Below are 133898 nucleotides of genomic sequence, written 5' to 3'. Positions count from 1 at the left end.
CATCTCCATAAAGTTGGTCAGCAGCAGGAAGCATGAAGTGCTCTAAAACTTCCTGGTATACGGCTGCGTTGACCTTGGACCTCAGAAAACACAGTGGACCAACACCAGCAGATGACATGGCACCCCAAACCATCACTGAGTGTGGAAACTTGACACTGGACCTCAAGCAACGTGGATTGTGTGTCTCTCCTCTCTTCCTCCAGACTCTGGGACCCTGATTTCCAAAGGAAATGCAAAATTTACTTTCATCAGAGAACATAACTTTGGACCACTCAGCAGCAGTCCAGTCCTTTTTGTCTTTAGCCCAGGCGAGACGCTTCTGACGCCGTCTGTTGTTCAAGAGTGGCTTGACACAAGGAATGCGACAGCTGAAACCCATGTCTTGCATACGTCTGTGCGTAGTGGTTCTTGAAGCACTGACTCCAGCTGCAGTCCACTCTTTCTGAATCTCCCCCACATTTTTGAATCGGTTTTGTTTCACAATCCTCTCCAGGGTGCGGTTATCCCTATTGCTTGTACACTTTTTTCTACCACATCTTTTCCTTCCCTTCGCCTCTCTATTAATGTGCTTGGACACAGAGCTCTGTGAACAGCCAGCCTCTTTTACAATGACCTTTTGTGTCTTGCCCTCCTTGTGCAAGGTGTCAATGGTCGTCTTTTGGACAACTGTCAAGTCAGCAGTCTTCCCCATGATTGTGTAGCCTACAGAACTAGACTGAGACCATTTAAACGCCTTTGCAGGTGTTTTGAGTTAATTAGCTGATTAGAGTGTGGCACCAGGTCTCTTCAATATTGAACCTTTTCACAATATTCTAATTTTCTGAGATACTGAATTTGGGATTTTCCTTAGTTGTCAGTTATAATCATCAAAATTAAAAGAAATAAACATTTGAAATACAGTATATCAGTCTGTGTGTAATGAATGAATATAATAGACAAGTTTCACTTTTTGAATGGAATTAGTGAAATAAATCAACTTTTTGATGATATTCTAATTATATGACCAGCACCTGTATAGCTGAGATGATTAATACCCGCCCTTTTATTTATTGCACCCCTTTAGATAGATTCATATTGCAGTGAGCAGAGCAAGGTTTGATAAATCCAGTAAACGGGTTTCTTTCTGCCTCTTTTGAGCACTTTGGACTTTTAACTAAATTGCAGATTCCCTTGTTCTGTACAAATTGGAGCAGATGCACCTGCTGCCACGGATTCAGCATAGAGGCTACACAGTTCTCACAGGAGCACTGCAAAATCTGAATTCACTCAAGCACAGCAGACAAAAGTCCAGCAGCACTGATAATAAAAAACGAATCACCTTAATCTCAAGTCCAGACAGTCGGCAGGACCTGAGGATCTCTAACTGCACTAAAGACAGTGTGTATGAGACAAAACCTTCCTCTGTTTCAACCTCAAAATAAATGTCAAATCTGACAAAAAAAACATGCTGTGGTGGAAAGTAAGTACATTTACCACTGTACTTAAGTACAATTCTGAGGTATTTGTACTTAACTTAAATTAACCACCACTGCAAATTGCGACACAGAGCTAAGGATTAATATCACCTTTACCAGTTGAAGTCACCTGTTGCAGTCTGAATAAAACAGAAGTGAGGAAGAGGAGAGCTGTACATAACGTTCCCTGTGGACAATTTTCCTTCCTCAATGATACATGACTCAGTCAGTATCATTGTTGTAGAAAATCGTACCAACGTTGAGCCACTGTGTTCCGAATGTGATAAAGATTGCGAAATCGATTGTCTCCTTTCAATGTGCATGTAAAAACATGTGCTGGAGTATTTGTTTGCAGCCTGCAGTACACCCAAGGTTAGATCTCGAGTCATTAGCCTGCCTTTCACTGTGTGCATAAATCACTGTGGTGTATCAGTAATAAGGAAGTTTACCTGTTAAAAGGAATGTTAAAGGCACCTTAGAAGTCATGTGGCTATAAAGAAGTGCCTCCGGCATGTTCCTGTAATTCATGGTCTCATATTAACTCTCAATTTCCTCATGAATACGGCCATTTCTTCTGCGTTAGCCGACGCATTAACTTTACTGTTAGCACATTGTGACAAAGAGAATCATTAGAGATACTATTAACATAACATGATCAGTTATACAACTCAAGGGCCCAATGTCTTAGTCACTATAAGGTTAATTTCCCTCTTGTTATCACACTAGTTTTAATGATTACATCCTATTGGTTATGAATGTATTGTTTTCTAACATCCCATACTAGCTTTATCTTTTCCTGCCACAGTAGTAGACATCATGAAGGGTTTGTAACCTTGAAATCTTTCCTACTTAGTTATTTTCCTATAGTGGGAACTTCCTTGTGGATGTGTCCTGGTGATTCATCCAAAGGGCCCACAGGTGTGAGGAAATAATATCCATAGCCCCATAAACGACAACCACAGGACAACATGTGCTGTTGCTCTGCACTTCAGACAATACTATTAGTAATCAATGCTCCAGAACTAAGGCAATGAGAGCCGTTATCTCTCGTTTGGTGTTTATGACTTGGTTAATCGTTAAGCAATGCCTTTGTGTCCCCGAGGATGGAGCAAGGACATATCTGACACCCCTTGCTCAGTTTTGTGAGGGTTGATCTAGAGAGTTAGCCAATAATTGGCAGCCAGTGTATGACCCTGGGATGCAGGGTATAAAGGTAGGCCATCTTAGACAAACCAAGCTTACTCACAAGAAGCTCAGACCAGCAGACGAGATCTCTAGAAGTCTAATCCTAGTCTAGTCCATACGTCAATAAACAAGGACAGCTGCACCTGTTGATGCAGCACTCTGCTCTTCTAAAACACTGTTGGATGACTGGAGACCCACACTGCTGTTTGATCCTTGACTGTTTAAATCAGCATTCCTGATGGAGAGGCTCAGGTCTAAGGGAGGGGAGCACGATAACCCCGTTTATGATTCCACCCTGGATGAACCTCCCGTCTACGAGGACACCAACTTCTCTAACAGGGACCACCGGACGGTCCGGCCCTCGGTGGTCAGCGCTTTTGGTCACGACACTTTGGACCGGGTGCCCAACATTGACTTCTATCGCAATGCAGGCAGTGTGAGTGGTCACCGGGCCGTGCGACCATCCCTGCAGGAGCTCCACAACGTGTTTCAGAAGGTGAGTGCATGCATGTCTGTGAAGTTGTTCCTTTCTAGTCTTTCTGTTTTCCTGGTCTGCGTGTTCGTCCTTCACCTCACCTTCTGCAGAAAGTATTTTACACCCGTTTTTCTCCTAAACTCAAGTCACTGGCTTTTTAACTGCAGTCTTTGTTCTGCTCCTGACCTACACGGTCCATTCAATCACTCAAAACAGAGTAAAATCAGATATGTTACAGTCGTTGATCATTCAAACATCACTTCCAGTGTCCACAGTTCAGCCATTAAATCTTTGCCCAAGGACTAGCGAAACTAAAAAGGACACCGAAAGTTATTTCTGGGAGCAACTGTCACACTTAGAGTGTTTAGTGCTTTTTTATTAGGCTATTATACTGCCTTGTGTTGCAAAAGAGATGGAGTTATAGGTCATTTGGATTTTATAGGCTGAACTAGATTAGCATCACTGAACGGACAAAAAACTGAAAAATATTTTAGCAGTTTTCCAGAAAATTAAATAAATTATGAGTAATGAAGATAGAGGTTTAAGAGATATTGTGTGAATGTGTAAGGACATCGATTACCCAATCATCAGCATCTTGATAAAAATATCTGAAAATGTCTCATTTATCCCAAAAGAATAAATGCAACTGACTTGTAGTTTTATGGCCAAACAAAATGTATTTAAATGATGAATTCATCCATTTTGCTATTTAAACACTGATTAATAACCCTGACATGAAGTTACATGCTTCAAGTAGTCAGTAGTAGTACACTCAAGAGGATCATTTGTGTCAGGGCAGAAGAGTCAATCAGAAAGTAATTTAACAGTCTGTAATTATCTGCATAAAAAGTTAAAATTAGGCTTTTCTTGTTCTCTCTACAGTCTAATGTCTCTGCAAATGCTTTATCAATCTTTATCCAAATCAAACCTCCGTGGTTTCCCCATAAGTTCTCTCCAGTGTATTACAGAGGAGGCAAGAGAAAGCCAAACACATTGCTGCAAAAGACAGAAAACACTTTGCAACAGACACGGCAACTTCTTCATGATGATGATGCGCTTTCTTACGATGTATATCAAAATGTATATCAAAATGTATATCAAAACCCAAAAAACAAATATATCCCAGTTGTGTATATAAGACAAATTTACATGTTTCCTTTCCCTTATGTTTGCTTCTACATTTTCCCAACAGAATGGAGCGATCTCTGTGCCAGACATCGTGGAGGACGATGATGAGGGGAGTGACGGGACCCCCTCTGATGATCTGGAGTCTGCCATCCCCACTGACACCGAGAAAGGACCAGTAAAGTTTGGCTGGATAAGGGGCGTCCTGGTGAGTTATGTCGGGTCACGACGGGTCTCCTGTGCTTTATAGACGCAGAGTTGCTTTACATAATTGTGACCTGACAGGAAGAAGCTTGATAACACAGCAGAGCCAAGTGAGGCTTTCAAGACCAGAGTCTGGGGGTGATTTGCTTTTATTCAAGTGCTGCTGGGTCATCGTTTGTGCTGCTGGCATGAAGATCAAATAAAAGCCCTAAAATGTTTAGTGCTTTTAAAAAAAATAGCATTTCATTAACATTAGTGTTTCTCTCACTTGACATAATAATGAATCACAATCCACACAAGACTTTGAACTTATCGCTCTTCTGTTCCACAGGTGAGATGCATGCTGAACATCTGGGGTGTCATGTTGTTCATCCGTCTGTCCTGGATTTTTGGTCAGGCAGGCTGGGGTGAGTGAGACACGGATACATGTTGGTTAGATGGAGCAGAGCGTAATTTTTTTTGTAATTGCCATTCTCTACCTATCGCTACTTTCTTCCAGTCAAATGAAAGTTTTAGGGGAGTTTTCCCCAAATTACTCAAGAATTCAGTTCTTGACAGTTTGTGCAGGTGTGGCGAGGGCAATAAAATCTGAAACCTTAAAACAACTCCAAATTATCTAACACTGACGGTACAACATAAGCTAAGCCAAATTGGGGAAACTGAGCTGAGGCATGGGAGCATTGACATGTGGGATCTCTAAAAAAGTGAGTCAGGGGGTTCCAACACACAATACGCTCAGCCGACACATTGGATCAAAGTTGACACAGAAGGCAGTCAACGTGTACAGTGTAAAAAGGCTGACTTCTACATGTTCAGTGATCACTTTAACTACAACAAACATGACCAGCCACAACAGAGACGGAGAACATGGACCAACAGTTGCTTTAATTAAGGCCTGGGGCTGCGTTCACCAACACTACACACGGTACTCACTAGGGGAGCATTCTCCACCAACACAGGCATTCCACTCATTAGGCCAGTGCACCAACGGCTTAAACATTATCTATAACTGCACATAGCCTGAGATACATAGCTGACTTCTTCTTACACAGCTCAGCTTAGGTTTGGAAGTGTTGCAAATAGAGCCCTTAAAAAAAGCATGATCAACCAAAATTGAAGCCAAAGATGAAGTTAAACCAGTGTTTTTTTCAGGATGATATAGTCATTCTCAAGCAACAGCTGACTGATCCTAAATGTCAGTGTTTTGAGAAATGAGACCCTGTTGCCAGTGATGTTAGGCATCAGTGATTTGTTTTAAGGTATATGGTTCTCCTCTCATTTGCAGGAAGTGATTGATTTGGGACAAATTTAACTGAACAAGCCTTTCTGAGATCCCATAATGATACAAGCTTGCTGATAGTCATATTCTATGAGCCAAACCTCTATGAGTGATCTCTGTGTGTGTGTGTGTGTGTGTGTGTGTGTGTGTGTGCAAGAGGCCGGGAGAATGGGGAAATTGTGTAAATGGCTTCATGAGTATCGATCGGCCGCAGCTTTTGTTCAGCCAGCGTAACTAAAAGGTTTTGAGAAGCAGAAAAAGCTGCCGGTGGTACGGCAGAGCAGGAACACAGACGGCTGGGACTCATAGCCTCTTTGACTATCTCTGTGTTTAAAGTGGACTTGTGGGGTTTTATGACTGATTACTTTAGCGCAACGCCTGAGTAAGTTGTTGTTGAGAAACTATTATTTTGTGCATTTCAGGTCTGGGAATTGTGGTGATTGCTCTCAGCTGTGTGGTCACCACCATCACTGGCCTTTCCATGTCTGCCATATGCACGAATGGTGTGGTCAGAGGAGGTAAGACAACGCATCATCAACCCTCATGTCGCTTTATTCATAAATGTATAAAGCCTGAGATAACACACACACACACACACACACTCTCATCCTGACATAAAATCTTTTCCTGAGAGAATGGAATGACCAGGAGGACAGTTTGTGTAGATAAAGATAAAAGGCTCAAAACTGCACCTGAATGTCACCCCTGGAGGCCTTGTCTCTGTTTTACAGCCTCCTAAACTTGTCCCGACATCAAATCAATGAATCAGTGATGTGGTGATAAATCATCGGCCTCTGTTATGCTTTATCTTGTCATTTTCACATTTTCAGGAGGAGCCTACTACATGATATCTCGCAGTTTGGGGCCAGAGTTTGGCGGGTCGATCGGTCTAATTTTCGCCTTTGCCAATGCGGTGGCAGTAGCTATGTATGTGGTGGGGTTCGCCGAGACCGTGGTGGAGTTGCTCAAGGTGTGTGTGTGTGTGTGACGTTGTAATGATCAGGTGACTGAAGAAGGGGCTCGATGTTATGACTATACACTTATCCGTGCCTCTTCCGTCCCTTCTGCCGCACTCAGGATAACGCCGCCATAATGGTGGATGAAATAAACGACATCAGAATCATTGGCATTATTACCGTGGTGCTGCTGTTGTGCATATCAATTGCTGGAATGGAATGGGAGGCCAAGGTGAGAGATGAACATTAGTGCTGGTTGTTTTCTACAATCTCTGGGCTTGTTGTGGTAAAACATCCAAGCACAACTTTAATCTGTTTAATTCTTTTTGGACACACAGGCACAAATTCTTCTACTCTTTATCTTGCTGGCGGCCATAGTCAACGTATTTGTAGGAACTTTCATTCCTGCAACTGTGAAGAAGAATTCCCAAGGCATCTTCAATTATGAATGTAAGACACCCTCTCCAAAAGACTCAAAAATGTGAAGATTTGAATCATTCACAAAGCCCTGTTCACCTACATTTTTCGTTCTCCCTCTCTCGCAGCGAAAATCTTTTTAGAGAATTTTACTCCAGCTTTTCAAGACGGCGAGAGCTTCTTTTCAGTGTTTTCCATCTTTTTCCCTGCTGCAACCGGGATCCTGGCTGGAGCAAACATCTCTGGCGACTTGCGGGTAACTTTTTCATGCAGATGTCACTGCATAAGAGCCATGCGTAGGTTAGCTGCTATGGTGCATAGGTTTTGAAAGAAAAGGGTGGAGGTGATAAAAAGAAATTCTCTGAATAAAGTGACAGTATCTGTAGCTGTTTTACTTTAATGATTTAAAATATGTTCATTACAGAAACAGTCTCCATCATAGTCACCATTATGCCTGGAATATGTTGAAACACAGATTTTGTTTTACAGGATCCCCAGGCTGCCATACCTAAAGGTACCTTGCTGGCCATCCTGATAACTGGTGTCACCTATGTGGCTGTGGCCCTCTGTGTTTGTAAGTACAGTAATCCATGAAACGCAATGCCAATGAGAAACGTTACTCATAACGCGTACAAATATTAAATAACAATATTTAGTGTTTCTGTGAGGTTTGTTGTTCCTAAGCAATGCATCCGTTCTTCTCTCTGATTGGTCAGCTGCCACTGTTGTCCGTGAAGCCACAGGAAACATAACTGACATCATTACAGCTGGAGCATCATGTAATGGTTCGTCAGCATTAGCTGCCTGTGAGCTCGGCTATGATTTCTCTTCCTGCGCAGTAGAGGAATGCAAATTTGGCTCGATAAACACCAATCAGGTACACGGCCTTTCAAACTCTATTCTGCACATAAGAAGGAGCTCCTTTATTTTTTCATCTCTAACACTCTCCTCTCTTCACCGCTGGTTCAGGTGATGACCATGGTATCTGGGTTTGGTCCCCTCATCATTGCTGGAACGTTCTCAGCCACACTTTCATCAGCCCTGGCTTCCCTCGTCAGCGCTCCCAAAGTCTTCCAGGTCAGTAACTCAACACGTTTCTTTTCTAAATGCAGTTTCAGAGCTCTTAACTCCTGAAAACACACAAAAAAAAGATCTATTCTAACCTTAGCTCTGTCTCTCCTCAGGCACTGTGTAAAGACAACATCTACAAGATCCTGCACTTCTTTGCCAAAGGATATGGCAAGAACAACGAGCCAATCCGTGGCTATGTCCTCACATTCATTATTTCTGCGGCCTTCATTCTCGTTGGTCAGTTCAACTGTCTGTCACGGCATATCTTTATCTTAAATTAGATTTTAAGCTCCAAATGTCTGTTTTTTGCTGCCCTTTTTTATTTTTATATATATTTTTATTTTGAAACTAAGCTGATTTCAAATTTGACTTATGCTTTTTTTTTTGTCTCTGTAGGTAATCTCAACACCATCGCTCCTATCATCTCAAACTTCTTCCTGGCATCTTATGCCCTCATCAATTTCTCCTGCTTCCATGCATCCTACGCCAAATCTCCAGGTGGGTCTGTGAATATATCAACCTAAGGCACTTTCTTAAAAAGTACCAGACTTAAGACGTTTCCTGGGAGGAACTGAGTGGAATTGGATTTGTTTTAAATTCAAAGTAAGATTTGAATACTGCATGTCCCTGATCATGGAAGTTATATCTGTACAGTCTGTTACCCGTCACTTGTCCAAAAGTCTGCAGTTACTAAATGTTGTCTTTTTTTCTGTCATGCTTCAGGTTGGAGACCAGCATATAAATTCTACAACATGTGGCTCTCGCTGTTGGGCGCATTGCTCTGCTGTGTTGTCATGTTTGTTATCAACTGGTGGGCTGCTCTACTCACGTACGCCATTGAAATCCTCCTCTACATTTACGTCACAGTCAAGAAGCCAGGTGAGACGCTCGTTTGAGAATGCACGTTTGGAAGCACATTCATGATGCCCGCGTGGTAGATCTTACCTGTCAGGACTCCTGTTCTCTCTCCAGATGTGAACTGGGGTTCGTCCACGCAGGCGGTGACATTTGTGAGTGCGGTCAGCAACGCTCTGTCTCTGTCTGGTGTCGAGGATCACGTCAAGAACTTCAGGTAAAAAGTCTGCATCGCATCACTTGGGGTGCAAATATATATATATATTCAAAACAATACAACCTTTTCATTCCTAGAAGCTGCACCTTTCCTGGTGAAAGCGCTTTTAACGTTTTTTTGACCCACCTCTTGGTGTGAGACACTTTAAAACGAGTTTATTTCATCAGCATGCAATATTTTAAAGACAGGATTTTGGGTCATTTGAGCACTAAATGTACTTTCTGTCATTGATGAAATGTCCTGGTTTGTTTTCAGTCTTATTTGTCTTTTATGTGAAATTGTTATGTTTTTACATTGTTTTTAACTTTTTGCTGTAGTCTGTTATCAGTGTTTTTATGTGGTACGCTGCCATCTTGAACAGGCCTCCCTTGTAAAAGAGATTTAAAACCTCAAAGGGATTAATTTGGATGAATAAAAGCTAGTAATAAAATAAAAACTTGTTTTTATCTGTAAGACATATAAAAAGCAGAACCGTTAAAATCAAAGACCATTTTAATAAAAAAATACCAAGTTAATATCAAGTGGCATTGAAACACATTCTTGTTTCTTTCTCAGGCCTCAGATCTTAGCACTGACGGGCGCAGCACGGGCCAGACCAGCTCTCCTGGACCTGGCTCACTGCCTCTCTAAGAACTATGGACTCTGTCTCAGCTGTGAAGTGTTTGTGGTAAGGTTCTATTGTTATCTTATTGTTTGCTAATGTAAAACAATGGATATTACCAAGGCTGCAACTATCCTCTTTCCCAAATCTTTATTTGATACCTTTTACTTTATATCAAACTTCTATTCAAATCAAGATTTGCACATCAAGCGAATATAAAAATTGTGCCGACTTCGCATATTCATGCAAATATCAAGCAGGGATGAATGAAATGCCAACTGTCTGGATACCTGAAACTAAGGTTAAGGGTCAGTTGTGTCTTCTGAATATGAAAAAGGTGTATTTCTCTTTAAAACACACTCGCAAAAACACTTCCACTCACATTCAGCTCTGTATGTTGTGATCTCTCCAGGGTCCGAGATCAGAGATCCTCGAAGAGATGAACGCTGGCATGGAGAAGAACCAGCTGTGGCTCAGGAAGACCAAACGCAAGGCATTTTATGCTGCTGTGGCCTGTGAGCGATTCAGGGAAGGGACTGAGAGCCTGCTGCAGGTCAGTGCTTTCATTTACAACACACTTCTTCAACTGGAGAGAACCTCCCCCCCCCCCCAAAAAAAAGACATGCTAACTCATTCAATTAATGTGTAACCTGCGAGTTTTCATCGGAGGGGTACGGCGGGCTGACACATTGCAGAAACAGGTTTTATTGACCAATTGTAACCTCGCAACAGCGAGTATCTATTGCTGTGTTATGACTCTGGACTTGTCTTAAGGATCTGGCTGGGACATTACTGCAGGGGGTAGAAGAGGAGAGAGTTAATGAGGACCAGGGAAAACATTCTTATGGCTCGGGCTATCGCTCTGGGGAGATATGGTCCCGGTTCATTGTCAGGATTGCTTACTTCAAACAGCACGGCAGATTAAGAACTATAATTGATTAACACTGCAATGGATGAGTCCCTGCAGACAAAGTTAGATCTGCTGGGTGATCTGGTCATAATTTCTGGCAGTAAAACAGCTTCATAGCCGTCTTGTATATAGTACATGTTGAGTTTTGTTGTTTGTTTCTCTTCTCCAGTTAATTAGGACTCCAGGTTTTACAACCGCAGGTGGGCCTAGTGTTGCTTCAGTTATCTGATCTGGGGTTTTATCTTTATGCTATGAGTGTCGTGCTTTTCCTTACAGGCTTCTGGTCTTGGCCGCATGAAGCCTAACATATTACTGATAGGCTTCCAGAGAAACTGGAGGACTGCGGGCACAGAGGCGGTGCAGAGTTATGTGGGAGTACTGCAGTAAGTCGCAAACAAATACACAGAAGCACATGTGACAATAATGTACCCAATAACTAAACATAGATGGGAGATCTTAGTGTTGGACTGGTGTCCTCATCTTCTTTCTGTTTTTGACAGTGATGCATTTGACTTTGAGTACGGGACATTGGTGCTGAGGATGAGCCAGGGACTTGATATGTCGCACATCGTGGAAGCGGAAGGTCTGTGGAAAAACTTCTTCTACAAATACCACTACTATACGATTTAGACCCAAATGTAGGATGAAAAACAATGGCAGGAAATAAGTGACCTCAAAATAGCAGCAAATATTGATACAAGATAGCAGAATAATTTAAAAGAAGAAATAGAGTAGTAGTCCACCTGAACTGACTTTGAATCAATTTTGACTCCTTTAATCAACCAGAAGAAGAACAAAAGAAAAAAGAAAAACTCCGCTGCTGCTGGACTTTTATTCTGACAATGACCCAGAGTAACACTGATAAGCCAGGACACTTTGTTCTGTAGATTACTAAGTATTTATAAAGGTCGGGTAGTTAACAGATAAGACGGTAGAATAAGTACCAGTTTACAGCCGAGCCTCTGTAGAGATCTTTACAATACCAAAGATAATCGTTGGTAATGTCATGCTTATTCACAGACATACGTATCATAAACAGGAAATGTCTTCTGTCTTTTCAGAGGACATGCTAAAAGCAGCGAAGGAGCAACAGGCACTGGACAAAGACATGCTGTCGAACGGTGGGAAAGCAAAAGGAATGTTCAGGAAGTCCAGGAAACCCTCTAAGCAAGTGCTCACGACCAGAGGTATCTCTCCTTCCAGGTTATTTCTCTCTGATCAAATCTGACCTGACATTTCTGAAAGTTCTCCATCTATGCAATGTAATGCACGAAAAGACGAGTGTGATCTTTGAACATGTGGGGAGAGGAGCTACGTCAATATGAGGAGGAGAGTGAGATCATATTTCCAATGATGTAACAAACGTTTAACGAATGAAACCAATCGCACACATCTTTTTTTTGGAAACATCCCCACCACTCCCAGTTATATCCCATTGAGATATAACTGAATCAAGCGCTCCCACTTAAGATGTCTCTGAGGGTGTAATCCAATAATATGGTCCCTTTCGTTCCAGTTCGAAGAGCATCCCTTAAGAGCAGCCCTTTAACCCAGACACGAGGGTGCTTTCAGCCTCTCACTCGATCCGTCTCTACATCACTCACACACACACACACACACCAATGAGCTGTGTCCTGGCAAGACTGCGATGGTCGTTAGTATGCAATCTGGAGAGATGTCTGTTCCCGCTGATGTAGAGTCAGCTCCTAATGTTGATTTGCACTAATTTTCCCATCCAACTCAACTCTCCACGCTTCACCAAAGAATAGGATTGCCTCCTACCGTTCCTCTCCCTCATCCGCTCCTCATTTCTCGTGTCTTTTTCTCTCTCAGTGTCAGTGTGCGGCCCTCCGCCCCCGCAGGTTGCCAAGATGAATGAGAAGCTGTTGGAGGCCAGCGCTCGGTTCCAGAAGAAACAGCCTAAAGGCACCATTGATGTGTGGTGGCTGTTTGATGATGGAGGTAGGTGTTGGCTCCCCAAGGCGCCCTTCTCCTATGTTTCTCACTATCAAAAGAGACAGGTCACATTCTCCCTCATACTAATGCAGACAACGTACAGATGGAAGAGATCAACGTAAAATTAACAAAACGTGAACAGTAAAATTAAACCAAAAAAAAGGGGGAAAAATGGTAAACTAGAAGTTATAAATGCCTATAGATCTCCTAGTAGCAGACAAATAAACTGACAAGTGCAAACATATAACCACCTTGGCAAATGTGAATTACCAAGATACATATTGAACAATAGCACCAATTGGTTTCTCTCTCAGGTCTTACCCTGCTGCTCCCCTACATCCTCACTACCAGGAAGAAGTGGAAAGACAGTAAATTAAGGATCTTCATCGCAGGGCAGCCTGGACGCTGTGAGCAGGACAAGCAAGAGTGAGTAAAAAAAAAAAAAAACACTATAAATTCTAGCTTCGAGCGAGGGTAGGCAGTTCTTTATTCTGGCCTCATTGTGCAAAAATGTCATAATAGCCTTTCAGGATATTGTAATGATGTCTGCACCTTCTGTTAGCTGTGTTTTCAGGTTTTAGAAAGTCTAGGCTAGCTCGTGGGTTAGGTTTAGAGACGTGACGTGAGACTTCAGCCGATTACAAATGCAAGTGCACATCCCTTCAGTGAAAACCTCATTCAATAGCAAGAAAAGTTGCTCTTCCAGCATTGGCAACAACTGCCTACAATGCAAAGCAACCCAAAAAAGGAAGAAGCAAAGCATTTCGGAGATGGAGCCAAAGGCTCACGGTTGTAGCTAGCAGAAAGCTAAGCTAGCCTATTTGCTACATTTTTCTCCATCTCTCTAATAGTTTGAGCTGCAGCTGGGACAGCTAAGGTTAGCAGGAGGCTATTAGCTATTAACTTTTGGCTATTATCTAACTATTATTTAATCTCCATCTTTGAAAGGCTTCTTCAATATTGTTCAAATCACGAATTTCCGATATATCATGTCATTGGTATTACAATCACGACCGGGATGATGTTTTAAATATATGATTACTCTTTAAAGGATGATGTTTAGTTGAATGACTAGTGTTCAGGTTACTGTATGAAGCGCATGCTTATGCTCATCCTCGTCTGGTGGGAGGGGCTGACAGGTTGGGAAGAGCTGCAGGATGTGGAATGTATATTTTCTGTGGGTTTTTTTGTTCAGCCCTTTCCAGAAAACTGCTTCCCCTGGGGTAGCGCTTGAATTACAATATGCTGAAAGGTTATTATGGAATGACGCCAAAAAATATATTTTCTACCCAAGCTTTAATGCCTGGAAGTTAGATTTTGGGAAATTAATTGGCAGCATCCAGACATGAAGATTCATGAGCCAACAACATCCCTTTACAGGAAATGTTATTTAGCATGGAAATAAATACCAACATCTATATGAAGGTTAATGAGTGTGTTATAATCTGTCTCGCAGGATGAAGTCTCTGTTGGAAAAATTCAGAATTAACTGTACGGACATCAATGTCATCGATAACATCCACGTCCAACCCAGCGCCGACAGGTAATTGACAGTTATGATGGTGACAGCAGACCAGATGGTGCTGCAGAAATAGTCAACTTTAATCACCTCATAGTATCTGCATAGTATAAGAAAAAAACAGCTTTCCAAATTCAGCTCATGCTCTTATCTGCCTTCCTCCAGCTTTAAGAAGTTAGAGGACATGATTGAGCCATTCTGTCTGCATGAGGGGTCTAAAGACACCGCTCAGGCTGAAGCCATGCGAAAAGAGCAGCCCTGGAAAATCACTGACGAAGAGCTGAGCACCTTTGAGGAGAAGGTAAACCCACTGACACTAAGTGAAGACTTTACATACGTAATCATGTATTAGTTTGGTTTGGAGGTGTGTACGTTAAACAGCAAAATTAGGTTGAAAAGTAAATTCTGCTGTTTTACAGACCAACCTCCAGGTGCGACTGAACGAGGTGCTTCAGGAAAACTCCAAATCAGCCAATCTGATCATTGTGTAAGTATAGCCAACTGTTGCCTGAATAACATTGAAGCTTGGTAGAAACGGTGTCTAACATACTCTCCGTGTGCCCTCACCCCCTGCAGGAGCATGCCCATTGCTCGTAAGGAGTCCGTCTCCGACTTCCTCTACATGGCCTGGCTGGACATTCTGACAAAGGACCTTCCACCCACCCTGCTCATCAGAGGCAACCACAAGAGTGTGCTTACGTTCTACTCCTGAGCACCGTGCACGCTATAAACTAAGCTATAAATGAGATTAATGGAAGTACCATAATGATGGACCATGTTCATAAAGCACACCAGAACTTTGGACGATGTTATTCAGTCCGCATGACCAACATCCACGATATAAAACACAAGCAGTTTCAGTAAGGTCCTGATGAAGACTTTCCTACTCACAAGTGCTAAGACAAGAAAATATAAGACGTATCTTTTAAAAAAAAAAAAACACAGAAAAGTTGGTCAGCAGGCGTATCTGACAAAGGTATAATAAAAAAAACATTTTCAATCACAGCTAAACCTTGTAAATATTTACCCATTAGCCCGTCTTTGTCTGGTATGTGCCCTTTTTATGATATCTTATATCTTAAAGTTTAACCTCTTTGCAGAAAGTACAGAACAAAAGCTTAATGCTCAGATATTGTTATATTCATAAAAAGCTTATATTTTTTGGTGTGAACAAAGTCGGACCAAACGTCTTCCTAACTCAGATCAGTCCAAAGAACAAAGCCAAAGACACAGGCAGAGACACAAGGCTGCTTTTCAATGGTTACACCGAGTGACTGTGTTGCCTGCTGCTGTGATTGTAAAATAAATGTATATAGTAGATGTCTGACTTCACTAGTGGCTATTTTTGAGGCATAAAAACCTGTCTTTTCTTAAATGATTGCATCCATTGTTTTAAACCATGGTTTGATTCTTTTTTAAACATTCCTTGATATTTGCTGGGTGTAAAATACCCTAAAGTTGTTTCACCATTCCACATTATACAGACTACTGTTTAAATATTTAAATATGTTTAATGTTTCAGGACAATTGAAAAGATTGTAAAACCAATTATTTTGTATATTTTAACTTTTTTTTTCTTGCTATTTAATTATATCATTTTGATTACCTGATATTAACGATTAATAAAATTGTGAGCTGCTCACATTCTTGTCTCTGTCATTTAAAAGTTGATTTGTTGAGATAATGTCAGATATTGTTTTTCCAGAGAAATGTGTCAGTGGAATGGGAACCTGCTTATGTCACAAGCTATTTGTACATTACTTGAGTATTTTAATTTGTATAAACTATACTTTAAATGATCTATTTTTTACTATCATGGTTGTTGTAACAACTTAACACACTGGGGTTTGAAAGCTATAAAGTCTATGAACTTGCAAGATGCAAGACAAGCAACTACAAATACTAAATACTTTCTGATTTCTCTCCGTTTCAAAGACACAAGGTTTGGGGGAAATCTGGCATGGCCAAAAATAGTTGTTTGGAAACTCAATCTGAAACAAATACATATATTTCATGCTGATGGATACATTTAAGTGTTAGTGCTGATATTCAACATGTGCACTGACTGTGAATCCAAACATTGTATGGCAATGATGATGTATTCCCAATGGGGGGCAGCAATGGACTCGAGATGTTTGGATCCGACTGTATTATCTCAACTCTCAAGTGATAATAGTTTGAAAAGAAGGTTATTAAAAATTAGCTTGATTAGTCAAGATAATGATGATATTATATAATTAAGATTAGATGAAAACGTTATGTATCCCAAGGCAAATTGCATAATGAGCAATTGTTTAACACTAGAGTCCGCCATATCCTTCTCTCAGTACACAAAATATGCAATCCAATAGGGAAGATATAATGTTGGCAATCCAGCAAAATGTATTCTGATTAAAAAATACTAGATCTGCTGCATGGTACCTGCTCGTGGAGGCATAAAAGGAAATGAAGCAGCAGACAAAATAGTCACAAACAGGACACAGTTTGTTAAAGATGTAACAGGCTACAGAGAAAAAAACTCTACTCTGGCAGTGATGATCACTGTGTCTTTATTCAGTGTGGCTTTGTAGCACAAAGGCAGTAAAACTGCCTGTGCCAAAGCACACTGTATATAATCCATCGGGTTTATAATCGGGTTTATCCAAAGGTTTGGCGCCCTTCTCCTCACACAGCGTTGCCAACAGCGGCGTGAAAAATACATCAAAACGTGCGGCCTGATTGGGAATCGTGTGCTATCTATTTTTTGGAGAGATTCGCCGCATTGAATCGCAGATTAAGTTTCAGGAAATTTTTGGGTCCGTTTCAGATTTTATAATGGGTGTGTATTGCACGGCTCGTTAAGAGCTAGAGTGAGAGCATAACTGTCAGAGTGGAGCGGAGCAGGAAAATATTCTGTGATTTTTCCAAACAAATTGCTCCAGCTCCCACAATTTTTACTCTTTATACACCATTTTTGCCCCAAAAGCTTGGAAATGTTGTGCTGGTCGCAGTAAAGTGGACTTACGCATTTGGCTGAAAGAGCCACAGAGCGACATGAACTCCAACCAACTGCTCCATTAGACTCCATGTTAAATCTGACCGCTAATTTCTCAAAGAAAGCAGACGGTACCAGTTTTGTATATTGCTCTGGAGCTCACATTTTTTAACACCACAAACATAAAAACCACATCAGCGCGTTCGGCAGAGTCTTATCTTTCTCACGGTATCCATATTTTGGCACTCAGACTTCTGCTAATTTGTTAAAAGGAGGTTTTGTTCAAAATCACTGATTATTGTAATGTTTCTTAATCAGTCTGCCTTGTTAAACCTCCTCTGTCTGTCTCTCACTCATCACTGTCTCTCTTTATGTCTGTCTCTCTCTCTCTCGCTCTCTCTCTATCATACAGTCATTCAGGTCTTAGATATTTTTAGAGAACCCCCCCCTCCCATTTTCAACATACTATATTATGACTTTTTTATGATTGTAAACATTTCCAAGTATCCAACTATTTGACAAAATTCAGTCATAAATAATCATTAATTTTATTGAATCACAATAACTTAAGACTAGTACAGTAAGCCCTGGACAGACCAGTGATGACAAACTGCATCAATCTGCTCTGATGTAAAGAGACTGTACACAAAATACTCCTTTTCAAGTCCTGTAACAAATCAGCTAGAAAAAGTCATCAAAATGCTGCAAGATAATCAACTATTTACAAGGTTATGTTACATACAAAAAATGTACATAGCAAAGAAGGCTTAACATTCATTGAGTTTGTGAGTAATAAACTGACAGACTGGGCAAATGCTTTCACAACATCCACACCTCTTAGAGCAGACTTTACTCGAGACAAACAGAGGAATCAGTCTCTTTGTGCTTACAAGTACCATAGCAGGAGAGCCTCTAGAATCTACAGACATACATATGGACAAAGAACATAGGGCCTAACAAATCTGATTCCATGCTGTATATTTCGGCAGTGCTGAAAACCACGCACATTCAGCTTTTGGCTTCCATTTGGAGATCAGAATGAATGTTGCATAGGATCTGTGAGTAAAACACTGAATGCCATGGACGTTGTGCTGGATGACATGACCCCATGGCTTTTAAATAGCGCCTGCCCTTCCCAGAAGGTAGGCTGGGAGGTTTTAGGAAAATAAAAAGTACAATATTCTTTACATTTTAAGCCACAGAAATAACGTCAAACTGTTTTACATCATCATTCAACCACAAGTACCTTTATACCTTTTAACCTCCGATTAATTATATCACTATAAACAAAGCAGCATATACACTAGTTTTCACTTAATTAGTTGAACATGTTTGTTAGGACAGTTCTGTTCATCACAAATCACATAAAACAGAACTATGAGCGTGACGAAAGCACAGTTAAAGGATGGGGATGAGGTATAAAATCAACACATCTTCTTAAACTTCCCTCACCCAATCAACCTGCAAAACGTTCAAATTTCGAGCACCAAAACACATCAATATATTTTTATTTCTTGCTAGTGGTCCGAATATTTACACCAGCTTCACAGCACTGGGTTATACATGCATACACTTTAATTTGAAACCCAAAGTACTGCTTTTCATTCATGTCTCAATCCCATAGCGTTGGTGTTTGATATGACGAGAGGTCGACGCTGCTCCTCGACAACCCGAGGTGCTCGAGGAGAGAGTTGACGCGGAGCCCTGTTAGGTTTACAGCCATTTAGACAAATAAAAAAATCTGCTAATGCGCATAGTCTGTTAGAAAAGAGTAAGGCATTGTTTGAATTCAGTCCAGCACCAAAAGAGATTTGTGCTACAACAGCCTGTTTGGGCCAATGTGCATGGAGATCTAAAAGGATTACGAAGTAGTCAAAATTAGAAGTGGTGGAGCTGTTGTTTGTGAAGTTACACAGAAAGTTACAACACAGATGGAAAAGGATATCGTGACAAACATGGTACAAGTTTGAAGGATAAATCCAGCCATGGTGAATGTTTGTTTCCAAGCTAGTGCCCTTTACTACTGAAAGTCTCAGGAATCGAAAGAGATTTAGTAAATTAGATTTAGTCCTTGCCTTGTCTTGCTTTGTAAAATAACTTATAGATGTTAGTGTCTGTGTTTACAGCTGTGTGTTTGGCCAATACAACTGTATGTAATGTACTTAATGTTATTCTGCTCCTCTACTCTGGTAGAACCACAGTTTGTCAGACAGGATGTAACCACTGAAGACCTTGAGGAACAGCACCATATGTGTCAACTTAAAGGGTCAGTAAAGGATTGTGGTGAGAATATTTGGACTTTCACATTGTCCTGGTGGTGATGCAATGTTGCTACAGTTTAACTAACTTTCTTATTATCATGTTTATATCACAGATTTGCATTTATAAACACCAGTTCTCTTTTGTTTGTGTCCATGAAGGGCTTTGAATTCAGACATGAAGAACAGTAAAGGTGTATCTGATGGGAGCTATTTCTATTTGGGCTCTCAATTACTTTTTGTGGATTCACATCTGTGTCATGACCTACTACTACACCACATGAATAAAACCAAACAGTGAATAGAGTTTGGATGTATTCATGAACAATCACTGAGGAGTTTTTAGAAGTGTGAGCATGCTGTGGGACTTAACATTCACTTTGCCCTGATTTATTCTTCAGCAACCACAGAGGCAACTTTAGCCACAGAGGAGGAGGAAGAGCACAAAGCTGCTGGCTGTTCATCCATCCAACCAGCAGCCTCATCGGTGTCCTCAGTGGCTGGTAGTTCAGGCTCACCGATGCTCCAGAGACAAGTGTCTGTATCGCCATCTGCAGGCAGCTCAGACACACTGCAGCTGGGCAGGAACAGGAGTATCCACGCCTGACAGGAGGACCGCTGGCTGGTATATGCTGATGACGGTAATGATGGCGCCTCACCAACCGTGACAGGCTGTGTGTCTGTCTGAAGTAGAAGTCAGGCTCCTGACAGAGGAGCCACTGGCCACAGCGGTGAAAAAAAAAACTAAACAGAGCAGTGCAGTAGAAACTTGTTGCCTGTTTTCTGAAATGCAATTTTAACCTTTTTTTTCTTCTTCTTAAATATTTGGGTTACCTGCACCCAAATTAAGGTGGCTGGATTTTACTCTAAAGAAGATGTTCTCACAGTTGTTGTGAAAACCGATCCCAGTGTGACATCACAAGGTGGACTCCAGTGACGTGTCCAGGATGTCGTCCTGGTGGCTGTTGCTGTTGGAGTCGCTGTCGTAGCTCTGCGGGCTCGATGACGTCGCCGCCTCCTTCAGACGCATCAGCATGTTCATCTGTCACCAGAATCAATGTGTCAGTATGATCACGCTTTACCAGTGGCGGGCTGTGCATTTTATACCTGGGCCTCCTGTGCTGTCCTACTGAGCTACGGTTATTTGTTTCTATCGGTGTAATAATACACGTATTCGTATTAAACCGTTTGGTACGAGGCTTACGAACCGAACAATACGTTTGTATAATACTAGTGCATTTGGAAAATGCAGAAGCTTAAATTGTGGGAAATATAATGTTTTCGGTGGACTGCGCTCACGTAACACCGGCCGGCAAACGAACACCGGGCTGAATCTGATTGGATACAAGCTCTCCTTAAAACAAGCTGTGCTGGAAGCAGAGCAACAGAGGAAGACAGGAGCTGTGCAATGGGAACAAAAATTATAATACATGTAGTGTATTTGTGAAAAATTATAAAATAGCTATAACTTTGTGATTCTGTTTAGGCCAGCAGAGAAGGCTTAGCTGGCCCTGACGGCCCACCACTGCGCTTTACAACTCAGAACAACTCGACGTCCACTTAGTATCTTTCAATCTCTATTGCAGAAAGGAGTTAAAACTCTTAAGTAAGCCACTGACACTAGCTAAACACAAGAACGCTCTAAAGATGTTTCTTTACTTGACAGCTTTAACTTAATTTGAGATAGTTATGTTTGTTTTTGTAATCTTCTTATTTATCATTTTTGTGTTTGACTTGATTTGATGATTGAGGCGTGTAAAGAGGCCTTGATTGTTTGTACTTGTTATTTTCTCAATCAAATAAAGAAAAGATACTATATATTTGTGCATGACTGCCCTTTCTCAGGCGAATCTGTTCTTCACATGTATTGTTGCTCACCAGTGGGTCTGCGTCGCTGTCGCTCTGTGGTGGCTCTTTCCTGACTCCTTCCCTCGGGGCAGAGTAGCCATCGAACCCCACATCCTCTGGGCGGAGCTGCAGCAGCGGGGGCCAATCAGCCGGAGTAGAGGTGGCTGACCACGGGTAGGTGTCAATCACCCAGGCAGCAGGGTTCTCCCACGCAGCCCTGCGGCCATAGAGCTACAGAGAAACACAGAATATAGCACTGAAACACACCAGAAGATGCTCTGAGGCACATTTTAAGTTCTGGACTTAATGGCTTGGAGCAGTTTGTAGTTTGAAGTTCAGTTTTTCGAGTATTTACTGAAGGCCAGTTTTTTGTGGAAATTGCTTTTCCTCTAAAATGGGTGCACTAGGTAAGAAAAAAAATAAAGACAAATCTAAATGACAGCAGGCAACACTGAAAGCTGCTCTGAAGCCTCAGTAACACAAGCCGCCTTGTGTTTGTATCCCTCCGCCAAAGTTCACATCCATGTCTGTCCAACATGCCACAGAAAAGTCACAGTATAGTAAGTCACAAAAAATGTCATAAAATATAGTAGAGTAAGTCATAAAAATTCATAGTATGTCATTAAAAAAACATGGAAATGTCCTAAAAAGACATAATATAGCATGTCACAAAACAGTCTTCATGAATTATTAATTTGACGGTATATTATGTCATACAAATAGTTTCATAAAAAAAAGTCATAAATAAGTCATAGTATAGTAAGTTATTAAAAATGTCTTAGTATACTGTATCATGTCATAAAAAAGTAAAAATAAATCATATGTCATAAAAGTCATAGTATGTTAAGTTATAAAAAAAGTCATAGTATAGTATGTCATAAAAGTAATACGTTATAATAGTTCTTTTTTAAGTTGTGTATTTAAAAAAACTAAAGTCACAGTATAGTGTGTCAGAAAGAAAGGCACAGTATATATTATGCCATAAAAATGTCAGAAAGAGTTTGTGCCAAATGTCAAAGGTGTCCTGAGAACCTGATCATCCCATCGGTCACAGCTGTCTCGGAGGAATAAAACGTGTTTCCATTGCAGCATCTCTACATTGTGATTTCTCTACTGAACTACGCTGACCTACACTCCCGCTCTGAGGTTGCATTCTGGTAATTAGCTGCTGCCTAATTAAACCAGATGCTAATTACATGCAGATTAGAAGTACAAATTGAATCCATTTCCCTTTGATGAACACAACCCCGGTCTTCTGAGGGGGCAGATCTGAACAGTTGTATTGTTCTCTGACTCATTACACTTCTACTTCAATCAGCTGGATCCTTTAGTTTAAAAGTCCCCTCAGGATGTCGAATCATGTCTCTTTATTATTTAATTTCATTCTTACAGCTAAAAACATCATAAACTGAAATAAAAATGTCATCCTTTGTTCTTTGGCCAGAGCATAATCAGTCCATCATTTTCTATTTCTATAGATGTCAAGAGAATTATGTGCGTGCGTTACCTGCAGTCCCTCCCGTACGGCCTCCAGCATGTAGGGGATGATGGAGTAATTCCAGAGGTCAGTGAACCAAACCCTGGATCCCTCCACGTCCATGGGACAGGACAAGAAGAGACGAGGTCCTGCACGCCACAGAGCGGGGGAAGTAAGACACTGATTGTTTCTACGCATTGACATTTAATAAAGGATCCCAAATCAATCGTGGATCTTTCTCTTACCGATGGTGACGTCAGAGGAGCTGTGTGTCTCCAGGAAGCGGTTGAGGTGGTGCCAAACACGCGGGATCCAGTCGATGATCCTCACCAGCTCCATGTTGCGCGTTCGGCTGCCGATCTCCGTCTCGATCAGCTTCCGCCTCAGGTAGCGGCCGAGGAAGCCTTTCACCGGCTCCACGTGGTTGGCACACAGCACCCACCTGATCAGAAAACAGACATGTATAACTGTTCATTATCACACAAAACGGTAAAAGCTTCCTCCAGGTTGAAATGCATCTCGTCAATCTCTCAATATGTCAAACACAGTGTGTGTATCAGCAGCCGTTTACCTGAAGTTGTGGTGAAGCTGCAGGTTGGGGGCAGATGACGTGGCTTGGCTCATGGTGCCGATAATGTAAGGGCTGAAATGAGAGAAACACACTGATTATTATTCTTTCTGTCGGGTCCAACAAGTTGTACGATACTTAATAAGTCAGTGGACACGTTGCTTTAAAGTAGAGCCGTTGAGAGGGTGTTACTCTGCTTTGTGAGTAACAAAACCTGTTAGAACAGTCCTGTAAGCTGTTCTAACAGGGCCCTACCTTCAGTTGACATGACGAGTGAAGCGAAACATCTTTTGGTTAACTGCCATACTGTACCAATGTACATACTTTTAACAATCACTTTTCAACAAACATTCAGTCCTCACTCAGGAGTAATACATTTGAAATTCAACATTATTTTTTAGCATGATTGGGCAGATACAGTAGATGTCTGTGTGAACTGACCAGTGCTGGTAGTTGCAGTTGAAGACGCCGTTGAAGATCTCTCCCAGGGAGCTGACGTGGTGCAGGTTGTCCAGAATGACCACCAGAGGGCTGTCTGCACCCGGGACACCGCTGCACTGTTCGGCCAAACCAGACAAGTACTGACGCAACTCCTACACACACAGAGAGAGAGAGAGAGAGAGAGAGAGAGAGAGAGAGAGAGAGAGAGAGAGAGAGAGAGAGAGAGAGAGAGAGAGAGAACCACTAGTTAATCGTCAGTATTTGTTTTTATGTTCTTGAAGTACCTTTCTGATCTAAATAAGCCAGAATGTTTAGATGAGCCTCTTTGCTATGAGGATCTTAATTGTCCTGATGTATTAAATTAACCACCTGGTGCCCTCATATTACCAAACAGCACCAATGCCAAAATGATATTTGTGTTCAGCATTTCTTTGTTTTTTTAACTTTCTAAATGTCCCGCACATTCCTTTCAAGTCACAATGGCTTTCTCTCACTTCAATTAACGTTTGTAAACTTTTAAAATAGTAACTTTAACTTCAACTGTCAGCTTAGTGAGGTTTGTTGGTTCTTGATAGATACTTTTGCTTACAGGTCTCATAGTTATGATATGTTAGAAAATGAATGAATTGATGCTTAGTTTCAATACTAGAGAACAGAAAAAGACCAAAGTCTGCTTGGCTGACAAATTAAAAAACGGATCTGCCAGCATGTCTTTAGGACCCACGTAGGATTAACAACCATTAACACTTTGATTGATGCAAGCACAGAGAATATATCATTTGCTTGCGTGCCTTTACCTTGCTGGACTTGTGGTCCACGTTGAAAGTGACGACAGCGTGCGGGGTCAGAGGTCGGCCCTCCAGCAGCAGCAGGTGTCGAGACAGCTGATTGGCCAGGTAGGTCTTTCCTGTACCGCTGGGGCCCGACAGGATGACGCGCCTGTGCTCCTTCAGCAGGGAGACGTAGCGCTGCAGCATCGGCTTCGGGATCAGAGTGTCGAACACCAGCGAGTCCACGTTCTTACTGCTCACACCTGGAGACACACACGACAGGACATTTGTGTCATTTATCTACGTCTGTGTAGGTCTAGTTATTAGAGGAATAAGAAAATAGGACTTTTGCGTCAACAGTTTCTCTCTGTATGAAGTTATCACATCTTTCTTTTTCACACTGGTAGAACAGAGTAATCATTTGCAGAGTTGGCTTGATGAGGCGTTGGTACCTTTGAGCCGGATGTTGATGGTGTTGCTGTCTCCCACCAGGTAGCCGCAGGGCAGCAGCTCGGGCGTTTGGGCGGCCTTGGGGATGCTGGGCCGGTGGATATCTCCGATGTTGTATCCCTCCACGCTGTCTGAGCTCAGGCCCAGCTGGCTCACCGGGTCCACATGTGTGATGTATTCCTGTTAAGAGACAAAGTCTCGGCATTTGAAGGACGTTTTTTGTGAAGTTTCTACAGAGGATACCGGCTATATGACCTGTTCTGATTCTTAATCAAAATGTTTTTGCTGAACAGAAGCACGTTTAGCTTTTAAGCAACTTTGTGTCATAGAAGGAAACCTGACTGCCAAGACATTTTCAAGATCCTTAACACTTTAAGATTCCTTTCACAGACTTAAAACTCAGAAACTGTCTTTAAACATGCTGACATGATGCCGAGGTGTTTCTAATAATCCTGTTATCTGATTCTGTATTGCAATAACTCCCGTTTATGTTTACCTTGAAAAGGCGTCGGACGACTCCGTCCAGGACGTCCCACTTGGTTTTACCGCTCACGCCGATGCAACCAATGAGAAAATGACGAGGACGGCCCTCCTGCGATGGGAAACCACAACACGACTGGTTTTAGATACCAAAAAGCCTCCAGGTGCATTAACTATCGTAGTGAACAAAAAGACAGTTTGAGTTGTATTTTTCAAACAGGTCTCACCTCTCCCCACTTGCTGTGCTCGTCCAGGCTGACGACCATCTTCACGTGTCGCCCCTCCTTCCTCATCCCTCCGTCTCCGCCGGTGTCGTCCAGCAGCATGTCTGACAGGAAGGCAGAGCAAAGTCAGACAAGGCTTCTAAATTCCCCGTGAAAAATGGGAAAGCGTTTCAATGTTTTCTCTTTAAGAGATCAAGTCACTGCAGAAAGCCGACTTACTAACAGCAACTAAGTGTATGTTTTGGAGATATGGATTCGCTATAACATTTTTAAAAAAAGGACAGTATTATTATACTGGATGTCTCAACTGTTATCTGCGACATTTGGTTGAAGCCTATTTAGTATCTCATATAAATCTACCAGGAACCACCGTATACGTCCCGGGACATCAGCTCAGTCTTACCCAGGCTGGTGGACTCGCTGGTGGTGAGGTTGAGGCTGTGCTGGGAGAGCCCCGGCCCCGTTCCCTGAGCCTGGCTGTGTGTGTGATGGGGAGGAGAGGAAGAGATGGAGGCCTGGGAGCCCATCCTGCTGCCCTGATTCTCCACCTTCAGACGGTCATTCTCCGACTTCAGCTTCTCGATCTCCACCTGCAGACACACACACACACACACAAGAGGAAGTTACAAAAAACAGCTAATAGTTTATTAAATCTGAACTTAAAGTATAGCTCCCCCTTCAACTAATGCGCTTGTATCTAAATAAATGTTATGTCTCCTTTCAAATTTCTTCCAATCAGACCAAATGCAATGTTTAAAACTGTAAAATTGTACATCAACTAATATTAACAATACAAAAATCATTTCTCAAAATATAACTATGAGCTAAGAGCTTTTTTACTGGGGATAAAAAAACGCTTTGCAAAGTAGAAAACACTGTGCATCAATTAGTTAAATTGAGCCAACATAGTTTTGTATTTCAAATGTTTGATTTACCCTGTCATGTGAAATTCTCGACTATATAGGTGTGTGTGTGTGTGTGTGTGTGTGTGTGTGTGCTCCTGCAGACCTGCATGCGGTTCATGGCCTCCCTGAGCTGGTCCAGCTGATGAGCGGAGCTGAGAGCCTCCAGGCGGATATCAGTGAGTTTCATCTCCTTCTCTCTGAGCTCACTGCGCAGCTGCATCACCGTCTCCGCCTCGCTGTCCAAACACTCAGACAGTCTGTGCACACAAGCAGGACAACATGAGATAACGCGATTCAAGCAGACTTGTTTTCCCAAGACAAGACTTTATTTGGACATGTATGTATAGTACATGGTGCATACGTACAGCGAGTTGGAGTGTGTGTTCCTGAGCATGTGGCTGTGGGCTGTGGAGCCGTTGTGGGGCAGTTTGGGGGAGGACGGCAGCGACGAGTCCGTCATCTCCTCGATGTCGGAGTGAGAAGAGGCCGACTTTGGAGATTTCTTCTTGCTGAACGCTTGTTTGAAGGAGCTTCGCAGCTGCAGGTGGAAAACAGAGAAGGAGAGAGAGAGACGGTGAGCAGGCGATGCGACGCACCCAAAAACACGCGGCTGAGAGGGAGAGGAGCAGTGTGCCGGGGGAAGTGGAGGAAAACAGCTGTGAAAAAGTGCAAGTGAGTCAACGGGAGTAAAGGAATTATGGGTAGACTGTCTTATCACCTGAGCTACAGCTCCAAATGTGAGAAGTGAATAGCTACTTATGGCTCATTGTTTTAGTTTTTTTATAATCATAAACAGTGGAAATTAATGTTCAGAAATAAACTGGGTGAAAATTGTCCTCGAGACAGAATTCAATACAGACACCTGAACAAGACGATGTGTGTTTGCATTCATCACAGAATTAAACATTTCTTATTTTTTTCTAATCCTGCATAATTAGCGATATAATGTGAATTTTCTCTTGCCGTTCTAAAACTGCAATGTGTTCTAAGCTGTACTCATTTACATTCTGGTGAAAATCTGTAGAAAAAACAAAAATGATGAGCCATATTGAAACTGCACGTAATCTTCTAGATAAGACCCGTGTCAACATCTGAGTGTTTCCTCATAGTTTGTGTTTAAAGGAAAAATACACCGTGTGTACTGCACACTCTTATCGCTGCTTCTACTTCAGTCAGTGATTCCCTACAAGTTTTTCAACAATCCTTTGAGAAATGGCCTCTCTACTGAAGACAGATTAACGCACAAGCCGTTGCTACAATGCATCCTCACTCTGTTTCTACGGAAGCCCTGATGGGTAAGTTAGACAAAAAAGACACAAGCTACATCTAATACAGTGTTAAAGTATTTTCTGATGGATTTTTCCTTTCACGAGCTGGCTCAGGTGTCATAAGAGCAGTGTTCAGGGAGAAGCAGTGTTGGGGAGGAGAGGACAGGAGGAAAAGGACAGAGGTTAGTAACCTAGAAAAGGTGCAGGAGTTGTGCAGCTTTGTTTCTTTCATTGCACACAGCGTACCACTCTTACCTCATAGACCTGCCACATGAAGCGAAGCAAAGGAAGACAGAGAGACAAAACAGCACATGTTCATATGGGTTTGAGGTGTGTTAATGTGTTTATGGAGGGACAGGGATTAAAGTAGAGGCCCGTACAGGAAGAAAGCTGATTGTATTTAACCTCCAGGCAGCTAATGCTACATTACAACCACCATGAAGCGGGGTCTTTCATGATCCACACTGCCCCTATACGCTCCACATCACATACAATGTATGAGCACCTGCATAGAGGAGCCTCCTGTGGGGTCTCATCGACACAAACTCTAAATCCACACACACACACACACACACACACACACACACACACACACACACACACACACACACACACACACACACACACACACACACACACACACACACACACACACACACACACACACACACACACAGGTTGTTTATTATCACTGTGACCTAAAGCAGGAAACTCAACACGAGCTCACATATTTTAACGGCTACGACGAAGCACCACACTGCTCTTCCTAAAATTCAACATCGGGATCAGATTTTGACAACGACAGGCGGCTAACACAACAGCGCTTCAGTCTACGGGACGACAGAGGGGGACAAAAAGTTGCGTACGTCATCGTCTCCGATTTGTCCTCCGGTGCACAAAAAAGTCTTTCAACGACAAAAAGAAAAGGTTTGTAAGTATGTCAAATGTTTTGTTGTAAAATCACGAGTAACAAATAACTAATGAGCTGACACTGGGGCTAGAAACTATTTGTACTTTAAGAGACAACTACTGCAACTAAATTCAGCCCAGTTTTAACCTGAATGTTATTCTACCTGCAAATCACCAAATAATGTATTACTTTGTATTCGACTATAAAAATCTATGAATATCTTAAGTGTATTCACCTTTTCCCCATTGAAAGATGCCTAAAGGGGAGAAACCCAAACATGTGACAGCGACACATGCATGAAAATGCACAAAGAGACAAAAACAACAAAGCACCACGAGTCCCGGCTGGCAGCTTGTTAGTAACTCAGCATCACATAATGAAGTCTTTCATATTTTGTATTTTTTTAATTCACAGCATCTTACCCAGTTTTTCTTGTTCTTCTTCTTGTTTTTTGCGTCGGTGTCCATGTTGGAGCCCACACTGGAGTGGCTGGTCGCGCTGGCGACGCTGCTGACGCTGTCAGAGGAGTGCTGCCTCCTGATGCGCAGGTCTGGCTGCTGGTTGTGCTGCTGTGGACTGCCGTTACTGCTGGCTGATGGGAGACAGGACATGTATGTGTTTGTCAAACATCAGGCTGAAATATGTCTTTCATTAAATATCAGATATCAACTTGTCAGTGTAGTCCACTTCTGATATGATAAAGGTTTTCCATTGACTACAGGAAAACAGGCTCCACATTCGTGAAGTCGGTCCGTACCTGTCCTGTCCCTTTTAGGCGCGAGCTCAGGTGTATTGATTACTCCGTTGATGGCAGCCTGAGCAACAGCGTTCTGCTTCTTCAGCAGCTCGATGGTCTTCCTCAACTCGTTCAGCTCAGAGTCCTACACGGAGGAAAGGACAAGCGTATCGAACCAATACATCGTCTGCAGTGACGTTGAATGTGCACTTTAATTCGTGTACAGCACAGTCTGTTATAAAACAAGAGGAGCTGTTTTTTACCTTCTGCTCCGCCGTCAGGGTGAGACTCTTCAGTCGGATGGTCATATTGCCCAGACTCTGTTCAAACGCTGCCACAAGGTGAGCCTGCAGGAGGAAAACACAGGATGTGCAAAAGCTCAAACCTCCTCCTCATTAGATGTTAATGTTTGTCATTCATCTTCCAGGTGGGACTAGCATCCAACACTTCCACTTCCATGAGTCAGAGTTTCCAATTATAATATAAAAGAGCTAAATAATTATGGCAAAGCGCAAATTCTCCAATCCAGGAATCTAAGAAACTGTTCAAGAAAGATCTGTCCGCCAACATTTAGTAAATTAGTAAATGAACACATTACAACAAAAATAAGCATTTGACAAGATTTGAAAACTCAAATTTTTGAGAGCAAATCATAAGAATTTGTTGAACGAGGGTGAGCAGGTTCATCCGTCACTAGATTGTATGAGGCTTTAGACTTTATGGATACAAATGATCTGCAGACGCCTGCAGGAAGTGTGTGTGAGAGTTGAGTAAGGTGGTGACTGATGTGTTGCTTCAGAGGATGTTCTTAGATTCTCGGCCTCGGGGGGGCTCCGAGGCGTGTTCACATAATTCATCGTCTGTCAAAGCCCCTCCCTCACACCCAACATCCCGCCCTAATGACACCCCCCCCCCCACCCACTACCAACTTCTTGTGCCTGCGTTTTTCTTTCAACACCCACACCACACCTTCTTGTATCCAGGCGTCGTTAGCTGTAAATCTTCAGTCCACATCTGCGACTGTCCCTCAGCAGTGCGCTGAGACCTGACTCTGTGCGGTAATCTAACACCGCTGCCTTCCTTCCATATCTCTAATCCACAGTCAAACCACCAGCGTGCACTGACTCAGGAAGCAGAATACAAGCAGAGCGTGGAGAGACTTGTGCAATACAGAAGGCCGGGTGGCAGAAAGAATCGTGTCTGGAGACGCTTTAAGAGATCTTCAGATGGTTCTGCCAGATGTGAAATTACACCTTCTGGGAGTAAAATGCTCGGTGGGAGCTTTCTGTTCAGCATTTGATGAATATCATAAAATGTTCTTTCGTGTGATCCGGAATTGTTTAGGTGCCAAATTTAGTTTTTTTAATTGAGTTTGTCTTTTGATAAAACTACATAAAATTCTGTCTAGCACCATGGCTCGAGGAAGGGCTGTCGACGTAGTTAGTATTTTCACTCAAAGCATCCCTTTGCAAAATACATCATCATAGCATCATGGCAGCAGAATACACACTTTACTATCATATTGCACTGATCACAAATTGATGGGAAAACATCTTTGACGTGCCTCAAAACTTAGTTTAAAATAAATTAGACTTATGTAATGCCCATAGTCCAAAACCTACTAACGAATATTATCTATTTGTTCTGTAATAAATACCTCAATAATACATTTATATTAAATCATTTTAAATCAGATTTTGTGGCAAAAGGTGCACAGCTTTTTTTGATAATAACCACAAAATGTGTTTTTTTAATGCGTATATTAGCGATTAAATGTGTGGCACAATAAACACTGGAAGGAGACAATATACATGTCCAACTAAGTTTGTGTGTGTGTGTGTGTACGTGTTTGCGTGCTTGCTAACTTACATTGGCACTCAGCTGCGTCGTCAGAGCGGAAACTTTTTCCTGGGAGGCGTCCAGCTCCCGACGCAGCTTGCGGATCTGAGGATGTGAAAAGAGCACGACATCAAAAAGCACCAAGACAAAAAAGCATACATGCCTGCATCATAAAAGTATGCGATGCCAAACACACACATACGCACGCATCCACACACATGAAGGAAACAAAAAGAATACAACAAAACCAATGAGGGAGGCTCCCAGATTGGATTGCTATGTTCAGGTGAAGAGATGAAACACGGTGGATGCATAAAAGAGCACATAGAGGTGTACACAGGTGTTCGGAGAGGAACAAGAGCCTGTTACAGGGTCAGTCACAATACAGTTACACATGTAACTAGATACAACTGTGAAAACGCCCCCATGTTCCAACATGTCCAGCCACTGCACATAGAAAATTAAAGAGCAGAGAAAGCTACGTGATAGAAGTGCTGTGGGCGGGCTGACACTTACCTCCGACTGAGACTTCTCCTCATTCTGTAAAAACAAACATCACAGGAAGAGAAAATCATGAGAGGACGTACTGACTGACTGAGTTCTGACGAGCTTTAATGACAAAGAGGAGCAGCTGAAGCTGCCGGAGGTCAGACCATGCACATGTCCTGTTTGATTTACTAGCTCTATGGAGACAAGATGTATAAACTGTGAAGGAGATTGTCTGGTGTAATATGTCTGGAAAGCAGAGATATTGCCCTGAAGGCATTTCACTCATCGGTGCGAGAGTGTGTGTGTGTGTGTGTGTGTGTGAGAGAGAGAATCCCATTGTCTCCATAGGCTGCACACAGCACAATAGTATGAAAAGACAAGTAGCCAAACATATACAGAGCGAGAGCTGGCAAAACAAGATGCTCGCATGACCACAACACACCCTGCTGATGCTGCTGGTGCTCACCAAAACAGTGAAACATGCAACACCCACATTTACATGTACACAAGCTGCACCGGGCTCCGGAACTGCACCAGGAAACGTTTTCTCTTAACCCGACTGGAACCATTTTCACAGCTTCTTTACGTTGAGTGGTCAACTGAAATTTACAGACTCAAAACTGGTTCAACTGTAGCTAAAATTGAGTTTAACGTAATGTGCATCATTTTAAAGATTTCTTCTTTGGCGCCATCAAGTGGTGGTAGTGTAAAAAACAACACGATCTCTTTTCGTGCAAAAACCTGACATCAGGCCAATTTGGAACTATTATTCCGTAAAAATCTATAGATTTAATGATTTATTTATTTTTCAAGAATGTAATAAGTTTCTCTATATGATATTTAAAGCATTAAAATCGCAGCAGACAAATATTTGCTATGTAAAGTTATAGAGGAGTTATGTCTCTGTCAGACTGTTAGCGCTCTTAGCACGTTAGCTGGCTCAGCCGTCCCCATGTTGAGAGTCATGCAGAAACAATAGAAATGCTCTAAACTATAGATTCATTCAAACTGTATTACACTCTCCAAAGAGGTTATATTCTTGGTCTGCTTGTTTGTTTTATGAGCAGAATATCTGAAAGCAGGATTTTCTTTTTTTAAATTTTCAATTAACAAACACATCTGATTAATTTATCCAACATTCACTATATGCATTGTAATGCAGATACATTTTTTCATTTTCTGATATTGGAATAACACATTTAGAGGATTGTGCAGTCTTGGTAAAAGTGTGTGCTCTCTGCGTGCTTTTCTGTAAAAGAAAATGTCTTTAATCCACAGTCTTTTATATTTTTAAGGCTTGTGGGAGTTCTAAACACGGCACTTGTGTTGTGACAGACGCAACAAAGCAGAACAACAAATAATTATGATTTTTCCATGTGGTTACACCTCACAACAGGTTTCAACAGCCTCATGCATCTGTGCAAGTATTGTAGTGTGTAGAGTACATGTGTTCTGTGGCACGAGTGGATGGTTTACTAAGTGGCATCTGCCCACACACGATCTACACACCCAAACAGAGCAATCAATCACGCACATGACCAGTTGATCCTAGATACACAAACAGAGTAGCCTGTCTTGGAAACGCAGACAAAACACAGATATCTCCTTCTGATAGAAAATCCTGTACCAGGACTGCATTGACTGTCAACATCATGGCAGGTAAACAAAAGTGTTTCAACGAAAAAAAACAGAAGAAAAAGGAATCCGAGGAAAACAAAAGTCAGAAAAAAATTCAAAAGAAATGAAATTGTTGGTGTGTTGTCGATTATTTGTTGTTGTTGTGAAGCATTTATTGGCACATTAATTCACAGCCTCACTCAGACATGTCAGATTTATGTTAGCTTAAATCTGTGTAATTATATGTTTGACTTGCAGCTGTATCTAAGTCCAACAGACCAACAATAGAAGTACTCCTCCTCTCTACAGTCCTCCTCCTCATCCCTACCGTTTGCTGCCAGGATGTGACGGTGCCCTTCAGGGATAAAGTCGCCATCATTTTTGCCTCCACTCTCTTCCCCCCTCTGATTTCAAACCTGTGACTCTAAGGCTCAGAGGATCAGCCAGTGCCGAGCAGAGATCCAATGTCTGAGAGTTTCTCTGCTACACCTGCCCAGGTGAGTAAACCAGCCCACAGAGGGAGGAGGAGCTATGCTGTGAAACCTAGGCTCTGATTGGCTACTGTGTGTACACGGGGGCCTGTCCCAAGTTTGACTACAGCCAGACCTTTTTCTCACAGGGTGTTTGCGTCAGATCTCTGGATGGATTAGAGGTAAATGTGTAACTGCGCATTTGCCAACTCAAATACTCAATATTTCATAATCCCATACGCAAAAGCAGAAACTGGCTGTTCTGGTTTCCACATGAATTGTGTATAGACTTGCTGCTTTGCAAAGATTTAAAAAAAATGAAATAATGCAAATTACAGAGAACTGTGATTTGTTTTTTCTATTATTCAGGATTGATTAATGAGGCTGATCTTGTTAAAGAACATATATCTGTACTTTTGAGGCTGACATCAATATCAATACTTGAGTCTAAATATCTATATAGTTTTTAAAACATGTTTTATTATGTTATTATATTTTACTGTTGAAAATGTTTTTTGCCATTGGTCTTTAGTGGACAAACGATGTAATGGCAAAACAAAATGTCCCCAAAAAGTAATGAAAAAAAAATGAAAAAAGCTTACATCTATACTTAAATTAACTCTTGATGTTTTTTGTACTCACCGTGGAGTAAATGGAAGAAGTGCTGGAGACCAGAGACAGGGATGATCCATGAACTGAAGACACAAAAACCACAAGCAAAAGTAGGGATTAGAAAGTACATAAGTACACACAACAGCCCCATAATTATCAACAGACCCCCCACACAAACCACCCCCCGACTCCACGACCCGCCTCCTCCTGAGCATAATGACTGCAGCTCTGCAGTTACAAAGGTAAAACTCCTACACGTTATAGTCGGACTGTGGCGCAACTAATGACAGCCTGAGCATTACTCTGCTAATGACTCAGCCACTAATCACACATCAGAGGCCCGGGACACAACGCCAGCACTGTTTCCTGCCTGGGAGCAGATCAGAACGGATCAGCAGAGTGATGCCATCAACCACACAGAGAGGTTGGGCTGATCCCAGCAGATTCATTCATTCATTCACCTCACAGAGGGAACAGTTTACTGGGGACTCACTTTTATTTTAGTTCGGTCTACACAGCAATGTGTGCTGGGAGCCACATGAAAAGGAGAATATTAATAGATTCACTGCTGTCTGGTTTGAATCTTATCAAAAGTGTGTGTAAGATATTTGTTTGTTCTGTTTGACCTTTTATTGAAGGAGCATGTGTACATGTTGCTGTTTGTGTTGGCATTGAGAATATATACTTTTAACCTGAGTCGTCAAAAACATTGTGCAAAACTGACAGAATTTTAGCGCGGCAAAAAAAAGTCAGCACGACTATTGCGCAACATTGATTTGTGAGAAAAATCATCTTGAAAAGGTTTTTTTATCCACGGTAACGTAGATATTGTGCACACGACTGTCTCATAATAAGAGAATGGGAACAGAAAGGTGGTGAAAATGACTAATGTAAAGCATTACTCTTGTTTTTATACTTTTTGAGCATCTATCTCTAAGAGATAAATATCTAAACTGTCTTTCTACAGATAAGGAGAAGGTGATCATATATATAAAGGTGAGTGGGAGGGTCAGGGTGGACGGGATGAAGTGACAGAGCTGACAAAGTGTTGGGTGGATGATGTGACTTTTGTCCTGTCAATCCAACAACGGTCGAGTAACTCTACACCTCAGCAACATACACATATACACATGAACCGCATGTCCTTGGCGGCCCTACACATTGTGTTCCAACACACAAACAAAGAGAGAGAAAGTAACGCTGGAGGTTTCTTGTATGTCATCACGTCTCTCTCACGCCTCTCACTGTGATCCCTGTAATTATCTCCTCTTCTGAAAGGGAAAGACAGACTCATGGAGCTGGGAAAAGAGAGTCAGATATGCTACTGGGGGGGGCGCGCAATTATAATAATTTAGTGTAGGTGTCATTGTGCAAGTACACATTAGGTGTGTGCTACCTGTACATTTGTACAATAGTTTCACAATACTAGGAAAAGCTCAGGTAACTTCGACTTAAATCAGTTTACTACATTTTCTTTTTAATTCCATTTAACCCTTATTTTGCCGGGATAATCCCATTAAGATTTTGAATCTCAACTCAAAGGGGGTCCTGGCCAAGACGTCAGCGCAAAATATTCAAACAAGCACCACAAAAAAACACAAATAACAGTCTTCAAAAACAAAACGGCAAATGGCGTCAACCAAAGAATTGTCATTCAGTGTTAAGACACTGGATGAAAATTCTTCCTGCTTTTTAAATCTTGCATGCTTACAAAATAATATAGTTTAAAGTGTCTCTGTAGCTCACACCAAGATGAGGATCAAAAACGCTTTAAAAGCACTTTTGCCAAAAACGGTGAAGGTTCCAGTTTGTTTAATTTGAAGGAAAGCAACGAGAGGATTTTGTTGTTTGTAATATTACTCTGTATTTCTGTTGCTTCTTTTTGATTGTTCCTACAATGATGAAGCGTTTTCTTGGTTATGAATAAACCTCCTTACTTGCTCTCTCACTCTGCACCTGTCATATACACTACAGCCTATACTCAGATAAAAACATCATGGTGATGATGAATAGCATCATGTACAGGCTCAACTGATTCTGAGAGGGTGTTTTATTCAGAATCTTGTAAAGAAAACTAAGCTTTCAAGTTGGAGTCTGGATTTACCAGGTTTTTTAAAGAACATGCACACAGCTGATTCCCCCGAGGCTCATTTACAAAACCAGTTTCAGCGTCACTGGATTTGCTCTCCAACTCTTTGTCCGTCTCTCATGTTGCTCTTTCCTCTGTATTGATTTGTCTCCCCTTCACTGTGGCCAACTGTGGCTGCGTAACATTATTGAAGTGTTTAAGGCTGGATTCGTTCATTAAGGAAACCATTTTCAACACAATACTACGCCCACCTCACTCACAGTCGTGGTTTGTTCCTCTGAATTAAAGTTCGGTGTTTCTACAGCCCTGAGGATTGAGCAGACTCCAAGTGGAGCTACCTCGCCTGAGCGGGGAGTCTGCCTACTGGTGGGAAAAGCACGGCGGGGTACTTTTCCCAATAAACAAGCTTATGAAAAAAACAAAGCCGCACCAAAGCTGATTATGGATTTCTAAAGGGATGGAGGGCTTTTCTTAGAGGGGCGGTTGTAATCCTTCCTAATGTTCTCTAAACAAATGGAATAATACTTCTTTTGGCACGGGGGTGTGTATTAAGGAAGGGGAGGCTTCAGACTCATAGAGAGCTGGCGGTATGCAGGATTACATTTTAATTACAGATCACACCAAAATGACCAGGACCCACACAGATTCACTGGATATTCAATACACTTGTCTCATATCCATCCATCTTCCTCATGTCTCCTCTTACCTTCCTCAAAGCCGTCTCTGAAGGAGCCCGATCGGCTCATGGTGCGAGTCTTCTCGTCAAGCGACATGCAGGAGTTTCTCAGACGGTTGTCGCTGCAAGGGTCAAAGGAGACTTCCTGATTGGTCAGGCTGTTATTGCGCAGACCGGTGAGGGTGATCTGAGCTGCCGAGGTGGGGCTGGATGCTGTGAGAAAGATATATGAAATAATATAAGTCAAGCAAGGATCTCTATAAAATGTCAGAAAACTGTGAAAAAATGGCTGTTGGAATTTCCAAGAGTCCAAGGTAACGCCTCCAAATTGCTGGTTTTGTCCAAAACTGAGTTTACAATGCTTTGAAACAGAGAAAAGCAGCACCTCCTCACATTTGAGAGGCTGAATCCAGAGAATGTTTGGCAACTTCCTGCACATCCACTGATTGTATTAAGTGTTAAGATATCAAACAGAAGCTGAATCACGTTTCACTCAGTTGAAAAACTGCCAACCCCTCATTGTCAACAGCTTGATGGCAATACAGTTTGAGTTTAGAGTTCTAACATTTTGTCAACTAACAGAGATCAAATGTAGCCTACTGTGTGATTAAAGTAAAAACACAAGCAGTGCTGGGTTTTGGCGTACCGAGCTGTCCGAAGTTGAAGCGGGTGCCGGAGGGGGAGGTGAGGCTGGAGCTGGGGGAGAACGGGGAGTTACTGGCTGATTCCTGCAGCCCGCTGGTGGAGTGGGAGCGCAGCCAATCACGGGCCTCCTCGTGGCCTCGCAGCTGTGGGGACGGGCCGTACCTACAGGAAGTCAAAGAGAAGATTAAAGTGGAAGCGATAACGCAAAAAGTGTGGATTTTGTTACAGGACAAGATGATCTGGATTCAGATTTTTCTGACTTTTTACAATCAGTAGGTGGATTTTTTCTTAAGCAGCCAGATTAGTAGCCAGGATCAAACAGGATGGATCAGACACCAAAACAAGGATTTACAACACCATGAACATAAGACTGATTCTCGGCTGAGAGCAATAGAAACTAGGGAAGAAAAGCAGAAAAGAAGCCAAAGAATATTTGACCCCCAAAATCAGGCCCGCTACACAGCACAACACAGTTATAGCTCTATACCACGACAAAGTGACATGCCTCGTCACAGAAGCACAACACAACAACACATGTGCCAAGTGCCAAACAAAAACGTCAAAAGCATTTTTTTTTTTTTAAGTGTGAGCACCAGCCTCAAAGAGTGAATGTAGACGCAGAAATAAAAGACAAGATAGAAGACAATTTGGTGAACCAGTGTGTAAAAGCGCAACACCTCCCAGCAGGAGGTGAGGTCAGTACCTGAGTCCTTTCTTAGGCAGAGTGTTTCTACCACAGTGTGGCCCTCTGTGGGAGAGAAACACTTTAGAGGAGGAAGGCAAAGGAGGCATGGAAACATGTGTCTGCATCTCTTAAAGACTACCTAACACTATTTTTAACCTGCAAAGATATTGTTCTTATCAACAAACTTACGCACTGCAAAATAAATCTCGACCTCGATCTAATTTTTGACTTTTACTCCAGGCCTAAAATAACTGTAAAAACTCTCAACAAAGAAAAAAGACTTAAGGAAAAAAGAAAACTTACACTGGACTATAGAAAATTACTGAAACTGTTTCATTTGTCTCTTCGTACTGGCAGCATATTGTAATTTTCTCAGGGTTCAGGAATAGTGAAACCTTAAGATAGAGACTTTTGCAGTGTAAAATCAATAAAAACATCCTGTGCCCATGCTGTTGGGTAAATGTGCACATACAAACTCTACCACAAGGCGGCAGTAAGTGAACACGGACCACTAAACAAAACCAGTGAAGGTGCCAACATCCACACAGACAACCTCACATTTACACTCTCACAAATATCCTTTCATACAGGAACTAGAGGTCCTCAAAATAACCACAAGCTACCACACAGAGCGCTAATCTCCACATTGAAAAGAAAACACAAAACGACGTCACGAAGCGTCTCTCTGTGGTTCTCTGTGATGCTCTCTGTGTGGCAGCAGGTGGTGGTTTAGTAGGAACCTCCACTGCTGTTTCACCAGAAGCCTAACACTGCACTCGGGCACGTTTACCTGTCCTGCTTCCGAGGCAGCGTGTTTCGGCTGAATAAAGGGCTAGCGGACGGGGAGGAGAGGGGACTGATGGAAGACAGGAGGGAAAACGCACAACAGACACAGAGAAAGAAAGTTTTAGAGAGTAAAGATCATTCTTCAGAACAGAGATCAACTGCGAGATTCAATGACGTTAATAAGAAAACTCAGTGAGGAGGGTGATGTCATATCCTCAAAGCTTCCGCTAATGCTATTAAGTTTCCTCTGAGGCATTCCTGTCACATTACGCAGTCGACCTGTCAGGATGGAATCCGCTACAATGACCACAATTACTGTTTAATCGACTGAGGACGCCACAGGATTTAGTTTCTGTGCTCGAGTGCGGACAGAACGAGAACAAGAAGCGACACCTCGCCACGACGGATGCTTTCTGCATCATCTCCATTCTGGATACATTAAAAGGAATTCATGTCAGAACTGAGCAGGATTTCAAAATGGTCAATGTTGGAAGAAGTGTTTGAATCCTTAAGTGACAGTGTCAATGTGAAAAAGTAAAAATATATATACTTATACATTATAAGTAAAAGTCATGCATTCCAAAAATAAAGTACACTTGTTTGATCAGCAAAATGCATTATATCATATATCCTTATACTGTATTATTAAGCAACATTTGAATGTTTTTGCTGGTCGAGGTGAAGCCACTCTTAACTACTTACTAAACAATGAATTACATTGTTAAACTGATCATATGTTTTGTATGTAAAACTTTAACCTGCACAGTAACTAGTCATATTAAGCAATGAACTCGAAGTATTAAAGAAACACTATGTGACTTCTAAAAGAAGCACTCCGTTTTTTATAATTGAAAAGTTAAACTCATCAGCAATAAAATGCACCCTTGCTCAGTTCAATGAGCTAACAGGTCTTATTTGTATGACCAGTAGCTTATGGTGGCTAATGGCTAACACATTGTATTTAAGGAACCAAGAAACAACCTCATATACCACACTGATGAAGGCAAGATGCTACACTGGAAAACGGATCACAGACTTTGAAGGTTACTTTTGGAAAAGGAAAAAAAGGTTTTGAAATAAATGGGACATTCTGTGTGTCCTCACCTCTCAGACATGCCGGTCTTGGCGCTGCCGGTGCGTCCCAGAGCGGACAGGGTGTCCTCCCTGTGGGCGCCATGGCCGCCGCTGCCCAGGCTCATGTCGATGGACTCGCTGCTGGTGTGCATGCTGCTGACGGAGGGGTATCCCATGCTGCCCGCCCCGCCGTGCCCGCCCAGCGTGCTCTCCCTGCTCTGGGCGGAGGAGCTGCTGAAGGTGGTGCCCCACGTCAGGCTGTTGGAGGGGCCGGTGGAGGAGTAGACTGAGCCGGGACTGGAGGCCTGTGGAGGGGCGGAGAGGATGTTGTCATTTTAAAAACCAGTGGAAGACTGTGTATTCTAGCACCGAAACAATACAACAACAAACAATTCGAATAATATCTGAAGTAATTCTTCCAATCAGGCAAAAGTCCTACAAATTCCCTTAAATGTGTTGCTTTTCTCAGTTTCTCTGATGCAGTTTCTCTTTTATTTGATGTTCCATTTGCTTTAAGGTCACTGACTATTTCAACTTTTGAACCGAAGCTTACTGTTTGTAAAGACACGACGGCTGCTTAAAAACAATGGCCTGCGAGTCACTTTATGATTGAGACTTCTGATTAAGTCCTATGAATCAGGAGGTGACGGTGAGTTCATGACTGAGCATGCTCAGACTTTGCTGCTCTGTTGTAATATGTAGCCTACAGTTAACCAAACAAGTGCCTGTACGGCTCATCTTCACTGAACACACTCATTAGTACTTAAAGGAATTCATCAGGTTTGTGGTATTAAGTCCGGTGACAACAAAATCATCCTCCTGTCCCGGCCAAAGCCCTGTCATTAGCTCCCAAACACCTTCAACACACACATCATCTCTAAGCTCCAAGGTAAATAATAATTTCTAATCTAAAACCCAAACTCATCCTTCTGGTGTGACAGTGGACCACAAACCCTAGAGCTAAAGTGTTAAAGTGACTGTAGCTCGAAAGTTAAAGGGACACCTCAAACTCAAATATATATATTTTTCTCTTACCTGTAAGTTCATCACAACAACAACAAAAAAAGAATATTGATCGTAGCTGCTTTAGCAAATCACATAAGTTATTACAATTTACTAAGGACGAAATAAATGTAGTTGGTATTTGCAGTCTTGACGAAAGACATTTCCGCCACTAGCACAGCTAAAAGTTACTCAAATGCAACTCCAAAATAAACTCCCAAAAAAAGAAAAGTTGCTTCCCCTCCTTTGATGTTAGTAATGGGTGGCGGGCAGTCGGAGAGTGTGTTCTGCTAAAAATAGCAGCGTAACTAATGAATAAGTAGCTGCTCGCGTGACTCAGTTGTAAGGATAAACCACGCTACTTCAGTCATTTTAAAGGAAATGTATTTGATTTTTAAAACTAAGAAAAAACAAAAACACCTTTTTAACTTTTCTACATTGTTTCTGCAAAAGCTTTATCGTACAACTGTTGTCATTAATTACACCGTATGTTTACCATGTAAAAGCCAGTAATCCTCCGGGAGCTAGTGGAGGATTTTGTTATCTATGCTCTCATAATTTTCCAGAGTATGTTGACTGACAGATTGATCCATTGTCTCCATTATTTGTTTACATGTTCTTGCTCACCTGCTCGCTGCCCAGCGTCCCCATCCCTATTCCCTGCACTCTGCCTCCAAACATTGGGCTGCTGGTCTCGCTTTCCACGCCCCCCAGGCCTCCGTCGGGGGACTCTAGCACTGTGCCCACATGGTTCATGGTGGCGTGGGGGTTGGAGATAACAGTGGAGTTCTTCATGTTTTCAGCCGTGGTGACCGGAGCCTGTTTACAGGGCTTCCCACCAAACAATCTGTGGAAAAGCAGGGAGGGAAGGAAGGGTGTGAACTAAAGTATTAAAAGAGCAGGATGCCATTTCCTAATATCCTTTTTGTTCCTATGAATTTCAACAAATCACATAATCGATTAATAAAGGGTGGACTCTGCCAGAATGATGGTTGAACTTCTGTCGACGTGTGAGCATAATAGAGAATATGATGCTATAAAAAGTCTATATATTAGTGTCTACATCTACATGTTTTGCAGTGCATGTTGTACATAATAACTTCTTTTAATGCTTAATTATTCTACATTGCTTTTAAATAAAGTTTTCAGGTCTTGAAGCTGCTTGAAGCTATCTTTTTTTTGAGTATTACTGTAAATTTAAAACTGATGCTGCTGCAAGGTCATGAGGTTGTAAAAATCATTAGTATTCATCCTTCAGGGATTATGAATATTAACAGCAAATTAAACAACAAATTTCATGTAAATATTCATCGCTGTTCTGGATCAAAGAAGCGGAGAAGCAAGCTGGCTGAGTGTGCCACCCTGAAGGTCCCGCCGCTAACAGGACAAAAACCCAGTATTATTCTTTACTTTGCAGCCAGGAGAGGTAGAGTGAGTGCTCAGATCTGAGTCAGGGCGAACACACACGCACACGCACACACGCACACACACGCACACGCACACACACAGAACTCTCTCCTGGTTCTCTACTAATCCTGGGTTACAGCTAAATGGCAGACTATGACGACTGGAGCCGCGGTGGGCTATAATGGCAGCACACAGTCTCTTTGAAGAGTTATCACTCCCTCACATTAATGAGGGCAGAGCGCTGAGGTAAGACTCAGCTCCCATTACCCAGCACCACACCCTCCCTTCTCCAGCCTTCCCCCCCGCACCGGCAAGGCTGAGGCTTGGCAGCTGATCAGCCCAGCTCAGAGCCTGCCTTTCACAATGGCCTGATTTAACCTCACTGAGCGTCTGTATGTGTGTGTGTAGGTGTATGTGTGTGTGTGTGAAACAAGCCCACACGTGTGATCATTACTCACCACTATTTATCCTTTAATGTGACTACATGATTATTAACTTTTCAAATTACCTTCTCTCTCTGTCTCTCTCTTTGTGTGTTTGTGTCTATGTCCGTGCTTTATGTTGGTACATTCAAGCCCATACAAGAAGGCCCCACTCAGTTAGCCGTCATTATGTCTCCAGGATCACTGACAATACAAATTATATTCTGTGTGTGTGTGTGTGTGCTCACCTGCGCAGTGTGGGTGAAGAAACCTGCTGTCTTCCTGTCAGGGGAACGGTCGCTGCTCCTCCACTCTGCATCCCGACTCCGCTCCTGAGGTTGTCGATCTCAGAGACGCCCTTCTCCCGATCCGTCTGATTGGCCAGCAGGCCTCCCGAGCCGTTGGCCTTGGTCATGCCGATTGAGTTTTTCCCATGAGTCGTGACGGAGAGCACGGCGGCCTCGATGCTGCTGGTGGAGGAGCGGTTTCCATTGCGGGCGGCTGCTCCCGAGCGGCTTGGCCTCGGCAGGCTGCGGTACTGCAGTGTGGAGCGGGCGCTCATGGGGAGGAACCCGTCATCGTGGTGGCCCAGCATCGACGCGCCATCCTGCCCGCCGGCCTTCAACCCTCCTGCAAGTGAGCGTGCCCCAGATTTGGGCATCTTCCCCAGGGTGGCTGAGCCACTTGTGATGGTGGCGCCGCTGGCAGTAACCATTGTCACCATCCCGTGGCCCTGCTTCTTGAAGCCGAATGTGCTGGTAGGGGTGCGCGAGGTGTGCGAAGTGTGCGAGGTGTGTGAGGTGTGCGAGGTGTGTGAGGTGTGCGAGGTGTGCGAGGTGTGTGAGGTGTGCGAGGTGTGCGAGGTGTGTGTCTGGGAGTGGGGGTCTGAAACGGTGTGCGTGAGGACGTTCGTCGTCGATGTGCGGCTGGTGGGGATGGTCTGTTTCTTGGCCTCATCGCCGCTGCTGCGTCCTGCGTCCGAGGGCGAGCGGTGAAGGCCGTTAGGACGAGGAGAGAGACGACCCTTTTCTGACACCTTGACGTCATCCGTCTTACCTGCAGGACACACGGTACAAGACATCAGTGGGGTGTGTGGTTGCTACTGTTTCATGATTTCACACTCATAGAACTAAACTGCCAGCTTTTTAAGAGCTGGTATTTCTATTTCAGAAGTGAGAGGATAAGGAGAAAGTTGGAAATGTGTATTTAGTTTTTAATTTAAACTATAATCTTTTTATTAAAAACTTTTATTAGTGGTGGATGTCTGCGTTACCTGAACTGTGGGCCTTGAGGCCACCGGAGCTCGTGGAGCCTGTGCTACTGCTGCTTTTAGTCCGGGGGGACGTCACCCCCACCTGTGTGCTCATGCCTCTCCTCCAAGAGCCCGTGTGGGACACGGAGGGGGTCTTCCTCCCTGAGCCGCCCTTGTCGGACTCGTCAGAGATGTCAGAGGGGTTCCGGCGGCTCCACTTGGAGCCCGACTCCATCCTGACCCTGCTGTCTGACCCGCCGTCTGGCCTTTTCACCTCGTCTCCTGACCAGGCCTGGTGCACCACTGTGGAGGCCGAGTGCTTCTCTGCATCTGTCACGGGCTGGGAGGACACACAGACGCCCTTTAGGTCAGATTTATTACTGCTGAAGATAGCGTCTTTTATGAGACGTTGCCAAGTGCCTCTAAAAAGCACTCCATTTTATGACCGCAGCCATCATGCTGTGTGTAATGCCGCCAGCATCCACACCGACGTCACCTGAGCAAATTGTGAGGAAGCTGTTTGGCCACATCAGGGCATGAGCAGAGAGAGTGCTCCTCATTCTTTGGACTATGAGAGAAGCAAGTCTCAAGTCTGTCAGAACAAGCTTTATGTCACGTCACGTCTTCATAAGCAAATTGCAAATCTTTCGGGTCTTTGAATGGTGAATAAAATTACTTTCAGCTGTTGTCCTGGTGCCGTCTTATTCATTTTTCTCTTGATCTGGGACTTTAACAAGTTAAAATGATTTGGGACTAGAAGATTTTTTGCTTTAAAGTTTCAAGTTAAGTAACTTAATTTGTCTTTTTTCAAAATCTAAAACATATTGAAGGTGAGTTAGTGGTGAACTTTAAATTTCTTTTGACTTTTCTTTCTTTTGAGTTTTATCTGGTGAACTAGCTGTTTGAGGGATGATGGCTGCTGCTCTGCTCTAAGAATTTAAAACAGACTTAATCAAGCTGCACTGTGTCAGGCTGCTGTACTGAGAGAAAGGCTCCTTTGTGTCCTCCTTTGTTTTTTCTTCAGCACCTCTGCAGCCATAATGGACGCTCGTCACATGGTGCCCGGCTCCACATCAGCAACAATAACGTGACTCAGCTGACAATATTATTATTATTATTATCGTCTCACCGATCATTTTCCTGAAGCGTAGTGGCTCCTAATCAGTGTTTAATGATTTGAGGCCAGAGTCAACATCAGCCTTAGCTTTGTGAGTTCACAGCTGTAGTCTCACATTCTTCTCTGAATGCAGAGGAATGCTGGGATGGACTGGGTTTTGGGAAATGAGGCCAAGTGGAAGGATACGGTTGCATCAGTTTACCACTTAATACATCTAGTTTACATTTATTCCAATCATTTCTCAATGCCATAGGAAATTAGACGACTTAACGTTTGTGGATCTTTCATTAAAAATCAATACACAGTCTAAATGTGCAACTTTGGTATTTTATACTTAGGTAGAGCGCCGGTGTTATTAGAGTTTGTTGTGTTGGAGAACAGAAAGTGTATCTTAGTGTTACCTAAAATATTTTCAATAACAAAAGACCGGATCAAGCTGAAGGTAAAGAAAAACGTGATATTTTTATATTTATTATCCTTTCCACAATGTTGTCAGACACTTAATACAATCTGAGCCAGTCTGTGGGAAAAACAAGAACTTTTAGTGGATGTACATTGACGGTGAGGAATCGATTAGATTATAGGCCTAAGCGGCCATCTGGAGTTTTCTTGCTAAATTCTTTTAATTTTGTCGCCATTGGTCACTTAGACACAAAAACATGGGAATATAGGGTTGAAAAAACCAGAAGTTACCCTTTACCTGCTACCCTAGATAACTCACGCTGCATCAAAATGTCACATAATATCCTTTCTTCTGGACACTATAAACACTCGAGGAAACATGTTTGAGTGATTATTTGCTGGAGGAAACTTCCAGTTGTTCATGCGGGCGTCTAATAACTGACAGAAGATTGTGATGTAGCTATTCCTGATTCATTTTGGGCATGTTATTTTAGGCCTTTTTTCCGAGGGATAGGACTAGGGTTGAAACCAGATCCAAAATGAAGCTGGATACCTCAACCCGTGGCACAGTCATAAAAAAAGGTTCTTCTTAAATATGGACGTCAGTGTGAGTCTACCTGCGCGTTGAGGCCCTTGCGCTTTGCAGCGGGCGTGTTGGCGTAGGAGGATATGGAGGAGCTGGTGTTGATGTCATCTGTGTCGATGTTGTCGCTGATGCCACTGCTCACAGAGCTGCTGTCATCCCAGCTGGACACATAGAGGGAGAGAGAGACAGGGAGAGAGAGACAGGGAGGTTCACTTTAGTTCTCTTTATACAATACATCTTTCAGAGTGCAGAGGGTGGGGGGGGGGGGGGGTCCACTTGGCTATTTGGGAACATGTATCGCTCCTTTTTGAACAGACAGACATTAAAGACGGTCAGCAGAGACACAGCAGTGAGGTGTGATGCTTATTATACCATGAACACAACACTTCTTTATCAGTCAGCTGAACTCATTGGAGACAAAGCGCTTTTTTTTTGAGCTGCAGGGAAATTGTCTTTTTCTGCAGATTAATTGAAAAACCTGTTTCATATTTGCAGTTACAATATCCCTTCTGTAGGTGTGTGGGTATGGTTGTTTAGGAGTGATTATGGTTATGCATACTGTATGTGTCTACATGTAAAACATATTCTGTATACTTCATTTTAGAAGGACAACAAGTATGAAGTTATCCGTCGAGTTGTATTTCTGATAAGCGTATGCCTTTGTATGAAAAGAAAAGAATAACTTAACTACAGCATTAAACGGAAATAAACTGAAAAAAAGATGGATCCTCTGACTGCCTGGTGATTCTCTTCCTTTATTCTCCATCTGAATTGACTTCAGCTACAAACACACACACACACACACACACACACAGGCTGAATGGGGTTGTCTATCATATGAACAAAGGCTTGATGGAGGGGTGACATCACGGGCTGTGTGTGTGTGTCTGTGAGTTGTTCAAACAAACCCATCTGAACAGAGCAAACACGGCGGGAGTTAATTAATGCAGGATATTTGTAAATATGTGTGTGTGTGTGTGTGTGTGTGCATCCACTGGGAGTCTGTGGGGGACAGGAAGCACGGCCAGTTGGCAAACATCACCCTGAAAGGACCAGAGGGAAGCTGGTCATGGCCAGTACAGGGTTGGCTGCACCACACACACACGCACACACACACACACAGACACACACACACACACACACACACACACACACACACACACACACACACACACACACACACACACACACACACACACACACACACACACACACACACACACACACACACACACACACACACACCTGGTGTTTTCCGTTTTCAGGGGTCTATTTAATCAAGACTAATAAGAGATTAAAAGCTGTTCAAGAAAGTCTTCGAAGTGTCCAACATAAAGATATTCAGTGATACCGTACAACGAGATTTTCAACAGAGGAAAGCAACAAATCTTCACATTTGAGCAGTGGAGAACGTTTGACATTATTGCTTGATGCATCATTTTATTGCTGTAGATACATTTTCTCTATAAAACAAAGATTTTTCCGAAATAAAAAAGAGTATCAAATTAGCCAAGTTCCCTATAAACAAGGAAATATGTCTAAGCATCAGACCACGCTTTCAATGCCAACTTTTGATACTCAACATTTTACTCTATACTTAAAAAAAGCACTGAAGCGCAACAACCAGCACTTCATATGACCTCTGATTCATCATTCGTCTGTCAACTTAGATTTTCAGACGAGCAAGAACACAAGTCAGTCCAGCGTTGTTCAGCAGCCAACTGAACAACAAAGTCCTGAACGATTCCCACCAGCACATGAAGACAACAACATAATTACATAATTAAAAATAAACAAAAACAAAGATTGGTGAGTGGCAACAAACCCAGATTCAGATCACTAAAATCTAATAAGCAGGTTTTTTTTTTAGCCAAATAGGTTGCTGCAGTTTAGACAACCTTGTAACAACCTGACGAACAGCAAAAACACAACTTTTCCTGTGGAGTTACTGGCAAAATCAATCAAACCGCAGCAGAGTGGAGACACTCAAAAGCTGAAAGCATCCGTGGAGCAGACGAGCGGAGAGGTGCTGAGAGATTTAAGTGACCACAACAGTCTCAGCTCGTCCGTACAGCCACAGGGGAAAGTCCCCCCCACCACACACACACACACACACACACAGAAAGAAAGAAAATAAAGATATACAGACAGCCACGAAGAAACAGACATATACAAACCCACACAAATCTCAGCACTTCCTGATCACCGACTGAACCAAAGTCATCATTAGGCTACCATAAGAACAAAGTTCCCTTGTGCGCACACACACACACACACACACACACACACACACACACACACACACACACACACACACACACACACACACACACACACACACACACACACACACACACACACACACACACACACACACACACACACACACACCTACCTGGTCAGGGTGCCTGGGTTGCCGTGGGAACTAGAGCGCTGCGGGAAAATGCCGAGCTGGACAGAGAGCTTCATGACTTCATGCCGCTGAGAGACTTCACACAGCCAAATGTCTCTCCCACTCCCTCTCTGTCTGCCTCTCTCTCTCTCTCTGAGCTTTCTCAATGTCTCTCGCCCTGGCAGTGTTCCTAGATCGAGCTCCTTTGTCGCTCGTTGCACTGATGGTTCATCCCCCGAGCACAGTTTGTCTCTCTCTGGACTAACGGAGAGAGAAACTGGGGGGGGAAAGAGGGAAGGACTTGCCCTGCTGCTGGAAATATGAGCCTCCCCCGGGACTGTTAACCACTTCACTGCTGCAGCCACGAAACTAATAGAGCACAAGACACACACACAAACACACCCCAAGTCCTAAATAAACCACTTCAGCCCAACAAGAATCAAACGGGGGACACAAGTCAAAGCCACATGATCACAGACAAAAACTCCCCGAAACTGCAGGACAATCCCTGTCCCTGTTGCTTCATGTGTGTTTCCCAGCTATGGTTTGTGTGTGTGCAAGACTGCAATTTCCCAGACAGATCCACCCTGACTATCTGACAAGCCAGTGCTAATTAGAGATCAGGCAAAGCGGCGTGGCCCAGCCCACAGCCTCCCGCTGGCAAAGCAACCCGCCAGTTAACCACCACGGAGCCCTTTACGGGCCAATCACAGGAGGCGGAGACGTTAACTGCTGGCCGCCCCCGGGAGGAAGTGGTGCCAAACGCAGGCCGACAAGGCCGGCGACTAATAGATCATTGCACTGAAGGGAAGAGGTGAAGCGCTCCTTACTCTTCCTCTTAAAAGGGTCAGTTCACCCAAATCACAAAAACATCTTTTCTCACTTACAGTATTAAGCCATTTCCATTTTTGTTTTTAACATTACACAATGGGGGTCAAAGGGATTTTATTTCTGATGCTCAGAGAAATGGAAACTGATTGGATTTTGGGTGAACTGCCCCTTTAAATCAGCTGGAGAATGTAGTTAAAACTTTGTGAGCAAGCAAAATCTTAATTCTCTCACTGACTCGAGAGACTGAAAGGCCTGTAAAGCGGTCAGAGAGGACACTAATGGAGAAGGAAAAGTGACCCAAATCAAGACATTCCAGAGAGGAACCTCGCCTCTCACCAGGTCCCTTTAGCAAGTTTTCTGATTTCCCAAAGGGGTCAGAGTTCAGAGGCCGAACCTCCAAAGAGGAGAGCAGAGTGGGGGAGGCATGGGGACCAATGGAAAAAGAAAAGACTGCCATGTGGATCAACCAATAGGAGTGTCCTGAGAAAAAGCCCATGGTTGTTGTGTTTGTTTAACTTTTCTTGTGTGCGTCCCTCGGGACCGCAGTCGGTTGGACCGGCGGTGCTGTAACCCCCCTCCTGAAAAACAAAACCCGTCCGACGCTGGCACATGCACACAGGATCTGTGCCGCAGAAATGTACACACAGACATGCGGCCACAACAGAGCCGTGAAGCAGAAGTAAGGGGATTTCCTGTGTTTGAGGGGCGACTACTGGTCCTCACACTGCAGCTGGATCATATAACCCCAAAATCTCTGTCTCTGTCCACACAGACAGACAGAGAGACCGGGGGAGGAAGAAGGGAGGATTTTAACTGTCTCTCTGACTTAAAGCCGTCAGGGTTGAAGGGTACACAGACGACAGGTAAGGCCTGTGTACGTTGTACAGATATCATCAGGATGTGGTAATGTTGAAGCACAGGACAAAGGAGCTGGTGTCGTGACTGTCCTGACACTTTCTTCCTGTCTGTAAATATGATTTGCATAATGGCACATGAAAAACTAGTTTTTTTTGTCATGGGGCCAGGCCATAATACAACATGATCGTTTATCAGTTTTCAGTAGAATCATATCTTTATGATTTGAGCTTGATATAGTTTGAAAGGTTTTTTATACAAGCGCCTACAATACCTGATATTTGGTACCAATATCACATGATACTTCTTTGATGCCTTACTTTGAGGGATATTAATATGTTTCTCTGCAAAACCTTATTATTCATCTAACTATAAAGCAAGGAGTCTCCCATAACCATTCAAGCTCAATGCCTCACCTCAACCATACGTGGTCAGTGCCTAAACTTAACCATCTCTCAAGAGTTCTGCAACTTGTGGATTACCTTCTAGACAAGACCAAGCAATCCCACTCCGAACGGGCACGCGCTCTGAATACGAACACAGCATATCCTAAGTTTGGCAACAAACTTACAAACAAAACAATAGAACCTGCACTTGCAGCTGGTCTTTGCCTTAGGGTTCAGATTCATTTATTAGTGTTTGAAGGTGTATCAATAGACGCAATACACTCTTGAGTATTTAGATCTGACATATGATATGATCCAGTACAGGTTTTATTACCTGTACTGGGTTGACTTAATGTAATGTTTTTTCCATATTTTGTTTGTGTGTTTAATTTTCACAGCAGAAAAAAAAATAGGAAAATGTGGCAAATGAACGCTAAAATCTACGTCAAACATCAGTAAAACTTGACAACATTTAAGGTTCAAGGTTCAGCTGAAATGAATCTTTTTATTGAAAGACAAGAGTCAGGACTAAATGGTCTCAGTGTGAGGGTGAAGGAGGCAGTGAAGGGGCCGCTGGGACGGGACGCGACACATTCCAGGCCGGAGCCCAGGACCGTGTGGTACGAAAATGACACAGCTGTCCCTGCACTGATGAGAAATGACAGGACTGGACATCACACTCAGGAATGTCTCTCTCTCTCTCTCTCTCTCTCTCTCTCTCTCTCTCTCCCGTGTCTGGTCCCATTGTCTCCCGTCTTTGGGAAAGCATTTGCTATCCCTCTGGCTGCCACTCTTTCCTCCGACTCATCTCTTTCTCTCTCGCTATCTGTTTGATGTGTAAACACACACTCCCTTAGATTCAAGCGACTGACCCGGATCGACAGTAAAAACTCTTGTGTCACATATGTCACACGCATCAGCGGACACAGGCACACGACTCCGACAGGCTGCGTCGTGCAGCAAAATTGAAAAGACTACTGGGACAAACATGTGAAATGTCTCACGTGTGTGCAGACCCACTGAAACACACAGCGCATACAAACCAGCGTATTGTCGCCTCAGTGCTAGAATGAAACACAAGGCTGTAACTTCTGCCTCTACACCTGTGGTCTACCAAACGGGTTCATTAGATCCCTGGGGGGAAAATAATAAAATATTACGAGCTGCGTTGAGGTGTAGCTTCAATACAAAAGCAAACTTTGCCCGGAATCTGTGTTTTTTGTCATAAACCTTCTTTTTAAGCGTCTCCAGATAACAGATGGTGTTCCATTTGAGGAAAGAAAACATTTTTCTGGAGTTAACGTCGAGCTACATGTTTTCTTTTCCCCACATTGCCCTTTGCTGTTTTTACAGAAATGCTCTCAGTTGCTTCTCCATCTGAATTCAATTTCAAGTAAAAATATGCATGAAATAAAAAAGTATTTCAAAATGTAGGAAACTCTTTAAAAACATTAAACTGCATAACTTGAAGAATGGAAACAAACAGTGGAATGGTTACTGACAACGTGGCCAGTTGTTAAGCTTAATATCAATCATTTCTACCCCAAACAACTAATATAAACTCTTGTCGGGTTTGTGTTTAAAATATTGCATTCTGTGTAAACTTCATGTAGTTTCAATGAAGAGCTGGAAAAAGCTGACACAGAATATGTATATGATGAGGTCAGATAGTAATATTTTTAGGATTTTTCCAACTTTAGAGCTACTGAATGTGAAATAAAAATGGGGAAACTGTGTTTAAGGGTTAAAATCCGAAATTAAACTGAATGTCCCCATGTGAATGATTTGTGCTCACAGGACAAAAATGGAACCAATATGTTGGCCTGCAGATACATTATCAAGGGTCCGTGACATTAAAACCTCTCTCTCTCACTCGCATGCAGACTTTTGTCCTCGAGCCTTTCCTGCAGCTGAAACGTGGATAATCAACTTTATCCAGTGACTTTAAAGCTGCAACCTGCACGAACCTGCTGACTCTCCGGCAACTTCCCACCCGCACCTAACCTCACGGAAAATATCAGTCAGGGGAGGAACTGAGGATTCAAACTTACCCTGTGCCGAGTGCTCCACAACCCACTCACTGTAAACAAATTAAAGTCCAACATGCTTTGCTCCTTTGCTCCACTTCCTCCATCTACCGTTTCCTCCTGGTGGCCCGGATCAGATTCCAGACTGGACCAGAGACCTGGGCCCGAGCCTCTGACCGCTGTGTTTCCCTTCAAATAAACTCTTCAGCTGGCTGAGGCTCATATACTTTGCAATTTGAGCAATTTGTATCCTGCCGCGTATCAAGCTTTTTTTCTCATTATCTCACTATGTAATAAATAAACTGGACAAATGAGAGAATAGTGAGTAAAAATGTCAAGACAGAGCTGTGGATGTGATGTTAGAGCCGCAAAGTTTGACTTCAATGTGTCGGAGAAAAAGCCTTATTTACCCCACCCTCTTCAGTGTGTGTGTGTGTGTGTGTGTTTCCTAGGGCGAGGCAGGTGTGCTGGTTGAAAGCCCAGAGGAGGGCATGATGGTTTGCTGATACGGTATCCATGGTAACATCATTTCTCTGAGGGTTGTCTCTCATTTTCTCTCTTCTCACAACAACCCTCTTAGTTTTCAGCGATTCTTTCTCCTTTTCTCTCCACGCAAGTAAAGATGTTCAAACCCGATCATTGCCACGTCCTCCCACAAGTATGTGGGAAGCGGATTTCTTCTATATGTGGTCACACTATAAACAAAATCAATTCGCCAAAATACAACTGTGTCATGAACACATATCTCCCTGTGCAGTTAGTTTATTATAATCTTGTCTGTTCTCATACAAATCAACTTATATCAAAGATTTTCTAGAGGCGATTGTCTGCACTCTAACACGAGAATCCGCCAGGCATTTTATTACCAGGATTGTATATAATTCCCTTCGATACAGAGTTAAGTAGCTTGCTGTGTATTATTTTCAGTTATAGCAAGCTTGTTTGCTCAGTTTCTAATGGGCCAATAAGTAGACCATTAATTCAAAAGACAGATGTTTTTACCATTGACTCCTGTCTCATAACTAAGCTACTATAGCTTCTCCTATTTGGGAGTTTCCGGCTCACCGTTCTGTCAAAGACTGCCGAGATGTCTTGCTATTCGTTGTATCGAAAACATTTTTTTTCACTTTTTCTAAAAAGCAACTAAGACCAAAATGGATGTTTTTTGCTGTGTAGGTGGAAGAGTGTTCTGTAGCAGCTGGGGTATGTGAGCGTGTGTGGGAGCATCCCATTAACGTGGGAACATATTTGACCTTATATCGTGAATCAAACCGCTACAGATTGCGGGTCAGGCTGCTCCAGCGTGCCCCCGAACGCCTCGCTGGACTGGCTTCATTACAAACACACACATGCAGCAGAACTCTGCTTTCAGTATGAACATGTCTGGGAGGCATTTATAGTATTTAGTATTCTAGTAGAGTCAGAGGCTGTGTGAGAGTCTGGATATCTGAGGAATAATATTTGGTTGCGTGAAGTGTGTTGTGAGTATAAGTATGTGCACGTGTGTGTGTGTGTGGGTGTGTAGGTGCAGAAGATAAGGAGAAAGCAGACAAAGGATAGGTGTGGCTGTTGTTATCTCGGACCAAATGTTAAAACAAATTCTCCTCTCAGTGAATGTGAGGTTGATATATATACATCTTTCCTTTTTAAAGACCATATCTGGTGGTAGATTGCGTCAGTTTGTGTCAATATTAATCACAGAGAGAACATGTTTAGCCTCAATAAGACTGGAGTTCATGTTAAGTTTGAGAAGCATCTTACTTTCTTTCTTTTCTGATGCTCATCTTATAAAAAAAAGGAATGAGACTGATCCCATTTTGTAGCATGCTCTCAGTTTACTGGCGTTATCATGGTCTGTCACCAACATGGTAGCCACGTTTTTGGCTGTAACACAAGTTCAACATAGCCAGTGAGCAAAGAAGTCGATGGACATCTACTGTCCTTACAACCCAGAAGTAAAACAGAAGCACAAGAGGCACAGCCCTGTCACAAATCCTTATGTCGATTCCAGTCCCGGTGTGACTAAACCATTACTGCAAAGCTCTCAAGCAGTGTTACTTTATAACAAGCTGAAATTACTCAATTTTCTTATTAAAGAAGACAATGAATCCAAGCTTGCAGATTATGTAGTTTACAAATACCACAACGTTTTATCTTATGTGCATTGGATCAAAAACTGAATAACAATGTTGAATTTTAGCTTTAGAAGGTCTGAGGAAATAAATGTTATAAAACTACTCCAGAATGGCATATTGTTATTGCATCAATTTCTTATTTGTTGCCAACATAATGGAAAAAATATCAGGAGAAATAATGCGAACTGGACTATCTGACAACCACAGATGGTTTAGGTGCGATCATCATTTTTCCTGGTGCCACTGGTCTTGGTAACCCAACACAGACTCACCCTGCTCCCCTCTGCCATCATTAACCAAACACTCGTGGAGAGTGGAGCCGAGGCCCAACACACACACACACACACCAGTCTGGGACCCACACACTGCGGGGTCAGTGTTGGAGAGGAGTCCTGAAACAGCAGCTGTGATCTGCACTGTGATCTGGTTGATGTTGTCTCCAAGCAGGGCAGGACTGGGTACAACAACTGTAGGGAGGATCGGAGGTGTAAAAGTGCAGATGAAGCTGTGCTCCCTGCGTGGCTGCGATTATCATACAAATAGACTCCTGCCTCTTTGGGGAACAAGATCACTGGCTCATGAAATAACAGGAACATTATTATTATTACAGCGAGAGCCCGGAGGCAAACCACAACATCCACTCTGCTTAAACCAGGTAGAGGTGGGGTTACAGAGAGACAGACAGGTGGAAGGGCGAGACAGGTGGAGTGCCAGGTGTTGTTGGTAGCTGCAGAGGAGAACCTCTCTCTTACTCTACCTGAGGCCAACAGGAAACCTGCTCAAGTCCAGACAGGAGAGGTAACGTCTTGGGGCTCGGCGCTTGTGTGCGTTAACAGCAAGTGTGCTTCTAATGTGTGTGTGTATGAAAAGTATGACATGTTTGAAACCACTGCAAGCTCTGTTGCAGGTTGGTTTAAAACCCACCTGAGAGAAACTGGAAATCAACAAAGATATTTCTATCACCAGGACCCATGGTGGAAAATAACATGTACTTAATGTGTTGTATTACAGAATAAAGTAGCCTACTGATTTAATACATTGTATGGAGTTCATGCCCCACTCGACCTCCACCAATAAAACCGAAGGAAACAATACAACCTTAATATTTTTGATAAAACTGTAACTTAAAAAGCTACTTAACGTTAATTAAGCAGCAAAAAACTACTACCCATATGAGTTTGCTAACGTCAACTAGCTAGGCTAATGAAGCAAACTAGCACAACAGGAAAATCAATGCAAAAAGCTGAATGTAATCATTTCAGTTAATGTGTAGTTTGAAAACGACATTAGCATAGCTAGATAGTGCAAAATCATAAGGTTAGTACAACTTATTTGCTGCTTAACGTTACATTAGAGTACCTAACTATGAGTTACAGTTATATTGAAATATTATGGTCGTATTCAAACATCACTTCCTTCTCAAAGCTCGGGACCGGAAAGGGTCCGATGGAGGAGGTGGGTCTGAGTCCCGAGCTCTGCAGCTCGACCTTTCTCAAAAATGTTTGATTCAAATGATCTGCCTTGAGACTTTGCTTCATCATGTAACTAATATACTGGTAAGAAAAAAGGAAGGAAGGCCGATGAGTAAAAGAAGAAAGAGTTTGAGTTCAAGGTGCCAAAAGACCGCACAAAGTTTCATAGAAGGGATTTTACAATTCTGGAAAGTTATCACAGTAGAATTACACAATTCAAATCTTCCTGGAATGTGTTTACGTGTATTTGATTGGCCAATGCAGTAGGTTTCCGAATGACATCACATTGCGGTAAAAGTTCAACCAAATTACTTTTTTTTATTTTCCCAGAGGATAATTGAAATAAATGAGGAGGCTGGGTTTTTATATGCAGTCCTAATGGATTTAAAATACCAGTGTTTAAAGGCATTGTACCACAAAGGCAAGGCATGGCACGTTTACTCAAGTTTGTTTGTACAGCACCTTTGAAACACAGAAGCAATTTAAAGAATGAACTGGCGACCTGTCCAGGGTGTACCCTGCCTTCGCCCAATGTTAGCTGGGATCGGCTCCAGCGCCCCGCGACCCTCAACAGGATAAGCGGTTTGGATAATGGATGGATGGATAACAGGCATTAAATCTTCAATTAAAAGATAATGAGAAGGACAATGAAAGGTATTAAGAGTGTGTAACAGCTGTCGAGTATTTTAAAAGGCACCTGCTGATGGAAGGTGTATCTGTTGAACAAGAGTGTCATGCTCATGCTGATTTAAAAAGCTCAATGTTTTCAAGGGTGCTAATTGTCAAACCTCTTGATAATGATGCCAATCTACCTTTACCTGACATGACTCACTTTTGTAACATTCATATGATTTGGTCTATACGAAAGTGTATGAATGTTATTGTAGATTAAAACAAAACTAATAACGGAGCCGGGGGAAGGGGGTAATATTCGCAGTAAAAACTCAGAACATCTGCGATTAAAGTCGTACATTTACTCTCTGATATTCACTGAGAGTCGAGCGGTAAATTTACAAGACTCACAAATATACAAACAACCAAAAAAACAATTTGAAAACACAAAAGTTGTGCAAAACCTTGGTAACGTCAGCTGCCGTCTACATTTTGTTGCACCTAAAAGAGTGTATTTATGGTAAGGGTGGGCTCTGAGAGGCGAATATTCAAGTTTCTTTCTCGTATATTTGACAGTTTTATCTCGATAAATGTCATTTTTTTCTCTCATTAATTTAACACTTTAATCTCCAATAATATGAGATTTTTCCTGGAATATTACCCCCTCCCCCGGCTCCGTAATATTTTGGTTAGACATTTTGACCTCCAATGGCCCTCGTACGGTGTCGTAGGTCTATCACCTTGAGTTGGTGTGTACATTTTTCACATATTTCAGTGCTGCATGTTTTAAGTTTGTAATTTATTATCTTGCTTGTTTTTGTTCATGCAGCACACATGAACAGCAGCCATTCTTCCAACTTCTTCTTAAAGAGTCCTGATCCCGCCAGTACCGACTGTGCCAGCAAGAAGATGTTAAGAGAGTCGGTAAAACCATTCACGCAAATGTATAAAATATGAGTCAAATCCTTGTGCAATGCTCTCTTCTCTTCTTTGTGTCACATTCTTATTTGGAAAAGAGAAATGAGAAATGATATCTTCAACGCCTCAGCAAGAAGGAAGGAAGGAGGGGGGGGGGGGGGGGGGGGGGTTCTCTAACACTCACCGCTACAGCGGTTTCACACCACAGACACATCTCCTTTGTCTGCTGTAACAAAGAGAATTCAAATCAGAAGACAGACGGTTATAGATTACTTCCTCTTCCTCCTTCCCCAGAGATAAATGAGAGGGATAAGCATGCTCACACGCACACACACACCCACACACATATTCACACATACACAGAGATCCTAGTCTCTAGCCTCTGCCTATTTACTCAGCCTCGCAGGTCCTGTTGTCCCACTGCTTTACATACATTTGACAGTTGGTAAAACTAGTTTTTGCACTTCCAACAGAAGCACTAATCAGATTCACATCAGTCACCAACTCAGCTGATGCACTTTAATTGTTTTCTTGTTGTGAATAAGCCGCTCAACACTGTGTTTTTATTATTGACATCCTTCATGCTCCTCATTAGAGCAAGTTTGGTCTGATCTGGAGGGTTTTAGCGTGATGGCTTAAACAGTTTTAGGAAAGCTCCTGCCTGTGAACCTCGACCCTTTGAAGCTCGTGACCTCCTGGTCCAGGGGTCAGGAGGTTCTTTGCCCAAATGCCACGATGACATCCAACACCTTTCCCCCACCAGCTCCGAGAGGCTCGGCTGCATCCCAAACCAAAGGACATAAAAACGGAATTCAAACTGTAGCAGGTTTATGGATGTGTCACACACCCAGTGAGCAAATACAGACCGCACACATGTCTGAGCTAAGAAGTTCCACTGTGACAAACCCACAAAATGTTGGAAACACGTGTAAAGAAAGCTGCTCACTCTCCTCCACCTGCACAGAATGCATCTTTAAACCCCCTCTCATGTATTAAATCTTTTACAACAGTCACCCTTCTTTGCCCTCCAGCTCCACTTGCTTCCGCTTGTTATGCTAATGGAATTTATCTGCTGCTTCCACCTCTCCTAATTAATCCCAAACTAAAAGCAGTAAGCACATTTGTCAGACATTCCTTCAGGGGGGAGGAGGTGTGGTCGGTAGGAGGTGCATCACCTCATCCCCTCTTGATTTTAAAACTCTTTCATTCCCCTTCTCTCTAATCTTATGAAGAAAATAATGAAGCTTACTGAAGATCATGAAAAGGTGAAATGTGGAGTTTCTGGAGAAACATAACATCTGCCTACTACGGTCGATTAAACTTCACAGAGAAACTTGAAAGCACAAAATCAAACGACGAAAAAGAGGAATACCCCAACTTTTATCATTTAATTGCTTTCCAGTTTGTTCAAATCGCTACAGTCTCTAATCAAAACAAGCAAGAGGGAAATGAAAGGTGAGAGGGTGGACAGAGGCTGTCGAATAGTTAAAAGAATTGCATCCTATGTCTTTTGCTAATCACTTTTCCTTGACATCAATGGAAATCGTAATTAGGTCAAGGAAGGAGGAAGGACAATTCAGTGACAGCAAGGATTCCTGTCCAAAACAGAATCACTCTTCCTAAGAAGGATGTTTTCAATCTATCCATAGCGTACAATTTAACAGCAACTGTGAACGCTATTGAGGTCCGAATGATGCGTCACTTTAGACTGTTGCTGCAAGGAAATGTGGGACGGCATTTTCTACTTTATTTTTGTGAAGAATAGTCCAGTGCACCCTATGCTAAAGGAGGTAAGAAAGGAAGCATTGAAGCGCCTTTCCTTAGCATTTAGAGAATTCGACCAGCTCTTATCACGCAGCCATGGTAAGAGAGAAAGACGGGGGGAGGGGGGGGAGAGGGGAGGGGAGACAGGAAAGGTGAGGAGAGGGACAGTTTGTGTAAGGGCTGGGGGAGTTTAATGTGAGTGTGTGTGCGTACGGGGTAAAAAAGGAGGGCAGAGGTCGAAAGTCTGGAGGACAGGAAATTAGCCACACCTGAGGATTAACGGAAAAGGCTGTTTGAAGCACTTAAGACTGCTACAAGACACACCAGCACGTCCGTCTGTGTGTAGTCAGTTTAAGACTGATGAGACTACATAGCTTTTGTTTCAAATGTCAAATATAGCCAGTCAAAAAGCACAAAGAACTGGTGTATATATTTTTTATAAAAAAATCACATGTTAGTGATAGCTGGATATCAATTGAGGAGACCAGTCATTCCTTTGTCTCACCCAGTCCAGTCCATCTTCATATCAAGCGTATTCCCTCCCCCCCCTACTCTCTAGCAACATGGTGGGGCTCTGCTTGGCCTTCATCCATTTCCGTCTGTCAATTAGCCAGAAACCAAATCGCTCTCCGTCTCTGTGACAAGACAAAGACTGCAGCATCACATCCAATCCCTCACGCTGACACGGGGGCTCTTTGAAAAGTCCCACAGATACTCGAACACTCAATCTTTTCACTTACTACACGCTGTGGCCAATATATCCCGATAACACATAAATGCATGTGTCTCACTGCTACTCTCCAACATTTAGGATCAGCTGGTGCGTCAGCAGTGTGGTGTATTGCACAAAGCACAGTTACGTCATAATGCCTTTGTAATGGTACAAGTATGTGCAATATCACTCTGTGAAATAGAGACATATTTTGTTTTATTAAGACATTAAGCAATAGACAGGATATGATGGTATTTCAGCTGTTTCTCAGTTTTTCATTTGATTTTCAGTCAACCAGAACAGAAACATTTCCATTTCAACCAATGCTCTTCATTTTGCTTACAATAATTTACTGTATTTCTCTGATACAGTAGATATTCTGTAAATTGTACAGAATATGCTGAATGTTGTTAATACTGCTGACAGCAAAATACTGTTATTTCTGAATTATTACAGCAAATTACTGTATTCTTGTGCTACAGTAGAGATACTGTAGAATGCACAGTAGCTTACTGGCAAAACTGCTGCCAGTCATTTACTGTAATTTTACAGTTTCTCTACTGTATCAAAAGAATACAGTAAGTTAGTGTGATCAACGCAATACATTTCACTATTCTCTTCACATGTATTTCAACCAAGGCTAGCGGCACCGAAAGAGGGCTGAACAGAATTTCAACTTCCAGTAAACAAGACAGTGTGACAAAAATATTGTCTATTTTCTGCACTGACGGAAGCAGGAAACAAACCAGGAAGCATTACAGTCTACAAACACATTAGCTAACTATATTTACTCCATATGCCTGAACTCCCACAACTTCAGCATGTGTCAATAGGTGTATGAAGGCACTCTGTGAAATGTAGGTAATCAGTAGAAGTAGCTGAATACATTCAAAGATCACCATGGTCACCCTTGTTTACATGGCAAGAGAAAAAGCGTGTGCTGTTTCAGACTTACCTGTCAGCATCCCCTTGTCCTGACGACGTGTTCCGGTGGAGTGTCTCTCGGACAGCGGCCATGCTGTCGGGCAGGCGGTTCAGGCGTCGCGTGTACAGACCCAAACCTCCGTCGGTCATGTAGCTGCAAAACACAACAAAACACGTTAGATATTGTCACCATGAAGCAGTTCTAGGGCACACAATTAAAGGGCTCCCAGAGGACGAATTCAAGTTGTGCAGTACAGTACCACACTTTGTCGAAGACTTTGGCCAGGGTTAACACAAACTCTTCGTTTATTTCTTCTCAGAGCTGCTGTTGTTGTATAAAGATCAGGAGGAGCCCACATCTATGTAGTTTTCCGGCCGAGGCAAAGCTCTCATCAATCACGTTTGGCAAAGAGCTCCCACACAAACACCGAAGACATATTTCTCTCATGTGGCCAGATGGCAAACAACAGTGGTCTGTGAAAGTAGTGGCAGTTCCGTAGACAGCAGATGAGCCTGTTCATTATTCCTACAAGAAGGGTATTGCACTCATCACCTTCAGAGTCTATCATCAACTCCAGGCCTGAAATTATGATTGACTGAGTGGCTGAACATTAAAAGAAGCTAAAAAATACACTGTATATGTAAGTGCAGGCTAAGGAGGCCATTCACGTCATTTCATAACGGAAAATAACTTTTGAATGGACTTGATTTATTGGCAGTTGGAGTCGGAGGCTGACCGTTACAGTCTGGAGCTGATGCTGAGGCCCTGAACACTTACACAAACATTCCCATTCAAACTAAAACAACACCAACTAATTCCCTAAATATTTACCCGTGGAGGAGATTCCTAATGGAACTAAATATTGACTCATTTAACCCAGGTGTAATTTAATGAAATGTTTGCTGATGTAAAGTCGAGGCCGGAGCGCTCAAATGCTGAATGCCTTCTGTGTGGGGCTGTGATGATTCTGTTTCTGCAGTTGAGTGAGTAGAAAAAAAAATAAAAACCCTGCCAGAGCTCGACCACTAAAACACTTTCTGTGTTATCTCTCTGTCGATCTCAGCAAGAGGCAACCCAGCACGCACACAAACAGACATTTATACCTACATGTATATACAGTATACACAGAGTACAGTGTTTAAAATAGACAGAGCTCCTTTGTGTAACCTGCAGTCAAACAAAATCAGCATCTGAGCTGCGAGACAGAAACTTAACGGCAACCAGAAGTCACTCAGCGGAGAGCAAACCTGAACAGATGCTGGACAAACTGCAGACTTTACAATGTTTACAGCTGCAACTTTGATTAGGAATCAATTTAATTGAAAACTAAATATTTAAAGTTGCAATAATTATGTTTTCTCTGGGCCACTTTGATGCACAAAACAGACTGAAAAGCTGCTTCATGTAGATGTTTAATTTCTTCACCAGCTAGTCATTCACATGGGCTGTCTGGGTTTATCCGAGTTTTGAGTTTCTTTCTTTTACTCAACACAGCTGCTGCTGGAAAAGAGGTTGATGAGAGTTGAGTTTGCAGCCTGGAAAACCTAAACAATGTGCTAAAAGAAGCTCTGTAGAGCTGAGGGAAACTGCAGAAAGGGGTGAGAATTCACTGGTGATATAGAACAGATATAAAGCAGACTGGGACTGATTTGTTGTACCCAACAGCATGTGAATGCTGTTTTAGAAGCAAACCAGAAAACACCAGATGTTGTACTTTCTCACCAGAACATGAATGCAGTACAAAGGCTGTGGCTACTCTCTCAGGTCATCTGGTAGCAGTCTGCTAACCATTACCCAGAGTCCAAACTAAACATGGAGATTCAGCATTTTGTTACCATGAACCAAAGAGCTGGAACAAACACCGTGAAGAGAGAGGAGGGGCCTAATTTAGGCATTAAATCCAGCTTAAACACGTTTATATTCTCAGCTGCCTGACAGGAGAGACACTGCAGGCAAAGACAAAGGCAAAGATAATTTTTTATGTACTGGTCAATTTTGAGATTGTGGTCTTTTTTTGCTTCCATTACACGTCTCCTTTCAGACTAGTGTAAAGAAAACATCAACAATACACATTTAGGTGTTTGTTTTACTATTTTCTCTGTGTGCGTCTGTAGATTTCTCCTAAATCCACCAAAGGTTAGCATTAGATAATGCCTCATTTTCATTTCAAACAAAACATTTCAGAAAACCTTTTTACCTTAGTTACCTGTATTTTCTTCAAAATGTATGGAATTTTACAATACGTATCTTCAAAGACAGTTTTCTCTAAATACGTTTTTTTCTCAGACTCAGGGTGTTTGTGTCTTATGCTGTGGCTATTACTTGTTTACACGGTCTTACAACCATCATTTAAAATGTTGGGTAAACAGTGGTAAAATGGGCAAAGTTGACAACAATTAAAGTTAAATAATAATGATTAATGGACCACCAGTCACTGATATAAGACTTGTTGTGAAGCATATTTTCACAATAAGAGAGCCAACAGACAATGAAGACAGGTGAAGAATGGTGGGATCCTCCTCTGAGGGGGGTTAGCCGTCCTTTATGGGAAGCATGCATCATCCCAAAACAAAGTCACCTTGAAGATGACCGGGCAGTCACACTGACACACACAACCATATTAATCCTTCACACTAATGAGTCACTGAGCCTCCCTGTCCTCCTGTTTCAGATGCCGGTTAACCTGTAACCTTCTGCAGTGGGAGGAACGTGTCCAAACAAGACAGTTTATGGGCTGAAACCGAGCAGCCAGGTAGAGTTTACACAGTCACACAAACAAACAGAAGCAAAACTTCTTAAGGAAATGAAGCTGCAGAAATATTTGACTTACTATAAATGCACGCACTGTGCAACTGACAAGAGGAAATTCACAAAATGTCACGGTCTGGAAAAAAAACAGTAACGTCTAGAGCTTCTGTTTCTGTTTGTTTAAATCTAGATAGTCTAAAACACTCTGACGTACCTTTCTGCCTCAAACATGGTAAAACAGTTAGTCCAAAGCAAAAATAAACAAGTCCAGGTGAGTGTTGATCCCCGTTGATACAAATCTCCAAAGCAAAGGTGTCCGTTTTCAACCGTCTGGCTACTGTCTGACTATCAGGTCTGGACCTGCGTGCGAGTTCTGCTGTTATGTGAATAATATCAGCAGGTGAGAGCGTGTTTGATCATGGTGATATCAGAAGTGAGTGAGCGGTATCAGTGAACTCTACATTATGTGTCCAGGAGTAGCCTGAGCATGTGTGCGTGTGTGTTGCTCTGTGTTGGTATGCAGCCTCTCTCCTCAGCTCCACATGCTTTCCCCTCCTGGCAGGAGGTTGGGTCTAGCTGCAAAGAGCGGAGGAGGGATAGGAGGGAAGGGGGAGGAAGGGGCGGAGGGGTAGATCGGAAAACATACCCCCGAGCTGAGGAGGCGACGAGGGAGGGGAGGGGGGAGGGTCCTGGTCTCCAAGGGCCAGTGAAGCCGAAAGGAAAAATAGAGGAGGGGGTTGGAGATTGGAGAAAACCGATGCAGACACTAAATATGTCATCAGTCATGTTGTCTCTGCTGTAGGACTCAGAGATGACTAAATCAATTAACTACTGAGACAGATAGCAGCTTATCTGATCTCTGTCTACTGTTAGACTGCTTATGAATAATTGTTTTCATCAAATATTCAGCACTCAGTTGTTTTGTTTGTTGAACCGATTAATCATTTTGTCCATAAAATGCCAGAAATAGTGAGAAATTAGCACTATTTCCCAGAGCTGAAGGTCTTGACGTTGCTTTGTTTTGTCTGACCCACAGTCCAAAACCCAAAGATAGTAAATACATAGCACTGAATATAGTATAGATATAGAATCAGAATACACTGGTGAAAACAAGTACATGTTTACTTAATAAAAGACAAATAATGAATTATCCTGTCAAGCAACTACTTGATGAATTACCCTTGTGCTTACAGCATTGATAGATGTCTTTATCAGGGCATCTGGAAGATTGATAGGAACTATTTCTTAAGTAGAAAGTATTTAGATGTAAACTGATCAACAGACATTGTGTCTGGAGAGAGATGAAGCCCTTGAATTTTCTCAATGTAATTGTATTAAGGCTGTAAGTACCACAAATTAAATTACACTCACCTCCATTGTTTTGAGCCGAAAGCATGCACTAGAGTGACCGATATCTAAAATCCTGGACCAACAAAACCAGAATCTGCATGGCTACTGATACTACTAGAGGTGAGAAAATGTTTGAAAAAAAAAATGTTTGAAAAAAATTGACATTTAAGTGGAGGAAAGGAGTTGAACTGTGAGAGTCTCCTGTTGCAATCTAAATGCCTGCTCCTCCTCTCTTGGCTAACATCTCACCCCTGTTTGGAAGAACCAGAGAGTGGATGCTAACAGGACCATGATGGAGCTAACCGCTAAATGGCCCGAGGATGTGGAGAAGGGTGGGGGGGATGTCATCAGTCTGTGTCTGTTTAAGATGGTTATTAAGATGGTTAACCCATTGCGACTGCCTTTTTTTCGGAAAATCATCAGAAGGAAATTATTTTTTATTTGCCTTCCTCGCAGGTCCGATCCCGGCCTGGATATCAGGTTTCAGAGCGAGCAAATGGCTCTGCTCACCAGCTCACATCACTCACCTGTCCAGGTGTGGCTGCGGCTTGGCCTTTGTCTGCTCAGGCACAGATTCAGACATATCAAGTACTTCAAGAGCACTTAGCTCCCTCGACTTCTACAGCGGCCTCAGGGCTGGGCAATCAGCGCAAACCCATGGAGGACAGAAGAGGTAATCCCATCTCATGTTTTTTTATCACCTTGCTTCCCTGAGCCTTCAGACTCTTATCCATATTTGCATTAATTTGAACTCAAACAAATCCCTGCAGCAGCTCTATCACCAGACCTTTGTCTTTCGATGCCATACGAAGGCGGGTTGGAACCTTTCACAACAGTATCTGATAATAATGATGACAGCAGAGGTTTAAATTGCACAGTGTGACAGTCAAAGTATGCAGGGGGGCCTGTTACAACACGGATACTAGCTCTGGAAGAGCAAATAAACAGGTTATCAGCGTATTAGCATTACTGCGTCGGCAGACAGAGAGATCGGCTACTTGTGGGATCTGAGCTGTACAGAACTGTCGGATATCATCCAGCACTTGGATCACAGGCAGGAAAGGTGAGTAAGGAACACTACCGCCCTCTTCTGGCAAGCTTGTATTTCAGACAACTCACAGCCTATGGGGTCACATGGTCAACCATAACAACATATTTCAACCAGCCAGAAACATCTAACTATAAACACATGATGCGCTCATTATAGTGGCAAAAAGTAACAAATTTACACGTTTCAATACTGCATTGCCAAATAGCTAGTACACTGTTATGCTAGCAGAGGTGTAGAGGAAATTAGTTGTTGGTTCATCTACCAAGGGATGTCAAAATAAATAGACTTTCTACCAAAAATCTATTTTAATTGACAAAATGTATAATACAATACTATATGTCACCCTGCAGGTGTTTGATGGTTTTGAATACAGAATCAGATACTATGTTCTCTGGTTTACTCAGAGACAGTGGATCAAATTACAGAAGAATCATTTGAAGTTATATCTTGAAAAATGATGTGTCTCTCTCACAAAGATTGCTTTCGTTGCATGGTGCAATTTCTGGGACTGCAACTAATTGCTGTCAAGTAATTTTCCTTTCGAACTGTTTGTGGGATGAAAAAGTCTCCATCAGTGTAATCCACTTACCCGCTGGCGACGTCATCAGTGCGTGCAGCATTCTTGCTCAGCACGTCTCCATCGCTCATGTATCCGGTGACGTCCACGTCGATGCCGTCCAGGTCATTGTCCTCCCCGGCTCTGTCTCCCAGGTCCACGCTGCAGATGGCTCCTCCCCTGCCGGCCAGCTGCCGCCGGAGGTGCCCAGGGTACAGGTAGCGTCCCGTCGGGCCGCCTACCACCCGGCCGCCGTAGTTGTTCCCCAAAGAGGGGGCGTCGCCCGCCTGCAGACGAGGGCTGGAGTGGCCCAGTCGCCATGATGACAGGGAGGGGCGGGTGGAAGTGAGGCTGAGGATGCTCCGACCCCCTCCGCTGGTGTTGCTGCCACCACCAACACCTCCACCACCTCCACCACCGCTGACATCTGTGGTGACGCTGCCATCGAAGGTGGTTTCCAAGGTGCTGAGAAGAAGGAGACGGAGGAATAAAGGTGAAATCTGTGATCCACAAAAGGGAAGCCCCATTAAATCTGTTCTTAATCAATTCATCTGCAGTAGTAGAAAAAGCCATGATGCTACTAAAAGAATAAACTGAGCACAGAAGGTACATGAAGAGAAGAGACCTCTAAATGCAGTTCTGAGCTAATTTAATGGATGACTTAATGACTGATTAAGTCTCCACTTATTGTTTCAAACAGTAGAAATGTAAAAAGATATCGTGCAGGTTAACAAACTACCAAACTTGTAGTAGAGATAAAAGCTTCTTTGTTACAGTCTAAAGCAAGACAACAGGACATATGAACCTTACTACAAAGCCCAAACTAAATCGAGACAGCTGGGTCAGCGGCGAGACACGAGGCCAGAGCAGAGGTCAGACTTCTGTGGGACGGAACGTGATTAGAGCTAAACCTGAATCAAAGACGACATGAAAGACATGCCCTGCGATCAAAGCAAGAGATCCCTCAAAAGAAGGATGAGACGGCAACAAGAAAAAGAGGTAATACCTGTAAACCTAGACAGACACAGTCTGCTGACCATGAGGCAGTTCAAATCCTGATTTGGCCTGTTTACCACTCAGCCGTAGCAGCCATTGTAAGGCGCTGCTACACTTTGATGATCCCCAAACAGTAGAGTTTTTGTTTTCCACTGCCACACATTTTATAAAATCCTCTGTGTGCAGTGCAAGAAAATTACCTTAAAAACGTTTTGTTACTGTCATTGTTTTGATAAATGACAAATACTTTCTTTTTTGTCTGAACAATAAGGTGTGTGTGTGCTGATGATAATTCTCAGCATAATTATACTACATTTCTTCTGTTACCTACTGCAAATGTATGAAAGAGGCTCAGGGTCAGGCAAATATGCATTTGGAGAATAAAGTAATAAAGTCAACTTGTTGAAATGTAGAGAAAAAGGTTGGACTTTCAGTATTAGTGCCAGGCATGAGGCTACAAATTATTCAGTCTTTCATGTGTTTTGCATTTTGATAATGAAGTAAAAACGTTGACAATCAAGTCAAAATGTTGAAAAATAAAGCTAGAATGTTAAGAATTAAGTTGAAATACCATTTTGAGAACAAAGACGAAATGTCGAGAATCAAACTACTTCAACATTTCAACCTTATTCTCCACAATTCTTCCTGCTCTCATGATTTTCACCTTATACTCTTCTGAAGCACCTGTTACTCTTCCACAAGCTTTTCTACACGTTTGCAGTAAAGAATTTGTGACAGAAACAATAAAATACAAAATGTTTCTCGTTACTATATGCACCAAACACTGAAAGCAGAGTAGTTGGTCTCAGCAGCGCTGCACTACTTAATCACCAATGACTGCCAGTTAAAATCAGCTGGCAGAATGAATGAATGTATTTTATTTTTTTTTACCTGTGTGTGACCTGAGTTCCTCGCAAGCTGGACATGGTCTCCTCCAGGTTTTGCCGCAGGTCTGCTATGTTTTTGACGGTACGCAACCGCCTGGTCTCTGGGTCTTCACCTGAGTGAGACAAAAAAGAAACAAGCTCAGAAATATTGAGCGGCACGATAAGCCAAACAGAGACAGATCCTGTTCTGTAAGTGATCACCCACCTGAAAGGTCCTCGATGGAGAGCTGGCTGGTCTTGGTGAGGGAACCGTCTCCACCTCTTCCTCCTGAGCCGGTCTCAATGCCCCCTGTTTCCTCACCGTCTGTTTGGGATCTGGGGAAAACAAATCGTTCGAGGGGTCAAAAAGGGGGGGGGATATCATTGATTCTGAATTATTGTGCATTTAGTGGGAACCTAATATTCAGCAAATTGTCACGAAAGAGGGATAAACCTGATTAAGAATTAAATCTGCTGTGTTTCAAGTCTTGTGACCGGAGTCCAAAATGAACGCCTGCTAAGCCCCAAATGCCAGTAAAAGGTAGTCTTTGAAGGATAAATCAATACAGTTCACCCGCTGCACTGGCTGGTGCCTTTTTGAGGCGATGACGTTTGAATGCCTCGGTTATATCCAGCCTTTGGTCTTTGCCTGATCCCAGACTTTGTCCCTGTTGACTAGTGCACACGCTCTCTGAGTGGGAGCCAGTCAAACTCTGCCTCTTACACAGCATGTTAACTTTTCTTCAACTTCTGGTTAACTGACCTAATATTGGTTCTATTGACGTTCTTTCAAACAGACTCTTTCTGACAGGTGGAGGCGTTGTAATGCTGCAGGTAATGGTACCTGACAGGTATACAGCAAAAAAACAAAGGTTCCGAGTACTGATGATGGGGGAGTTCTGGAGAGGTGGGCTGCTTAGCTCCAGGTCAGGACGTACAGAGGGAGAAAGGGCAGGAAGTGTCAGGAGGACTCGTGGAGAACGAGAGGGACCTCCTTCCTTATCACACTGGGACCGGGGCAGAGGTCAGAGGCACACAACGTCCACACATATTTGCACACACATGCAGACAATACGCTCCGCATACACACACATGAACAAACACAGATGTGACATTCCTGGCTAACAGTTCACAGATGGTTAGATTCAGATTTTGTACGTTCAGATGCCGTCAGAGAATCAGATATGAGATGAATTTTAAAAGTTCTCACAAACTTTGACTAATCCTAGACACACCATACTACGGATATATACGGGGTTATAGACCAATTTGTAGTTATTTAAAAGCTTAGATACTTCAAATATGGTAGACACTGAAGAATTCAACCTGACCACTTCTGGAAAATGTGCTGTGTGTATGACTTTTAGTCGGAGGAGGAGGATGTGCAATGGTTTATTGACTTTGTTTTATCAGTGTTTTATAAAGCTTGATCTTACTCGCTGTGTTGTAGCCCAGCTTCAAGTTATTTATAGTAGAAACACAATCAATAAAGATTCAAATCAAAATATGCAGCAGAACCAGAGAATGTGTATTTTCTATTCAACACTTTCTTCCCCCTTGTCAAAACCTGGTGCCTATGTTACCCATAATGCAACTAACAGTTCGGTCAGAGACTAGCGTGTGTTATGCTAGTAGCAGCTAGGGATGGGTGAGTAGCAATTATTATTCAAAATGTTTTATTTCCCCCCCCCCCTAAATTTGAATTTAATTGTTTAATATATTTCATGTGTTTGAGAAATAAAAATATGAAAATGATGAGGATGCATCGGCAGGCCCAGTCCGAGTCCCAGTCATCTAACCTGTACATGAAAGGTGCGACGGTGGCCGTGTTGGGGTGGCTGTGGTGCTGTTGAGTCTGAGGTAGCTGCACGCTGATGGTGTTGCTGGCTGTGCTCTGTGTAGAGCCTCCTCCTGCCACGGGGGAGGCGCTGGTCTTTCCCTCTGTGGAGGCCAGGCTGGAGGTAGAGCTGGAGTGTCTGCTGTCCCTGTCTCTGTCCAGGGGGCCGCGGTGCATGGCGAGACCCCCTCCTAGCCGCATGCTCCGAGGCCTCTCCCCCGCCTCCTTCACTGAGGAAGCTTTCCCCCCGACTCCCGGGGCTTTGCCTCCTGGCTTTGGTATTCCGCTGTGTGCAGGGGTGGAACTCTCCTTTTTGGCCACTTTACCCCCCTTGGGAATGAAGCTGGTGATTTTAGAGGTCCTTTTGTTTGAGCTGTCTGTGTCTTCAGCAACAGGTGCTACTTCCTCCTTTAGCTCATCCCCCCTGAGCTCTGTCCGGTCGGGGGCCGAGATGCGTTTCCCCACCTCCTTCCCTTTCTCCTTCCCCTTCTCCTTGTCTTTCTCTGTGCTTTTGATAGAGCTCTTCTTGGCAGTCAAAGCTCTGCTGAAAGTGCGCTGGGCAATGCCCCTCAGGGCGATTTTGGGGCTGCTGGCAGTTATAGGGACAGTAGTACCTGCAGAGGGAGCTGCTCCGTAGGCCGTCCCGTTGCTGTCATCTTCCTCCAGGGGCTCGGTGTTGGAGCCAGTCTCGGCTCTCTCCACCTGCACCGCTCCGAGCTGCCTGGCTAGGGCGGCGTTGTCAGTCTGGGCCCCTGCTCCATTGGAGGATGTGGAAGATTTGGAGCTTCCTTTACTGTTGAAGAGCTTAAGCTTCTCCAGCATTGACTTCTGAGCGACAACCTTCGGAGGAGCTTCAGCCTTACAGGAGGCGTCCTTCTCCTGCTTGACGGACTGCATGGCAGACGCGGGGCTGCTGGTGGAGGAGGGAGAAGGGGAGATGTGCTTAGAACTTATCGACTTGCTCCTCCAGGGCTTGCTGCTGCTGTTGGGCTGGGGAATGGCCGTGGAAGAGGAGGTGGAGGACAACGAAGTTGGGGGAGGGTTCTGGGCGGAGGTAGCGGCAGGGATGCTGGTGGAGGAGCTGACGGTCACTGCAGATGACGGAGCATGCTCAGTCATCACCGAAGGCTGTGAGGTCATGCCCTCTGAGGAATCTGCACCAGAAAAGAGACAGAGGATTAAAAGACGAGATAGGGAGGTACAGTTGAGGAGGAAAAGTTGAGCAGAGGAAGGATCTGGGGGAGAGAAGAGATACGAGATGCTGAGTCTAGACTGACCCCACACAAAGTGGCCTTATAAGGACCTGGAGGTGGCCTGCATTGATGCAGCCAAACGTGCCATTACTTTCCTTCGGGCTAGCCACCAAAACTGTTAAAAACCCTTTAGCACTAACAATGAGAGGAGCCCATCACAAACTGTTTATAAAAACAATGAGCAGCAGGCACAAGTGCTTTAAAGTCCTGCCAAGCAGGCCAAGTGAAGCAGTGCTGCTGCACTTATAAGGCTTGGACTTATATGGACTGCTTTTGGTCAGCGTCCCTCTGCTTAACAAAGAAACATTGTCTGGCTACATCTGGTTACATGTACTCAGTGCCTTGTAAATTTGATTCATAAACGGTCTAAAACAGTACGGTTTAACTGAACTAAATAGAAATACAAAGCTTTTATTGCAGTGCAAACATGCTCCTGTAAACCACAGTTTCAATCTATGAGCCCAAAAGCTAATTGTCTGGATAAATCTGCGACAAGTGACTCAGCAGCATCTCAACGGGCAAACTTACCAAGAGCCGAAGGAGCGAGACAAGAGCTGAAAATCCTGGCGTAAGTCACTGCTCTTACTAAGAGAACTACAGTATCCTGAGAGCTGCTGAGGTTGTCAGTGTGAATGCAGAGGGGTGCTACTAGCAGCACAGAGTTCAGACCAGTAACATTTGAATATTCAAACACCAACGGCCAGTGAGAGAGAGGGCCTGTGCAGGGAGCACTGGGAGGAATTAATCACAACAGTTCCATTACAACACCCCCCCCCACCCCCCCCCCCCCCCCCCACCCCCCCACACACACACACACACACACACACAGACTTATATTTATTCCAAGTCACTGCTGCTGCTGTGTTGTGCCGTCTCATACAACTGTAGTCACCTTGGACCTATGGAAATTTAAGTTCCAAATACACTGCATGAGCAGAGAATGAAGTCGATGTCCCTATGTGTGTGCTGTAATTCGAAATTGCACTAAAAGGCGCGTGGTGCATGTTCATGCATGTGAGCGTGCCCCACTGGCTAACTCACACCTGCCGGTCTGCACTGCGCTCATAGAAGTAGGCAGGTAAGCATTAGCATAAAGACAAATGATACTCAATTGTTGACTTTAGAATTCTTCAATCAAGATGAATAAGATAAGATAGAAATCAAATTTATGCGGGTGCTAGATATTCCTTAAAACTAGACATAACACCAACATAAGAATAAAAAAAACAAGAGTAAAAAAAAACATATAATAGCAACAGAGTATTAAATATAAACTGTATAAAAAGTACTACCACCAGTGCCAAATAGAATAACAATAACAGTAAGATAAACTTCGTAAAATGAGTGCACTAAAATAGAAAAGTAATATTGCGCATGATAATATTCTCAATGTTATTGACAAAATGGTAAAGTAATAAACTCTCACAGTGCTCATTTGGTTATGAGTTAAGTTCCCTTTAATTCACACCAGCTACATTAATTCCATATTCATATGTTATTCATGTGGTCTCATAAAGTCCCCATTTACGCAGAATATTAAACACTAAACCCGCTTGTTTACCCCTTTCTCATCTGGCTCTCCACTCTATTTCATTGTTACAGCACCTTTCATGTCCTAATTGGAAATAGGCACTCGCTCGCTGGCTCTCCCTTCTCCCTCTGTTTAGCATTTAGTGAGAGCAGCCTGAAACAATGCAGCCATTAGGAAGTGATTAGAGCCCAATTAGCCGTGCTAGCAGTTAGCAATCGGAAAAGTGGGTCAGGTTGCTAATAGCTGGCGTCCTATTGGAGGCGGCTGAATGAGAGCGGGACCTGCTGTAGAGCAGGCAGCACAGAGAATAAGGGGACTGCAGGTTTGGGATGAGTAAAGCTTTGATGTGGGACAGCGTGACGGTCTGTGCTGTCCGTGAATGGGGTGAGCTTGGATTTTTTGTGTGGTCAGAAAGGAACAGAAAATGAAAGGCAGGACATGGAGAGGCCCTGGACCCTACAGGGACAGCTGGTCATTGTCATGACTGCACCCGGTGACCGGGACTGACACGCTCCAGTTGGGTTGCTACGGGTGAGGGCAAGTGGTCAATCTTCAACGTGTTGGGTCAGAAGTGACACTAGACGGATGGACCTGGACCCTGTTGCATCATGAACCCGACCGAGGTTTCCAGAGATGGTTTAACACTTTGGTGCTTCACAAATAAAAAGGAATGTGGCCACAAGGTGGGGTAGATTACATTTTGGGGGAAACAAAGTGCTGAATGCATCTTCTTTTTAAACAAGCGTAAACTCAAATTCACATTTAAAGATTAAAAAAAAAAAAAACACCCTCACAATCTATAACAACAACCACAATCAAATGAAAAAAAATCTCTTGTAAATATTTTGATCACAAATTATCACTACGGCTCTTTTTTTACAGCTGCATTTTGAGAAACAGGCTTTTAAACATCAGCACAAAATGCACTTTTTCTTCAGAAATAAACACAGAAGAGTCTTAACGTGACCAAAGAATGGGACATTGACCTAATGACCCGTCCTGTGCAGCCTTGGGCCAAAATCCTGGAATTAATCAGCAAATTGCCCCTCTTTCACAGTGCTGGTCGAGCTGTCTGCTTGAGGAAACATGTTGAAATAATTTCAGTGTTTACTACTCAACTGCTTAATTATAGCAGTGATTACAGAATAAAATCGAGAGCAGAAAATGACAGCGGTGGAGTACCCAAAGGGCAAAGGATCACAGACCACCACTCCACTTCCTGTGTGCCATAAAAACCTGTCTCACCCTCTCCGAAGCTGTCTCAGGCTCTGCCTACTCCTTTACAGAGCCTCCTGATAACATCAAGGCATTTTGGGAAATGAGCCGAAGTGGACCCGAAACTCGTTTCATGGATCGTCACACTCGTGTGTCTGTGCAAGTGCTCCTTTGAGTTAATGCCCGTCTACAGCCGAGGAAAACCGTGTAATTCCACACAAGTGTCAACACTCTTCTCTGTGTTTGTATATGTGTGTGTGCGTGTGTGTGTGTGTGTGTGTGTGTGTGTGTGTGTGTTCACATGTCTGTGCATGCATGTCAAGTTTAGGAGAGAGGGGGATGTATGCTCTGCTCAGCGACTTCAAACGCTTTAACCGCCGGGACCGGTGACCAGAGCATATACAATGCACATAAAAAGACGAGCAGTAAACGCATTAGATGTAGCGTCAGCTGACACCGTTTAGACACCACAAGCACTCCAACCCCCGTCATGGTCACAAGACATAAAGCTTAACCTTGTCAGTTGGTCAGGGACCAACATTGCTGACCTGAAAATTGGTCGGGTTTATTTCATTACCTGACACCTTCATAGGCATAGGCTTTCATTTGCAAAATCTACACAAACTACATCAGACTGGCACAAAGTTTGAGGCTGCAGGTGTATGCTTACTCATCACGTTCTGATTTCAGAAGCCTTTACTCTCTCGCTCTCTCTCCCTCCTCAGTCATTGTGCTCCAAAAAGTGAGAGGGACAGCCGGCTTTTGTGCGGAGACTGACACTTTTTAAAGTTCCTCCACATGAATACACTCAAACAGTGACGCTACGGCTCATCAGAAGGCTATTCATTCGGCAAGGGCACCGGCCATACAGACACGCAAACGCACACAGAAACACATGGACAGCAGAAAGCGTGCACATACACGAACACACAGCCACAGGTGCCTCCCCCCTGCTCTCTCTGCTCTGTGTCACTTGGTGGACACCCAGACGCTGTCACCTTGTGTTAACGCAGAGCAGAAGAGAAGATTCAGGTCTGTTTCTTTGCTGTACAGCCGCGCAGTAACGCGACTCCATTCTGGTGTCAGGGCCATTGACACAGAGCAGATCTGGCCTCACAATAGAAGCTGCAGGTGCCTCTCTGACCATCTGAACCTGCAGCAACACTGTCTCACAACATGCATGTATGATTATATAAAGTGTAGCAGATAAGTGCACAACATGCATTTTTGAGGGAAGAACTAAACTGGAATACTAGACTGACACTGTCAGATTTTTAACGATACCTTGGTAACAAAAGGAAATTCTGAATCAGGGTCAGTTTCACACCATTGTAGCAAGAAGTTGACTACTAGCTGATCAATATCCTTTCAACCTCATTACTTTAACCTAATTCTTCACAAAGAGTTCAGGTCAACTGACTTGACATCCTCAAACATGCAGAAAATTCCAGGAACTATAACAACAACACTGACTAAATCAGCTGCAATACTTTTGCAAAGCTCAAGGTCTACATCTGAAACTATAAGCTGCAGAACTAGCTCAAGGCCGTCTACAAGGGCGAGCTGACAAACCTCATAGGTGCTGCAGACGTCCAGGAGGAACAGAGAAAGATGGAAAAGATAGGAGGAGATGGACAGGAGAGGAGAGAAGAGTCCCAAACCATGGCCGGCCATTCAGAAAGTGTAGGAGGAGGAGGAGGAGGGTGGTGGTTTGGCAGGGGGGAGGGACTTGGCAGCATGTCAACAACAAGGCAAGAAGGAGGGGGTGTCGACAAGAGATTGTCATACTTCCTGCTGCCAATCATATGGTCTGCGGCTCCCAAACACAAACATATAAACACACACATACACAGTCACTCACACACACATGGTATGGTATATTTACCATCTCTAAGTTGATCTGATTTCTAGATGAGCTTTGGTCCTTTCTTGGTAAACTTTGCTGACTCACTAGTCACGCACTCAGCGCACTAAGCGCAAGTGACACCTCTTAACATTAATGCCGCTACTACTACTGCTATCACATACTGCTATCACATACTGCTACTACTGCTACACGTACCACTATTACTTTAATATTAAAAGTTCTCTACACAATATTCAAAGCAATAATATTGCAGCAATAACTATTTGCAATGAATAAAGTCCCTGTATCTCCGTGTGTGTTGTAATCCGAGCTCCTCTGTGCTTTGTTTACACAGCCAGACCGGCTGCATGTGTCTTTTAGTGCATGTGAATGAGCCAAAGCGGCGAGCTCATGTGGCGGTTACAGCTGATAACTGTCGCCCACCCTCTGGTTTCCCTTTGGGGAAACAAACACTGTTAGCTCTGTTGTTGTTATTTGCATTGTTAGTGCTGCTAGCTGCTGGCTCAGCCGCCGCCATGTTTCAGAGCCATGTAGAGGCAATAGATATGCTCTGAATTATGTATTGAGCACCCTTAATTAAAGGAGCCCTTCAGCTTCCTGGAAAATTCGCTTATTTGATTTAAAGCCAGGGTTAGATTTATACGATTGATATCACACTCTCATTTCTGTACCATCAATCTGAACCTACAGCCGGCTGGCAGTAAGTTTAATTTAGCACAAAGCAGCCTGGCAACAACAAGGTGACAGGCTTAAGGAGGTCACTGCCCGGGCCATAAGAATACAAGCGTCCAGTACAACCTGTACTTTATTTTTCATTTTTGTATGGATCAAACAAACAAAATACAACGTGTTGTTCCCAGTTTTTATGCTAAGCTTAGCTAACTGGTGGCTAGCACACAGACATGAGAGTAGTTTCGATCTACCCATCTCGCTCTCTGCCAGAAAGTCAACTTCCCAAAATGTCGTACTATTCCTTTAACATGACCACTGTTCATAAACCCACACATATTATGCACAAACGCACAGAAACACAACACTGTCCCCTTGAAACTCCCCCATCTCCAATGGAGCCGCACATCAGAATAAGTGTCCCACAGTGCTGTTCACAGTGTTCCCAGTTACTTTGTCAATTTGTCTTCAAACACGGACAACTGATTCTCTCTCTCTCTCTCTCACACACACACATGCACACACACACGCGCGCACACACACGTTCCCTCTATGTCTCTCTCTCTCTAGGCGGTCAGAATTCTTTGTCTAATGCAGGGTAATGAGTTTAGACTGTGAACACTAACACAGTCTATATAAAGCCTTGGCCTTCTGAGTTGTGACAACACCGCTCTAACTAAATATACTGCCAAACACACTCACAAGTTTGAATGCTGCAGAGCTCAAACACTAGGCAGCGCGAGTTAAACTGGGTCAGAGGAGTTTAAAATAAACGTGTGAGATTACATTTCTGTCTCCAACTGAAAATGAAACTCCCCTGGTTGAATCATCAGGACAAAAGATGTGAAACAGTGCTAGAAAATATCTGGTTCAGTCTTTATAAATTTAAGGTACAAGCCTCATGGGTACCAAACAGACAGAAAAAACACAATTCCTCGGAAACAAAGACCATCTTTGATGGGATCCCACCACTGCGACAGCAAATTGGACCACGGGCTCAAAAGGTAAGAAATGGGGAAGCCAATGTCCCCTTCCCCATTTCCTACCTCATTGATTCCTGTTTCACACAACAGGAAGAGGGCGCTGTTCCTCAACACTAAAGGTTTCAGAATTTCTAGTGGCAGCAGAGTGAAATATTCTCTTATCATTATTGGTAAACACAAAGAAAACAATGAAATAGTAAAGAGATGAAGAAACTTAAAGTGACATGATTTATGAGAAATAAAAATAAAACGTTTGCATGAGAACAATCGTCAGCACAATGAATCTCTTTGGTTTGTAGTAACTACAACAAAGTCTCACAAGTAACTGAAGAAAAAAACAACGATGAATTGATGTTTTAAAATGTTTGATGTTGATCTTTAAGCAAAATTTACTCAAAACTCAAAAACACAAGCTAAATGCTGTAAACGGTTCAGATGGGATCTATCCACACCGACAGTAACCCTCTCACCCTGTGAGGATAAACAAAGTCTGAGGACAGCCGTCGAATGGAGGTCAAAATAACATCGAAAGACATTATCCAATAAATCACAGCTCGTCACCTCACCTTAAAACGGTGACAATGTCCTTAAAACAGTAACAAAACACAGGTCCAAAGGCAGACATGTTTCCTTACTTACATTGTCCAGAACAGTCACTGAGCTGCAACAACTGAATGCTTGTTATACGAACTGAGAACGAAACGCTATTTTGTTAACTGAATTGACCTGAAAAATCAAAAGGAGGAGTTTGCTCTTGAAAGGACACAGTTGTTTCGATGCAGCATCGCATGCTGAGCATTACTTTCTGGCCCGGTGTTTAATACTTTCTCTTGGTCTAAATGCAATAAGCAAACTTGCACTTTCTGCTAACCAAAGGCACCCAGAGGAGTAGATTCACAATTCACCTTAAATCTGCGAGGTTTCTCTTTTCTCACGTCCTTACCTTTGTTCAGGTGTGAGTTGGCTTTGGTCTTGTCACTGAAGCCCTGGCTGCGTCTGTTCCCAGCAGCACTGACCGAGCCTCTGGGAGGGATGTCACCGCCGGCAGTGGACACCCTCGCTGAGGGGCCAGGAAGTCTGATGGAGAGAGAGAAGCAATGTAGAAAGAATATATTCGATGATATATTCGATGTAAAGCCTTACACAGTGAAGGAACTCTTTCGTTTAGTTGCAGGTTTACAACACATTTTGCTGGGACAAAGCCTACAGCCTCTGAATTCAAACAGGAGGGCATCACTTGAGTAGAACTGAGAAGATTTTCTACAGTAAGTGAACAGGGCAGAGCAGCACAAGGGTGTTCCTCATGTTACTGTAGCCTATAAGCACAATGTGCCATCTAAAATGTACAACACGATGCTAACACCTGCTATAACATCGTATATTTCAGGCAGAGGCAACTGCTGATGAAGAATGAATTTCAATGGCTGTTGTTTGTCGAAGCACTAAGTCACTATTGTTTCTTATCATTAAGTTATTTATGATCCGTTTAAAGGATATGAGCAGCCTGCCGGAAATAATGGGCATGTTTATTCATCACTTGTTTTCCAAGTTGTGAATTTGCAGCTTGTGACCTCAGTCGATGCCGAAGGAAGTTGATGTACTTAATTCACTATATAAACATTTTTTTTTTTACCTTCTTTATTGATTTCCGAGGGGAAGAGTTCACCTCTTGATCCCTGGTTGGGCTGCAAGGTCGATTCTACCTCAAATCGATGACTAAACCAAACAATCAGCCTGCTGCCTAGATCTTTGCCAACTTTCTTTAGGCGTTTAGCTAATTTAGACTCTCTTAGATACATTCTTATGTCTGGCTCATATTTAGTTTGAAAGTCTGTGGCTTGGCTTAGAAGATACACACAAGTTCAATAAATGTAAACTCAGCTATTATTTGGTTTATCTTGCAGCTCTGCTTGGCTCCGCCTTCCTATATGCACCTACAGTAATCTAATGGAGACAGATGAGCTCATGGCAGCGTGAACGTTTCCGAGTGGGTTGGACGGGCTGACGGGTCCCAGGGGAGGTGTGAGCTCAACAGCCTCAGATTACACGTCCTGCTCCTTTATTTCCCCGCATGGATTAGACAGGAAATACTGGCCTCGGATAAGCCTTGGTGAAATTTATGACACCTTGATTCCATATTGTGCGTCGACCTGTTGCCTTTGGTGAGGTCTGTGAGCTGAGCTGTAATCTGACCAGGCCGTGGCACACAGACGGCTAATGAAATGCTAATTCACAGGCCGGCGACATCATCATCATCAACCTGGGACTGTGAGGCAGATGCTGATAAACAGATTACAGCTCTCTCTCTCTCAGCTCTTGTATACATTGTAAAAACTCTCATTTCCAGCATGCCATTCACTTAAACTGGCCCTTATTTATCTGGCCATTGCAAGGTAATGGGTTTTACCACATTATTTAGTCAAGAGCTGCCTAAGATCATTTGGCTTTGAATTATGGCAGGGCCAGTCAGTCTACTGCCTTCCCCCTTTGGATATGGCCATGTATAAAATAAATGATCTATGTAATGGATATATGTAAAAGAAAAATGACAATGGGTCAAAACTAACATGAACACATCTCTACAAGAGTTGCCTGTCTATTTATATTCTCTAAAGTCAAATACAGGAAAAAGTGCAAAATAAAAAAGGGAAAGAAAAGGCTTCGGCTTACCAAATTAAAACTTTGCGGTATTTATTTAAAAGAATTATTGCAAATGGAAGCGCGAGGAACCCTTTTACTTATGCTTTATAAATTCCACACGTGAAATGCATTGCTCCCTCTTCCACTTGCAGAAAATGTTGGAATAAATACAGATCAATTTGAATTTGGATTTATGTGTTCTGCAAGCTCCATTTGATTCTTTCAGCACCTGACTGAATTATTCTGATGTGCAAGGAATCTCCGATTATTATCTTTGTGCAATTCTAGTGCACATAATCTCAGAAACTGAGGTAGATTTACTTATTAAAGGCATGTATTTTACACATTTTTGAAAAAAAAAGAAAAGATAATTTGAAGTCTGTCCACGAATAAAACAGGCCTTCTCAACAATAACAATTTATAAAAACCTTCCAGCTCTTTAAAATGCATTAAAAGTTAAATTTACTGACAGTGAAAGTAAAGTAATTTGTTAAACGCAGCTAAATTTGGGGAAATATTATTTTTTTTATAAAGAAAACATGTTAGAAAAGCCAGGTGGTTCTTGTAGGTGGTGAGCACCAGGAGAATCTCAGCTCTTCATCTTGTAGTTACACAGGCTGACCAGAGGGTGGGGCCATTGCATTGCTTTGGAGAGGAGCTGATGTGGGGCAGGTGCAATGCAAACAGAATCTGGGATGGGCAGCATGCAAAACCACATCTTAAATCCAATTTCAAGTTGCATCATCACATAATACGAAACTGCATGCTGAAAAAGAGGCAAATGTAAACGCAGACGGAAGCTAAAATTTAAACGACACATTTTATAGAGGCACATACCAGCCACAGATTCTTTCTGCGTTAATTATTAATGTCACATTACATGGGGGATGTGCTTGTCAAGCAAATACACACACACACACACACACACACACACACACACACACACACACACACACACACACACACACACACACACACACACACACACACACTTACTTAAGGGTTATCTAAAGGTCTTTCACAGCCCATTTAGCAGGCTTGGCAAATGAGGCGCACTGCCAGACAGACAAGGCTGTCCGAAAACGTAGCCTGGAGGTTTAGTTCCTATCTGCTAAACACTACCACTCATGCATATTAGATAGTGCTTGTGGTAGAGATTGCCCTTAATCACAGACAAAGAAACAACGTGAAACTCATTGCAGTACGAAAGAGACATTATCCTTGATTAGGGGCAATTTCTACCTTCCTATTTCCAGTAAAAGATGGGACAGGAGGTGTGGAGGAGCAGGAAAGAGAGGGAGGAGTAAAAAAAAAAAAATGAAAGGCAGAAGAAGCTGACCTAGAGGTCTTTTTCTGACCAAGGGAAAACTTGAGCAGTTTACTCTGAGAGCCATCCCTAGAGGAAAAGAAAAAGAGAGATATGGAAGAGGACAGAGACAGAGAGGTCAGGTTTACAGTTATAAATGACAGGAGGTGTGAACAGGAAGATAGAGATGACAAAATGATGGATTAGAACAGCAGAAACAACCCAGTTTCAAGGTTACGTTCCTTATATTTCCAGTTGCCAGAGACTCACCTGGACTGCATCTCGGCCTGTGCTGCTTTCTGGGCTGTAAGGGCGGGAGTCCCATACGTAGAGTGGCCGAGCTGGGCCGGGGCGCTGCTCTGCTGGCTCAATGGAGGGTGTGTGCCCTGCGGCTGGGCGCTGGGTGGGAGAGAGGGCTGGCACTTCTGCCGCTGGGCGTGCTGCTGCTGCTGCTTGTAGCGGGACAAGCTAAAGAAGAGGCCGAGGATGGCTTTCAGATTACCATTCCGAATCTCTGTGGGTCAGGGAGAAGGACAATGTGGAATATTAAAAAGGAAAAAAGCAGGTTAGGAGAAGGAGGAAAAAGGTAGATAAATCAAAAGTGGAGGATGAAAGCTGTAGAGAGATAAGTCACTTCAGCCGTGCAAAATGACAGCTGTAGTGCTGTTCTGTGCAAAGAAACTAAAGCTAATATGCTTTTACTGGCTGTTATGGCCTTTTCAATATTGTTGTTTTATTATGATAATGACAAATTAATTTATCGCCCGCTTACTCCTATTTAGTGTAACAAAAAGTCTCATTAATACGTATGCACGCTAAGTTGGCAGTTAACTCCAAAGCTGACGAGTTTGTGACCAAAGAACGAATTGTACTTTTGACTTAAATGCTCACATTCACCTTCAGCCCACTGCAGCCGTACACAACAATGTCAAGTCATTCACTGCATGTTTTCAGTTTGATTCTACAGCCTTCTGGTAGTTTTCGGGGAATTGTGTACTTATTGTTTCCAAGACATAATCTGACTTGCTAGCACCCTCATCTGGTGTTGAGGCAATTAAGTGAACAGAGTTTGAGTTGAAACGAGTACAAAGTTTTCTTGCAAAGCTGTATTCAACAGCAGCATGAAAACACAACAAATACAGTGGAATAGGCCGTCTACTGCTGGCTTTGGTTCTCTAATGTATCTGACTTGCATGTTCCTGGACTGCAAGTCTCGAGAAAATACTTGAGAACGTGTACTCTGAACCGAGAACTGACCCCACGTCTTTCTTGCCGTTAGGGGACATTGCAGTCCACTGATTCACTGTTGTACTAAATGATAATACTAGTCGTGTTAATACCATTACTACCATTGTTCCTGGTGTGAAAAATATGATGTAAACATTTAAGCCAACATCCATCTTTTTGTGAGGCAGGCTACATTTAAAGACTGCATTATTGTGGTCTTTCTGGTACATTAGCCCCTGCTGAGCCTACATGTTTTAATGTGTACTGTCTGGCATTAATGTAGTGTGTCCAGGCAAATGAGCTTGCCAATAAAAATGCTTCGTTCTTCATCTTTTTTTCCATAGCACAGGCCTGGCTTGGCCTGTGGTTTGGGTCTACCACTCTGGTTCCAGTGAAAGCAGAAGTGCAGGAGTCCACCTTACCCTCTGAAGACAGTCCCTGGATGTTGACTCCTTTGGCTGCCAGGAAACTGAGGCAGGTGTCGATGTTCTCAATCTGGACAGAGAGACACAGACACAGCTGTAAGACAACACACCCAGCGCATTTCCATTACGATTTGCATATTTGTATAATGTGAGGAAGCATGCTGGTCTGTCTTTTGCACGCTTCTCCCAATAGATAGATATCACCATGAAACCCTATTAGTTAAACCCTAGTCAACAGTAGTGTCTCCCCTCCACTTAACATCTTATTTTCAGACTCATACAAAGAGATTTGTAGGGATAGTGGTTTATACCAAATTCAATCAAAATCTGTTGACTAGTTTTTTGAGCTATCAAGCAAAACAAATGGTACCAAATTTGGCAGACGTAAAACATACCAGTGTTGTAAAGTGATAGGAATGCTTTATATATAGTGACTGACTCGATCACATCCTGCTGTGCAAAGCTAACAATGCAATATTGGCCACATGGTGACATAGTCAAAACACGATTCAAACCAAGCAGACTTTTGTCAGGCGAGCACCAAGAGAGGCTAAACCATCTATACAGACACAGTGACAGCAGCCATGGCAACCTGAGCAGACTGCTGAGCTGTCACCGGACTGCGAGAGGATTTGATAGGCAGACGGGCTTTGTTTAGAGCCCATGTGACCCATTATACAGCGAATCTGCAGGGCTGGCCCACGTAATCACAAAGTAAACCAAATAAAACTATTCATCAAGCAGAGTCACTGCGGCTTAATGACGCGCGATCAAAGTTTACCAACTGTTGTTTTCGATGAGCAAACACACCAGGTACAACACAAAAGACATCAATATGGCACGGCCGACGCTCTGCCTGTAATCTGGTACTCTAGGCAAGGCAATTTACTGAAGAATAGACTGAAAAGGACATTTAAAAGCATTTTACAGTATGCACAAAGGTTAAAGAGGCACTACATCTTTTCTTGCATGACATTTATTACCAGTGGGAGTAGGTTTATGACACACTGAAGCTAATCTGCCACAATGTACTTACAACAAACCTGTTTTTTAAAGTACAACATCTTAAATATAATCTCACAGCCAAGGGAGTACAGATATAGAGCTGTAACACTCCAGGTGGTTTCTAAACTAAAATACATATGAACTGTGTCGTCTGTAAAGGAGGCCGGGTGTGGGCTGCAACCGGGAGGGTCCCGCTCACTAAAGATTAATGGCATGATTACACTTAATATGCGCTGACTAAATATAGCTTGACATACAGCTCTCTCTGTGACTCTCCGGTTAGGAAGTATCTGACTGTGAGGTGAGAAGCTGCAGTAAAAACTCATTTACATTCGCCTCTATTACAATACGTGAACATCTGAGTTAGATACGGACGTTCAAGACACAGACTAATGTTTCTAAATCCATTGTTACTACATGTGCTACACACATCTACACACCCCACACTAGCTAGTTTATAATACATAACTAAAACTAATGCCAAAATGACTACTTATCAATAAAAATACAATCTTTCATTGACTAATCATTTGATTTGTGTGTTTTTATGCAAATAGGTGACAATGGCAAAGTAAAAAGATACTATTTTGAATTTCTGGTTTACCAGGTGCTATAGGAAAACAAAACAACAACAAAAAAAGTATCGGTCATTATGGCTCATCGACGTTCAACTGTCGGTATCGGCAGAAAACAAAGCGTGATCAGGGCATCGCTAAAAGTTATATTTGCTCCCTTTTTTTCCTGCTGATCCGAGCAGTGACTCAAACAAAGAGCTGAGAGTTTTGTGATCCGTTGGATTCCTAGTTGCAACTGCAACTACATTCAAGACCATATTTCCTCTACTCCGCTACATCTCAGAGGAAAATATAGCACTTTTTACCCAACATTTATTCAACACATAGTTACTAGTTACTTTGTACATATAAAAACACATGATATGCTTATATGCTATGATGCAATAATACTGTACTACTAATCTAGAAGTATCTACAATTGGCTCCACATTGACAAACCACAACAAAATGGTCTCACATGTATTCATTAGTGATGAAAACAGAATAGCATCATTTTCTACAATAATATAAGAGCCATTCTGCATTATAAGTACTTGATATGTTAAATACATGCTGATAATACTTCTGCAGTTCCACTTAAGTAACATTTTTAATTCAGGCCTTTCACTTGTAATGGAGTATTTAAAGACCATAGTATTCCTACTTTTACTTTAGTAAAGGATCTGATGACTTCTTCCACCACTGCCACGACCACATTACTTTTAGTTACTATTGTATTTTAGTGATGACATCCACTAAAGTATTACTATTAGTCACCCTCGAGCAGACTACTAAATGTCCACAACCACATTTTCTATAATTTAAACCCATTACCACACTATCATAATATAATATACCACAATGCAATTAATTACACCCACTACCACATTACTATTAGCTATATATTTAAGACTCAAATGCTATTACCTCTATCCTCTACGACAAAATGTATACTTACACCTTTACCATATCAATTTTAGTTGCATATATGCTACATGTTAGTGTGTGAAGAGGCTGGCGGATTGAGTTGAAACAGCAGTGCTGCCCCTGCTGTCATGTCCGTGACCTCTCACCCCAGAAACAGCTGTTAGAATGGCTGACATATGTTGCCCTTCGAGGTGATACAGCAGAAAACGTGGCAACAGTAGGAATGCAGAGTGTGGCCCTCTCTCTGAATACCAACACTCTTTAAAAATAAACCTTTCTGAAATACCCCTGTATCCCCATCGACATGCCCAGAGGCCTAAACTTCATTTGAGTGACTGAACCACTCCACTAATGGCCCAAATTCCCTGGTATAGTTGGGAGTTTAAATAGCAGCAGCCTGCGTTAAACATGCTTCATTAATAAGATACCCCATCACAAATGCCAGGCCCGCCCCTGCTGAGATGCTCCCAAGCCCCGCCTCCCAGGGGGTATACACACTGAAACCTCCTGCTATTTAAAACATGCAAGGACCAGAACTCAGAGAAGCCAGAGGAACACTATTTAACTCAACAATCTGCCACCAGCTACTGTACAGAACCTGTGTTTTAAATAGAAGACCAATCAATGGATCTATAATCTGTCGCTTAAGAAGTTGTATATCACGATATAGGTTACTGTAAAAGTCAAATTACTGTGAGGAGTCTGGCCTTGAGGTTTAAGACGCTGTAGTAGGCTCATTTATCTTCTGTTCTCCACGAACTTGGTGTTCAGACAACTGACTGATGGATGATTGAAAACACTCAAGAAAAAGTAGTAGTAGTAGAATGCTCAACATGCACCAAGTATGCAGATACACACAAACAGTCAAGAGAATACTGAAGAGAATACACTCATCAGAACAAAAATACCTCTAAACAAGCCCAGAGAGAAGTCAGCATCAAGCACTGAAGGACACCACTGGTAGCTCCTACCTGCTTGTGATCTGTGTGATCTGCTCTGCCAGGCCTCACACCTCCATCCAGGCTGCCGTCACCTCCTGCTCTGCTCTGCTCCGGCAGCAGCGTGGGGCGGTCTGGCCAACAACCTCTGAACAAACACTTCTTCCCATCACAGGGATGCTATTGTTGTATGTGTGTGATTGTGTGCTGTGTGTGTGTGTGTGTGAGAAACACACACAGAGAGAGAGAGAGAGAGAGAGAGGGATAGCTAGAGGGAGGGAGGGAGTGTGAGCAAGAGTGTTACATGTCTGACTGAGCTTTTGAAGACTGATACTGAGGTCGATATTTCTAAACCAATGTTGCTGATAACTGATCTTAAGCAATTAATTTCTGTATTTAAATATAGAAACGTAATTATTGTCAAAATGAAAATGCCTCAGAGGAAGCATTAAGAGCATCAAGAGACACAAAACCTCATATTGAGAAGCAACAACTTTGAGTGTTAAAGGGACAGTTCATCCCAAAATCAAGAATATTTTTTCTTCTAACCTGTAGAGCAATTCATCAATTTAGATTGTTTTGGAGTGAGTTGCCTAGTTTTGGTCTGTGGATTATCTTGAGTAACCGGGTCATGATTTGTAGAAAGAGACATTGCTGTTTTTTTTATGTATTTTTTGGACAATTATATTGGAGAGAAGGCGGACATCTCTATGACTGATATCTCCAAAACTAGGCAACTCACTCCAAAACAATCTAAATTGATAAACAGCACTACAGGTAAGATAACAAATATGTACTTCTGATTTTTGGGGTGAACTGTCCCTTTAAGCAGTTCTGTAACCACAACACCACAACTATTCAATACTAGTTGAAGCCCTGGGATTCACATCTGTCTTTAAATGATCATTTGACTCTCTGACTGCTGGGTGTTGTGGATTCTGATCACGTAACATGGATGTGAGACAACGTGCCGTCAGTATCTGTATGACTGTGCGGTTAAATGTGTCGGTATCTGCGCACACTCTCGGGAGGTTTCACAGATTACAGCTACCAGCTCACCTGCTGAAGTTGGACAACTATACCTCAATGACTCTCTCTCTCTTGACGGAAAAATGTATGCAGAGGTTTCAGCACCTCAGGGAAGTGCTGGTTTTCACTCCTTATTGATAAAAGATGATGCACCAGCAGCTATGATACACACATCATGATGCAAAAATCACACAGGTCAACATCAGGCAGCATATTCTGTCTTGTATTTTTCCTCATTGAATTCAGAATATTTACATGTTTCTTATTGTTATCTTCTCATGAAGTATATTATCATTAGTATATTCTGTTATGTTAGTTTTCGACTTTCCTAATTATCCTCAGGCTGAGGGTCTGCTTTCACAAATAAAAACAAAAAAATCCTCTGGCTCAACATTTCCCTGATGAACTGCAACAAAATTGCATTATAAGATTAAAGCAAAGCTGCTTTAATTTGTTGTCTAAAAAAACACTTTTTGTGTTGTTGTTGCTTGTTCAGAAGAATTTATTTTAGTTTAAAAGAGGTTGTTTTTTTCCCCAAGGCTGAGCTTTCTGGAATCATTTCCTGTATAATTAACAAAACTGTGCTATGAATGGACTAACTGTTACTACTAACAGATGACTTACTTATGCAACAAGCGAGCACGGTATGTCTGTGTGTATGTACAAGGGGGTGGACAAATTAACACGAATACCTTACCATGCATCTTGTGATCACAAGTCTCATGGAAAGCTTTGCGGCGGTAGCTTTTGTTGCAGGGCTGAAATATTGGACTACACGACTCAGTCAAGTGTCTTTGTTGCCCAGGGCTCCACAGCCCTCATGAGGAAGACAAACCGTCTTATATATTCTGATAAAAGGTCTGTGCCCTCTGATTAAGATTCGAGGTTTGATATATTTGGTTGCTTAGAAACAGTATCTGTGATTGCTCTGTGGTTGTGATCACGTGACGTCTGACCAGCTGACGTAGTTGGGGATTTCTCTGTATCTACCACACACACAGAGAGAGAAAGTACCGCTCCCTTTGATCAAACATTTACCAGCACATTGAATCATTAATAAAACATATTTTGGGTATCAGCCTGTTCACCCGCGTATCTACACCATCTACAAAACCGCTAACACTCATCTACGTCAAAGAGGCAACCATCTACCCAGCAGTCTGAATCTGGGATCTCTAAAACTACACAGACTGTGTGCAAGCAGGTTAAGTGACACTGCACCTGAAGGTGAATTATTAAAAAAAACCTCTGAACAATTAAAGACATATCATAAATAACCCGCATTTTCAGTGCTTGTGCACATTTGGGTATCTGAAGTGCCTATGAACCAGGCAGTAACCTCCAGGTCTGAAAGGTGAAGCAAATGCAAAGTGCCTTAAATTTGCATTCTTTTGAAATGGCCATCAGGGGGCAACTTCTCTCGTCGCTAAAAAAGGCCTGACTATATAGAAAACTTCTCACCTCATTTATTACCTCAGTAAACATTGTAAACATGAGTTTATGGTCTCAATCGCTAGTTTCAAGTCTTCTTCAATACGGCATGATGTTCATTTAGTAAACTATGGTCCCAGAGTGAAATAGATGATAAAACCGGGTTATGCTTTAGGGTGTGAGTGACATATTCGTGCCTAGATAAGAAAAAAAGCCATTCAGATTCAGCTCCCCTTCCAATGTCACATGCAGGCTCATCAGACTGGGCTTTTTCTGGAGGAGGACTTAAAGAGACAGGCTCTTAAATGGAGCGTTTCAGAAGGAGGGTGAACACAGGTATATTCAGTATATAAAAAATGTGTTTTTTGAACATAAAAGCATTTAAACATGTTTTATTAGAAACCAAAAATACAAGTATGAACCTAAAAATGAGGATGATGTGTCCCTTTTAAATAACTACAAGCCCAGTCTCTTTTCCACTCTTTCTTCCTCAATATCGAAAAGTGTAGTCTAAAGCATGGGATGCTTGGCCGAGACTCCCTGTGTGTGTGTGTGTGTGTGTGTGTGTGTGTGTGTGTGTGTGTGTGTGTGTGTGTGTTTGTGCCTCTGCGTGAGCGTGGCTTCCTGTGTGGTTTTAACAGCTCAGTGTCAACTCAACACCCTCGCTCTGGGCTGAACCCACACAGACAGAGACAGACAGAGACAGACACACACACACACACACACACACACACACACACACACACACAGAAGCCTGACTGGGTGGCAAAGGACTGACCTGACGATGGGGGTCCGTTTAACGAGGATGTGACAGTTGTAAAAACAGGCCTCTCACTCCGGCCTGGTTAGCCAGCATAATAATCAGCTAGCGTCAGAGAGAGGTGAGAGTGCTACATTTATTCCACTGAAGGAGCTTATTTCCATGTTTATTCGTTTAGAGACAGAGGTTAAGTTAAGTGGTGGTAATTGGCAGCAGCTTTGGGGGTTTGAAAGCAATGAAATCAAGTGCAGTAAAAGTGGGCTCTCACACTCCTCCACCCCAGCTGCCAACTAAACTCTCAGGACCTGTGTGTGTGTGTCTGTTTGTTTTGACAGTACAACAACACACAAAGCAGACATTTGCATAATGACTGCGGTTGCACCTGCCCTTAGCACCGCTTGAGTGCATCAGATTTAGCTTTAAAGCTAATAAACCTATTGAGATTATACGCAGCGATCCAAAAATACTCTCACACACACTGCAACATCTGAGCTTATCCAAGCTAAATAAAATCAGATTTTGACAGCCACTATCCAACAAACAATATCACATTGCTTGGATGTGCACTATAATTTTTTTCCCCCTCTTGACTGACACACACACACACACCGTCTATGAACATTCGGGACACAGTCACAGACATTATATATTTGGAACTTGATTTGTCTCGTGAGTATCCTGCAATTTTCTTGTCTTTGAAAAAATGAAGCTGCTGTGTTTGCCGATGACAGCGGGGCTGGATGTGAAAGAGGCAACACAGGAGGTTGATAACAGCACAACCAAACCACAGAGAGACGCCCAGATCACTGAGACCAAAGAGTGCAAAACGTTCAATTACAGGCGACTGGGGGGGGGGCGTAATCAGCGCTAATGGGTAAAGGCTTAATATTGGGACAGGAAGTGGAGACGGAGGGGGGCTATTTTAAAATGGGATTTAGTGCATGTATTTCTGTCAGGATTTTGAACTTCTAGTGGCTGGCTCATTTTTAAATGGGGTAGATCAATGTGGTAACCTTCGCTTCAGGGCGACTCTGGTCCGAAGCAGGTTAACTTCAGGAGATCAGATCAAAACCTGCCAACAGCCCTACTACTGACCAATCAGCTCACTGGAAAAATGATGTTACAAAAGTACTGACTTTATAATAAAGTGACAAGTAATGAAGAGCAATACACATTTTCATAGGTCAGTAGAATCACGTTCCAGACTTCCCATGTGTTCACTCTGGGATAGTTTATGAAACTAAATATAACAATGGCGATTAGAATCGGCATTTTTAATCGTGCACAATTTCTTTAATTCCCAACAGCATAACATAAGGAGACGTGATGGTAATTAGAACTAAAAACTATGCCCTCTGTTGTCTTTTATTAGAAAAATAATCCACACGCTGTTAATTAGCTCCCAGTAAATTATGAATGCAAATGTAAATTATTTTGTACAGATAAACCTTATCGGGCATTCGTTTTCTTCTCCTCTCTCCTCTCTGCTTTGGCAGAAATAAACTGTCTTAGATTACTTTTAACTTTCTGCATCATACAGAAACAAATTCATCATCAAACAAAGAAGCAAGACATTCTCACACTACATTGTAGCTCCTTGAATATTTGTTTTTGCTGTCACAATAACCACATTTTCCTTAAGTATCTGATTTCCCATGAAGTACGTCTTTCATGATTCCAATGATGTCGCTTGTGATTAACAACTCTGACTCTTTCACATGAACATGGTCGTAGCCGGGCGGGAAAACCCAAAGTTACCTGAGCCAGCTGATGATCATACTATGTTGAATTTTGCTTCGTGGCACAAAATTTAGCTCTATTGTCAGTTATTATCTACAAAAGGTAGAGAATTCCATGAGGTTCTTCAAGACATAATTAAATCAGCGCCAGAACTTATAACATGGCAGAACATAGAAACAGACACACAATCAAAACATGAAAACAGAGCACTTCAAAATAGTAAAAGCACTGGAATCCATCAGGATGTCCTCATAAGTATAGTATAGTGGGTCCATGTTTGCTATGAAGAGGAAGGGTTCAGCGATCAGCTGTGTCTCCACCTCCTCCTCAGTTGTTAACTATGGGCGTGTATCTCTCTCTCTCTGCTTTGAGAGGCTTCAGTAGTCTGGCTGGTGGCCAAAAATAGCCCCCTCAGCTGGCACACTGGCCCAATTTACGACCCCTTCACATTCAGCGGAGGGCAGCCCTGCTCTGGGCACTGTCGGCTCATTTCCCACAGAGAAAGCACGAAACTGTGAAAACACCGAAATCCCACCAGCGCCGATACAGAGGAAATCCCACTTACGTATCTGCTAAATGTCCCTCAGGACAAAAATCACATCACAACTGTCTGTAAACATTTTCTTTGTCATCAGTGCTGATGCTCCCTGCCTGCTCTCACTCCTGGAGATGAGAGAGGAACACTCTCTCTATTCGCAAGTTTAACAAGATGAGGCAAAACTGGCCCCAAAGCCAAAGCCTGCGATGCTTTCAACCGGGAGCCAACTGCCAGAAGTCTGAGCCAGAGGTTTTCACGGACAGCAGCCCGCAAGACCACAAAAGTAAAAATAAATGGACTAACTATTCACCAGTGACTCTCGCGCCGCAGCTCCCAGCGAGGGTCACATGAGTCGGTGAGAAAGTGTTCGCACACAGAGGTAAATTTCACGACGCCGTGCCAAAACAAACTTAGAAGGTCACTTACCATCTGAGAACGGCTCTTGGGACAGCCATTGATGTCGCCAATCTTCTCGTTGGCTGGGGAGGGACAGAAAGAGGAGGCAGAGACAGAGAGATGAAAGATGAAAGATGTAAACACTCTTTTATTTCCAGTGGAGATCCCTGAGTGTGTGTGTCCCCCAGACAATTGCCGGCTGAGTGAGGAGAGCAGAGGTGTTCATGCCGGTGACTGTGACCCCTCCTCTCTCCTCCCGCTGAGACATGAAACACTATCTGGTCACAGCAAATGGGAACGAGACCACTGGGGGCCCAACCGAGATGTGTGCTTTGCAAAGGGGGCATATGCGTGTGTGTGTGTGTGTGTGTGTGTGTGTGTGTGTGTGTGTGTGTGTGTGTGTGGTGTTAAGGATTCCTCCCATCTATTAAAGGCCCAGCCCACAGCAGCTGAGACACGATCGTCAGCTCACAGCTGACAACTGTGCCGACAGCACGGCCTCCTGCATCATGAGGCACAGTGGGGCCCACAGTGCAGCTCCACCTCAGGACCACGTACTGCAGTACCTAACCTGCGGGAAAGTACTCCTCTTCCTGTCCGTTGAATAAATACGCAGTGTCTTTTAATGTGCTCTGCAGACACTGGACTCAATTGCAACAGTGGTTCCCAAACATTTTGAATGTGTTGACCCTCGTCACAGGTTCCATATGTCCACGCATTGTCAGTGGTTCAACCAAACAGTAGTTTAGTTTTTTTGATTTCATTTCAAATGATTCAAGTTCAATAATGTTTGAAAGTGTGGGGAATAAATTATAAAAGTATCTAATTAAAACATGATATTTGGTTTCCTGATGAAAAGACAAATATGAAGATATAAGTGACTTGGCAACAGCAGAAGAAAATTAATAAAAGTTCAAGTCAAGTCTATTTTATAAATATAGCCCAATATAATAAATTTGCCTCAGGGGGTTTTACAGTCTGTACAGCACATGACACACTCTGTCCTTAAACCCTCAATTCGGATAAGCAAAAACCCCTTTAACTTAACTTGATGCCAATGAGCAATAATGAGGTGTGGCGATGGTCCATTGAAGGATAGATGTTCTTATTCTATAAAACAACTTTCTTGTACTCCAATCGGTTTGCTCAACTCAATCCAAACATGTAAGTAAAGCTGATGGATATTTGTAGCCACTACTACACTGCATAAACAACATGTCCTTGTGGAGTGTGGAGGAGATTTTAGAGGTTTTGATGAGCTCTGGAAAACAATATTAAAAACAAAAGCTTCATCATCATGAGCATTTTAGCAAAGGTCTGTCAAGTAGCATTCCATACTTACACATTTAGATGATTCATGATTTAACACTACTACTACTGCTGGCTGTGGTTTGTGTGCTTCCTGAGAAATTACACACTGTGGTGACAGACACCCACAAGAGAAAGCTACTCTGTGATTTTGAGACACAAAAAATAAAAAAATAAAACAACAACCAGACACATTTTGCTCATTTGACTAGCGCAAAAAAAAAGCACCCAGAAAGGCTTCTTTGAGAAGAGGAAAGTATCCAAAGACTGGGAGCTGAGGACAGAAGTAAAATATCTTTAAAGGTCACAGATCAGGCTAACGGTTGCCTCAAGGACAGTTCATGACAATGTTACTGAGGTTTCCTCTCCTCCTAAGTCCTGACCTTGAGTGTGAGTTGGTCGAATAGCTTAACAAATGCGTGCCACATCCGGTCCCAGTGCGGCTGTTCCGACACCAGCAGGCTGCTCCGGTTTCACCAGCGATTATGTGGTGTGAGGTTTTTTTTCCCCAGTGGAGGGGAGGCAGCAGGCTGAACAGGTGAATGGATGGTGTTGTTGTTTTAATATGAGAGCAGAGCAGCAGTGGTCAACTATCAGCGTGGAACTATATTGTATGTAGGCTTAATGTTGTGAAAATACAAAAAGCACTGGATGAAACCGATGATGTCGTGGCGTTTTTTTTTCTTTTTGACCACAGGAGCTTTTGAACGCAGGTACAATTTAAGGAACGCCTAAATCTTTTAAGTGCACTCAGGAAGTTTACTTACATTTGGACTGATAAAACTGAACTACAGTTTTACCTCATGAGTGCCCCAAAAAAGTCCCCTCTCGGGAGGACAAACGTGCTGACGGTCCAGGAATAAACTGGTTCAGTACTGGTGAGGAATAAAGCATCACTGACTGGCCAAAGAAAAACCAGGACAGACCTCAATGTAGTTCCATATTAAAAGACATAAATAACTGGAAAACAATCAGCGGATCATTGCTACTCTGCAGATAAGTATCTCCCCGTCTACTTCTTTACTCTTACATCACTAAGCACGTGACATACACTTCACATACAGCGTATATAAAATGCCTCAAACCTGATCTAACTCTCAAAAAAAGAATCACATGTAACAGTGAGCCTCCTCTCTGTGCAGGATGAAGCCCCACGGAGCATAAGAGGTAAATCTGGGTCAGAGACGAGGGGGGGGGGGGGGGGGGGGGGAGAGAGCGGACAGAGTCAGTGACATGCTGAGTCACCGGTCAGCTGGTGTCAGCCCACTTCAGCCTCGAGGCTGTCGGCACGTGAAATGACAAGACTGATGATGATACAGGCGAGGGTGAGGGTCAAAAGTACAGAGGAACAGCCCACTTTCACAGCCTCCACAAGGCTGAATATCTTCATTTCTGTTAGACATTCATACTAAAGGAGTGCTGCAGGAATGAGTCCTAAAACACGGAAATGAGAACATTCTTGAACTTTAGGTCCCCTCCTTTTAATGGGTTTTTGGTTACAGGCCTGAAATAAGGTCTGTAGTTAACACAAGCTTCAGAGATTTTAACGTTTTGTTCGACCACATAAAAAACTTTTGTAAATGCCCCACTTGAAAATGTTGAAGCTTTTACATGTCTTAAAGATGCAGTTGCTACTATGTTGCTAAATGAGACTACAAAACATCATCAAGCCGACGAGTTTGCCTGTAGTTTAGGAGTGGTGACATGATGTCATGTGACCGTGGTGTAGTTTGTTTATATCCTAACATTCGATTTTTACTTCTGGCGATTGCATTTACGCTTAAAAAGAAAATCACAAAAGTAGCGTTCTTCAGTGAAGATTATCTTTCTGAACAAAGTATGTAAGTAGCATCAACTTTTGTTTGCCACTATCGTCTTTTCTGCAATAATCCATCATCCAACGGAAGCGTCCCATTGGCTGTTTGTTGGACTACAAAAACACGTCATCCCTGCAGCACTCTATGAATCTCACTACACACCAGATCCCTGTGAGGTTTTCCTGAATGAGAAAATAAAGTTTGTCGAGCTAAAATGAATCCAACTTCTTCAAGTTCACTCATGAGCCTCAGAGCAAACCTGTAAAAGATGGATTTGAACTTCTACAACAGTGTTTTGTCCTGATGGAAGAAAACTCTTCAGTGGTGCAAGAGTATATAAACTCTTTGCATGATCCATACTGAACTTGACATTATTACATCAGATAATAGAGTTAAAGGGTTGAACATCAACTCTATCTTGCAAAAGAAAAGCTTCTTATTGGATGATAATGTCCCTCTTTTTTAAAAGAAATGCAGCTATCTGTTTGGTAAAGGTCAGCCATGTCTTAAAAAAGTAACTCATGACGTGTTTCACATGATTAATGTTGGTTTCCTTTTGTAGATTTCTGAATTGAATGCGTGTTTATCCTTACCTACGACCTGTATGATCTCCGCCAGCAGCACTCCGTCTGCGACGTCCGTTTGCAGGTCCTTGATCAGACGCTTGTGTCCTGACTTGGCAAGGTAGTGGTTGGCCCAGTCCGTGTAGATCTGCGGTCAGACACAAACACAAACCACGCCGTTCAATTTCAAGCCAGCAAAAATAAAATCCATCCCAAAATAGGGGCAACCCCGTCGGGTCGTCCACGTGTTTCAAACTCCATAAACACTTGAAAACTACAAAAGGTATAAATGGTTGAAGCAAATTTACGACGCTAATAAAATAACAACATGGTTGAATGGGAGCAGAGTAGCCCTCTTTCTTTTGTTGGGGCTCCGATCTGGCATATATCCGCGTGGTATTCAAATTGGGGCCATTGTGCTCAGCCAGGGCATTCATCTCGCAGCGCACGGCGGCTGTTTTCAATGGGCCATGCTGACATCACTCTCTGGGGACAGAAAAGACCCTTCACTGCCTGGGGGGAGGAGGGGAGGGGGGCAGAGCAAGCATCTGAATAATCTGAATAGCCTCCTTCATAATTACTCGCCAAACTCTCTCTCTCTCTCTCTCTCTCTCTCATCGAGAGGAGTGAGTTTCTATTTCTTGTGAGATAAAAAATCACAAGAAATAGACAACGGTTGAAGTGAAGTTGCACAAAACATTATTCCTAATAAAGAAGAAGTTATTTTTGAGAAACTGATACCTCGTGAATCTCTCCGGATTTTGCAGCATTGTCAGGCTTGTCTGTAAACTGCAGAGTCTGTTTCACAAGTGAAACTTCAGAACCACAGGGATCTGAAACACGTGTGACAACTCGGCTAAATTAAGACACCTCTCCCTCGACAGTATGTCTCACTCTCGTTTTCACACTCACCCAAAAACTGTTATGTCAGTCAGGTGACAAAGATGTCAGGAGGAGAGACAATCAGTGATGAGTAACCAGGTTACTGTCGGCTTTCTGCAGTAATCTGATTTCTTCTATGTCATGGAAACAAAAAAATGTTTTTTCAAGCTGGATTTCTCCTAGAGAAATGTCTCTTTGCCTATGCATCTGTTAACAGCTTTTTTTACATGTATGCATATGCATGAAGGGAAAGTATCGCTGTGACAGCAGAACTGAGTTATGCGTCTTTATATTCAAAATAATGAAATCCAGCAGCAGAGATAAACTGGAAGTAGAATCTATCAGCCTGAATATGTCTTTCTCCACAACTGGACATTATTTGTTAAATTCAGACATCAGATTCGGTTTTACTTAGTTAGTTAGTGTAGGTTCATACAGGCTCAGTGCTATAATAAAATGTATACTGATGAGAGCACGGATCAGCTCAGCAATAAAAAGCACTAGTTGTATAAAGATATAATTATAGAAGAGTGCTGCAAGAATGAGTCCTAAAAAACAGAAATGAGTTAGCATTTTTGTTAAGTTAAAAGATTTTAACAATTTGTTCTACAATATGAAATGGTTAGTATACGTTAGTAAATACCCCACTCGTGATGAACGAGTCATAAACGCTTGTCAGTCATGGAGTTTATTTTCTGCAATAATCCAAAATCCCAGTGGCTTTTTTTCCAGGGAACCAGTGCTAACTTCTGGGTTGGCCTCCAAAAATACGCCATCCCTGCAGCTCTCTATAAGATATGAGATAACATGGGATGACATGAGTGAAATATAGCACTATATACATATAAAAAATGAGGATTGTGTTAAAAGAAATGAACAATTTCTAGTCACCAGCAGCTACCAGGTTGCCACTATACTTCCTTTGAATGTGTTGTCAGATTTCTTGTGTAAAGTAGTTTCTCCCAGTAACCTGGTTTCTAATGTGCATGTATTTTCTCAAGAATTACTGTGAAACCCAAGTGCATCTGTTAGTCCTGAATGAGTGCTCGGCATTGTTGAGGTCAAACCTCTGCACAAACACGGACACACAACACGCATTGGCGGTGAGGTGTGTGACACGGTTGTGACCCTTGTTTCTTTGTGCTTGCACTGTAAACAGACCCGGAGCTTTTCTTCAACGCTACTCATCGGATGAATCACAGCTCTCATGATGGCATACAACAGGTGTGTGCACTTCAAAAGGTGCGCACACACACACACACACAAACATACATATACTCATCTCCATGCACAAGCTCAAAGGTTTATGAGAGTACACGACCACACATTAAACACAAGGAGCCTCAGAGAGACGTTTAAAATCCCACAGGCTGCATACCCAAACACAAATGCACAGTTATAAAAAGCCTCTTGAGTGACACACGGAGCTCAGAGAGCTTTCAAGCAGCGAGGATTAGGCTCCATCCTTTCAATGCACCCTCTCAGCTGGTCATGGAGAAGGAAGTGCAATGTTCAGGAATTTTCTGTACGAGTATGCTTTCTTTGAAGCAGTTTCGGACACGCAAATTGTAGGGTTGGAGTGTAATTAAAATCGAGGTGAAATGGGTAGCTGTCAGTCACAGAGGTGGAACCCAGAGGGGGGGGGGGGGGGGGGGGGGGGCCTGAGGGCATGGGTATGTTGTGAGAGGGAAGGAAAGGGGAAGTGAGCAAGTCATAACAAGTTGCCTTTTAAGTCCTGAAAATAAAACACGTTTTGTGTCTCTGATGTCTTCCTCTCAGCCAAAGCATTTAAAAGTGATATCTCAGGTATTGTTGTAAGAGGTGATGCATTTCAGCACTGTGACCAGGAGAGAAAAAAGGCCACAATTTTAACTTAATAAAAGATTGAAAAAGTCAAAAAAATGTAACTTCTCCTAAATGTACACAAATCAATATTTGCTACAACAAGAGTGCATCTAATTATTATATCTACTGTAAAAGGCCTCACTTTCCTACTCTACAGTTGTATTGAGCTGTTTAAGCCTCTCTCCAGCAGCAGCAGGTAGCTGTTTGCAGCACACAAGCTCTGATTAATTACAGATTGATGCAATGATTAATAGGGCAATAATGCTGCCAAAACAAAATAGAAACAGATAGGCAATGAATAAAAGCACAACAGAAAAAGAAAAACGGGTGAATATTGGACTTACGTTAATAAGTTGGAACAGAAGCTTGACTACTGCGTGTGTCGCTCTCAGTCTGCTGGGTGTGTACAATTGTTAGCCAACATGTTAATAACCGTGTCACCTCTTCCTAAACTTCCCTTTTTCCGATCGTGCGTCAGCGAACAGGCTAAGCGAAGTGTCGCACCTACGACAGACAATCTACACGACACTGAGGGCGACATCGCTAGAGTTCGCTCGCTCGCTGTTAGTTGAGAGGAGGCGTAAAGTTGAATGTGTCAGGGCAGTATGTGGAGTTTTTCTACCCCCTAGAGGCCAAAAGTACGGCGTAACGTTACCGTAATTGATCCGTAACGTCCCAACACTAGCTCTAAGCAGCTTTTACAAAATCATTCAAACTAATTTCGATAAGTTAACTTATTATTTATTAATACAAATATAATCTTTTTATTCCCTATCATTAATTTGTATGTATTTATGCAAATAACCGCTGTAGCTATCAAGTAATAAGGAAACATTTTGAATTTCTGACAGTAAACACTGACTTTGGGGCCTTTGAAATTATTTTCTGGGAAGGTTGTGAAAAAAAAGTTGTCTGAAGCCTTGTATACTAGCTAATACAACAAGACAAAACAACCATGAAAACAATCTGGATCGCCGATTGGCAATTGGAATCGACGGCAAAAAAACATGGGCATCTCTGAAAGTAATACATATATATTTCTGCTAATACGATTAGAATATATTTAAACCAATACTTAATTTACTTGAAGAGGGCACAATTAAGTGGCACCAAGATGCCTAGTATATGGCCTAGTGTACAACATGTAAACATAAGGAGTTAATTACTTGTAACCATTAATAATCGAACCATCCCAAGTGATATATAACTGGCACTGAAGTCCATCCCACCACAGAACAAATGATATACCAGTCAGATGTCTGTAAATCAAAGACCATGTTGACAAACTGAAACCTAAAAAAAGACATCAAGCATTAATCCGGATCATGTGTGTTTAACGTAGCTTCTGTGATCTGAAAATTGTTCAAAGGTCACAGAAAGACAGGAGGTGATGAGAGGCAGGCTAAGATCTGAGAGGCATTTTAATAAGCTGCATGGTTAGTGAAGAGGAGTATTTATTGACTCAATATATATCAGACAGGAATGAGGTGTAACTGACTCCAGACCACTCTCGACATCAGAGGGAAGAGCTCTGCATATTGAGTAGAAAATGTAATCAAATCTCCCAAGGGTTGTAAAGGACTGATGAATCGATATTTTAATTTTGTCAGAGAATGAATTCATTGAATAGATAAGAGGGCGACGTAGAGGCGAAGTGGTCGGTGTTATTACCTCACAGGACAGGCCCTTTCAGTGTGGGGATGGCTATTGAACATCAGTGCTTTTATTGTGCCATCTGAAATGTGTCTGAAGCATCAAGTATCAAGTATTTTACTTAGTTTGAAAAAGGCGTTTGTAAAAAAACATGTTTAGATTCCTCAAAATATGGTACTAAATAAAAGTAACAAAGGAAAAGCATAAAAAATGAGGTTTCTAATTGCCACCGGTTTCGTTAAAAAATATACATATAATCACAAAAACAATATCCTGGCATCTTTCTGTGTGATGTATACTTTCCTTCAACCATCTTTCGATAAACAATCAACTTTACTGCAAACTCTACACCTCCTGTCTAACATTTAGCCCTGTGAGGGCACAACAACCTCAGTCAAAGTCAAATGTTTCCCTGCATTTGCCTCAATCCATACCGGGATCGGTTTCAGCCATCTATAACCCTCAACGGTGCTCAACAGGATGCAAAAATAAAATAATAAGCACAACAAAGACTCGCTCCTGAAACAGGACACTAAATGTCCCTGTTAATATCGTTACACATTTCACCACGGCGTCACTCACATCCATATGTCAACACTGAGTGATCCATATCAAAGAATCTGATTTAAGATACATTTTCCAGGAGGGAAAATCCCTCCATCCCCAGAAAGCCCCAGTAATCCCGATACTCTCCTCGTGGGATTGATGGTCTTTTTTTAGGAGCTGTAGATTCATGTCAGGGACATTCCCGTCACCAGAGAAAGCAACATGACACGGATTCATTCACACTGTCGGGGCCTCACGGAGAATGTCATATGTGGCCTATTGACCCCCTGCTTTGGGAATTTGCACAAAATCTGCGCCTTTTTGGTTTTAACGCTGACCATTAACAGTGCAGTACAAAGTATTTAATTTCAGATCCAAAGTACTGGATACACAACTGAGAACAATCAGACCCTTATTATCAGCTTTTGATTTAATACGCATCATTCAAGGCTTCATTTGTTTCCTTGTCTGGGCTTCTGTAATGTCCTTTTCTTTTCGCCCTTCACAGTGGGTTAAGGTGATGTGCAAATAACTGGCATTGTGCTATTTCATCTTAACTCGGATCAGAGACAAAGACCGGTAAACAACCGACCATGCTTTGTCACGCATTGCATAAAAAGCCTGGACACATGTTCATTCATGTTCACATAATAAAGCCTAATTTAAGCCTTCAAAACTGACACAGAGTCAGCTCTTCAAAGCCTGTGATGAGCAGCGGTGACTCACTCAATCAGACAGCTGCGTCTTTTTCTCTCTCTCACGGACAAAAACACCAATCTGCTTTGCATCCAGCATCCCCCGCTGCCTCGGCTTGCTGAGTCACCAGGCCGGTGTGCGATGCCTGCAGAAGGGCATGACGCACACAGGCCATCCCCGCAGCGCTGGGTCGGCCTGGGCGGAGAGAGAGGGCGAGGCCAGCCGGGGCCTCACACTGGGATGGTGCCCTTGAGTTGAACGACAGAAAAGTGAGTTTTGTGTTGCGGCTGCAGATGCCGAGGCATAAGTTCAGCACATGTCACGAGAGTTCGTGACGGCGGCTGATTATACAGTAGGAGGAGCGGAGCAGATGTGTTTTTGTGCTTCTTGTGGTCGTGTGTAAAGTTCTTCTCTGTCAAACTGTCACTCAGCTGGAGCCACCGCATCACATTACTACACTCTCTCATCTCTGTTGTTGTTTGCACTGACACTGACTTGTTGCTTGCAAAGCAAACACTGCAGTGCTGTTTATGTACATAACTGCATCATTGCTCTAGGGTGAAGTTTAAATTAGAAGAATGCTTGTTGTCCATGCAGATATAATCAGTCAAATACACTGCAAGTCTCAATCTGTAAAAATCAAGTGTCTTGTAACTACGATGAGAGTGAATAAGACTTTCATGTCTTTGCAATGCTTGTCCTCAGGATTCTCCGACTGAGCTTTTTCTAACCAAACGCCTGAACCTAGTCTTTGGTTCATGGAGCGCCAAACACAGATGCACAGCATGGTGGAACGCCCCAATGTCAATTAAAAAAGAAAAAGTGGGACACAAGTTTCCCATCAGTGGCAACTACTTTTTAACATATAAAAAATAAGCACAGCAAACAGAAAAACGTGCAACCCAGTCTCTTCAGCTGTGTGTGAGAATCAGGGGAGATTAGAGGACATCTCTGAAAGTAGAGATGATGGTCAAGCTGATGTTGGACACACAATCAAAGACTTCAATGATGAAACCAAAAAAGGGAGAGAACGGATGAACAAGCAATCAGTGACTTGCTGCATTTATTTTTGAGGGATGTGTCACATTTTCATTATTAAATTAAATTAACACAACTAATTTGGTCAAAATGTTTTGAAGAACTTGGTTCAAATTGAGCAACAAATCCATGTAATCCTATAGAGGAACCAATTAAACTCACCAATTAACACTCAAAAACCTGAGCCACTCATTCGTCATGTGACAGCAGAAAAATGTTGAATTTGCTTGCACACAACCTTGGGTCTGTATATTTTTAGCTTAATAATAATGATGATGATGATGTGGCGCTTTTTTTTTATTCACTCAGCGAGTTTTGAAACTATTTCATAACTGAGAAGCTCAATTTTCTCAACCTGTTGAGGACCATTTAGTCTCCCGTTTGAAGCTCGAGCATGAAATCACAAACCAGTTGCTGCATTTCTTCACATGACAACAGCAACACACAACACCTCCGGTCTGTTCTCACATACGTCGCCTCTGCACAGCTTTCCAGAAACAATTACGTTGATAACTTCGGGACTATTAGCCTTGTTACTTTCAGGGTTCAGTAAGCGACCTAAAAAGCTCTGCACTTAACACGCCATTATGAGCTAATCTACCGACATGAGCCAGAACCAATAAAGAGAACACAGCAGGACCGAAGCTGCTACAAAGTGCACGAGAAGCTTTCATAGGGACTAAAACAGCTCTCGTTATATCTCAGGTAATGGCACTGACTCTGCAGAAGACACGCTCAGACAGCAGCGCTTTCTTCCACTGACCATGTTTGGGATGTCCAGGGGTTCACATCCTTTTCATTCATTTGTTCAACCCACAGTGTCTGTTACCTGCTTCTCTGTCAGGCGGCTTCTAAAACAATTCCCCGGCTGCTCCTGGAGATCTGGCTCTAACCCTGACGTTTCTATTTCAAGCTGACCCTTCCTCTTTACTCTGTTTCTCTCATAACTCCCAAGTCCAGTCAGTTAGTATCTGCAGAGGATACCAACACTGTGAATGGTTTCCAGCCTGTTGCTGTCTGTTCACTTCATGGCTGCTTCATAATGAACAAATAACTGCAAAGTAAAGCTTCTTTGTTCATCAACAGGTGGGTATAGGCCTGAGCCAAAATGCATGAATGAACTCTACCATCCTCACTACGTTAACTCCTCCCTTCCCTCACTGGTTTCTTACCAGTTTGTAGTTTTCGCAGGAGAAGCGGCTGTAGCTCCTGGCCGGCACCCTGAGTCTGCCATTCTCCGCCATGTGGGCCTGTCACCTTGATAAAGGCTAACTACCTGGGCTTAAGTAAACAACTGGATATCCATAAACTTCCAAAACAGGAGCTCGCTCCGTCACAAAGGCGAGGTGGAGCGGGTAAATATAGCCACGCCGTGTGATGACTCTCCTGCCTCACATCTTCATAACAGCTCTGTGGGTCTGTGTGTCTGTCCGGCTTGTTGTCTGAATGAACAGGACGTGCTTTACTCCTCGTTATGTGCACCTCTCTCTTTCAGACTGCTTCATAGAGAAGCCTCAGTTTCACTGTTTTAACCCCCCCCTCTCTCTCTCTCTCTCTCTGGGTGTCATTCACTCTGTCTGAGTCAGACACCCTGACTCAGTTCCCTTTTATGTTACAGAGACCAGACCAGCAACATAAAACACACACATGTATTTATTTTTGTGCTTTAGCAAAGTTGTTTAAATCTAACAAACATATTGTTCTAGTTAAGCAGACAACAGACATTTTTTAGACACCACCATAGTGCTCAAAGAAAACAATTTTTGGGGCAATTAACACAATCTGTTATTCCCTTTTAAAGTAGGAATGACAGGAGAAAGTGCAGCTGCTTGCTCCCATGAATGCATATTACGAACATGTCATCTTCCCCTGTTTTGTGCTTGCAGGTTGCCATGTATCGTGGCTGTGCTTGTTGCCGTGGTTCTGCTCGACGCCCACTGCTCCTATTCTTATGAGTATTAGTCATATTTCTATTATTTTTATAGTTGTTGTTATTGTCGTTGTTAGTGCATCTCCGTCTCTCCCAACACAACCAGTCGAGGCAGATGTCCGCACATCCAGAGCCAAGTGCTGCTCGAGGCTTCGTCCCGTTTAAGGGGATATTTTTCTTGTCGCCGTCCCGCTAGTGCCTGCTCATGGGGGAAATGGCTCTCCAAGAAAAGCGTCATGAGATAGCTTCTGTTATGTATATGCCTGGTCATCCAGGCTACTAGAGAGGAAGCACAGTCGCCCCCCCGTGTCCCAGACACATGGTGTAAATGTGATAGATGTCCCTTCCCAATGTGACGGCGGTCCTAACGCTGACTGACTAAACGGTTTAGTGTCTTCTTCCTCTGACACACCTGGTGTTGTACATTACAGCAGGTGCCCACACACGCACTGACAAACATGACACATAAGTTCCCATGGGAGGCCGCAGATCTCTCTCAAAGGGTTGTACTACTGTCTGAATCCAGCCACTATGACCACTGGTGAACTCCAACCAGCAAAGTGCTGACATTAGGCCTGTCACTGTGATTAACGTCATCGACTTATTTTACAGTACAAGCTGACCTTGATGTTGCCCGTTATGTTTACATGCGTGTTTGTTTACATAAGACTCTTTTTAGCCAACAAATTGTTAAAATGAGCAGGTTTTTCTCTGCCATTATAAGACTTTAGCTTTGCGCAGACGTTTTACATTTTTGTTAAAGAGTAACTAAACAACAAGAGTTTGGGCTGAACCTCCTCTACCTACTTTATCATTCAGCCAGACGTTACTGCTTTTAAACACAGTGCTGCAGGGATGACGTATTTTCTGGAAGTCAGCATTGCACTGGTTCCCTGGACAAAAAGCCAACAAGATGTTTCCATTTGATTTTGGATTGTTGCAGAGAAAAAGCTCTGCGGCAAAGACAAGTTTACGGTACCTACACATTTTGTTCAGCAAGATAATCTTCACAAATTAACATCACTTTTAAGGTTTTTCAAGCATGAATGCAATCAACAGAAGTGAAAAAGCTGAGTTTAACGAACTACACCACGGTCGCATGAGCGCCAGTATACACAACGGTTCTGTAAAGGTGGACTAGTCAGCGTTTTGTAGTCTCAATCAGCCAGCTGTTAGCAGCCCCCTTTTTAAAGACACACTAATACTAATCTCTAGCATGCTGAATATTAGTATGTGGTTTAAGTAAGAGTGCTTACTTAATCTTAAATGCTTTTTTCACAACAATTGTTGTACTTTGCAAGTTGAGAAGTGGCTTCTGTAACAACCATACTCATATTCTTGTTGGCGACCCCTCCTGCAGCCTGACCACGCTGAGTCTCATCGATAAGGACGTAGCAGCTCCCCGTGCTGCTGCTGCAAGCTGAGGACGACATGTGGCGACACGTCGCCTCTGACCCAGTCTTGGCCGGCTAGCAGATGGCTGGTGGGAAAATGATGGATGGACTGATGGACACACTCACGTAATAATCTAACAGAAGGATGCAGGGAGGGTAGGGAGTGTTGGATAGCTGCACGTCTCCCACATATCATAGTGCGTGTTACTTAGAGTATAGAGTCGCCCAAGGAACAACCACCTCCTCCTCCCCAGCTTACATAAGTCAACACTGGGTGAAGGGGATCATCGTCTGCACAGCTCTCGATGAACACCAGCAGACACGGACAGATGGCTTCTGGGAAATCAGTGTCCCTGGTCAGTATGATATGACAACACAGGACTGCAGTCTGCTCTGCCAGCTGCTGTGATGCTTTATACAGGGAACAATGACTCCAGCCCGGTGCTTTAACACCGACACTTCCAGCGCTTGACCACAAACTGGACTGAGGCATAAACACATGAGAGCAATTGAGTCAGACGGGGCTTCGTCTGCTTGCAAACAACAACACAAAGCCTAAAAGCTACTGTGTGGTGGGACACACCACCAACAGAGTAAACAACTCAAAACTAAGTTTGTAGAAGCTGCCGAACTGAAAACTGAGGATAAACACAATAACAAATCATCAAGAAGAATGGCAACACTTTGGGATCCTGACACCTGTGCAGCAAGCTAAATCAGAAAGCTATGCGGTACTATGCATGCAAGTGCATTAGCAAACTACAGCAGCTTGCTAACAGCTAACTTCATCACCCCTTCAGCACCCCTGGTGGCCAAAGGGTGCTAGAATTAAAAATAAGAGAGCGTCCAATAGTGTCCCCCAAAACAGAGGCCAGTTTGGCAAACCACTTTGGCCGAGATTAGTTGAAAAACACAAGCAGAAATTGTGATAATGTGATGTGACATATGATGTGATGTTACGTCCCTGCAGTGGCTATTAGATGTCAGTGTCTGTCCTGTTATCTAGGGAGGTACATGACAACAGAGGGAAGAAACGTAAACAGAGACATATAAAGATAAGGGTTGCTTATGAAACAGATCCCTGTTCTTTAAACTGTCATAATCATATGGAACCCGCAAACATTTGCCTTCACCCTATAGTCTCTCCTCTCCATCACCTCTGCAGCTGGTGGAGCTGCAGTTTCTTCTTCTCGGCTCCCAGCAGGATGCACCATGGATGTTTTTTTTGGTCTGTGGGGCCCCTGGCAGCTACCTCACCCCCCTCCGTTCTCTGTTGTACTCACACAGGCCTCTCAAGTGGCTTTAACCCACAGAAAGCTGAGACAGGCCGCTCTAAATAAGCCCTCATGTCTCGGCCTGTTCTCTGTTTGGCACATGAAAGACATGTGGCTTTGTGAGGCATAGAGGCCACACCAGGCTCATGGTAGACAAAACGACTTGGCGAGATCTCGAGAACGCAAGAGTTTGGGAAACGGTGGAAAAACATGACCGTGAAATTGCAATAGAAATGTACATCTGCACCCAATAGTGACAGTTTTGATAGTACGTGTGTACACAATTTAGCCTGACTATCTGACAACGACCAAATATTCAGTTGAATCCAGAATATGATAATATTGAATCGTGAATACAGTAAATCCCCTAAATTGGTGCTTTGGTTGCTGCACAGTTGAAATGACACAGCGGTGTCTGATCAGGACAAATCCTGAGACATGCAGGCTGATGCACATGAGTGCCCAGCAAGAGTTATTAAAGATGGCTTAGCTTGTTAGCAGTACTGTATGAGTGAACAAGCCATATGCAATGATAGAACTGATTTCCCTGCAGAGACAGCTGCCTCCTGGACTTTAAAAATCACATCCTCACTCTGCAGGTGTGGTTCAGTAGCAGTGATGGTCTGCACACTATAATGTGACCTCAGTTCTCCTACTAGAAAAGGTATAATGGGCCACTCGAAGTCGGAGTTCCCAGTAATATGTCTGACATCACACAACAATGGAAGCGTGCATTGTAAATGGTAAACCATCAACTAAAAGGCAACATAAAGTATATTTTTTCATCTCTTTATGCAAGGAGCTGCACTGCTGAGTCTTCATTTGTGTGTACACTTGCCAAAGAAACATCAGTCTGTCACGGTCAGCCATGTTTTTCTGCTCACAATTGGCGCCGTATATGTGGAACGCTTGGAAATTTCAACTGGGGAATCATCGACCCCTGACTTTAATGGGAAAGCAGGACGGCTAAGGTGCATGCATGTACCTGTGACATCCTGGGTTCGATTTAAGCTCAAGACGGCCCCATGTTAGAAATTTTGCCTGGAGAAATCCTGAATCCAACCAACTAAAGATTTCAAAACTCAAGACAGGTATCGGACAGGAATTCCACTTTCTTCAGTTGTCATACAAACTGACGATGAACCTTTAAAAACAACAACTAAAAAGAGGACACGAATATGTATTTGTGTATGACCTGTTATATATATTTTAGATATGCAAATAAATCAAATCAAACTTTGCTCAATCAATAAGGTCCTCAAAATAATAATTGGGGGAAAAAAAGGAGCAGTAAATGCATGCTGTGGCCATGTGGCCGTGTAATACTGTACTATACAGTACAGTATTACACGTACACTACACATAGAGTACCACAATGCACCACATGACAACTACACTATATAACTTAACTAAAAACAATTACAGTTCCATTCACTTTTTTAATGCTCTCTGTGTAGTGGCATGTCTATGATCAGGATTAAACACATAAATCACACATTTTGATTTGCGCTGCATAAGGTCATGTGTTGACATAAGGACCATGACGATCAAATAATCAATATACTTGTATTAGAACAGAGAGAGTTGTGGACATCGACTACACTTCATAATAAAAAGGAAGGTCATTTTAATTTCTGGAAGTGTGTGCACATGTTCAAGTGTGCCTGCCTGTAATCCCTTTGTCATTCTCTCTCTCTCTTACTCTCTCACACACACACACACACACACACACACACACACACACACACACACACACACACACACACACACACACACGCTGACCCTGTGGCCCACCGGCATCCCGTCAGTCATGCTGTGTGGAGGTTAGCGGTGTGTAATTAAACTAGCCTTCTTATCGGCTCATCTCTAGACTTGGGTAATAACCTCCTCTGCTTCCATCTCCCCTTCCTCTGTGGGCCCGGCAGATCCAGATAAGGACGATGGCAGAAAGAAAGAGAGAGAGAGAGAAAGAAAGAGAGAGTGTCCCATCCATCTGTGTTATGTGCAAACTCAACAGGGTGCTCATTATACAAACTGACTTTTATTAAATCTGCTGCTTCCTACTTTTATCACACAGCCATTCCAAAGATCTTTTTTTTCCTCATTTGTTGCCCCACGCGACCATTCTGCACCTGACCGGCCCTGTATTTTATCACAGCGTCCCAGATCCTGCTGAATATTTACCATCTCTGTTGGTGCTCATATCACATCAAACAGCAGGCAACAAAGCAGAACCGAAGACTGCCCTTTTTCTTATAAATGCTTAATAGCAGAATGCACACACAGAAACACACGAATGTGCCCCAAAACTCTGGTTGAATTTTTCGCAAAGTCTATTTTAAGTTTCCATGCAGACATCAAAGTGAGGCTAGTATCAGGTGAGGGGAAAAACCGGGACGCACGCCTTCAGCACTTTCCTATGATATTAAAACGGCCGCTGCTAATCCAACACCACAGCTACTGTAAGGCTTTGGGCTGATGAGACAAGCATTTTCACCGGTACATAAACACACAGTGGTAAAATAAAAAATCTTAAGTGAGACATGTCCTGAAGCTGCAGCGTCAAGCAAGAAAGGCAGGATAAAGATGTGAACACTGTATTGATAAAAGGACTGTCAACAACAGAAAAACTGCCTGCGATTCAAAATTGTATATACACAGAAAATAACTAAGATGCATTTCTTTAACTGCCCCCTGGTGTTTGACCTGTGTGGTGACCTGGAAGTGTTCAGCCTACCAGTTTCATGGTGAAATTGTTCTGCTCCCAGCGGCACAACATCAAACTCATGTTGCTTCTTGCAGCTTCCTTCCTCGGAGACACCTGCCTCACACTGAGGAGGACTGTTGGTTGGCCAGCCAGGCCCAAATGTAAGCCATCAGAACCAGGTCTAGACTACAGCTGGACCCCACAGAGCTGCAGCTGAACACAAAAAAAAATCCACATGGGGAAAAAACTGAATCCAAGGTTGCAGGTTTGAGCAAAATGTCCTGAATGAGTGCACCATGTAGATCCAGAGGAAATGGGAGAGCTGCTGCTTGCTCGAGCCCCAGCAGGTCTCTGTGTGCCTGGGGGGGGGGGAGAAGAGCTCAGCGCCTCCAGCTTCTCTCCACCCACTCTGGGACACGGAGGAGGGAAAAACAAACGCAGGAGGCGAAAGGCAAGAGGAGCTCTGCGGCCTCTGCTGCGGCTGTGACAGACAGCCAAACCAAATGCACCGAGAGGAGGAGGAGGAGGAAGAGGAGGAGGAGGAAGAGGAGGAGGAGATCCCCCCCCTTCCCCTCCTCTTTTGCCCACGGCAACACAGTGTGCTATTGGTCTTCAATGGACCATCGGTCATATGCGGAGGAGAAAGGAAGAGAAAAGAACAGACCTCTTAACCTTCTTGCACCCTTCCCCCGAGAGTCGAGCCCCTCTATGAAAAAATAAAAGTGAGGGAAAAAAAGGGAGGATCAGTGCACCCTTGATAACAGATGAGGGACTAAAGAGTGGGAAGTACAGAGCTCAGGGGCCAAACCACGCAGAACTCAACGCTAACCGTCTCTTTTATATTTATTATTTCTTAAACCAGCTCCTCTGCTGTCTGTTAAAAAAAAAGAAGGGTTTTATTTTCCCCGACCAGAGACGGAGCAGTCCGGTCTCTGATCAGCCGTCACCCACATCACATTACAGCAGCTGCTTGTGTGTATTTATGTTCATGTGTACAGCGGGGACCTAACCTAAGCATTTATGTACTGTATGTGTGAGTGTGCGTGGAAGCAAGTCCGTAGCACACATCGTTGAGCGTGATCCAAGCCCCTGTATACACACACACACACACCCCACCACCAACCACAAATTACAAGCCGAATTTGAATTTTGGGAAAGGCCCAAGATTTATAGAAAGTTCCCACAGTAGGGGGGATGCATGATCACTTCCAGCAGGCACTACAAAAACGCTTTAAGCTTCACGATACAACAATAAGACTGAAGCCATGTAGACAGCATAAAGTAACGACCTGTGATGTTTTTTTACACTCTTTGTCTGTAGGAAAATTATGCATTTTATGTTTAAAAAAAGAGACATTTGCAGCTGAAATGCACGTCAAAGTGTTCCACTGTCAGTGAATTTAACCTGAATGTCATGAACAACACGCTAAGACCGGCATTGTGAGCATTGTGTGTCAACGACGGTTGACGCTTGGACTTGTGGTTTGCAGTGCATTTCAGTTGCAAATGTCTGCATGTACGATAGCCACCGCAGGCAAAACAAAAAGGAAAAAAAAAGATTCACTGAAAGAATCTCAGACTTCATCAACAGAATATCAAACGAGGAGGACGTCACAATGAAACCTACACTAACTGATAGTGGATAGACCTCAATAGAAAACGGCACGTGAAGGAGAATTTGTAAAGATGTAGGAAAAGACATCTGCATGCTAAGAGAATCCCACTGCACACTATGCAACGGCGGATGTTTCTTAAAAAAAAAAGTGGGTAAAGTGATGAAGGATGTTTTCAATTTATCCGTAGTGTACAATAAAACAGCTACAGTGGATGTTGATGAGAGACGAATGACGCATCGCCTTAAATGTTGCTTCTGCAAGGAATTGTGGGACAAAATGATCTTGTTTCCTTTGCTAAAGGAGATAAGTAATGAAGCATCAAATCTCCTTTCCTTTGCACTTAGAGATCAACCTGCTGTTATCAGGGCTGCCACTGAGATACTTTGATGCATTTCAATCAGTTAAGAACTTTCCTATCAAAAAAAAAACGATTGGACTGCAGCCCAAGTGTAATGTTTACCATGGTCACCATCTCATTTTAGTGGTTAGCATGCTAACATCTGCTAATCAGCAGTAAACTAAAAGTACAGCTGGTGCTGATTGCATGCTGATTGGACTGTCATTAGTTTTTCAGGTATTTCACCTGATGGTGATCATCCTCTCAGCACCATGAATATCGGTACCAAATTTCACAGCAATCGATCAAACAGTTGCAGAGACATTTCACAAAAAAACTGTAATGGCAACCCATCGTATGTCCCAAAGTGGTGGACAAACTGACTTTGCCATCACTAGAGCCGCGGCGCTAGTGTGGCTGAATCACTGCATCAATAAGCAAATAACACCCAAAATGTGAATTAAACAATATAAAGTGGATTTTGCAGGTTGCCATTACAGGTGGAAATCAAAATATTTGTATCACACATGCAGCACTTTTTCTATATTTCACACACCACAGAAGGAAACCCTTCCACTCAGCCTACCACACAGTCCCCCATTGCTCCTAACTAGCATTGATTTAATGACATTCTGGCTCTACAAGAAGAGAGTATGTCAGCATTTAGTGTTTGTGTTTAACAGTTTTAGCACAGGCCTTCAACAAGCTCATTAAGTGCAGCCCCAGTGAATGGGCTGAGTATGGTTCCTTTCACAGTCCCAGATAAACCTCAGTGTGTCAGGGACAATGGGGGGAATAACCCCACCAGGGAGGGCCTTTTGTTTTGAGGGACCCCCACCTCAGAGCTCTCGAGGCTGGGGAGGAAGATTGGGGGGATGGTGGTGGTTGGGGTTGCCCTGCTGCCTGGCTGCTCCCGGTCTGGGTGAGGGATGGGGGTGAGGGACATATGGACTTCGCTGGGGGTAGAGAGACATGCACAAAAGCAATGGGACAGGGGTCTGCCGTGGAGGTAGACTGACTACTTTATCTGTCTTTTTATTGACTTCTTCTCTTCTACATCTTTACATGATGTGGTATAGAAGCACATTAAAGATGACGAATTGTCTGGTGTCACATTTGTAAAACTGTTTCACTTCACATGTGCAATAAAAAGTCATCAACTAAGCAGGTAACATGAATACAAATATATTACTTAGACAGTTTAGTCAATGTCACCTGAACAGAAACCATCTGTCCTTTAAATATATCATTTTTCAATTTATTTCCAGAGGAGGCCACCTTATCAATTAAACAACATTTAAACAATCAGTGCTTCATGTTGTTGTATCTTCAGATACAGTAAAGGTGCCACAGTTGTAGGTGAACACCTTTAAAATGTTTTCAGAATAAAATAAAGTCGAAGTGAGTTAATATATCCAAAACTTAAGAAATCTATTAGCATCTTGATTGACATTTTTGAGTTAATATATCAAATGTTTCTTTACTTCTTTATGTTTTGGACACATTAACTCAAAGTGTTGTAGAAACATCAAATAAAATGGGTTTAAACTAAAGCTCTTGTCTCAGGGTTTTTATCCAGTATTTATGATGCAGCACATTCATTTTTCAGGCAGATGGTTGAGATGTAATTTTTCATTAAATATGTTTGTCTTGTATGCACTTTGTTAGTGTGTTAGGGTGTATGTGTGTATGTGTGTTAGGGTGTGTGTGATGATGTGTGGGAGAGACTTGATGTGTTTAGAGTGACTGAAAAGCTTTGTGGATGGCAGATTAACAGTCCCATCTTCTGATTCAACACTTATCAGGGAAGCTTAGAGGCCGCCTGTGTCAACTGAGCGAGTGCAAACATGCAGAACAACACACACACACACACGCCTTGTTGAGCCAGGTTGAAATCATAAAAATGCTCCGTGAAGCTGAGATGAGAAAATCCACTCTGTCATCTTTTCTTCACCACAGAGCTGACGGAAAGCCAAGAGATATTTCGTAGCTGTATCCGTGTCTGTTTACACTGAAGAGTCACATCAAACTCTGAGCACAGCTGAGAACCTCCGCAGCGGGAAGAAGCATAGTGTGAACTATTAACTATAGGGTGTTACATCAAGGTTTTATATGGTAGTCTGCTGTACATCTAGGTGATAAGAGCCCTACAAAGTTTACTTTGTATCGTAAAACGTGCATGCACAGCTACAGTAGCTATGGCAGGTGAAATAAATGTAAGTTTAGAGAGACATCTTGGGTAGTCGTTTCAACATGCACTGCGGTTTTCTCTTCTAAATAAATTGGTTATACAGAACATTAAAATGAGGGTTTGTTTACATCGGTCTGTCTGAACGTGACCGCTCATGTTGCTTCTCCAAATGTCGCCATGACACCCAATCTTTTCACCATCGATGGTGAGGAAACACTGATAACTGGCAGGAAAAATTACCAAATCTATAAACACAAGACCCAAATTGTAATAAAACGTACATAGTTAATAAGCGGTACATCATATTTCTGTGTTTTTCAGCTGTTGTATCAAAACCTGACCAGCAGGCGTCATCGTCTCTCTGCTGGCTCCACAGAGCTCATCCAACCTGCCTCTCGGTCCTGGTTGACCTGGGACACGGGCCTCTGGGGAGGGTGACTTCAGCCCCGCTGACCTTTACCTCCTGGCCTCTCCTCCTTTTTTCCACACTGCCTTCTGTTTCCAGACAGAGATGGAGCTGATTGCGTTAGTCTAACCGCCAATTCCTCAGGGGGCGCCGCTCACAATGACCCGTTTGTCTGCGCCAAGTGGCTCCCTGTGACAACTAACGCAAAGGGAAGGAGACAAGGAGAGAAACTGAGGAGAGGAGGGCACCTTGGGGGGGGGGGGGGGGAATCAATGGAAGGACGTTGACTCAGGAGAAGCAGATGCCCGGCCCTTAATTAATATGGTTACGTCCTCAGAAATGACCTCACACAGGAAGGCGAGGGGACAACCGCACAGGAAGTGGAATCTGATCGAGACGCATTAGGCAGAGATGAGGTCATTACAACTGGAGCCAACTGCCATATGATCATGAACATCCTCAAAAAACAACGAGCCTTTCACGGTGTAAATGCAAAAACTGGCACATTTTCTCTTGAATTTGTAGTTTTTTGAGAAGATATCGAACAGCATATGAAAAACTCAAAAGGTAGACGTGACACTTTAAAATCCTTTACAACAGGAAGAAGTGTCTCAGTTACATTCAAAAGCTCCACTTTTTGAAAAAACAGCTATCACAGCTACAGTTGTTCATATACATTTCAAAAAATAACAATTAAACCAATGTTTCAACTAAAACATGAACCAACACGCATCCTGGAGTAAAGTTGGATGTAGAAACCCAACAAATCTTTCAATATCTGTAAAAGAATCCTTCAACATCACGGCACAGGCCCAGGCACAGGCCAGTGGGTTTTTTGTGCCATTTCTCTGTGAAAAGCAGCTCAGGTGGCTGCTGGGGGAGCACCCGACTCCTCACCCTCAGATAAAAGCCACAGCCTTCAGGTCTGCTGCTATCTCACCATCTGACCGCATAGTCTGCCTGTGAGTGAAGCCTCTGTTGGTATCAACCCCGCCATGATGAATCTGCAGGACGACCATCTCTCCCTGAGAGACGGTCAACAGCAACACGGGCTTCCTCCTGTCCGATGCTGATTGTAACACACGTGTGGTCGCTGTTGGGTGAAAACCTCTTATCTCCAAAGTGTCAGCTTTCAGGAAACGAAAAAAAAGGCTTGATTTCAGCTTGTCAAAAAGAACACTTTTTGACACTTTCTGAAGGCTTTCTGTTTTGAAAATGAGACTTTCACTTGACAACTGCGACAGATACAAGCACAAAATGATAAAGCACATGAGTTGAATCCATGAGGATCACTCAGAACACCTAACAAGACATGTCCCTTTTTTTGTCCTGTGCTCTTTGTGTGAACTCTCGCAGTCTGTTAAAACCTCGGTTATTCCTTTGAACAATGAACTCTCCAACAATGAATCGCTAAAACATCCATTAAATCTGGCTTTAACTTGCATCTCCTCCAGAGGAGACATATGTGTATGTGTGGCCCTTTGTCATGGTAATAAAAACAAAAAGGAGCAATATAGTCGTCCCCCCCCAGCCAATCTGTCCTCCTCCGGGCGGGCAGGAGGACATTAGCAATCCAATGCAGCACGGTGGTGCTCTGCCTTTCACTCTCACCTGCTGGGCCGGGTTGTCAGGAGACTCTCGCTGGTTATAAGAGCCATAAAAAAAGTCATTATTGCCTTTCACAGGATGTGGAGGTGGAGCTCAAGGCATGAGAGATCTTTTCACTGGGTCAAGTGAGATGGTTTTAAAGGTTGATGCTGACATTTGCAGACTGAAGATGCAGATATTAAATAATTTATTTTAATTTGGACCGTATCATGCTGAAAAGCTCTGAATCACACGTCTGGCTTGAAAATCCTTCAAAATAGCATTTTAACCATGAAGGGACAGCATGGCTCTTTATTTCTAGTAGTGCTGCAACAATGTATTATGATCATTATCACGTAGTCTCTTAAATTTATTTAAGAAAATGTCAAAAAAGCACCAAATTGACAGACTCAAGATGAAATCTTAAAACTGCTTGTCCCTGCCGTCACATCCCGACCCAATCGGCAAATTTAACTAAACTAATGGAACTATCTTGAGCTAGCAACTGTTTAAAGGCGGCAATCTCCAAGATTTGAAATAAATGTGTGTAACACAATGGGGACTGAGCCTATAACCAACTTATGAAAGTATTGCAATATTTCTTTATTTGCAGTAAATGTAGTGTCTGTGGCGACATCCTGGAAAAAATCTTTATCACAGTTTTTCTTGGAATTTGGCACACAATTCTGAAAACATGGAAGGTCATGTGTAGACTCCGGACTGCTAAACTCTTATCTTAGATAACTGTTCTCACTCGAAAATAAATTCTAAATCAACCAGGACTGAAATCTTAAGGATTCCCACTTTAAGGCTATTTATATGTATTTAATGTTAGAGGGGAAATACAGGCATTACTTCAAGAAGTACAATTTACATGAATGTATAACTAACTAAATATAATGTCATTGCCGGTTTTCTTGCCTGGTTAAATGTATATATATATATCAAGTCTAATCTCTACAATCCACCTCCATGGACCCTTAGTTTGCCATTAAGGGTCATTTAATTAGCTTTGAATCCACAATAATCAAATGAGTTCACACATTGCGCTGAGTATAGCAGGGGTCAAACTAATTCCCAGAATGAAATTACAACCAATTTAAATAATTCAAATGAACTCGGGCGATTACATATCTTCAAGAACGGAGGAAGTTGAATTAATAAAGATGATGAATCTATCACGCCGTGATGATTTAATATCCAGACTAAGCTTCTCTCTCCTGAAGGCAGGCTGCCTAAATTGTGGATCCTGGTTTATTTACAAGACGATCGTCTTAGTAAATGTTAGCAGAGGTGACCTGCGACCCTCTTCACTATGTTTTTATATTATTTGTGTTCAGTTCCCAGGCTCAGATGAGCTTTCATAATGAGTCTAATAAAGCCAGTCTTTACACAGAGCCGGACTTAAGCCGTTATCTGGAAAGATACTTATTAAGATAGGAGCTCCTTATCTCACCAGCACACGGACAAATCTCTCTCTGTGGCTGTGCGCTCATGTGTTGTGTGTGTTCATGACTTATAAAGGACTGTGCACGCTCCACGTAGCATCAGAATTTATTTTTCAGGCTCTCCTGCTGTGAATGTGGCTTTCAGAGATTCTGCGTTTTAACCTTTTTCCTTTTTCAAAGCTGCAGCTAAGAATTAATGAGCTGGCAACAATGAACACTTGGAGAAAAAAGAAAATGAAAGAGTGATAGAACGAGGGTGAAAGAAAACAGGGGGAGAGAGAGACAAAGAGAAAGGTGGTCGGGGATAAAAGTGAGGCATTCAAGATGAATAGAGAAGCAAAGACTGTGGCCTTGAATGCACACACACACACTCTCTCTCTCTCTCTCTCTCCTGCCAGTGAATGGAATTGGATGTAGTGTAAAGAAACAGCCACTAGAGGGCAGCAGAGTATCTGTGCAAGGCTTTGCTCTCTCTGTAATAACAACAGTATGGTAAAAGGCTAAAGGTTACAGCAGCTTGTCATTTCATTCGGTGTCACACTAGAGACGGAAAGACCACAAACACACACACACACAGCAAACAGCTTCAAATACCATTCACACATTTCCAGACTATCATCTTCACATGAGATTCTGAAGATTGTGCCAGACTTTACGCTTGCGCGCACGCACGCACGCACGCACACACACACACACACACACACACACACACACACACACACACACACACACACACACACACACACACACACACACACACACACACACACACACACACACACACACACACACACACACACACACACACACCCTCCTGTCGAGAAACACGGCCTGGATGTTTCTCCCTGCCTCCTGCTGCTGCTCTTGCTGCATTATAGATCAACTCTTTGTTACAGGTGTACACAACATGTTTGTGTGCTTAGTGCCAACTGGGTCATCCAGCTGGATGTTTGTGAGGAGCAGGAGCCTCGTCTACCCTCTGCCACGGCTCCACTAATCCTTCAGATACCTGCAAACACGTGCTGCCGGTAGAGTCATGTTCAATGCATTTTGTGTATGTCCCTAAAGCACATGTTGTTTTACCTCTGCTTCAGCCAGTTTCCTGCATTTCCCAGAATGCCTCAAAAAAATCCCTGGTTTATATTATTTTTGTTCATATTTCCTCCTTTCGTGTGAGTTCAACTTTGGCTTTTAGATTTCGATCTCAAGAGACAATCCTGGTTCAATAAAGGTGAAATAAAAATAAACTGATTGTGATAGAGATTGTAAGAGAAGGGGGATACATTGTACTAGTCGAGAAGTGACTCAAACCTCAACCCACTCTTGCAGTATGACTGTACTGGATTCAGGTCTATTTGCTGCTACTGTGGGAGCTGGAATTGTTCTCTCCGCCTCTCCCATGATGGATTTTTCTCCCTGTATGATTGTTGGAAGTTGGTGAGAAATGTTAGCCCCAGAAAGATTGTTCTGATTGCACTTTCCCTGATTACTAAACTGAAAGAAAGAGTCTTTACACATTGTGTCTCCCAAGTTGGCCATGAAAGCATCAAACGACGGCCCCCTCGTCTACGGAGAGCCTCGTCTCATCTCACTTTGCCCTCAGAGCAGATTGGATTCACTCTGAGGACCAATGATGTCTGTGCACCAAATCATCATCGGCAATTCTGCCTCTCAGGCCTTCCTCTAGTTCAGTCAGTCTCTAGAGTGAAGCCCAGCAGACACCGTCTAGAAATGAGGACGATAAAACTGAGCTATGAGGCAACTGACACTGCTGACCTGCATTCATTGTTTCAAGCAATTATTGCCTGCTGAAAATGAGCGGACAAACATAATGTACAACACTGTACTGTAGTTAAAGGGGACATATCATGCTCATTTTCAAGTACATGCTTGTATATAGAGTTTCTACAGAACAATGTTAACATGCTTTAATGTTCAAAAATGACATTATGTTCCTCATACTGTGTCTAAATAAACCTGGAAGTCTACTTCTCATTTGTTTTACTACCTCAGTAAACATTGTAAACATGAGTTTATGGTCTCAAAGCATGAAGTTTAGTTCATTTAGTAAATTATGGTCCATTTAGAGAAAAATGTACCGTAAAGCTGAGTATGCTTCAGGGCGGGCTTACTGTGATTGAGAGGTTGCTGCCACTACTAGAGTCGTATACGGCGTCTCTACGTCACTCCTCTACAGTCCACGTATGTTAACTTCCGTTCACTGGTTGCAAAATAACAAGATGGCGACGGCCAAATCGCCGAACTCGATGCTTTAAAACGGCAGTCCAGAAACCAACGGGTTACATCACGATGACTACGTCCACTTCTTATATACAGACTATGGATGCACTTTTACCAAGATAGTTCTGAAGCTGTTGGTGGAGATACTTAGATAGGCTGTATTGTAATGCGCCTGCATGTGACATCGGAAGAGGAGCCATATCTGAATGGCGTGTTGAATCACATGTTTTCGGATCCAGGCAGCTTTCTGACTGGGTTGTTTTATTTCACAGTCTGTGGGTTTCAGAGATACTCAAATGCATGTGCACAATCACTGAAAAAAATCCCAAATTGACTAAAAAAGGCAGATTCACAATGACAATAAAAACAGCAGCTGTAAGGTGATTCTCTTCCCTAAACATTCAGAAAACACTTGACGCGGACACACACACACACACACACACAGTCAGCAGTGATGGATTTCAACACATGACCGCAATATTCACATCACTGCTGCTGGTCAGAAAGGTCAAGGGTTAACCCAGCCGGGGGTTAAAACGGCTGCTTCATCAGCACCACGGGGATGGAGAGGAAAAAAACGGACAGAGAAGAGAGAGAAAGTCACGGAAAGTAGGTCAGCGAGAAAAAACGTGATTAGCCACTAAACAAACGCCACCAGCAGCGGACGCGTGCCGTGTCCGGCGGCGCTTGGGCTCCTGCATCTTCTCCTCGCGCGATCATCATCTCACCAGACTCAGATCTGTCTCCTAAACAACAACGGTTGCTGGACGCCTCTGTGGCTCCAAGTCCCGCTTACTGAAAAGACAGTTTGCCAAGCGTGCACATGCTGGGTCTCTAACACGCACACACTCACACACACAGAGAGACACCTCACTGCCTTACATGGCGTTAACAACCTTCCCTCTCGCCACTGCAGCCGTTTGTGTGGGGTTGCTAAGTGCTGCCAATGTTTCACACAAACACTGCAAAACAGCCACCCTGATATCCTGCTACGCTGCCATCCTTGGAAGGCAGACACGCAGCCTGCTCCGAAAAGCACTGAAATGATATGTGCTGAGTTACAAGAAAAGTGATCATTCAAAGGGCCCCCTATGGCTGAGAAGACAAGAGGCAAAGAAATACATAAACACACTGATACAATGTGAAGTGATTGATGACAACTGATGGTCTCGCAAAGAAATGGCTTTCATGCCGAGACTGATTGTCTTCACATGTTAATGCCGGACAGACTCAGAGTTAATGATTTTCCTTCATAATTTAATTCTTGTCCGACACTAAAATCTGTAATTCGTAATAGAAATAATGTACTGTCGTAATTAGTGTGCACAGATTGTCAACAAATATACCCCAGATACCTGCTGAGCCCTGTACAGACCATTTAAGGTGAGAGGCTTTCAGAGGCAGGAAATCCGTTATCTCATCCAGCAGTGTTCAAAATGAACCTACGCACTCACTACGCTGCACAAGTTTGCCTCCTATCACCGCTTGTTCGAGTAGGCAGTGAGCCTCCACCAGGGCTGAGTAATAAGTAACAGGTGGACGGAGATCTAATGAAAAGAATGGATGTCAGTGGGCTAAAGCTCAGCAGGCGTGGTTGAGTGGGTGGGTGGAGGTGACAGTTTTACGTCCTGACCTGAGAGTCTTCTCCCGCCTCTGACCCTGGTGTGATGCTTCTCGGGGGTCCTGCGCCCACCTGCTGGCCCAGCGAGGGGATGGGGGTCTTGAGGGGCGCCGAAGGCAGAGCTAGAGCCGAGGGCCGGCTGTGGGTCTGGGGGATGGGCAGGGCGCTGTGCACCGGTTTGGGGAGTCCTGATTTCATCTTTGAGGCCACCAGGATGGCTGGCATCTTCTCCCCGACCGCCTGATGACCGCGCGCTCCCCTCCTACTCACACTGAGTTTGGAAATTCTGCTACTTAGTCAGCAAGACTCCTCGTTAACTCACATATGGTCACGCTACTTCTGTACCAGACTGAAGAAACACTGATCCACCACTGGGTCGAAGGAATGTGTGTAATTTTTCGGTGTCCGGGTCTTTACTGCTCCTGCTGGATCTCAGCAGGGGGGTGAGCTGAGCTCCCCGACATGCAGTAGGGGGGGCTTAAAACCCACCAATTCCACCTGTTTCCTGGTCGCTTCAGCTCTTTATACCTTGTAGAAAAGATCAAATGTGTCCTCACAGTATTCTGTAAAAAAGAAAATGTGTCCAGGTGGAAATGAGAAAATCAACTCTGCAAAAAGTCCAGGAGAGAAAATCAAAAACCCCACTTCTCACTTGGAGGATTCCCCAGTTGCCTGGAGGCAGAGCGACTGTTCTCTTCCACTTATTTCCAACACTGAGTGAGAGTCAGCGATTGGCAAAAGGATCCTACAGGAGGCAGAGCAGCTCCTCTTCCACAGAGCTGTGTTAATTACACCATCGCTTCAGGATGTCAGGAGGAAGGACCGAGCTCCGTCGAGGAGAGATGGAGGGGAAAAAAAGAACACGCAGCAGTGACACAGCGGCCGCGCGCTTCAACTGCTCAGCCTGCGAATACACAGCCTGAAACACACTGCACTCCGCTGCCTCTATCCCTCTCCCTCTAAGTTGTGGTTAGCAGCAGGTGTGGCTTAGATCAGGACTGACATATGTGGAGAAAAGCTCAACACATTTACTCAGTATGCTCCTCCAGCCTCCTCTGTTTGTCTTGCTATCCTATTGAGGCATTTAATCTAATTTCGAGTTAAAGGGTTGCCAATTAATTGTGATCATTTTCTTTGCTTGTGAAGGACATGAATCCCACGAGCAATTAGTAACAACGTCTTGAAATTAGGCAAATCACTCCTCCGGCATCCATGTGGGTCACATGAAACAATGTCATTTCGTTAGCAGGGAACAAATCACATCAGTCTACTTTGAGATATATTTTTGTTTGATGAAAAATAAGATTAAATGGGGAATTTAACAAAAAAATGATTTGTGCAAAGCCTAACATCGACATTATACAATGTCTAAACCATAGACTGTATATAAGAAGAGGACATAGTTGTCCTGATATTACCAATTGGTTTGTGGACTGCAGTTTTGAAGTTCGTCATTTTGGCCGTCACCATCTTGGATTACGGCCATCGCCATCTTGTAAACTGAAGTTATCATATTTGGAATGCGGAGGAGTGACGTAGAGACGCCGTATTCAACTCTGGTAGCTGCAGCGACCTGTCAATCACAAAGTAGCCCCGCCCTAAAGCATACTTTACTATTTGTCTCTAAATGGACAATAATTTACCAAATAAAAATCATGCTATTGAAGAAGACTTGAAACTAGAGATTGAGACCATAAACTCATGTTTACAATGTTTACTGAGTCATTTTCTCATAGACTTCCATACAATCCGACTTCTTTTTGCAACCAGAGGAGTCGCCCTCTGCTGGTCAGTAGAGAGAATGCAGAATGCAAGTTTAAGGCACTTCAGCATTGGCTTCACTTTTCAGTACTGGAGGTTGCTGTCTAGCATGCTGATGTTAGCATTTAGATCAAACTAGCACAGAGGCAATGCACTTCCTCAATGAGACACTAGCATGGCTGTGGGTTTTGTTTTTACTTTGCTTGACTGTAATTATGTAGTGTATGTTTTAAAATAAAGTGTGTGACAATGAACAGAATGAACCGATACAAACAGATGAAATTATGAAGTCAAATCAGATCAGCCCAGCAGGCTGAGCGAAAGCTTCTGAGGTGTTGACTCAACAGGGAAGGGAAGGTTCTGCATTTTCTCTCTTCAGAGAAGAATTTACATACAGATTTGAATGTAAATCAACATTTGTAAACAGTTAAGTCCCAACAACCAAAATGATTTTAAAGCCTTTAGATACATTTGTATGTTCCGAGAAGTTTCACAAAACTGAGTGTTAGTTCACTTGGCCAGATGAGTCATAAAGCTTGGATGAGACCTGATCACAGTGAGACAAAAAGTGAAATGTCTTCGAACAGAAGTTTGTCAGGCGTGACATTACGAAGGGGGTAGAGGGCTTAAATCGATGGAGTAATTCAGGTGCATCCTCTGAGGACCATGAATGCATGCATCTGAAATTCATTGCTATAAATCTCGATCTTAACAAGTCATTTACTCTTTCTTGAAATGACAGAGAAAGCATCGTAAACACAGCAGCTGCTTCCCACAATCCAAACCAAACAAATTACCAGAAATTACCAGCATTAGAGACAAAGAGAGCCGGTGAGTCACTAAACGCTGGAGAGCGCTTTTCAGTATTCCAGTTCAATGTGGAAACGATCCGCTCGGTTCACACTGCAGCTAAACTGGAATTAGTGAAAGTAGAGATGGACGCGTACGCGCGCGCGCGCACACACACACACACACACACACACACACACACACACACACACACACACACACACACACACACACACACACACACACACACACACACACACACACACACACACACACACACACACACACACACACACACACACACACACACGGAATTTATAAGAGCAATAATTTAATCCAGCAGAGGATGTGTTTAGTATGTTAATCTTAATCCTGTTACATTAATCCTAAATTATGTAAATACTAATATCTTATTATGATTTAGTGTGGTTTTGGTGTGTGTGTGTGCATGACGTGATGCCGAGGGTCTAAAACATTTGAAACAGTTTGTGATTATAGATTTGTAGGTCCAGTTATTTTAATCAACGCACAAGTTAGGCTGCGTTTTACACATTTCTGATGGATTCTGATGTTTTACAATATTCATCCAGTCATGAGTGCACATTTTCTTCAGACCACTTATTATTTAGCTTGTCATAATTCTTTATGTGCTAAATTCGCTGTATTCTGCAGATCACACTGATTATGATGTCATTCTGAAACTATAATTGATTTGAATTCCATTCCAGATATTTACCTTTTGATGATCACTTACTGCAGATATTCCCCATCGTCATAGACTCCTGACAATGTTGTAACTGTTGGTGAGTGAAAAGCCTCCCCGATTGAAAATACGCCCATATCCTGACATCAAAACACGCACAGGCTCGCTGACTGACACAAATAGGAAAATATGGATGGATAGAAGAAAAACATACAGAGTAAAGATAACATAACAAGGGAAACTTCCATTATTGTCCTACTATCCTCTGTGACAGTAAACATGTGACAGACCTTTGCAGAGCAGGAAAATATGTGATTTATGTAGCAACCTTTGAAGATACCTGATGACAGTCCAGTGCAGTCTAATAATAGAGCTGGCTTGGCTGTAGATGGGCGGTATTGACAGTAATAACTAGGACACCCACTGCCTTTCTGCTGTGTGTTTATACTGTATTTCTTCTTAGAATAATAAACATGTGTGTGGGGTATAGATGGTGGGTGTTTGCTGTGAGCTTTGTAGCTATGGAGAGAGATAAGTGTCAGCAGAGATTACATATGAATTTATCAACATCAGGGAGTATAGTGTGATTACTGATTTAACTGTGGCCAGCTCTGACATGGGGTTCTGGTCTTTCCAGGTGTTCAGACCAGAAACAGCACGGCGTTAAATCATTTGTTACCTCAGGTGTCGATGAGACGATGAAATTGAGGTATCATGAGTGAAGGCTTATCAGACGCCAAGACACTGCTCCCCTGTACTTTTACTGGTCTGAACACAGCCTTGTGGTGCAAATATTTATACTCATCTATATTATAGTTTGTGTATTATAATGTATATTTTGGCTCATGAGGTATTTTTGACCCCCTGGTTCAAGCTGAATATATTTGCCTTTTACCACTCCTACAATTGTTTTTAAGAGAAATTAAGAGAACAAAGCACATATTTAATAATAAAAGTGCAAAATCGATAATAACTCTGTTTCAAAGTGCTTGATTTATTATTTGTGAATCTATATTTATTGTATTCATAGTTTAATGTGAGCATTGCTCATACTGCTGACAGTGATCCATTTCCATAGCATCAATCATCCAGCCAATTCTACCGCTATATTTCAATATTTATGCAGCGCAAATGAAATGAAACTGCGCACACGCACGCACACGCACGCGCACACACACACACGCACACGCACACGCACACACACAGCTATGATTGTTTTCATTATCAGAGTTAGCAAAGCAGAACAAGTGGGCTCTCACTGACAAGAGCTATGCTAACTGGAGCAACGGCCTGACATTTCCACCATGACAGCACAGGATCTACAACTTGACCTACACACACTGATCTCTTTGCTCACACACACACACACACACACACAAAGTTATTTACGGTAATGAACAGTGGCAGTGCTGTAAGGCTGGATCACAGGGGGGGGGAAAGAGCTGAGTCCATGGAGCCCAGCAGGGCTCTGGCATGGCTCAAGTGACACAACACACACAGCACAGTGTCAGGACAAACACACAAACCTACTACATATTCAGCACAAATCAGCTCAACAGAATGAGCTGGAGGAGGAGAAACGAGTCCTGTTTGCTTATGAAACATGAAATGAGACTGAGGTACATGGGCGAGAAAAATGAGAGGAGTCAACTGACAGGAGAGAGAGAGAGAGACAGAGACAGAGACAGAGAGAGAGAGAGAGAGAGAGAGAGAGAGAGAGAGAGAGAGAGAGAGAGAGGGGAAGAGAGAGCAGAGTGTCTGTTTGACAGTGTGGATCCTGCTGTGTGTGTTTGTGCCCTTGCCCAGCTCCAGCTCCAGCACGTGTGTTTATATGATCTAAATGGGTCTCTGGGGTGGTGGGGGGGGCGTCCTGTCACTTTCCTGTCACATGTCGCCTACACAGGTCATCACTGTGAGCTGAGTTCTGTCTGATCAGAGGGAGCAGAACATCAAATACACACCAATAGCCATCCATCTTAAAAAGTCATTTATTCTCTGGTTCAGTCTACGCAACTTACTTTATATTTTAATTGCCAGTTCATTACAAGTTGCAGTCTTGTTTTCATAGTTTGGGCCATCATTCCTATCAGCTAAGTGGTTCCTAAGATGGGACCCCGGCGACATCACACTGATGCAAAAAGCACAAGCAGCCTGGTTATCTAAACCACTTTAAAAATGTAAAATCCCTCCCTGCACAGGAACACTTCGGTTTGTTTGAGCGCTGTTTTCTTTGCTGAGGATTTAGAATCGCAAATGTGACACGCAGCTCATAATATTGCAACTCATCTCTGCACGCTGTAGTCTGTTTACATTTTTCTGCTGCTTAAGCTGTTATTTTGTTCCCATCGGCTTTTCACCAAGTCCCGCCCTAATGTGCTGTGATTGGCTGGTACTACTGTGCTGTGATTGGACAAATTATTAGTGCTACGGTAGATGTTTATGACCTGTCGATAACACCAACAGATTACAAAAACAGAGGTTGCAGACACATTTGCATTTGCTGTCAATGTCAGGCTGAGGAATGAACGTAAAAACTACAAAAATAAAACCCAAGTTGTTATAATGCTAGAAGTTTCTCTTGTTTTTCAGAAAACAATCTCACTATTTTTACACTTTTTAAAAATGCTATATTTTTGAACATAACGACTAAACCAGATTTAAAATGTAACCCTTAAACCAAGACTGATCGCTCACATGGTCTTTTGAAGAGCTGACAAAATGTCCTCATTTCCAACAGCGTCCTCCCTTCTCAAGGTCGATGACTCAAAGTGGTCCTCACAAAGATAGATAAAGAAACAGACACACACACACATGCAGATCTCTACTTCAGCACAAGAAACAACGCAACATGTGTAGCGTGAACAAAAGCAAAGACACTGGAGCAAAATCATAAAATGTAAACACACACACACACACACACACACACACACACACAGTCAGACAGACATACACACACATGCAGTCAGACACATGGGTAAAAGCGAGACAGAGGAGACAGCTGCACCCAAACAACAGTCTCAGTGCAGTAAACCGGGGTGACAGATATAAGGAAACCAGGGAGAAGTCAGCATGGTCACAGCTCCGAGGTGTGTGTGTGTGTGTGTGTGTGTGTGTGCGCGGTCATGTGGAAAGAATCTTCCCATGTCATCTCAAGCCCTACTTTGGTTCAGAGGATGGACATTTTTGTCCGAGGTAGAGAAAGCGAAGCAGAAACACAATAAACCGTCTCCTCACTCACTTCTTAATGAAGTCTGCATAATTAACCAGCACTAATCAGGCTTTAATAGCTCATTTAATACTTATTAGCTGAAGGTGGAATTTAATGCGAACATATTCTGGACAGGATTGCTTTTCCCCCGGTGATTATTACACAACATTAACGGCAGCTCCTCCATTTGATGTTAACATTTTCAATCATTAAGCTTTAGCCCCTCTTACTCGACAAAGGAGCCAGTGGTGAATATTTCATGAACGAATGAGGGTGAAGGAGAGGACAGCGGATGTCTGAGAGCATTAGCCTCGAAGCCCGGCTGACGTTTGAGGATGCTCCAAATTATATATTTAATGTTCATGAGTCAATATTAGCTGGTGCGACCTCCTTTATGCTTTCCAGTGTTCAGGAAAAGTCACGCTGAGAAGCCGCCGCTTGGCCTAAATATCCAGAGCGCCAGCAAGTGACATTCAACTACATCAGCGTCTATTCCTTAGGGGAGAAAGAGAAAGATCAATATGAGTGAGATAAAAAAATTGCATCATGTATCAGGGCTGCAATAAACCAGCCGGTGTAATGTGTAATGCGAGCCCCGAGGCTGAAATAGCAATTGCCCCCCAACTGCAGTGACACAAAACCACTCACTGCTTTTTTACTCAGTGACGAAATAGGACAGAAAAGTGAGACAGACGAGAGCAGATATGGGTTTCAGAAAACTGAGAGATAGAGAACAAGTGAGAGGGAACAGCAATAGAGATTGTACATTAGAGCAGCTTAAGGAGGGGTCAAAACAGACTGGATGGGAATGAACGAATGGGAGGAGGTGCAGAATACAGGAGAGAGAAGTAGCTGATGGATGGTGAGTCCTTTTAGTCTGCACTTGTCCTGGTTTGATAAATGTTTTTCATTTTAGCTGCAAAATCACTAATAGATTTAAAAGACACAAACAAGAAAAAAAGAGTTTAACAATAGACCATTAAACCATCCCCAGTTGATTACTTACATTAAGGTAATTGCTTTTTTACATAAGTTTTCTGAAATTCCATGTTTAAATATGCAAATGATGCATTATCTCATAGAATATGCACTAATGTGCATACATTTGTACCCATAAAATGATGATTGAGTATAAATTAAAAAATCACTTTGAGAAAATGGCCTATTGTAAAATTCCATATATTTTGACACTAGAATAAGGTAAAATATTTAACTAATAGATATAACCATGAACTATGTTAATTGCTTACATCAAGACAATTATTTTATATTAAAGTTTTCTGAAATCTTATATTTAAAAATGCTAATTAGGCATTATCTAATGCTAATGTTTGGTGAAGTCAGGAGAAATCCACAGACACAAATAGACAAAGACGTCTTAAGCCTGTAGGAAGTTATGGAAGCAACACAGCCCCAAACTCTCAAAACTGACCAGTGCATGAAAAAACGCTGTTATTGCTGTAGTGTCTCGCCTTCAGATAAGCACATCTTGATGAAAACTGAGAGAATCTGAGCATTAGATCCACAAATGTCCACAAAGTCAGCTAAAAACAGTGCAAATCAGTGCGTGTTTCCATCAAATATAGTATTATGTGAATATAGGTGACAAGATTTAGTGAATAAAATGAGCATCTGTCACACTGGTCCATCATGTAATTCCATTATATTAAACTCAATTGGTAAATACTTTTGACTTACAAGAAGAGTCATTAACCAATAAGCGTTTCTGATATTTTAGTATATTTGTATCTCCGTCCCCACACAACCTAATGGATATTTTCACAGAAAAGATATGAAGTGATTGTTTACTTTCCACCAACTTTTCTACCTCACTAGATCATTTTTTGGGCCAAATTTCAAATTGCTGGTGCAGTAGTTTTTTATGCATAAAATTAAACTGTTCAAAAAAGCACGTTTATGTAAATGTGCTCTAAATCAGATAACAGAAACATGGAACGAAGACAAACGTTTTTGCAGTCACTCGTTCTTTTGTTCTTGTTTGTGTTAAACAAACACGTGTATTCCAAGTTCAAGTAGTTGAAAACAGTCAACTGTGCTGACCATCTAAAGTCAAGCAAAACATTTTTTGTAGAGTTTTCGTGGCATTAGACAGAAACAGAAATGTGATTAGTAGACACCCAGAATGTACTTTCTTGATCCGACATATTTCTCCCTGAGCTGCGTATCCACATGAGAATACGCAGCTAATTATGGAGTCCATACAAACAGCGAGCCATAGCCAACAAAACTATCTAGAGCACATTTACACAACTAATGGCTCATTAGTGCACCGGTTTCCATGCTGAGATGAAGAGTTTGAAGCGGAAAAAAAATTGAGCAGATGAACATTTTCCCCACACTGTAGGACGAGTGGCCATGTACATACAGTACAGATATAGCATATTCATTAACGGGGTAGTATTCGTATTATTAATAGAATGCTTGTTGATGCATGCAACCTAAAGGCATTTGAACTGCCAGATAAAATAGACCACACAGAATAAATAAAAACATACAATCTATACTGGAAAATAAACAGGGATTTCGACGAATTCCCAGGACCTAAACATTTTCTTTCCCCCTGAACAAACATAATAACAGAGAGGTTTGGACAAAAACTGCGATGCTGGCAGACCCAGAGCACGAGCTAAAGAGAGCGGAGATCACGGATTAGTGGATCGCAGAGATAAATGCTAATAGGATTCAAAAAGTGCTGGATATTTTGTCCGGGTTTATCGAGGTGATTGTTTGCGCTGATGCATTATTCATCTGAGGCTACAAAACAGTCCGTATTATGCATGTGCATCATTCCTCAACACTGCAGAAATAAGAATGCTCTCATGTGCTTCTGCAAGGCGCTATAACTAGAAGTGTGAGAGTGCACTGAGTGGGTGTGCTATCTGACCTTTATGTTATTTGAAACTCAGGATACTTCAGGTAGATTTAGTAATTTGTAAGTACTGGAAGAAATCTGTTTTTTAATTTTTTTATCTTTGAAATGTTAAAGTAAATTCCCTCTATGTCATCCCTTCTATAGTTAAGCCTTTTTTAATTCGTACAAGGTAACGTAATGTGTTAATGTCGTTTCTTAAACTCAATAGCACCAGATTAGTTGTTGCAGATGTAAAAACTGCCCCAACACACAATGTGTGCTGTGTTGTTTTAAAAGGGCAGTAAAAATTTGAAGTGATACTCCACCCAAAAATCTCTCTACGATATCAAACACTCGTCCCCTGTAGGCTTGAAAGCTGCCTGTAAAAAAGTCGATAGTTTTATTCGCGGCGAACAGCAGCTTGGATTAATTTCAGCTGCCATGGATCCTAATGGTGAGAGTTTTTCACGGTGGAAAAAGTATCAAATCGTCCATACACACTTCTCAAAAGAGTACTGCAGCATTATCCAACTCTCAATGTTCCCGTTAATATAGTCCGTATGTTGCAAACAGTTGCCAAATTATGGTTAAATTTCACCATTTTTTGTAGTTTGCACATAGTTAGCAATTGTGAATGCGAGCATGTGCCTGGTACTTGGTGCACATCCCACATCCTGAGCTTCCTCTTAGGATAGAGTTACTCTATGAGGCTTTTATCCTGAGTTAACTTTGAAGATACAGTTACCTTCAGCATGAGTCCAGTTGCCAAAAGCAGCTTACAAAAAACTGGTACTCTTTGCTTTTCTACAGAAACGTTTGGTCTCGGTTAACATGAGAGCTTACGGGGCATGTTGCTTGGAGTTCCTGTCACTTTCAGGCTCCCCGAGCCAAATTGCTCACTATGAACACTTGACAAAAGTCAGCACTTATTGTACAGCAAATGTAGGATGTAACCACTATATATAGTGGGACGCTGGAAAGTTCAGGTCATTGAGGAAAGAAAAGAGATGCTTTTATTCACAGTAGACTATTTTAAACTATGACCAAGTTGTTTAACATGCTTAAACGGACGCCTTTATGACAACATACAAAGCCTCATTTAGGAGTATATTCTATTTTTTTAACTAAAACTGTACCGAAAAGTTGTGTAGTTGTCACTTCGAGCTCAATGTAGCTAAAGGTCGGTAGCTCTACACCACAATACTCCAACGCACACATGCTGACACACACAGGTGCACAGACGGGTGCGTCAATGCGTATATGCGCACACAGTACACACACACGTTTTTGAGATTCATCTCACAGCCACCTCTCACTGCGCTCGAAACCTCCATCTGGTCCACATATGTGAGCTTCTGTCGAGAGACCCGGTGTTTGACAGAAACTTGCACTCAGCTGAATCTAAAACCGGTGAGCAAGACATGGAACGGGAACGGGAGGGGGGGGACAAGCAAGCAAACAAACAAAAGCACTTCTTACCTGGGACAAGAAGGTGACGGCATCACACAGGAAGGACGAACGGGAGCAGGAGAAAAGGAGGAAAAAGCATGTTAGTAACGGGCAGATATACAGCAATACTTTCCATTTTATTTGGGAATTGTCCCCCAAAATTTAAAATCTGTAATATCCATTCATTTTACTCTTATATTACATTACATTTCGTGAAAAAATGCACTCATAATTTTAATACCAAGACGGATGAAAGACATTTTTATCGACTTCTGTTCTCATACGTGTGTAAAACCTTTAATACTTTAAATGACGCAGGTAAGTCATAAAACAACTGAGACACGTAAAAAAGACCTGCAAAATAATTACGAGGAACGCCTCATGTTGCAGAATAGCACACTTAAAAAGCTTTTTGTTGCAAATTTTACTTTGAACTATCATCCAGC

General features: G+C 42.7%; 2 protein-coding genes across 4 annotated transcripts; one reads left to right on the top strand and one right to left on the bottom strand.

Annotated features, from left to right (window-relative positions):
• The first annotated feature begins 2877 nt into the window (after nt 1-2877).
• On the top strand, nt 2878-14936 carry slc12a1 (solute carrier family 12 member 1). 3 transcript variants are annotated; one of them, XM_076077730.1, is made up of 26 exons: nt 2878-3135; nt 4307-4447; nt 4775-4850; nt 6145-6240; nt 6553-6692; nt 6800-6910; nt 7017-7128; nt 7224-7351; nt 7585-7669; nt 7812-7972; nt 8065-8172; nt 8280-8403; nt 8563-8664; nt 8890-9045; nt 9139-9238; nt 9794-9905; nt 10252-10392; nt 11026-11132; nt 11250-11332; nt 11826-11936; nt 12583-12711; nt 13020-13131; nt 14162-14248; nt 14390-14525; nt 14644-14711; nt 14801-14936. In XM_076077730.1, exons 1-26 carry the CDS (start codon nt 2878-2880, stop codon nt 14934-14936), a joined length of 3120 nt encoding a protein of 1039 aa, XP_075933845.1. The 3 variants fall into 3 exon arrangements, with proteins under 3 accessions (XP_075933845.1, XP_075933844.1, XP_075933843.1); XM_076077729.1 differs by having other exon boundaries at nt 11811-11936; XM_076077728.1 differs by having other exon boundaries at nt 2878-3141; nt 11811-11936.
• A 5436-nt stretch (nt 14937-20372) lies between these two features.
• On the bottom strand, nt 20373-122895 carry nav2a (neuron navigator 2a). Its single transcript, XM_076078012.1, has 44 exons — nt 122683-122895; nt 97289-97406; nt 93601-93653; nt 84250-84322; nt 82871-83114; nt 82634-82690; nt 79598-79731; nt 71099-72290; nt 69526-69635; nt 69325-69433; nt 67471-67902; nt 61763-61885; nt 46735-46864; nt 44620-44938; nt 44213-44402; nt 43595-44128; nt 42145-42364; nt 40546-40820; nt 39446-39511; nt 38674-38718; nt 37972-38132; nt 37356-37538; nt 34591-34643; nt 31889-31912; nt 31403-31477; nt 29797-29880; nt 29555-29678; nt 29220-29389; nt 29033-29053; nt 28754-28792; nt 28143-28151; nt 26985-27157; nt 26723-26876; nt 26118-26304; nt 25718-25818; nt 25507-25602; nt 25013-25190; nt 24588-24823; nt 23791-23942; nt 23353-23424; nt 23027-23223; nt 22812-22930; nt 21335-21535; nt 20373-20498 (listed from the first exon to the last, which is right to left on the bottom strand). Exons 1-44 carry the CDS (start codon nt 122893-122895, stop codon nt 20373-20375), a joined length of 7572 nt encoding a protein of 2523 aa, XP_075934127.1.
• Nucleotides 122896-133898: the final 11003 nt, after the last annotated feature.

This window comes from Anarhichas minor, unplaced genomic scaffold, assembly GCF_050575085.1.
Source record: "Anarhichas minor isolate MPS153535 unplaced genomic scaffold, ASM5057508v1 ptg000062l, whole genome shotgun sequence".
Classification (NCBI taxonomy): Eukaryota; Metazoa; Chordata; class Actinopteri; order Perciformes; family Anarhichadidae; genus Anarhichas; species Anarhichas minor.
Note: the sequence above shows the minus strand (reverse complement) of the source record. Positions and strands in the feature narration are given on the sequence as shown.

Bases quoted from the DNA above. Each gene is read 5' to 3' on its own strand.
- slc12a1 (XM_076077728.1), top strand. From the start codon at position 2,878: ATGGAGAGGCTCAGGTCTAAGGGAGGGGAGCACGATAACCCCGTTTAT. The intron at 8,404-8,562 runs GTCAGTTCAACT...TTGTCTCTGTAG, and splicing joins TGCGGCCTTCATTCTCGTTG to GTAATCTCAACACCATCGCT. The intron at 10,393-11,025 runs GTCAGTGCTTTC...TTTTCCTTACAG, and splicing joins GGACTGAGAGCCTGCTGCAG to GCTTCTGGTCTTGGCCGCAT.
- nav2a (XM_076078012.1), bottom strand. From the start codon at position 122,895: ATGCCAGCCATCCTGGTGGCCTCAAAGATGAAATCAGGACTCCCCAAA. The intron at 38,133-38,673 runs GTACTGACCTCA...GACTTCCTGTAG, and splicing joins CTGCCTAAGAAAGGACTCAG to GTACGGCCCGTCCCCACAGC. The intron at 29,054-29,219 runs GTAAGATGCTGT...TCTCCCCTTTAG, and splicing joins AGAAGAACAAGAAAAACTGG to GCATCTTTCAATGGGGAAAA.